This window comes from Scomber scombrus, chromosome 1, assembly GCF_963691925.1.
Source record: "Scomber scombrus chromosome 1, fScoSco1.1, whole genome shotgun sequence".
Lineage (NCBI taxonomy): Eukaryota > Metazoa > Chordata > Actinopteri > Scombriformes > Scombridae > Scomber > Scomber scombrus.
In genome coordinates, this window is record NC_084970.1 from 21,421,833 (window position 1) to 21,566,011 (window position 144,179).

Below are 144,179 nucleotides of genomic sequence, written 5' to 3' on the forward strand. Positions count from 1 at the left end.
GAAGGGAGCGCGAGCTGTCAGCCTGCCGTGCACGCGCGGATGCTGATTTATTTCATTCACGCGACAGGCTCACAGCGCAGATTAATTTTACTTTTGACAATAGCCTATTCTGTCAATACAGGCGTCAACCTAATTAAAGAGGCAGTGTCCTTAGGTGAAACTGTTATTCGTTTCTTTTCATTATTGACATGTCATCACTGCTTGATAGCCAACAGCAAATACTGAACCTTTTCATCCATTTGCTGATCAATCCAAAACCATAGTAGCCTGTGCTATAGCCCTCTGTTACTACTGAAATGGTGAATAACATTATGTAAATGTGTGCACTGTCAAGAACTAATCGGCAATAAATGAATGAAAATTGGGAAAGGCCTATCAGACTCACACAGTTTACTACTTAATGCATGCAGGTTAAAACAGTTGCTGCTCTAAGATCATTACTGGTTGTCTGCAAAAACTGTAATTTTGTACGAACATGGAGGCACTTTAAAACAGCCTATCATTAGGTGAACCTATCCAGAGATGAAAGGTGAGAATGAGAACAGAGGGCATGAAGGAAAATCCCTTTAGCTGTCTTTTCAGTGTCTCCCTTCATTTGAGCCAGCAAATGAACATAAAAGACCCTTGAGATGTACTTTAGCCTTCCTATACATACCTTGCCAGTTGAGGTTAAAAAACATGTAAATTACACTAATGATGGATTTTCTCTTTCCATTTATCACTTATTTCAAGAATATATTACAGATGTCACCAATGGACATTACAGAGTACTTTGAGAATCTTGAGAATAAGTCCAGCTAAAATGTCACCATAAGAACTCCATATATACTCACAATGAACACAGTGGCAGAATACAGGTTGTACAACAAATTATTTTAAATGTTCATGATTGAAATAATGATGATCATGAAGTAGCTGTGCCTCAGGATTGTTTATACTGACTCACTCCAGTGAATAGCATTGATCAGTATTTGTCAATGAAAAAAGGCCAGATGAAGGCCAAGACTAAGTCTCAACATCCACACGACCAACAGCACTAAACAAAAAACAAATATTTTCAGACTTTATTGGACCCCTGCTTGATTAATCACTAATTTTTATTCTATTTTGCACATGCAAGAGCTGGGCCTAGATGCTGGGTCTCTCAGTTGATGTTCAGGAGAAGGATGGATCCAGTTATGGAAACAGTTACAGCAACTCACTGTGTTCTGACGAAAAAATTAGTCCAGGTGTTTAAGTGTAATACTTCAAAATGTTGTAACTGTCTGAACCTTGTGCAGTGCAGTATAACCACATGTAATGTTTGAATGGGCATTTGCAACTCAACACAAATGTTTTAAAGCATAGCATAACTCTGACTCTGAGAGTCATTGAGTTACAAATGGTCATATTGATGAAATAACATGATTCAGTTAAGACTACAAAGTTCGCTTCTGTGAATAATTTTTGAAGATCTGAAAGTAAATTAAGTTTCTGTACCCTATCATTTTTCATCACCAGCATAGATCAATATACTGTATATTTTGTCTGGCTGACAGGATTGTAAGAAATAGTTCAAAAATCTGAACAAAATCAGATGCAGTTTTTGGCCATGCTCATGTTGATGATATAACAGTAGTTTTAGTCATACTGTGAATGACAATGAGATACTGCATGGTTTGTCTGAATCCTGTTCATCACAAATTGACTGCAGCCATACATATATTCGACACAAGGCTCAGTATGTAAGGCTCAGGTCCCAACAGCTATTTGAATAAAAAAAAAAAAAAAAGATTCTCTACCCCATCTGGCTCAATGACAGATTTTATTTTAGCACCAAAAGCTAGACACAGGGCAAAAGACATTGATATGGAAGAAAAAGAAAAGTCCGTATGACTTGGATGTACACTAACATTTGCAGTAAGATGGGGTGATGGGTATTTCAGATGATTATAATAATTCATTCGTGTGGTTTAAAGCTCCTATGTAAAGACCAGAATCATTTCCAAATCCCTTTCCCACCTGACCTGGCATTTTACACACTGAGATGATGGTGAACACCTCAAGATAAATATACTCTCCATTACTAAGCCACAATAAGGAAAAACATTCTTGGTCACATCTGGGTGAAGAATCCAATTTTGCTAATTTGGGCCAACAGTCATCTTCAGTTTCAAATAATCAAGAGAATTAAATATTCCTCTTTACATATATACACAGCTGTGCTGTGAATGTGTATTCACTTATAAACATATAAAAATACTTGTCAACTAGTTTGATAAGAAAATAATGTATAAAAGTAGAGTAGAAACATTTAATCAAGTCCATTACTTCCATCATCTGATTTTCTTGTTGTTTATATTACAAGATGATGATATGAAAAACAAACTGCAGTACTTCATTTGTATGCCCGAACAGAAGTACAGGAGTGGAGAGGGAAGGCAGAACAGTATTTTATGTCTGTGGTGCTGATTACTCCACAGGTGGCAGGTCCGCTGAGTTTGTGTCCCATTGGAGAATGCTTGTTTTACGATGTGCATCTCAATGCTTCCACTTTGCCTGGTTTTCTTGACAGACCATTGGGGGAAAAAAGGTTATGTTACAGAATAATTCAAGGACACAAAACAAATACATTGCCACTGTGTTATTGGAATGATAAAACAATTATTTGATCTATTTTTTAGACTAAATGTTTGACAGAAATGAAGCATTACACTGGAATGATCTGAACTGAACTGAGCTCTAAAAGCTTCTTGATTTGCAACAAATGATCTGTTCATACTACTCCTCAAACGTTGAATAAAGAGCATACAGTGTTCAGTGATTTGATCTGAAATCAAGTTTTCAAAGCTAAACAATGTGCTGCCAATGATTTTGTCTCTACGGCTTCTTAGACATTGGAAACAACACATGGTGTCCAATTTTGACTGAACCGCCACCTTCGAAAAAAGATATTCTGACAAATTTGCTACTTTCGGTACATTGAGGAGATGGCATAGGATATGAGTCCTACAATCTATAAGACTCTTAAAAAATCTAATACAGTAGACAATCCATATTTGGCAATTGAGATGAAAGCAGAAACCACAGACAAAGTAAAGAATCCACTGCAGAATGCCAGAAAGTTCTATCATTGTAGCTTTAAGGGCTGTCTAGGCATTATATTTATATACATACTTATATATTCACTTTCATATATGTAAAACCAAACTCAACCTCACACACTGTACTGTGGTGATTTAATAGGTCATTAGAAATACACTTTGAAAATCACAACAAATGTCACATATGTACAGTAGCAGATTAGCACATGGGAGTAAAGATGGGATATGGCACAACATACACAAAGCTTCATAAGATAATCTCTCTGCTCTGGTCAGACACTGAAAACTAAAGAAACTCATTAACATTCTGGATATATAGTTTTCATTCAATCTCGGTAGCAAGTACAAATGTCACTACAAGGCAAGAGAAGTCCTTCAGAGTACAAAACATTAATTTGTCAGGCTGATTTAGAAGGCAATGTTTAGTGTTGGGACTCTCTCGTGTGAATTAGATTACGGCTGAAGGTAGAGTGGTGTTAAAATTTGGCATTGTCAGTTGTCCATAGTGATGTCCTGGGGACAGCAGTTCCTGGTCAAAGTATCTCAGAAAAAGCTGTCTGAAGTCATGCACGTGGAGAAGGCAGCGGTCAGTCATCCACTTAGGATGTGATGTCAGGCAGAGTGGGTGGGGTGGTAGAGTAGCTGCATGAGTTACAGTGATAAGGCTGACTCAGACGATCACACAATGGCAGCCGGTCTTGTCTTTCTCTTTTCTTGTAGGTTCTGGCGATGGTGGACATTCCTGTTCTTGGAATTTCCTGGGAGTTGGGAAAGAGTACAACTATCAGGGTACACTGGTCTGTGTACATTTACTTTCTCTTAGATGCTGTTTCTTTATTAGTGCTTGGTGACTAATAGAACAAGCAGATACAAATCTATGTTCCTATTATTAACTATAATTTCAAATGCACATACATTTTCCCACACTAAAAATAGCAAGTTTATATTTGTTAATCACATAGTTAAGAATGACGTCAAAAGTCTGAATGCCCCAGCTCCCACACATTACACATGTGCCTGAATGTTCATCTTTTGAAAAAATGCGTCAGAAGCCTTTTGGAAGTACTTACCTGATTACTCTAACCAGCTCATGGAAAGCCTGGTCTACGTTCATACGGATTTTGGCTGAAGCCTCCATATATGTGACCTTCAATTGTCTGGCCAGCTGCTGACCCTCTTCTTGGGTTACCTGAGGCAAAAAGAAGACAATAATTATGATTGGTGGGACATAAACACAATTCAAATCTAATACATGCTAGATTTTCACAAATCCTTTAAAACAATGTATTTATGAAACACTGGTATCATCTTCTGGCAAACCAGAGAAAAATATATAACAGGTTTGGAAAACTGATTAGATTATGTCAGTTTCTAGTAATTTGTAATTTGATGAGATCACGCTGCTTTTTGTGCACACAGTCACCCTTAATGTGGGACTTGAGTTTCTGTGCCCTATCAATAAGGCTTTCTCTTGTAACTAAATGATGTTACAAGTGATATTTATAATGAAGTAATCTACAAGTGAATATACCATACACACAGATAAGTTCTGTATTTTATGTCAAAACTACAGTGTCCACTGAGGATTTTCAAAATTTCAAGTTTCCAAAATTGAAAACAACAGTAGTGCAAACAACTCATTATGTCGGATCCAGTATGCACTGCATACATGTTCAGTCTTGTGACCCTTAATAACTCAGAAAAAAGAACTTTGTTACTTTAATCTAGCTAATTTTCTAGGGTGGTACATGAATAATCATGACCTTATTAAACATGTAAATTGTCCAATGTTCTTGCTGCTCCAATTTCACTTCCAAATTGTTCAGAAAATGCCATTTGACCAGACAGTCCCCAGAGCCTTTAAAATACTATTCACCAATTTTCACTTTTTTATTACAGTATTTCATATTATAATTTTTTCAAGTGAAAACATCTGACACACTTAAATGAGTACTGTATATGTAATATGCATCTGGGACACATCAGAAATCTGCTTCAAAACTCTTTTTTGAAACAGCTCTGCATGTAATTCAGTTTAATAATGCAAAAAATAATTAGGTCCAAAGTCACACATTCCCTAAGGGGCACATACCAGATAATAACAATTAGCAAAATGTGAAATACTGATCTTTGAAGCTGATCTACAGATTTGTCAAACACATTCAGGGTAAACATACCTTTGCTTACAATTAGAGTGTTATTACATTTAATAACTGGTCAGTTCAGTCATGTGTAGTTAGCAGCCATTAGCTTTAATGTTAAATGTAATGTCTCTAGCATCTACAATCTCAACTGAACTCCAATAAATGCGTAAGAGGGAGAAGAATAGGCAACAAACCAACACAAGTTTGTGTCACATGAGGCTTGAAATACTTAATGCTTATTTCAGTGAATAAACCCATTGATACCCATTGATAGTAGCAGTCTCTCTGCCTGCAAGGCTATTTTTAACCATGAGGGGGTGATGTGGATTCACTGGAGGAAGTGCTGAGTGACTGCATACCAACAACCAGAAAATTAATCTTTTCAACACACTCCTTTATCCATCCTCCCCTCATGACACCACAGTTTTTCTCTTTTATTCTTTCACTCACATCCTGTATGTTAGCAGCTAGCTGCAGCTGCAGCTCTTGTTTCCACTTTCAACTAGTAAATATGAATCGTTCAGATTAGCTGATATTGTCTCTTCAGATGATCAAACAAGATAGTTAGTCATTGGGTTTGGACCACTGCAATCTGTGGAACTTACTTGTCTCTGTAGTTCCAGATCTGCTTTGTTTCCTACAAGGATCATGGGGAATTCATCTCTGTCTTTGACTCGGAGAATTTGTCTTTGGAATTTGTAGATTTCTTCAAAGCTGTGAATTATATCACATGGTGTTATATGGTGTTTTCTGCGCAGGTTACGTAATGTTGTTACAATTAGATGCACTCATTCATCTAGATATGCACATGTGCACATGCAAAAGTAAAACCACCCACACATAAAGCACACACACCCATCACCCAGGAGTGGGGGTCACCACCACTGAGAATCAGATGGAGTGGCTCGGAAATGTCAGCAAAGAAGGAAAAGTCAGCTGCGCTATTATAAATACATAAAATGTTTTTGTCTGGGGCTCAGCTCTGTGCACTCACCTGACAGTTGTCCTGCTACAATATAAATGCCATATTCACGTTTTCAACCAAATAGCAAATAAAAATGTCAATCTGAAAAAAAAAAGGCAGAATGCAACCACAAACCCAGGACAGAATTCCAGCCACGAGCCCACAAACAGCTTAGAGAGCACATAGTAAATCTGGAAAGACTTGACTAATATAAATGGAGGAAGGAAAGACTGTTTACAACATAAACATTGGAAGGGGGGTGTGGGTTGGGGCAGGGGAATGCAGCGAACTGCACTGCTGGGTAGAGACACAAAGGCGAGGAGGATGGGGCGTGACAGGCTGACTATAACAAGAATACTATATAGTGTAATATGAAATGTATTTTCAAGCTGCCTTTAGCCCTAATTGCTGAAAATCAGGCTTTTCCCCCCCTTTTACTCCCTGTTAAGTAGGTTTAAGGTTGGAAAAAAACATCTTATTCCACGTTCACAGCATTAACTTGATTGAAGCTACATACTGTTTACACTGACTGATGTATTCAAATCCATCTTTTTATGATTGCACCATTCTGTTAAATGGAAATATACTAGATGTGCATCATTTTACACAAATGTTCTCATAATTCAGCCTTGTTTATACAATATTTGACTGCACGGCCTAAGTTTGACTCAGTAGGTCAGTGAGGTTTAAGATGTTAATGCATTGTTATTGACTATGCATGATAAAATAAAAGTTTGTTTCATTATGGGTTAAAAAATTGTAAAATTCCTGTACATCCCTTCAATTTTACAAATAACTGAATACATTTATATATCAGCCAACATACAATTGTTTCAGTAGTAAGTGGGCTTAAAATAGAAAGCTAAGGTGAGTGAATAAGTGAATTTAAGAGAACAGGATAAGGGAGGAAGTGTTGAGAACAAAAGAATATGACAACAAGAACAAAAGCAAGAGGCTCCGGAAGCACAAGCAGCAACAAGTGAGAGTATCAGTGCAAGATTTATGGTTTTAGTAGAGTGAGAGGTGGGGGGAGCAAGTAAGAAGAGCGTGCAATTGTGAAGAGTAAACAGAGATGTGCAAACACAAAGAAAGAGAGAGAACTGAGTGTATAGCTGTGTTGCGCATGACGAGAACTGTCACTCACCTTCCTCTGTCAGTGACTGAAAAGACGAGCAGGAAGCCCTCCCCTGTCCTCATGTATTGTTCTCGCATGGCTCCAAACTCTTCCTGTCCAGCAGTGTCTAGGACTAGAGAGTGTGCACACACACACACACACACACACAAACAAACAAACACACAAACACACAATGACATGCAGCAAAATAAAAACTACTTTTGCAATCAATTCTTCGAGCACAATGTAATTCAATAGGAATGTACAAATGCCCTTTGTGTATGTTTGTGTGATTTTTACTCGGGTCATGTTTGTACAGCAAAGCACACTTACTGTCGAGTCTGGCTGCCCTTTCGTCAATCACACACTGCTTGGTGTAGGAGTCTTCAATTGTGGGGTCATAGTCAGTGACAAAGTATGACTGCAGGAGACAAAGAAAAGGACAAGACAGAGAGAAAAAACTGTGAATATATCTGGGATCCACACATTATATTAGGAAGAAATACAAGCTCTGTCAAAATGACATACTAATTGTATTAGGTGCTCACTATAAACTGATCATTTTAGTATACCGGTATATAATTTAGTACATTAAGTATAGAAGACAAGAATATAATTTATTATTTTATACTAACAGGATATAATACATTTGCCATGCTAATGCAATCAAGCTTGCATACGGCCAATTAATCTTTAAAAAATTAGATAAAAGATACATTTTTCCAAAAAGAAAAATATTTTTTGTTTTATGACGTGTTCCTGGTGCTGTTTCACCACAATCTGCAATTAGATTTCATTTTCTGCAGCTGTGAGCAACTCTTTTCCTACTGACTGTTTCTGAGTATATTCTGTCACTTTTCCAGGATGAACACACTAATTTACATACTAAAAAACCTGCTTTGAATTAGTATAGATTTGGAACACAACTACAGTGACTAAAATCAGCTGAATTCAAAATGGACAGAAATGACAACAAACAGCATACTCTGTGTTCCTGGTTAAAACATCCTAACTGACCTCTCTACCTTTACTACCATGCTGCAGACAGGAGGTAAACACTGCTTGCAGATACTTTGACAGGAAATGTGAAGCAAATACGCTTTCATCCGAACAACCACTGCTTAGGTGTTTGACAGTTGTCATGCTAATGAAACATTTACAAGATGTTTTCTCCTTTGCAATAGTCACACGACTCACTCCACAAGGCTTTGATTTTTTCATTTTGGGGCCAATCTTGTCTCCTAGTAACCTAAACTGCAAGGGTGGGGCCAAAGAGGCAGGGAGGAGGAGGAGGAGTCATGCATTTTTTACATTTTTCCCATGTTTTGTAGTTCTCGCTCTCCTTGGGGACTAGTTAAGTGGTGACAGCTGACGGAAGTGCTCAGGGAATGTCAAACCAACACCCTAAAACATAGAATGATCACGAGAACATAAAACCTAGACAAGATTCCTTGTCGTTCTAACAGGATGAATTAAAATTTTACAGTTAGTTATATTGTTTGTATGTGTGAAATGGTGTGTAATTCCACATGACGTCTATTGCTTATTTGCAATTATTTGGCAGCAAAGGAACAAGAAAGAACTTGCTTTGTGTGTACTGAATGTCACTTCTTTACTGGGGCTTGAGTAATATGTAGATAGCTGATGAAGCAGGAAAATCCTTTCTTTAACTCTGATACGAGTGCAACCACTGCAGTGACGTGGCTAATATTATCAACCAATTATTAGCTTATCAAAGATACAAAAGTATCAGCGTATAGTCAATATTAGTATTAATAAACAGTATAACCAGTGTCAGCCAATAAGCACTAAGTAACAGCAGTATAGAAATGCCTAACATACATATGTCGCCATTTTGGGCTGCAGCTTAACAACTGTCAAGTCTCAGAGGTATCTTCATTATTGATTGATCTGCAGATTCATTTCATGATTAATCATTTTGTCAATACAATATCAGATAACAGTGAAAAATGCTTATCATTTTCTCATTGCCTGTTTATTCAAGTAACAGCCCAACATTTTCAGTTCACGATCACATATGGCAAAGTAAAGAAAGAAAAGCATTAAATCCTTACATGAGAGAAACTGGAACCAGTTAATAATTGGCATTTTTGCTTGATGATCAAAATAGCTGCTGATTGATTTTCGGTTGATTGACTTAATCGATTTATCAACCAATTTTTTCTATTGACATTACATACTGTCTTCCAGAAGGTACTGACTTTACTATATACCAAGTAAAACCAAATTACAACACTAACTGGATCAAAATTGTTTGTGTTAAGTGTTTATGTCATCAGCTGATATCTTACTTAGATTTTTTTAAACTCTCAAATATTAATATCAATAATGGCATCAAAACTCTGGTGTTGGTCAAGCTATTTGATTGATTTATGAATGTTTGTAATCCTATCTCTCTTGTATTCTCTGCATACAAATGTTTCCTTCTCAACTGCAGCTCTCTGTTGTTGCAGGTAATCTCTCCCACTCACTCTCCTGTCACTCTGCAGCATGGAAGTATGCTGGCCTGTGTCACATCCACTCACCACTGTTCAATAATTCATCAGTACTACTGTGTATCCTAGAATGTGCTTCACTGCAATGCACTCCCCATGCGCCTTCAGACGACCAGACAGAGACAGAAACAGAAACAGAAAAGAGAGAGAAAAAAAGAGCTGCTAGTGTTTCTCGTCCCTCCCTCCCTTCCACCACCGCCACCACCACCACCACCACTCTCCCAGTCATAGCTTCAGCACGTGACTTAGGCTTCCCGTCAACCTCTTATTCCTATTCTGTCAACCACGGGCAGCCGCATTGAGCACCGCGCTCCTCTGGCTATTCCTTCCCTCCCTCTACATGCATGGGTAGTGTCGCTGCTGCACTCTGTTCTGGCCAAGCTGATTCTCTCAGAGCTGTTTCCCGTGATAGATGAGGCTGTTTTGCAGTGCCAGAAGCAGCAGAGCCAGCATTAACAGGGCTATGGCTCAGCTTCAGCTGGGCAACAGCAAAAAAAAAGGGATAGATGAGGGAGTGCAACATGACTCAGGAGGACCACCAGTAACTACTATGTAACATAAGCCAGTCTGAGTCATGTCCAGTAATATGACCTATAAATCCTTATATTAGTAGATGACTTCATCAGATGTAACAAACTCCTTAAACAGAGTCAAACCAAATGTATGAGTCATATAGGGCGGTCCTAAAGTTACCTGATGTTCACCTGATTTAAACAGGTAACCCTCAGTCACTTTTTTGAGTACTGACCAAAATGTGTTGAGTATTGAGAACTGTCACGTATAGAAATACTGTGTTGGGTCTTTTTTACTTATTTTTTAAGCTGATATTTCCTGATTTAGGCCATGAATTACAATCACGGAACATGGCACAGTACGTACAGATGAGGCACACATATTCCTGAACACATTTCTTTGAAAACACTGACTACTGTCAGTAGGAGACACTCAACAGTGGGATTACAGCCCAGTTTTTATTACTGATACACTGAGTGTAGTTTGAACTGTACATAAAAAAACCAACCCAACACATACAGAGGTTCCACAGTGACCCATGTGCTGTAAACCTTTAAACATTCATTCCATTCAAATGAATTCTCCAACTGCAGCACACAACTGAGGCATTTGTGTTATGCAGCAACTTTGTAAAGCTGAGGTAAAATACTAAACTGAGCCAAATTGCTGTAAAACAATGTGTACCTTGGGTGAAGTTTGGAAAGAACAAAAAAAAAAAAAACACTAAAAAAAATCATTAGAGCAGTGCAGACATCACCAACATTTTGTTTTTATAGCGCCAAAGAAGTTATCTCAGGGCACTTTTCATATAGTGCTAGACTGTACTCTTTACAATATTATTTACAGAGACCCACAGTCCCCCATGAGCAAACACGGGGACAGCGGCAGGGAAAACTCCCTTTCAATGAGAAGAAACCTTGGGCAGAACCAGGCTCTAGATGGGCGACCGGTTAGGTTTGAGAGAGAAAGAGAGAGGGGGAGAGGGGAAAGAGAGAGAGAACAGGAGGAAAGAGAGCATAGCTAAATCAAAGTTCCACATAGAGATGTATAGCTATAATAATGGTGATAATTATAATAATAATTGTAGCAGTGGGTGTTGAGCAGGATCATGAGGGCAGTGGGTTGCTTGCAATTACAGATCCTGTTTCTTGCAGAAAGTAACAGGAGGAGAGAGGACAGAGACGAGAAAGCACAAAACTACAGGAGAGCAAATGCTGAATTCATAACATGCATTAATGGGACATAAGGACAGGGGAGAGAGGAGCTCAGTGCATCATGGGAAGCACCCCAGCAGTCTAGGTCTATAGCAACATAACCAGGGGCTGGTCCAGGACAAGCCTGGGCCAGCCCTAACTATAAGCTATATCAAAAAGGAAAGTTTCAAGCCTAATCTTAAGCATAGAGGGGGCGTCTGCCTCCCTGATCTGAATTGGAAGATGGGTCCACAGGAGAGGAGCCTGGTAGCTGAAGGTTCTGCCTCCCATTCTACTTTTGGAGACTCTAGGAACCACAAGTAAGCCTGCAATTTTGGGACTTTAGTGTTCTAATGGGGTAACAGGGTAGTATGAGCTCTTTAAAATATGATGGAGCCTAACCGGTAAGGGCTTTGTAGGTGAGGAAATTCTATTCTGGATTATACAGGAAGCCAGTGCAGAGAAGCTAATATGGGAGAAATATTATTTATTTGTCAGTAGACATGCAGAGCATTCTGGATCAGCTGAAGAGTTTTAAGAGACTTGTTGGAGCAGCCTGTTAACTAAGAATTGCAATAATCCAGCCTGGAGGTAAGAAAAGTGTGGACTAGTTTTTCTTCGTCTTTTTGATACAGTATGTGCCTGATTTTTTGTTATCTAGGTTAAAAAAGGCAGTCCTTGAAATGTGTTTTATGTCGGAGTTAAAGGGCATATCCTGATCAAAGATAACCCCAGATTCCTTGTAGTGGTGCTGGAGGCAAGGACAAGGAATTGCTATATCATTAGATAATGTGCTTCTTAAGTGTTTGGAGCCAAGCATAATTACTTCAGTTTTGTCTGAGTTTAGAATGTATGCAATTGTAGATAATGCAGGTATTTATCCCCTAAAGGCATCCATGGAGTTTAGTTAACTTATTTGATTCATTTGGCTTTATTGATATGTATAATTGCATAATCATCTGTATCATCTGTATAACAATGAAAATGTGTTTGTTTCATAATAACATTACCTAAAGAAAACATATCTATACATATTTGATGTTCAATGGTGTCAAATGCAGCATTAACATCCAGCAAGACAAGTACAGAGAGAAGTCCTTCTAACTTTCACTAGTGCTGACGTACTCGGAATATTGACTGAAAATCCTCAAATAAACTATTGTTATGTAGAAAGTCACACAACTGATTGGTGACTCCTTTCTCTACTTAGAGAAAAAGGGTTGGATATAGGTCTATAGTTGACTAAAACACCTGAATTGTTATTATTTTTTCACTAAAGAAGCTAATGAAGTGGTTATTACTGAGAGCTGAGTGTGAGGATTCAGTCTTGACTCATGACAATTATTATGTAGTTGGTTTTCTCAGATACCTACCAATTTGGGTCATATATAGTTATAGATATGTATAGATATTATTATAGGGCTTTGATGATAACGACATTACAGCAGTACTGCGGTCATGTGATGCCTAACATAGGGTTGAGCTCATTACCGTCCTGACCGTAAATTTAAAAAAAAGTCCCAAACACAACCTGATGGAGATGCATTGGAGAAACTGCATTGCCATGTCTTGCTTCAAGCACAAGGCCTCAGCGTCTCCCCACAAGAATGGGGATGCTTAGAGCACTGCCTATGGAAGTGCGGCAGGTTAGCCGGCAACCAAGCCATGACCAGCTCTCCCGTCAATCTTCACGAAACGTAGCTGCACAAGAGTCTCTCCGACTTTTTAGCTAGCCAGGCTAACTGTTTCTCCAATTGATAGGATTGCTTCATTGTCCAGTTAGACCCAAGACAGTGGCCTGCGTGTTTATATTAACAAAGATGGGGATCATCTCTATAAACTACTGAGTTTCTCGCTGTGAAATGTAGACGTTTTATCAATTAAAATTATCTTTGGACAGTAAAGTCCAACAAAAAGAAAAAGAAGGTAATTTTGCAATGATTGAAGGGAAAACTTGCAATGTTATAGTTTGTACCAATTCGCATTGTTCTTTCCTAGGAAATTATTGGAAAGTGTTACCAAACCGGTTTCTTGTCGTGATAAAGACAATTACTCTTTCTTTAAATGTTCACGTACAAATGTTGCACATATTGAACTTGTGCAATAAATAACATGAGCCCTGTGTGAGTCTGTTGTTGCTCAACTTAAATTTTGTTTTTGCAAAATGAAACCATACTCATTTTCACACCCACTACTCCATTCATCTCTGTTCTTGCATCTACTCGTTTTCCTGTTAGTCCACACCATGCACAAAAAATGTGCTATACAGACTTACAGGAACACAGGTTTGGGTGATGGTTCATGGGTGTGATGTGTTTTGTGGCAGTGATAAATGTGAAAGAAACAAGATCAGAGAAAATGCTTGTATCGTGTGGGGTCTCCCACAATTCCGAACAGCACCATCTCTTGTAGTTTCTGCAGCTTTAACAGAGGAAAGTGTTGTGGTAAACCGTGGTGTGTTGGGGCGGGCATGAGGAGGTTGGGGAATGTTATAAATCTGCAGATGGTGACATAATTTTTCCTAGAATAACACAATTTAATAGTATGTACATTTTCCTTTAATTAAAGAATAACTACAGCTAGTGATTTTCAACTCAAAGTCTGTGAATTCTCATTGGGCACATATGCAGATGGTAATTAACTACTAACCGTGTTTGATGACTATTTGTTTTAGCTCAGCATTCCTTCTCATTATGACAATCTAGTAGTCAGGCACACATTTACCCTAAACTGAGAAGGTACAGTGTATTATGGTTAATTGCCCAAGGGTTTTTTTGTTTGTTTTTTTGTTGTTGTTGTTTTTAAATTTATAATAAAAATCTCAGTTTTATCTGCACTGGTGTTGAAACTGTGGTTTTGTGTTCTGTAGTTAACGGTGCTGTAAGAGACTGCTCTAACCAAACAAGTAGGATAACTGACAGAGATGGAACAGGATCTATATTTAGTGTTAGTAAAGCTGTTTGTGTGGAGAGGAAGTGGGTGCATAGTGCAAGTATGATGTTGATTACACGCCTACACATATCACCCAGTCTTGCTTTCCTTGAAGCTGGAAACCAGCAGTTGTAACAGACAGGATTTATTGCTATAAGTCTTGACTAAAGCAGTTAGGAAGCTAAAAGCAAACCTGAACCTGCTTGAAGTAAATGCACGTAAAAACTACAAACTAAACCACATTTATTACATTTGATGTATTAAATAATGAGGCTAGTAAGCAGACTAATTGATAGTGCGAAACTGTGGCAATGATTCAATCAGATCAGGAGTTCAGCTTAATGCATGTTTTAATACGAGCTCGGTTCACGTCCACATGCATTCAGACACTGACAAGGATTGTCTACAGAATACAGCTTCTTATACCTTCCATACAGTGGCTCAAATATCTTACAATGCCCATCTTGGGTAGAATAGGATATTCTTGGTGAGGCACCTAAAGTTATTTCGGTTATTATCAATCATTCTTTGACATGTTTGTCAGACATTCTCTAGATGTGATGGAGCCTACTGTAGTCAGCTTAAAATACATACTAACACTTATACACCCACACACTAAATTTGTTATCTTTGTGGTTTACACAGCAAAGACTTGTTAAATTATCGTCATCTTTAAATGCATCACTGAAGCCTCTTAATGTCTAAATAAAAGCAGCAGTTCTGAAAGGATTGGTCAATACGTTGATCATTGGACAATTTATCAACAACAATCAATTAAGTAATTTATCCACCAAAAATGCTAAATGTTTAATGGTTTCAGGTTCTTAAATGTGTGTTTTTTTTAAAAATTTAATTGTAAATGGAATATCTTAAGGTATATTATACTGATGGGTGGAAAAAATAATTGAGACACTAATTGATCATGAAAATGATAAGGGCTGCAACTAACCATTAATTATGTTCTTGATTAATTGATTAGTTGTTTGGTCTATAAAATGGTGAAAAATGTTAATGGTAGCATAAGATTTAATCAAAAATGTCTTGTTTTGTCCCGAACAACAGTCAACAATTCAAAGATATTCAGTTTACTATCACAGAAGACTAAAGAAACCAGACAATTCACGTTTGAGAAGTTGGAACCAGAGAATTCTCAAAATGATTAATTGATTATCAACATAGTTGGCGAGTTTTTTCTGTCAACAACTACAACTTATTGTTGCAGCTCTAAAAGATCATAAGATCATAAGTTGCACCACTAAGTTCTTGACTCATTCAGAACTTTCTTCTTTGTGTTGTTATTTCAATTAAAGAGACAGTCCATCTGTTTTTCAAAATCATCAAGATACAGAACAGCCAAGCATAAAAAGCCGTGCCGCAGCGGAGAATCATCCACTGGCCTATTTTTCATGGTGAAAACAGGCCTCTAATGTTTTCCTGGTGTGAGCGTGCATGTGATGTGTGTGGGTGGAGGGCTGGGATGTATAGCTGGAATGCTGGAGGGGAACTGAGTGACAGGTTTGGACTTCGGTTGGTAGGCGGGGTACGGGAACATGTCGTCTGTGACATCACCATCACCAGAAGGCTTGGCTGGGCCAGCTGCCTGCTGGAGAGGTGGAGTTTCCTTCCTGCAGAGCTGACCGGGACTGAGTGTGGCCTGACCCACCTTGCCACCAACATCTAAACTAAACTGCAGCTTGGTTCTGCAGGGTATTTGGTCCCTCTCTCTCTGTTTTATTTTCAGTTTTTTTCTTAAAACGATTTATTAATGATTCAGTGCATTATCTGAATGTACCTACAAAATGTATGTACCTACTAAAGTGTGTTGAGATGTCTTGGTTTAATAGTCCACTTCAAATAGATTTGGGCTTTGATAGCTGCTGAGTACAGAACAAGGATGATAATTATTAATTAATTTTATTATAACTGGCAACTCAAACATGAGTAATGAGAAGCTAGCAACACTGGTGGCAAATAGTCAAATGGGGGGCCGGAGCAGGCGATGTGGAAACCTATTTTAAACAGTTGGTTAAGGATAAGAATAAATACGGTAAAATCATTATTCACGTCTGCAGGAATGACTCCCAATTATGCCAATCGGAGGTCACTAAAATTAATTTTGAATATGTGTGTGCACATGCAAAGACGAGGTTGGTCTTTCTCTGGGCCCCTGCCAAAGCTGACCAGTGATGACCTGTATATCGATGGGTGATGTCCAGCAAATGACGTGGACTTTGAAGGTAATTGGCAGGCTTTCTTGGGAAGACCTGGACCAAAATAATGGACCAAAATAATGAGATTATCATTGACTATCATGAAATAGCTCTGCAAGGGTCAGGAATTGTCTTTGTGGGCGCTTTGCTTAACCTTGATCAAAATGGTTGTCATTGGTGTTCTGAGTTCTGCTGACTGAGCAATACGGACCTCTACATAGACAGAGATATCAGCACCAACAGTCTGGATATGAGTGGCCACCACACTAAGAGGAGGTAGAGAGGTTGCCCTCAAGCTGACAGGTGAAGCATGCCATTTATAAGACTCACTCAGTGGGCCAGAGCCAAGTGCAGGAATTTCAATTAAGGACTCAAATTCATGCCAGGCGGTCTGGATCCTGCTAAGTCACACCTTCAGCAAGGAAGCAAAATAATGTGACAGATTGTGGTGATGATCAAGTTCTAATAACACATCAATCCATGACTAGACCAACTCAAATACTGTACATGCATATAAAAAAACATAAGAGATGCATTATGGCAAAATCATGCTCTTCTGTTAGGATTAAGCAGCCAATTTTTTTTTAACTATTACGCCGAATCCCTAAAGGCACAGCTCAGTTTAAACAGCATCTTAATAACCACATTAAAGCTTAGAGAATGTGGGTTTGAGAGAGTGCTGAGAGGGGAGATCTGTGAGAGATGTCCTTCAAATTCAAAGATGTAAGCTTACTCACACTACCATTTTTATAGTGAAAATAGGGGTGTTGCCACAGGATTTCCTCTATAGGTTAACTGCTTTTCATAGTTTCAATTTTAACTGTCTAGCATCAATGATAGATCGTGTCACTAGATACACAAAAATCATTGCATATGTAAAATATCTCATTTCTGTACGTTCATACTTGGAAACTTTCCAGTATAAATCTCAGTTCCATAAAATCTGTTGTAATCTTAATATAAGGTAATGTATTTCAGTGGTGTAACATGGGGCATTGATCATAGAAAAGAGAAGTTTGTATGGGGGCATCTGTGTATCACTTCCTGTTCCCAAACCACACAGGTTTAACCTTTGCCGAACCCCTGGGGCTGGACCCTTAGCAGCTGCTGGTAATAAAATAGACACTATAAGAGCTTAATGTTAAACAGATGTAAGTGGAGACTTCTTTGCATCTCTACACTGTCTGTCTTCCTCCATCAATGCTTTTCTTCTCAGGCTTGACAGAGTTTCACACAACTAACACAGGATCTTGTGTGAGGAGTATTGTTTTGCTCAGTGCTTGAAGTGAGAAATCCTGGAAAAAAATAACACAGAATGAAGGGCTCGAGCTGGAGGGAGACTCTAGGCTACATAGAGAGGGAGAGAAGAGAAAAAGAGGGGGAGGGAAAGGCATTAACTTCCTGTGGAAACACCCACTTTTCCCATGAGCTCATGCAAAGTAGAAAGGTCACTTATTCAATACCTAATACACACGGAGAGAAAGAGAGCACACAATGTGTCCACTGCCTCAAAGGGCCACCAGGGACCATTCTGTTAGAGCTGGGAAAACTTTAAGACAGTACACACTTCAGCAGAGAATTACCTGAAAACAACACAAAGTATTAATTGGCACAAGCCATTGTCAAAACAAGCTGAATGATCAGATAGCAACATCCACAGTAATAACACTTTCACCCAGTGTTTACAGTTACAGAATGCAGTCAGTCAGTTGCACTGAATCTTGGCTTGATGCCAAATTAAATGAACCTACGCACATCACTCCTACAAGCTCTCTTCCTCCTAATGCGCAACAGATCAATAGCCTGTCCCTTTAATCATTGCCTTGTCCTTAAATGCCGGCAGGGCAGTGAAATTCTGCCCCGCCACACAAACCCTTGGCATAAAACACAAATCCATCCAGGACCATGACCTCACAGGAAAAGCAGATCCTGCCGCTATGAAGGTAAAGGATCGTTTAATTTTATCGTAACTGACTGAATTTCATTATCATCAAATTATTTTTTCAATTAATCATTTTGTCCATGAAATGTCAGGAATAGTGAAAAATAATTTCCCAGTACACAAGTTGGCAGCTTCAATTTCCAACCACAAGCCCATACTGTAATACAATGGTATCATATATACAAAGAAAAGCAGCAAATCCTCATATTTGAGAGGGTGAAAAATATATCAACTATCAAAATAGTTGCAGGTGAATTTTTTGTTGTTCAACTAATTCATTAAATTACTAATCGTTTCAGCCCTGATAAATGTCACTGGAAATTATATTTCGCTGAGATACTTCCTGGTTTGACCTGATGTACTTAGAGTGGTTTTGCACACAATGGATTTTTCATTATAAAGCATAATTGAAAAAAACATGTTGGGGCTTCCTTATGCTGAAACAACACAGGGGGCTGTGTTGTTACAGATGAGATCCAAGAAGTTCAGTTTGAGTAACAGATTTATGCATTCAATATTTAGGAGATGCCCAAGCTCTGCACAGCACTTTATAACACTCACAGGATTTTACAACTCTGGGAAGTTCTCATCACAACAATTATTTAGTCTTTCGTCATAACAATCATGGGTAAAAAGTAGAAATACAATGCCATTATAATGGACATATTGGTGATTAACAATAAAAATGTGTTCTATATAGTACATGCTGAATGGCCTCACCAACATTCAAGGCTTTTAAATCAGGAATAACACTCCTGTAGAGAATAAAGCAGAGGATGAGTGTCCCACCAAGTAGGCCGACTCCTGGCAAGTCAACCCCCTGCTCTCCTCTAACCTCTCTGGCATTAAGACTTCAATCGCCCGGTTAAATATCAATGTGTGCTGGACTCTGAACACTTTTGAACCCGCTCAAAGGCACAGAATCAAAGAGTTGCCATTTAAAGGCCCTTTTCCACCAGATCACTAAGCTCAAAGCAGCTTGTTTGCTCTATAATGGTCACATTGTAAACTATTTCTTTATCTCCATTTCATAAGTACACTTTGTTGAATTATAAGCAGAGACCTGTGTAAATACTTTAGAAGCCCACAAAGTGATTAAACAGAACGACACAAAGACCGAGAAGTATGTGAACCGCCCTTATTGTTCTAGCGGATCATGTGACATCACTAATGTTCCCCTTCCCTGCATTAAGCCTACCCTAAGCCCAGCCATTGATGGGTTATCGATGCAGTTTTCTCTACAGCCCTTCCTTGTTTTGCCAGGAGGGACAGAAAATGAAGACTTATTTTGATAAGGAGTTATTCCCTACAAAGACACCAAAGTCTCTCTGACTGCATTTTGTTCTTATAAATCTTCATCAATGCCTGCTTTTGTGCAGGTGGGAAAACCTGGGCCCATGTGACAGTGTACAGACAAATTAAGTTGAACAGATATAGAGGATGAATTAATCAAGGCACTGACAGAACCGTGAGTAAAGTAGCTGTGAAGTTCCTACAGTTAGTAAGGATTACAGTATAATGTAAAGCAGATACAGTAAAAGACAAACAACATACAAATAGTCTCTGAAGTCAACCCAGAAAGTCATCTTGCTAACTGTTGGAACATATGTTGTGATATACTGAAGCCTTGTGCTGTAGTGACCCATTGTCTCAGGCAGTATAGTGCTTGCATATGTTTTTGTTACATTCTAGGCTTTATTCAATCTTTCTTCCTCTGCTTGTCTTTGTGCAGAAGTAGTACTGCACATGCTCACATCAACAAAGCATTACTGTGACAGCTCTGTGAGAGGACACCAGCTACTGCAGTGGCTGTGTGGACAGAGAAACTACTGTGTGACTTTCAAAAACCTGTACAAAATCACTCAACGGAGTGTGGCTCACAGTCTATAGTCTACGGTTTCGGGAAAACCATTCGACTGACTAAATAATGGGATGCTGATCAGTACTAAAAACAAAAAACAGTCAGAAGTTTCAAACAGTTGATTCACCAGTTAAGATTAGAGGATTTTCTTCTATTAAAATCCTAAATAAAATCAATAAATATTCTATAATAAAGATTTCACTCCACAGCACATATGCAGGGTTGTATTCATGTTCTCCACTGTCTCCCCTCTCTCCACTAATACAACTGCTGAGTGTGTATTTCTTTACCAGTGTACCCTGCTGCAGACTATAATTCTTAGGATGGGGCGATATGTCAAAGGAAATTGGGCCACTCACTGGCATCACGTCAGATACACAGCCGCATTACCATCGCATGCTTTTAGTTTAACAGTCACACAACACCAGACAGCAGAAATGTTATTACTTTACTGCCCATAAATAAGACCTAATGGACACATCTTCTCTCTTCTCTCCCTGAGTGTTCCTCCCTGCCAGCCTAGTCATCACCATTCCTTTTTCATGGATATAACACATGATGATGATGATCAAAAGACCTGTATGTCACATTCACAATTTGATGTAAAAAGACAAATATAGATGGGTGTCAAATGAAAAACCTAAATAAATGAGTGGATAAACATATGAGTATTTGATGATAATGGAAATGATAAATTATGTGCTACAGTCATCACAATCACCAGATCTCAACCCAGATGAACACCTATTGAGGCCGTGTCATACCATCATTTTAAACCCAATCAAATCAATCTAAATGGAATTGACAGAAATGACAAAGTAAATCTTTTGCAATGAGTTCAACTTTGGGGACATGAAAATTTGGGCTGATGATCAATAGCAAGCTGACTTGACGGTGCTGACTTTTTTAGGGGATGGAGAGCTAGAGAGTCCAAAATGGAGGAAGCTATCCAAGCTTATTAGCTGTGTCGCACCATCCGAGTTTTATTTAACTCAATTCTGTTGGGAGCATAAACTGTTACTCAAAAGAAATATGGCTTGCTGACAGTAATGAGACAGGAGTCAATAGTACAAATAATAATAATTCTTTTGAATAAACAGTGTGAAGATGTTGTCCTGAGACAGCAAGTTTGCTTGCTCATAGAGCTTTTTTCTCTGTTTTAATAACTTCTGAATTGAATGAAATGGTGTGCAATCCTGAGAACAAAATGCCAGGGGGGGAAAAATGGCACAGTGCAGAGAAAAAGAAGCTCAAAGACCATTTGAGACTGACTGGTGCTGGCATGTTCCCGGCTGGCTAGTGTGTTAGCTGTTAGCCTGCCAACCGAAGTAGATCGTTTTAGCAACTAGCCCTGCAAGTCGTCACTACGTTACCAAGCCTCTAAAACCACATATCTCACAAAGAGGTGGGGTGACACTTTCTTTAGACAGCACACTCAAACACTATCAACAAAACATCAAGTGAAGAACTATCTTTTGGAGCAATAAGCCCCTCCAACAGAATTCGAGACTACAGCCTGACTGATACTGGACTTTTGGGGCCAATGCCGATACTGACTGACGATATCAGGGAGTAAAATAAATTCCAATATAGATATAACGAATATACATAAAATACTTTATAATAAAATGCTGCCTAATATCCATATGTGACAGACAGCATATTTATCTGGGATAGGCCAATATCAGCTGATTATATTGCTCAACTAAATATCGGTCACGCTCTATTTGAAACACTTGTAAAATCTATGCCAAGGTGCAGTGTAGCTGTTCTAAAGCAAGCTACTAGCAACCAGCAAGCTTGCCAACAAGGTGAATGTGTTTTGAGTGCAGTGGATCGAGCACCACATGCTTTAGGCCTGGCTGTGAGAGGACAATGTTTTGGTTTTACATACCAAACACACTTTTTAAGCAGCTGTTTACTTGGTGTGTGCTGGCGTGTGCCAATTTAAAATTTCACATTGGGTTTGCCGACACCAACTGGTGCTGAGGACAGAGTCACATACAGTTGCTGTGCCTTCTAGATCAAAATAACAGTCACACAACAGCTGTGTCACTGAGTCCACCAAACTCAAATATTTCCAAATGTATCTACAAATGTACCTGATGCTTTCTCAACAGCCTGTCTGATTATAATCTGGTATCATATCAGTGGGAGAGAACTCAGAAGCTCATTTGTTGGGGACACAAGCCACACTGAGCCATTGTTGTCTGCACATTTGAACAGTGAGCCATGCTGTGCTGTCACCTGTTGAGGAGTTGTCTCATTCCATGCCTCACCTCCCCCCTGATGGACAGCAGGTGCCCCACAGGCCTCTGGACACTGTCTGCATGAGACGTGCCAAATGTCCACCAGCTGCCTGGCAGGCAGCTCAGGGCCCGGCATCAGGGACATGCACATACATATAAAAAGAACCATTCATACGGTTCTTTCAACTAAACTGCATTAAAATGTCTCCTCTAACTGTGGCACACTGCATGCAGCACTAATACATAACAGGCTTGTGTTTCCCAACCTAGGGGGCGCTAAGTCCTTTTTTTCTGTTATTTCTCTAATTTTATGCTTTGTTCTTGTGATATGTTGAATAAATAACCGTCTTTGTGTGTCTAAAAAGTTTGTAAAGACGAAATTTGAAAAGGAAAAAATTGGGTTGAACTGCTCTCTGTTTCACTCATGAGCTGTCACAAGGCAAAACGGTTGGGAACAAAATTGAAAGTGTTCAAAAAGGTACCTTCACTTATGATAAAATGAACACTATACACTATATACAATTCGCATTAGCATCAGTACTATGTTGATTAAATATAGGCTTGTCACATAAAAAGGGGTACATCAATTTGGAATGCTAAATGTTGAAGGTTGTGGGAGTGAGTTGCTAAAATAAGCATGTCAGTTTCCCATAGCCAGAGTTGTTGTTACAGTATATGACTCTGAGATGTGAGACCTGATACTGTGGCCAGTTATTCTGAAACAGACAGATGTGTGAAGACAGAACAATTGCCAAAAACAACACAGAAGAACCCACTGCCCTCTCTGTCTGTCTGACTATCTAAGGGGCAGTGACCGGAAAACAAGGGGGGTATCGCAGGTGGATACAGAATTTTTTTCACCCCCAATGCTACCAGTTCAAAATGCTCAAACATTTGCTATATACCTAATATTGCTGCCATTAACATGTGGTCTAATATGGTAAAATGAATGAAATAGCACCCCATAAAGCAATTGTTTAGTTGTAAGTCATCTTTAGCATTTATTTGTTTTATAAAATTGCGCAAATATAACATTGAAAAGCACCATCAAATCTGTTGAGATGAGGTGCTAACTGAAGATTTTATAAAGCAGCAAACTGAAAAATTAGTTCACTATAAACATAAGACACAAAATAATAGGAACTGACTTTTAGTAGATTCAAAAATATGTTGTTTTTCAAAATAAATTATAACACTATCTAAAAAAGTTTCATCATCTTTAGTAACAATCTTGTGTCCACTAATATATAAACTATCACTTCGATGTTCCACAAAAACATTATCTCTGAAAATCTTCCATTGTTTTAAATATGACAAATTACTACCTACTTTCACTAGCAAGTGCCACCTGAATATTTACTGGAAAAAGAAAAAAAAGAAAAATAGAAATAGATTCTTATAGGTATCATCTCACAGACCTCACATCTCAACTGCTCTGTATTACCAGCCATTTAAGACTTGCTAGGAGGCTGAAATAAATGCCTTGCTAATGGACATTTCAGCAGCAGTCGTTACGCTCTATGAATGACTAAGTAGGAAAAGCTCAACAATCATTTATGAAACCACATACAAAATCTCTGACTACTGTCCCTGGTGGCTTTCATGGTGACATGCTGGGTCTAGAGCGTGCATCTGCAGGATCTCTTCAGTCAGATCACCCAGTGTTTTCCATGTAAACAACATAAATGTAGATGGAGGAAAAGTAGCCCTGAGGTGAAATTTGAGACTGACTAAAGAGACAAAGAAAAAGCTTCTGCTATAAAACAGAACAATGACCTAGCTAAGCTCCAAACATAACATAATCCTGTCTCATCTTTATTTGATAGTATCATCAAAGATCACCAATGACTTCATTATTAGAGCCAATAAGTTCATTTAAAGTGGTTTTTACATGGCTGCCAATATTATCAGCTTATTGCCAATGTTGATGATGTTAGCTGCAGTGCTCATAAGATATAAAAGAACATGATGAATGTTTGTAAATTTCCCCACACTGTTGATGCTTATTCATCACTGTCATATTCTGGTCTGACAACTAACTTCAGAAGAAGCAGTCATAGCACACGTCAACCTGTAACCCGGGGATAATCATGAAACCTGATAATATGCCTTAGAATCACAATCAAAACTGTTTACTACTTACTTACCACAACACCTACCGTAAGTGTCAGTATCAGTACCACAACAATACTTTCAGTATGATACTTTGAGAGGTGTAAACAAGTTCTCCCACAATTTTTTTTTTCATTTAGCAACATAAGACATAACCTAACAATAAGATACAGGCTAAAATTTAAGTTGGAAACTATCTAATCAAAGAACAAGTACACACGATTACAAATATGGATAGTCTTTTGATGCCAGCTTTTATTATTTTACAGTTTTAGAAAGGCTGTGTTATTCTCCAAAATGCAAAGACACATACTGCTGGTTATTAAATCTGTAGCATCTCACATGCAAATTAATATTTTTCACACTAGATATACTTAATTTAATCAACCCATAAGTGATCATTTGTATATACAAGGCTGCAAATTGTTCTGCTTTATTCATTTGTATGCAGGCATTCTGGTAACCACCTTCATTCAGCCCCCACTGTGGGATGAGTCACCTTTTTAATCAGACTGTGGTTTATCTTTAGAATATTTGTGTAACATTGATTTCTAAATAACTTCTCTGGTTGATGTCAGTTATTAGTCAAAAAACATACAGTTGCTCGAAATGAATGAAGATCACGTGATATTTGTGGCCAAATAAGAACTAAATTAAATAATTTCACAAATATCTCAACTACTTTAAATATGCAGTATTAGTAAATGATGTACAAAACACAAAAAATCCATTCATAAAATATATTAATTTTACATTACAACTAAAATCTCTTCACATATATACTATACCTTTTAAACCATTTGATTACTTACCATTAATATTAATATAGATGTAAAAGTATAAATATATAATATATAGCAGTGTGAAACTGTAACTAATACACAACACTTAAAAAGCCTAAAAAGCCTTTCTCTATTCTGTAAGCTTTAAGCTTCTACAGTGAAGAATAACAGGCAGGGAGGCTGTCGTGACTCGTGATGAAGGACAATGAAAGTGAAATCCATCTTTGCACACCAAGGCTTATCTTTCACTCTATGATCATATACAAAATCATTAGTATTTCTCTTCACCGACCTGTACATACACGCTACACTGTATTATTCTTTCATGTGGCTGTTGCAGAGACACACTGGGAGAGAGACAGGAGGAGTGGCTGAAATTATCATCTGATCTCCAATCTGTGATGTCTGGTGGGCAACACTCTGAGTTACACCCTCGCCTCGAGCTAGCAACTCTACTTTGCACTGCAGAGCGGACGCTTCAGGACGGATGAGTGAGAACCTCACATTATTTTCCCTGTACATATGGATAGAAGAGAAATATTCTTTTAACATGGGCTTCATAATCAATAATAATTCACTTGAGTCTCTCTGTGAGCTCACTCACACAAAAAGGCTCTTATTGTTGCATTCAAGGCTGCAAATGAGTCAGGATGTGAGAGGGGAAGCTGTACGGATACATTTTGTAAATCAATGGCATATGTCTTGACATGGGAACAGCGTCATATGTTCACCCTCACCAGATGATAACATGGTACAGCCTGGGGTCAGGGAATCTTGTTTCATTGAACAAGGAAATGATTGTGTAAACAGTAATGTAACGCATTATACACACACACACGCACGCAGGTGTGTGTGCGTGTGTATGAGAGGACACACCTGCACATGGTTACTAGTCAGCTTTAGTTAACATGAGAAAACAGGTGAAAGCACACAAGAAACAGGCCTAAATGTGAGTAAAAGGCTAGTGAAATATGTAAAACCATTTGTAAGACAGTACATCTATTACTATTAGGTCCTCTTTTCATAACAATTGAAACTCTTTATTATAAGACTGACCATGCAACACTGGTTCAACAAATGCTGTATGAATGTAATGGAATTAACCATAACATCATACATATAGAATAATGTAGTTGTACCTCACATGGTAATAGTGTCTTTGTCGTAGCTTCCGCAGAGTGGTGTTCCTCCCTGGATAATCATTAGGTTCTTATTAGCTTGGAGTGAAAGGAATGACCTGCTAGTCTGTTGAGCTTTACCAGATGGGTGGGAGTGTCTTTAAAGAGCCCGGACTCCCTTTCAAATGAACATTCCTATGGTGTGCTGCATGGCATTTTGCCAGATTCAAGAAAATTACCTCAGCAATGTGAATGTATCCATCCATGTACCTAAGCAGCACTAAAACGTAAAGCCTCACACCCTTGCAATGCTCATCACATCCCACAGAACAAAAAAAGTGTGGGATGGCACAAACAATGGAGTGATTCGACTATTCTTAGATGCTGAGTGAAAACTGTACAAATTTGTCCTGGGGGCGGTGCTATAGGAAAGTCAATGGGGTCATTAAAATCAGTTCATCTCCCTCGAAGTATGAATGTGCTCAGCAAATTTCACAAAAGGCTGCCCATTACATCATAATGTATGTTGTACATGAAATTAGCAAACAGGTACTCTTAACATCCAGCAGGCAACAGTCTAGTATTTAATTTTAGTATTCAACTGCACAATCCTGTAATCTACAACTTACTACTGTTCCTCTAATATACCGACTCAAAGGCATATGAAAAGAAGTTAGTGTAATGCGTGCTCTATACACAACAACCTCTTGTTGCTTTAGTGTTGCTTTAGTACACAACTACAAAGCACAAGGCCTGCTTAATTCATCATTAGTCACTGGTCACAGAAAGCCGTATTTAGAAACATAGCCTACTTATGATAAGCCATATCTGGTTATAGTTTGTTGTTCACTGAAGTCACACAAGATATAAGCATGTACACTTGCATATTTGCTCATCAAAAATAAAAAGGCCAATTTAAGACCTGTTGAAGATTTAATTGCTGACATGTTCTTTTTATGTTTAATGTTTTCTTATCAAAGTAGAATTGAAAACCTTTCAAAACAACAGAATGACTTGCATTTTTGGTCAATATGATTGAGTCAGTGCATACCATCTGCCCTTGCTCATGACCTAGGCTGAACACACATCTGATAATGTTTTGATAATAATAAGATAAACTCATTAGCTACAAGGTGAATATTAAGGCACAAAAGAATAATTACACAATTGCTACAACCTTCATGTTGGCAAAGACTCCCTACCATCTGAAGTATAAACTCAATTTCTATACAGTGTAGATTGTTACTTTAACTTTTCAACCCAGATAAATCATTCACAAGCATAGTGACTGCGGAGCTATTCACCAAAATAGCAAGTCTATGGGAGTCATTTTCCATTAACATTTTGTGCGATATGTTGTCACAGAATTTTCAAAATCACACTTTTTTTCTCAAGGTTAAATGGTGTAAATGTATTTGCACAGTTAGAACTCCTATCATGAGAACCACTGAAAGGTTTCCCTGCTCTCATTGTGGTTCACTTTCCAGCCGCCAGCTCTGTGAGAAATCAACAGGTGACCCTCATACTCGAGCTAAACAAACACAGTTCTCTCCTCACCTGCACTTACGGGAACACACACACAAGCCTGCCAGAGCTGTATAATCCTACTCTAAAAAAGAGCTTACAGTCACACACTTCAGTCTTCCATAACAAAGAAAAGTTATTAACTCCCTTAAAGGAGATGAAGAAACACTGGTCAGAATATAAATGGAATTGTTTGCACTCAGTGGTATGGCATGTGACATATCACTGAGCCAGATAGAAAGTTACAAAACCGCCTGTATCCAAAAATGGACTGAAAATATGCGGTGTGCAACACTACATACAACAAAATTTCTAACGTCAAATCACAAACACACACATACTACACACATACACAAAAAAGCGCCGCTGCAAACGCTTCTAACCACCTGTATCTGTTTCTGAGAAAAGCACACGAAACAGCACCCACCACATTCAGCTCTAACACTACTATCATTACCGCACCTTGCCTGGTCATGCCCGAAGAGCGCTGCTCTTATAATCCATGTTTATTCTATTGAAATACTTCTTATGGCAACATTCCTCCTAAATGACCTCATATCCAAGTTATCAAAGCCATGTTAAAAAATATGTGAGATATGTGGAAAGGGAGTGGGAGAGAGGTCACCTATGCACTTCAGCCGTAAATCCAGCTGAGTTTTACAACACAAAATCCTCAACTAATCTGTCTGAACTTGATCAGTCAGGATGTTTTGCTTTCGTGCATGAATCTCCAGCGCCAAGGGCCGCCGCCACACTAATATTAGCAAGCATGTGAGCAAGCATCGCCATGCTTTTTCAGCCAGCAATCAGAGATCACACAACATCTCATTATAGAGCTGTGTCATTCCAGTAGCTTCTTTGGTTACTCTGTGCAAATTGAATCTGTTTTTGATGTGCCATTATTTCTGAGATTAAAACAAATCTACAGACGCACACATACGCACATTACCCCACATGCAGTCTTCACATGGCCAACGTGAGTCATGTTTTCCCTTACTTGGGACGCTTCCTCCCTCACAGACGTCACATTAAACAACACACTGTGTTCCACAACTTTTGTCAGATGACTCAATGTTATGTCATTCCAATGCTATTTCAGCTTGAGTCAACTGCTTGGCATTAGGGTGGCCAGCAGCTCCCAGGGACCTGCCACTCTGTTATTGCAAGCGACATCATCTTTTATCCTCTAACTCCCAAAAATCCCTGCCTCAGCACTGTAGTCCATTTCTTTTTTGTTCATCTCAGACTCTGCTCAGCACCCACAAGATTGGGTCTTGGTAACAAACTTTTGTGATTTTAGGAATGACTGAAATGTGCCTGTAGAATTGAGTATCTGGTAATTGTTAAAGTATCAAAAGTTGGTAAAAGGATTCTTAGTGTTGCTTACTTATTCTACAGTCACATTAGCCTGAACTTTTTTAAAATGTATTTTCATGTCAGGAAAGTCTTTGTTCAGCAACTTGTGTTAAGGCAACATTTAGCGTTAATGTATTAGAGTATCTTGCAAATAAAAAATGGGTTTTGTTAAAAAAAATAATCTTAATCTTCCTCAAAATACTGTATTTAAAAATAATTTTGGTATCAGTATCACATTTCAAGTATTTAAGTAGCACTGGTATCAACATTTTTTAATCATACAAGATTGAAACATGCTCGTTAAAATGGTGAATGTGTCACCATGTGCCAACAAAATACGATGCCACAACTACTATTCAATTTGTGAGAGTGCCTGTCCTATATTAAATTATGCTTGGATAGTAAAAGCAGACTGTTTGCAAAACCACCACAAGTTGCCTGTTTTTACTGGCCTATTTTTAATAGTAACTACTTGCCAACCTGATGGCAGGATATTAAATGATGATACATTTTCTAATCAGCTGCTCAGTACACAACAACATGAAAGGAAAGTAATAGAGCTTAAACTGTCTACAGACAAGAGTGTTGTCAACAGTCGCTGCTAACCAGCAGACGAGGAGTTTTTTAGCTTATGAAGAGACTTTTGACACTAGGTGCAGCACTGTTTTGTTCAGTTGAGTATTTACAGTATACATGGCCTGGTCTAAACTGTAAAGTGTGTTACAATTTTATAACATGTCATAAAAGCAATATTGCCATAATTCATGGCAATATTTATGTCAAGTATTTCATATTTTTGGCAAAACACTTCAACAATCTGTCAAGATCACCACTAACACACACACACACACACACACACACACACACACACACACACACACACACACACACACACACACACACACACACACACACACACACACACACACACACACACACACACACGTAGTTCCAGTGATTCAGGAAGCAGGTCATGTTTTTCCATACAAAACTAGGAGGTCCTAGGAGCAGCAGTGTAGGGACTTCCTTTGCCAAAGGGTCAAATTCCACATGGTCCATGACCATTAACCCACCCAGGCTGACACAGACCACCCGCCCCCCACACCAAACTCCCACCACTCAACAGTTCTGGGGAAAGCCTCGACTTCACAAGCAGCTGTTAGTCCTTTCCCCTGGCAGGCAACTTCTAGAAACTTCTGAAGAGGATGTAGGTTCTCCTCGTGCTGTCAACATCTCAATTGCTCGCACTTTTGCGGCACCAGATATGCCAGAAGAACGTGAGGGGAAATTAACTATAGGTCAAACTAAGCACAAAAAAAATATATATTAAGGTTGATCTTCCAGAAAAATCCCAAATCAAAGTGATGGCTGATACCCTGTTTACTTCCCAAATAAAAATGTATGGCAGAAGTGTAATGCAGACAGCTTGATAATGTCTTTAAAAAAGAAAAACATCGGCAGGAAGTGTTCAAATTCTTTCACCCAGCTGAAATAATATGCTTTTGAATTAGTTGATCAATGCATGGCTGTAGCTGGAGCTCTGGTATCCTTAGTTGAGGTTTTATTTATAAATTTACATAGAAATCCACCTTAATGCAATGATAAAACACTAGTTTTAATTTAAGTGGATGTAAAGTATGATCTTCTAGCTACTAATATTTTTGAAATTTTTTAGATAATTCAGGTAATGTCAGTGACACTGAGTGGTGGCGCAGTTGTTAAAATGACAACACTTTCAATCAAAATGATCTCTGAGTGTGTTTCATATTCAGCTTGAAATGATTCTTTACTTCAGGTCAGTAGGATCAATAGGATATGGTGGCAAAAATCTGTGCCAGTTATCTGATCCCTTTTTACTTGGTATGCAGTTAATGAGCTTTTTGAACCCTCATTAGACTCAACTCCCTCCAACACACACACACACTCACAAGCTTTTCACCCCCACTCTGAAACGTGTGCCAGCCCACTATTGTCTGACAGTGTGGAGACATGCAGCTGCCTGCAGTCTGGTCTCCTGGAAGCAAGAACCAGCATCAATAACACACAGACACGAGGGGGGGAAACGCTCACAAGGCAAAGGGCAAAGTTTGTCATTCCCTTCATATAGTGTGTGTGTGTGTGTGTGTGTGTGTGTGTGTGTGTGTGTGTGTGTGTGTGTGTGTGTGTGTGTGTGTGTGTGTGTGTGTGTGTGTGTGTGTGTGTGTGTACCAGCCAGGTATTCCTCATGTTGTGGGGACGTAACTCTTTATACACACTCATGTTGTGGGGATTTGTCTCCATGGACAAAAAGCAATAATTTTATGGTGAACACTTGGATGTAAGTTCATTTGAGCCACTGTAATGTCCTCTGAAGTGATGGTAACATGACTGAGTGTGTGTGTGTGTGTGTGTGTGTGTGTGTGTGTGTGTGTGTGTGTGTGTGTGTGTGTGTGTGTGTGTGTGTGTGGGCCCTTGGAAAAGGAGCCCTCAACTAAATGAGTATTATGAAAGGCTGGAAAGTCAAAGAGAGGCAGGGTACATCTGCAGTGTGCTGGAATGCAACCAGGGATTCAGGGAGGTAAACTGTTTACATGCCTCTTATATCTGACACAGATGAGTATTCAAGTAGGCTAATATCAAACTGATGATGACACTCTATTTCCAGCTGTGGAAGTATTAAGTTTTATTTCTAAGAACATTTACGTTAAAGTGGAAGTATCTTTTATCCACAATGAAATGAATTCAGCAGCTGCTTGCCTTAGTAAAAATCATCTGAACACAAAGTTAATCATCTTTCAATGGACATATTGTGCTGCTGCTGCTGCTGCTTACAATCACTCAACCCGAGCGGATTTTCTGCCCAGTTCACACATTTCCAATGAAATGTTAACAGTTTGCTGGCACCCAAAAATAAATTTAATTGTAGTTTGTTGCCTCTCTGCAGATATCAGGACTGCCACTCTTCTCATAATGTGATTTTTGTGCAGCTTTCGTCTGCATTATTCTCTCTTCAGCACCGCTTTATGTCTTCAGTTTTCTAGCTTGTGGGCCATTACACACAAAAATGTGAGAGTTGTCACAACTAAGCTGCAAGTCTAAATCCGCTACTTAACTTTGCATACCAAGTTAGTAAAATAGGACAACTCGGGAGCTCCGCAGACCCACTTTCCTTTCTCTTTTGACTGGCGGCTATAAAAGCTGCAAAGTGGAAGTGGATCTCTCAGAAATCGTTAAAGTGACAGCCGTCCTTCCTCGTTTAATTCACAATTTAACACTTACCACCTCAGCCTAAGCTCCTCTTACAATCTCCCAGTAAATAGTTGTAGGCCTCAGCAAAGTAGTGGAGGAGAAAACAGTCCCCGGTATCTGCTTACGGGGTTCCCGTGCCTGGCCTCTCCCATACCTCTCACTCTCTCTCACTCTCTCACTCTCTCTCTCTCTCTGTCCCTCTCTCTTTGCTGTGTTTTCGGATAAACAGGGAAATCAAAGCAATGGCTAAATTCATAAAGGGCGAAGGCGACTGACCTGAATAAACTGGATAGTCAGGGCTGATTTCCCCACACCGCCGCCTCCGACCACAACCAGCCGATACTTCTCCTGCACCGAGCCGTCCTTCCAGCCAGCCATCGAGGACACTTCGATGCCGAAACACCAGTGAGCAGCAAACACCCACTTTTTTTCTCTCCTGTGAACTGAGGAGGCCCTGCAGTGGAGAGAGCGCAGCGCAGAAAAATGTGCCAAACGGGTGCCAAAAAATGACTCGTCGATGTAGTCCGTTTTTGAAGCACGGGTGGATAGAGGGAGGGATCCCGGAGCTACGGCCGCCTGTCCATACGCCTGACCGTGTTTTAGTCTCGACAACACTACGATGTTCAAGATGTGGATCCGATAGTAGGAGTAATCAGCCAGACCAGTACTAATGTCTGGCGCTAGGGGCCCTTCTACAGGCAATGTGTGACTGCTTGAAACACCCCCACCCCTTTTCCCTCCCCTCCCCTCCCCTTTACTCTCTCTCTCTCTCTCTCTCTCTCTCTCTCTCTCTCTCTCACACACCGACACACACACACACACACACACACACACACACACACACACACACACACACACACACACACACACACACACACACACACACACACACACACACACACACACACACACATATAGCCTATAGAGAAATAACCCTGCAGTCCTGTCCTGAGACTAATATCATGCAGACACATTCCTGTCCCCAAACACAGCCTAACCGCACAAAACCATTCTGATCTTACTGCAATTACAACCAATTATGCAGTGATAGTAAAAGTGTCCTGCAGCTGTCATTTTAATGCAAAACCTCCAGCAGTGTTTTGTTTAAGTAGGTTTTTCCCCTCTTCTTTAAAATTCGAAGTCTTCACATCTTGTGTCCCAGTTTTATTACTATGTTGTAAAAACCAGGAATTCACAAAGTATAGATCTTTCAGGGAAATGTGGAGATTTGACTCCTCCTGTCTCTCACACAAATAGTTATGGGAAACACTATTCATTCTATAATGATAAGAAGTAAAGCATTAAATCCAAGATATTGTTGGTTTTCTGATATCACAGTTTCCATGACCGTTTTTAACAATATATCATCAGGGAGTTAAGCAAGGACAGATTTGTGAGCCTGAAAAGTTGTTCAGGAGGAAATGTGAACAATGTATTGAATTAAGTATTATATTCATTTAAAACCCCTTTAAGCCTGAAATCAGGCACGATGCCTGCCATGACGCCTTTTTGTAACTGTGAGATTTGCTGATTTTGTATTTTGCTCTAAAAAAAGAAATACAAAAAGAAATCACTTCTTCATTGTAATAATGCCCCAAATTGATTATACCATAGCTACTGCAGATACTTCATGACATTTTGAAAATATCCAACCCCCATATGAGGACCATCAATTTTTCTTAATATCTGGAAGGCTACATTTTCTCCCCTCTGATATCACAAAGTTTTTCATAAATGTCTAGAAATTTTAACTTTTTCCTTCAAATTGAGTATTTGTCATGTTTAAACATTTGCATATCAAATTGATGCTCAGTATATCTTACAAACATGTGTTTGGCTTGATCTCGATATGGAGAACATAAGTAACTGTAAAAAATAAAAATAAAAATAGGCCACTAAAGAAAATGTTTTAAAAGGCTAATAAAAAGGCCTTTTAAAAATAGCTATACACAACAAATCTTACAAGATATAGATATATATATATTTAACTCAATTTAATCACTTTTGTGACATCTGAGCTATGAATTCACTGGGATATTGTGACAACATCCTATTACATTGACTTTTAGCCCCTTTCACAAAAGCAGAAGGTTTCTGTTTGTTAGTCATTTGCAGTACATATAGTTCCTCACTGTGATGTTTGTCTTGTATTTTGGAGCATGTGACATCATGTTAACTCATCCCTGAGGTAAAAATAAAAAATGAAGAACTCTGATTTTCTGTCACTGTGGTTGGCAGAAAGCTGACATTCAGCCTGTAGTGGAGACTTAGTCAATCAGGCCGTATATCTAAAACAACAGACTTTACCTCAGCATGTGCAAGCATGACTGCTATTATGTCAACACGTCAACTATATGCCATGTTAAGACAAATCTTATTACAACACTGAACTATGCAGAATACCACCACTGTGTGCTGACAGCCGGGGCGCCATCTAGTGTCAAAAGACTGTAAACTGTGCACTGCTGTATTCACCAAAGTTTTGATTAAAAGCCTTAAAGTGAATATTAATTAACATTAATAGAAATAGTTATCTCATTGATTCACAGATTCATTGACACCTCAACTATAGAGGCATAACATGCTGAATACAAGCATGTTAGGAGTGCAAAATAAACTCAGAAAAATTATTATACTGTAAAAGTACTGCAGCAATATTCCAAGTCCCCATAGAAATACAATATTTAAAACATAGGCCTACCATAGGAAATGAAACGTCAAAGCCACTTTGAATAAATTCACCATAACTTCCCTTTTCCATAGACACAGCATACAGTTAAACATTAAAACATTATAAGGAATTAAAGAATTACACTGTGATGCATTGTTGAGGAGATCACAATCTACCCAACAGTTTTCTAAAAGAGAAAACAACATAAAGGAAACACAAGGTGCAGAGCTCAGACCTTGGGGATATGGGGCTTACCTGTGATTGTGATAATTATGGGTAATATGAACACTAAATCCAAAGAGATTATACACCACACACAGTAGATGAGTTGCCTGATAGCCGACTGTTTATTTTCACAGCTGAAGCTCCGACCTCAAAGTCACCTTTCAGCCTTTATGTAACCCCCCCGGAGAGACAGATTTCACAGATATTGTTAATGTATGACCAGGGTTGTGACCCTTTAATCTGGCATATTCCCAGAAATGTCCCTTTACTCATGAATCATAAACCAGAGGGCATGCGGAATATGCAGCTCTGTGCCAACACTAATCCATCTCCATCTCATTATCAGAGTCACACTAAACCTTTATATGGCTTTGCAAGTACCTTTGAAATCACTGCAATATCTCACCTATGTTAAAATAAAAATTGCCTGACAAAGATATATATTTTGTGATGTCACTGTCAATTTGGAGGCCCTGACAGGAACATTTTCAATCAGTTTCACACTGTGCAACATATCACCAGAGGCATCTGAGGAATTCCATTTAGTGCCTGGAGCCACATCCACGGCTATGGAGCTGCAGACAGCAGGAGCCTCAGGCAGGAATTCCTCCACTTAGGGACACAACTACTAAGTCTCTTTGAAATCACCTACTTAACACCCACCATCATGCCAAATGTACATGCAACTTTCCAAGAGAAAGCACACTAACAGCGCCTGTTCACAGAAGTATGCCTCCTAGCCTCACGCTTCCAACAGTTTTCAGCCATGCTTGCGGCATGGCTCCAGGAATGGCAATCTGTCAGTCCACCGCTTTGGCCCAGACTGATATATCTTGATGAATTTCAGATGGATGGCTATAAAATTTTGTACAAACTTTCATGGTCCATATATGATGAATCCTACTGACTTTGGTGAACCCCTGACTTTTCTCCTAGCGCCACCATGAGGTTGACAATTGTGGTTCGGGCTGAAATATCTCAAACTTTAAGGATCGCCATGAAATTTACAACATATATTTAGAGGATGTTTTTTAATGACTTTGGTGTTTCTCTGCTTTTTCCTCAAGCACCACAATGAGATTGAGTTTGTAGTATTTGTACTGAAATACCTCAACAAATACTGGATACTTTGCTGTAAAATGCTGCAAAACTTGAGGCATTCCCAACAGCCTCAGCTGTACTTTGTATTAAGAGCTAATTACCAAATGTTTGTATGCTAACTCTAAAAAAAACAAAAACAAACTGGGTCCATGTAAATCAATAACACACTAGCATGTTAGCATGCTGATGCAAGCACATGGCCTCTCGTTTAAAGATCAGTAGTGCATGAAATACTTAAGTTAATGATATTCCTACATGCAGAAAGCAGGCAGAAACAATCTGTAATCAACTTGTCCATCATGATTTTTAAAAAGTATCTTTTTTGTTTGTTTCGATTGTTTGAAGCACAAGTGATTTAATCAAAATTTAGGTTCAAAGTCAATGAATGAAAAATATGACCAAGAATGCCCTTATTCTCAACTAGAATTTCATCTCAACTGCATGGAGTGGGCAAAGGGTAGAATTAGTCAAGCTCATCTCCTCTAAGGAAATGACTCAGTAAATACAGCATTAAGCAACATTTGCTCTTTCTTTTAATACATAGGTTTATTGAAAATTAAATGGGACAGAGAAAGAACATTACTGAGAAGCAGTTATCAGACAGAGGTGATGTAAAAAAAAAAAAAAAAAAAAAAAACATAACAAAAAAACAGCACAGAAGCAACTGACTGTATAGAGTTCATAATTTGCTGTAATGAAAGGTGTGGAAGATGTGTGAAACAAGAGAACAGCAGGTGACTTTTACAAAGTCAGAAGGATCAGCTGGATCAGAGTTGTTTCAGATATTTGTCTTTTTTTGGGAGAGGTTGATCTTGTCACCCAGGCTCAAGGCCATCCCCTGAAAAATGAAGAAGGGAAGATTTACTGCAACAGCCTAAATGCAGCAGATTAACATATTTAATACATTTGATCAACATATTTGACACATGTTGGCACTGTCAAATGCTGAGTTATTTCATATAGTCGCTTTCCTTGTGCATTCACTCCAATTCAATCAGTGTCCTAATATAATCAATGTTCTTGTTCATGGATAAAAAAATGACTTGAGGTTAAAAATCTTCACATTTATCCAAGACTTCACTTCACAGATGCCTAAAGGTTCATGGTGCAGCAGCTGTGACCCACCTGACTTTTGGCTCTGATGCGTATGTGTCCGTTGACAGGTGCGTCAGGCCCCAGGTGGATGGGCTTCTCGATGCTGACATTAGCCAGGGCGTCTTCCCCAAAGATAGAACGAGCATAAAGGTTGGCGGCCATGAAACCGCAGAAGCCAGACAGTGCCTGATTCATCAGACAAAAAAAAGAGAGTTGAAAACATTGTACTGACACACAGTATCAGCATTACACAGGTGTTTTACAAACATGCACCAGCAACACATTTTATATTTTAAGTATCTTTAAAAGTCCTGTCGAGTTTAAACCATTTCTACTTTACCAACCTTCTCAGGAGTCAGGCACTTCATGTTCGTGGACCTGAGGATATGCTGGAGATACTCGTTCAGATCCGTGATGTTGGTGTTTACTGTCACCTATAACGTAGACAGTTTGCTTTAGGGGCGTGTTTTTCATGTTTTCCTGAATATTGTCATTTAGTTGTTCATATGTAAATACATTTGTTTCCTTCATTCATGGATGATTAAGCTTTGCTGACTTTTCACTGAGCACAATTTTGTTGATCAAGTAAATAAAGAAAAGAGAAGAAAAAAAACAACAAACCTGATAAATACATCATGGGGCCTAACAATCATTGTGATTTTTGTGAAGATGCCACAGAGTATAAAATGCAAAGCTCACCTTGTTTTCCCATTCAAACTCAGCCCACATCTGTCTGAATTCTGCATCTGTGCAGGAGGCTGGCTGGATGTAGTCCATGATGTCAATGTGGATGTCGCTGAGGACGACACAGTTCCTGTCGCTCGCAGCTCCTGACACGTCATAGACTAGAAATAAAGAAGCAAACATTTATCCGCCACCAGAATTAAATAAGAAAAAGGAACACAAGCACAGAATCAATTAAATTGTGTTGGTCAAATGATCCAATTTTCTTACCAATGTTACCAAATATAATGCCATTTTCAGTAGAAGCCACCTTGACATTGGCCTTGATGTTGGCGAAATCATGAGGAGCCAGAGTTAGAGGTGAAGGCTTCTCAACCAGCTTGAGATCACCTGTAGGATGGATGAGTTCAGTTTAGTGAAATGCTTACACTGTGCAATGTAACAACACAAATGTGACTGCCTTGAATCTGTTACAGGAGAACAGAGCCTGTATATTAACCCAATGAGGTGATTATAAAGTAGACAAACCTAAAGTGGCGAGCTCCAGGGTGCAATTCTGGAGAGTGTCGCTCGTTTGGTTGACCACCAGCACATCCAAAACAATGTCGTACTGGTTGACATGAACATAGGCTTCAGCATAAACTGGATCTGAGAATCCTGTCAGCTGGGTCACCTAGAATGAACAAAAATGAATTGCGTTTAATTATCATTTATATAACAACTAATATATCTCCACATGGTCAGGGACTAAGAGAAACTAAGTCGACAAAACTAGATTTCTGTTAGAGAAACCTTTGCCATCCACTTTAATGGTAACTATAATTTATTACTACTCTGGTCTCTCTATTACAGATAGAAATGATGGCCAGAACCATAAAAATAAGATCAAGTTGTAATCATCCGGAATCATCTTTTAATTGGGATGATTAGACTTCAACAGCAGTGCAGCATAACGCATCAAAGAAGATAACTCATAGCGGTGTATTCTTTACTCCAATACAATTATATCCAAAGCCAAGTAAAACTGAAACTAAAATAATAATATTTGAAAAACACAAGACACAGAAAAAACTGTGCTCTCTCCCACTATGCAATCCAGAACAGCATTATCTGCGGAGGCAAATGCTACACTAACGTCAAAAAATCTCTTGTCATTATCACTGCAACAAAAAAATTGGCAAAACAAAACTGCAATCTAATCTTCAAACAATTACAATGTTTACAGCTCAAAATGAATCTACAACAATACTATTCTTTTCAAAATGCTTTCCAGTTCTCTTCTATGACATGATTACTGCAGTGCTTGGGTTGTACCTTGTTGAGTTTTGAAGCCAGGGGATCAGCAGCCTCTTTCCTCTGAGTGTTGCCCATAGCAGCCAGCAGACTGAGCTGGAACTGGTCCTCTTTAGAAGTCATCTCATTTTTGGCTGTCAGCTGCATGAAGGAGATTGGGTCGTCCGCCTGCACTGTTACGTTACGCTTCTCAGACTCTTTCTGTGATCAGAATAAGAGACACATACTGTCAACAGATCATTTTCAAAATAAACACATCAAGAACACTATGAAAAGTGAATAATTATATAATTAAAACAAAAAATGGACAAAAAAGTTAATAAATGTGGTCCTGATAATACTAATTCAATAGTTGTGGATGGGCAGAGTGAAAAAATGATGTTCCTGTGAAGAAAAAGTGGGACATGGGATAGAAAAGGCTTTAACATTTACAACATTTACTTGCCTACATGTGATGATGATAAATGAAAGCTTTGTTGCAAAAATATGCAATAAAGACCACGAATTAGTTTTCTTCTGCTACTTATATGCTTTCTATGATGACATTTCAGCTCTGCCCAACTGTCAGGAGGTAAAGTAGTGAGTTCAGCTGTCTAAGTCAACGGTCATTACCTTCTGTGACAGCTTCTCCTCCTCCAGTCTGACAGTCAGCATATGGGACAGGGATTTGCGACACTCCTTGTTGAAAATGTCATTCATAAGTGGTGAGCACTCTGACAGGACCTTGAGGCACAGCGAGATGCGGTCCACATCATCATCTGTAATTGGCTTCTTGGGCAGAGAGGACTTGCCCAGGTGCAGTACAGTGACCATGATCAGCATGGCTTCTGCAACAAAGGACTGCGAGGGAGAGAAAGAGAGCAGGATTAGACCAACAGGCAGTTGGTTTAATGATTTTTAAAAGAAAAATGAAGAGAGGACACTTACATTTTGTTTCTTTTTGTCTTGAACAATAGCAACATAGCGCAAGGCCACTTTGGTCAGTGTAGTGGCCAGGGAAGCTGCCACATAGAAGTCTCCATCCATCAGGAAGCCTCTGAGTGGAGGCCTGCAACAACAAAAACAGTGTTTAATGAGTGAGCTACAAGCAATATTATACTATGGGCAAATAATGATATTGCTCTATAATGTGTTTTTTTTTTTTTACCTATCCTCCTCTTTTTTCGAAGGCCTTGAGGAGCTGAGGGCACTCTGTGTCACATAGGTGCCCATCTCTGTCACCAGCTTCTGGGCTGGAGCTGCACTCACTTCATCCTCTGGCTTCACCTCTCCTGTCTCTCTCTTAATCTCATTCTCTACAATCGGGATCTGCACATTTAGGGAGGGACAGATGTCAGAAATTTGTGACAATTTAAATTGTGCTAGGTATGGTGTTATTTTTGTGCCACATTAGTGAGCGTGCAGTGAGACTTATCTGAGCATGCAGTGGGACACTCGCAAGCACATACTTTATATTTTGAACAGAAAATATTAATCTGAGCAAACAAAAATGTGTCCTGTGCACGCTTAACTCTGACTACATGCTCGCTCAGTCTCTGTGCGATGACAGGCACCCGCACGCTCGCTCACAGCGTCTCTTCTCGCTCAACATCTCGTGTGCTCTCAACCCTGTCTACACACTCGCTCAAGTTGGCACATTGTATGTAAATGAACCACAAAATAAGCCCATTACAGACTGGGAGGAAGCAACTCTGATTGGCTGTTTTGCATTCAATCAGGCTGCTTTCTCAAGAGGCAAGGGAGGGATTTCTAAAAGGACTGATCAAGAAAGAAGGATTTTTAAATTATTGTGCTGTTTGTATTATTACTTTTTGTCATTGTCTTCTCTTTGTTGGAGCTATTTGTTGTTCTTGTTAAATTTAATAATTAAATGTTAATAATTGTTGTTTTTCGTTTTTGAATATAGGTGAATGTTTGATTATGATATTAGTATCATTTTGGTTAATTTGAGAACTGGTTAATGCTTTTTTATTGCAGTTATTTTGAGATTATTTATTCATTTTTCTAAAATTGTATTTTCAAGTTAAAGACCGCCACTACTCTCTTGTTACATTGTTTTCAAAATGCAAAACCAATGCCAATCAGAGTTGCTTCCTCCCAGTCTGTGATTAGCTGGTTTTGTAGTTCATTTATATACACTGTGCCTCACTGAGCGAGCATGTAGTCAGAGTTGCACCCGCAGAGGACACATTTTTGTTTGCTCAGATTAATATTTTCCGTTCCAAATATATAATATGTGCTTGTGAGAGTCCCACTGCACACTCAGATAAGTCTTAATGAACGTTCCCTAATGTGACACAAAAATAAAGCCATACTAGGAGCTGTCATTAATTCTTATGGACAAACATACCTCTCCTATTGACCTGCGGACTTCTGTCATCACACTCTGGATGTCTTCCTTGGTGCTGCAGTATTCTCCCAAGATCCAAAGTGCTCCTCTGTAGATTCTGAAACATGAACAAAATAACAACTGTCACAAACAAACAAAGTGCTAAATATTCCCAAATGCTCAAATTTGTATATTTTATAAGTTGTCAAGTCTCTGATATGATTGTGACCAGATGACACTTGTTGCTGCAGTGGTTACCAACACATCAGTGGGCCTAACATACATGATGTGAGGATGGTGGGGCCAGACTGCCAGTTGAATACAATCATGTAGTAACACATTGCTTTTGTGGCTGGAAAGGTGTATGTTGCAATATTTTCATGATTCCATACCACTCTCAATCGCCATTTTTTTCAGCACAGCTGCCAGTTCCACAAGAGGAGACTGACCTCTGGTGGCAGAAGCTGTGCGCTGCAATATATTTCCTCAACATAGCATCTTGGTATCCGTTTAACAGAAAGAGCGTTTGTATTTTTGACAGTACTGAAAATCACACCTTCAGGATTTCTAAATACCCTGGTATACTGTAACACCTTGATACTGCCCGAGCCAGAACTGACAGAAAAATAACAATGACTCAGTTTAACAGTTACATGGAGGAGAGCAAATCATCCCACATTTTGTTCCTCATGTAAGGAGACTCATGTTATCTTTTTTGTGCATTGTCTAATTTTCGTTTTTCCTTATTTAATTACATAATTTCAGATGAAACATTTTCTTAATTTAGTGAATCGTAAACTGTTAAAAAAGCAAATATGCAGCAGACAATGAAGTACGTTCAATTTGCCTGTTCAGCTCAAATTTTACATGTAATACTGACTTTTTATGAAGTAAATTTCATTTTTTCAGGGTTTACCATTTATTTATGAACTTGCCTACTTATCTGAATTAAATAGGCTAAGCCAAATTTTCTCAATGTGCTCATAAAACCTTACTTGACAGTTTTAATGGCGTGAAAGACTTCCAGCATCTTCTCGATGATGAGGGGTCTCAAGGTGTCAAATCTCTGAATGGCTTCCCGCACAAACTCCAGCACATCAGCAGCAGCTGCCTCATTAGTGTCACTTAGGAATTCCATCAGCTGGAAATCATAACACAAAAGAAAATCTTAATATTATTAAACCAACATTTTTTTTTGAAAGCATCCTCTTCACTGTACTGAAATGATGGGCAACTCACCACAGGAATTACATTGGCCGCCATATCAGGGAAGCGCACACTGCAGGAGTGAAGAGTGCGCACCAGCAGCTGTCTGTACTTATCAGTGTCTTCATGTTCTGTTACGTTGTTTGTCTTGATCACCTCTTTCTTCAAAACGATCACCAACTGGAAAACAAATAGGTGTCACGATGTTTTCAGTCTATTTCCTTTGTGTCTGCTTTAGGACAACAGATAAACAGCAACAGCTTAAATATACTGTGCCTGAAACAGACCTCTTCTACATTGCGAGATGAGACAAGGTCCAGCGCCAGCTGCAAGGTCTTCTTTCTCACTTCCAGGTCAGGGGTGCTGAGAACACGAAGGATGTCCATCACGAGGTCCTGGATAAGTAGGCATAGGTGAGAGCCAAATTTTAAATCTTAACAGAGCTGATGTTGTGTATGTGCAGCATGTATGCATGTATTGGCATTGTCTAATACTAAACCTACAAGGTTACAAGGTTCAGATATCTTTTTGATATTTTCTGCTGATTTTTACTGCATAAACTTCAGTATAATTTTTGCAAACATTTTGCTGGCATCTTCAGTTTAACAGTAAATGTTTTAGTTTCATATATATCACTAATCAAAAATAAACATAGGAATTTGTGCGGCATCCCAATACAAACACATCATTGGTGAGAATGTATTATTATAAGGAAAGCTTGTACGTTGATTTTTTTTACAGCAAAAACTAACCACAGTCACAATTCAAAGTACCTGGAGAACACGTTCGTGAGTGGGATGTTCCTTCAGTTCAATCAGGCGGTCGAGAACAATCAGCTTCACATTGTTGTCGCTCTCCTTGATAATCAAATCAATGTAGCACTGGGCAGCAGCCTGGAGGAAACAAAACACAAAATGCATAAGAGAAGGGAGCAGAATGGCAACATTGCTAATGGGTCCAACAGTCACAAACATCAAGCACAGTACAATGCAGACATTTCTTTGTCCTAGATTTCTGAATATAACATCCATATATATATATGACATTCACTTGCTGCCAAAATCTTGCTGATGTACCTTAACAGCTGTGGGTGCACTGGAGAGGGTTACAAGAGTGCCAGCAGCCTCATACTTAACAGCTGGGCTGGAGGACTGCAGCAGGTTGTAGATGCAACGGATAAAGCGAGCACGCTCAGAGGGGTTCGCATGGCACACCTAACGGAGAGAACAAAAGAAGCAATAGTTTATTTAAAAATTCAGCAGTTGTTGTGACAGTACGATGTTGTTCTACACAGCTGGAATTAAAGCAATAAAGGGCATGACTCACTTTGTAAATCAGCTCCACAATGACCAGCTGGAGAATGTCGCCAAAAGTATGAACCTGGTCAATACATGTGCTGAGGTAATCCAGAGCTCGATCCTGGAAGACGTGAATGACTTACGTTAGGTCAGAGATTGATACTGTGGATCAAGTGGCATTCAACAGGAATAACTGTAAGAGAGACCATATGGCACAAACCTGATCTGCGTGAATCAGCATCATGAAAGCATTTCTCTTGCAGCTGGCATCCTTCTCGTTCACAAGAAAATCATGGATCAACTCTGGAGCATCTGGGATAAGATGTTCAAAGTTCCTAAACAAAATAAATATTGTCATGTCAAGTTTGTTTTGTGATGAACAGAGTATGCAATTTGTATATTTGGAAACGTGACAAAAAAGAAAATATTAACAGCTTTTACCTGTAGATGGTGTAAATGGCCAGGACAGCATTGCGGCGCACGTAACTGTGTCGGTGCTCCAGGCAGGCTCGGATTGCTGGCATGAGTGGCTCGAGCAACTCTGACTCCTTCAGCTTACACAGGAAACGCAGAGTGGAGCCACGGATGAACTCATTGGGATGCTGCAGGTCCTGAAATTGGAAGTAAATTTTCACGTTAGGATGACTGCTGAATGATTAAAAAAATATTAAATCATATTCTGTAGAGTTAAACATTAAAAAGCTGGTAGCTATCACTCTTTAGATCAACTAAAAACTAACTTTAGCTTTTTAGCAGTAACAGCTGGGGTTTTTCTGGAAATTATGTGAACACAGCAGCGAAATAACTCTACCAAACAGGTGTTAAACTATCCCTTCAGATAAATACAAAAAATACTGCACTTTAAAAAAAAAAAAAAAATGTCTTTCCTACTTTTGTTTTCACAGTGTTATGGTCATAAACACATTACATTACACATAATGTTTGATCGATATACCAGTTAGCATACCTTTCTGTAGGCATCACAGACCAGGATCATCTCCTGAAGCAGCTTGCCATCTGGGGTTGTTTTGGGGACAATCTCCCAGAAAACCAGCAGCAGTTTTTTGATGGTGTGGTCTTGAAGTGGCAGCACAAAGCGGATTATGGTCATCAGCAGTCCTGGCAACTTCTCACCATTCAGTATCATGATGATGACCTTCTTCAGGGCTTCGGTCTTTGCCTTGATCTCCCCCTTTTCTGTAGAAACATAATCATGATAAAAACACTACGATCTACTCCATGTGCTGATCAAATAAACATCTACATGATCAGCATGTCCTCAAGTATGCATTATGATTTCACCTTTTTTTGAAATAATTAGACAATCAATTTGTCCACAGGCAAGAACAGAAAAGTAGTATAACAGTAGAATATTTATACAATCAATTAATAATAGTCATTTGTCAAGTAAAACACAAACATCTTTAGGTTACAACTTCTCCAGACATTGTGAAGACTTTGCAGTAAAAAACTTTCAGTGTAATTTGCTTTTCCAAAGAAATATCTCTTAAAACAAACAACAGTGAGATCTGACTATAAAGAGTGAAGAGGATGTTTTACTGTTCAATTATGCTGTGAGCTCTACAAATGAACAGATATCTCTGGAGCAGGATATCTCAAATCCTGGAAAACCCAACACTATCTGCATGGATACTTAAGGTAAATGACCATGGATTAATTACCTAGATCAGTTTTCAGACTGACTTCAGAAGGGGGCTCTGAGTCAGATGCGACATTGATCAGAGTGTAACACACATTCTCTGCAGCTGTCATTTTCTTGCTGGGTTTGTCCTTGAATCCCAATGAAAGTGACTGACTGGATAATACCTGTGACAGAAAGAATAACGATAGATTTAGTTAATTATTGAGAACACAGATTTATGAATGCAGAAAACATATGAAATTACTACACATGCGTGCATCTGCATGAATGAAATTTGTGACATTTCACTCTTGTAAACTTATGCTGGGCAAAATGATATTAATATAATGTAAACAAAGCAACCACATTTGATGATAACATGAAACAATTTTTTTTAAAGTGCAAAGGTACTTAATTTTCTGGATTGCCAAAATACAGACAGTATTCATAAATATACACTTTATATAATAGATTTTCCAAAATGTATTATAGTTTAATATTGAGATACATAAATGCAACCAACTTGGTAGAAGCATTTTCCCCCATATTACTTAGTCCTACCCTATGGGGTCGTTTAAATAGATGCATTTTGAAAACTATCTGATATAATGCGAATATATAGAGATATATACTGAATAACTAGTGTGTATTTTATATGCATTTAACATAATAACATGAACAGTTTAACAAAACAGCAATATCACTGATTTGACACTTATGAGTGGATGCTCTAGGTCAGGGATCAGCGGCTAGTTTTTTCTAATTCATTTAAGAATAAAATAAGATTTACAACACTAACAAAGACTGTATCAAAAAAAAAGGGAAAGTGGCATCAGAGCAGTATATAGATATTTCTCTTCCACTGCCAAAAGCTGTTGAATTTCACATATTAAACTTTAATTTCTGGAAGCTTTATTAGACTTAAGATAGCATGACAGTTTCAATGCCTCTGCTGGTGTGGGGGCAGGATTACATGAACAAGACTATATGACAATAACTGGGATTTACAGAGGCCTGGTGTTTATTTTGTTATTTGTAGATTTGACAAAAATTATATTAAAGTTTTGATGTAAACTATAAATGTCAGAATGTTCAGAGGGCCAAATATGTTTGCTGCAGGGCCGAATTTGGCCCACGGGCCGCTGTTTATCTACCTCTCTGCTCTAGATAGTGTAAGTTGAACCTATGGTGAGCTAAAACTGATCAAGTAGAAATAAATGGCCGAAAAAAGCTAAAAGAGGATTGTGTGTCACGTCTCTAATCGTGACATAGGGAGACGCTCAATACCTGCTGATCTGTCTGATAGAAAATACAACTACATGAAGAGGTTCGCATAACTTTCTGATGTTTAACGCCACCGCTGCTTTTACCTGCACAAGACTGTGGTCATCGCAAAACACATGAGCCATTATAACCACTATCCAAGCAGCTGAAGTTACAATGTCACGGTAATGATAAAGTTAAGTCGTGAAATAAAGACACGCAGCGTAACACAACACTGCAGCTACACGTCAGCTGCGTTACATTACCTGCGTTAGCACCCGCTGTTGTACTAAAAAACACCTCCATAAAAACACAATGAAAAACTCAATGAATTAGTCGACAAATCAATTGATTATAGTTAAGATGATGAACAATCGCTAATCAGCAATTGTTAGCTAACGCCAATTTAGCTTCTGCTCCAACAGCAGTGAAATGGAGGACACCACCGTCAGCTAGCTGCGTTACCACGGCTCAGGAAGTCGAACAGCGCTAATATAAGTTATGAGTAATTACTAAGTTAAATGCATAACATACCTAATTGCACGTCTATTATCCTCCGAGGTGGCCTTCGTTATCCAGTTTTGATATTTACATCTGTGAAAATCCTCAGAGGCTCCCACGGGCGAGCTGTCTCCTCGGCTCTACTTCCTAGTGACGTGGAAGATTACCTCCTGAGCCACATCACTGCTACCGTACGCCAAAAGGATCAAACTACAGAGGGACAAACCGCGAATGCGAAAATCACAAGAAGTACCGTGATTAGAAATCGTATAGTCGTACAGCATTTTCATCGTTTCCAATAGGGTCCCATAGGTTTCCCATACAATTCTTCCTATTGGACAAAGTGTTGTTTCTTTTAATTTATTATTATTATTATTATTATTATTATTATTATTGTTGTATAAGTGGCTGAACAAACCTCAGTCTGTCAAAGAGTGAGAAGTATCAAATCATTAAATGTCATATATTTGATATTTTTGGCAGCAACAACCCATACAGGGCTTCACTTTAAAGAAAATGATAGTGCAGAGAAGCAAATAGGGCCAAAAAAAGACCACATTTGGGACATAACTGCTCCGATGAGTCACAGCACCTGTTTCCGTACAGCCACAGATGCATACAAAATGAGACAAATAATAAGTAAGTGCATCACCACATTATGTACAGCCGTTAATGGTGTTGTCAGGCCCTTAACTTAAGTTGCGGAACAACTGAAATCCATACGTTTTCTAAATATCTGTTGCAATCATACTGTACATCCGCTGAGTATTGTGATAGCTGTGTAGTTTATATATTAGTAGAAATTGCCATGAGGCCAGGACTGGGATAACCGGGAGGGAAATCGGCTCATGGAGTGACTGACAACTCAACAAAATTCAATCAAATTTCAGAAGTAAGACTGTCCAGTTTCCCTGAGAAGTCTGAATCTTTTGAAATCTTGGCTGGGCTGGGCTGGGCTGGGCTGGGGGCAACTGGGAAAGAAAGAACATTTGGGCAGCTGTGTTCATCCTTTTGCCACTGAGATTGTGACCATGGTAAACAGTAGATAGTAAACATTAGAACTGAATAAATGCTACATTGAGAACATGTACGACTTAGGTGACCTTTCATATCAAAGAATAATGAAAATTGTATTTCATTTTATTATTTATTTACATTTTGACAAAAATATGAAACAACACATCCAAAATCACTTTCCAGCTAAAAAAAACCCCCAAAAACATTATTGGAAGTGATATACAAATAATCTTCTTATCTTGTTTTAAGTAGTTGATATCCTGGAGACTGTCCAACATTTTCCCATGTGAGTAACAATTTCCACCTCAGAGTTTATTGGCTCATAGCACCTCACCGCTGGAGACTCTTGTTCAGACTTGACCACAGGCATCACACACATAAACAGTTAATCTAAAATATAATGCAAAAAACCATATGGGCTAAAATGTAATATATACTGAATAAACATATTAATACTGAAATAGTTGTAGTTCAGCTTTTAACAAAAGAATACAGCATATTTGTAAGGTTTTAGTGGTTTGCAGCACCCTCCAGTGGAAGCTTAGCCTCAGTGATCCACAGTGCATGCACAAAACCTTGAATGAACCACAGTGTTAAGGTGAATGATCGAAAATCTTTCATTCTTTCTTTCGCTTCCACACTGTTTACCAGTCTACAGCAATGCGGTAACACATGGTCAAAATACCTTGTGTATCAGGAAGGTTTTTTTAATTCCAGCTCTTTCAGATTTAATAAATAAGAAGTTGAACAAAGATGGATAACTTCAGGCTTGAAGGCCAACATGGGGACTGAAAAGTGTAACACAGAAGCTACATTTATCTTGTCAGTTATATTTACCCACGTTTGTTTAGTGTTAAAGGGCAGCATTATTAAATGTGGGACTGAACATCAATTGAATTATGCATTGATTTGTTATGCTGTTTCAGTGAGTTTGCCCATAACTAACAGTAGATATTTCGGAGTATACTAGTAAAGAATGTGTCTTGAAATAAGATGTCATGAGGCGTCTATTTTTTAGGTCCAGTGACAGTTAGTGACATGGTAGTGGACTTTTCTTGGAGATGTAACAGAACATTCAAACCAGCTTTATATGATTGCAGGCCTTCTCTCTGTGAGTCAGGAGTTGTAATGTACCATATCCCAGTAAAATCCACACAAGTAGAGTAGAAAGTGTTTTCCATGGCCTGAGCTCTATAACAAATGTGACAACAGACAACTAAAAAATACAAACTTTTTTCCCCTCTATTGGTTAATCTGAAAATAGTTTTCTTAATGAATCATTTGGACCATAAAAAAACTGTGAAACATGTCTGTCACAGTGATCTATAGGTGATGTCATCAAATTTCCTTTTTTGTTCAACCAACTATCCAAAATCCAAACATATAGCAGCAAATCCATGGAAATTCAACATGAAATATTTGACATTTTGCACAAAATTATTAAAAACATTACTGGATCATCAAAGTAGTTGCCAATTAAGTTTCTGTTTACAGACTGATTGATTCATTATCAAATTTTTGCAGCTCCACAAAGAAACATTTGTATTTTCTCAGGAATATAATTGGTTACTGTGTGTGTGATAGTAGCTTATATGCGTTTGTGGTTTGTATGAGGCAAATTTGTCATTTTGGGTCTTTTCTTTTGTTGCTGTTTACACTTTTTTTATCTTAAATTCTCATGAATATTATTTGTTTCTATTTACTTTAATAGTTAAAACATATTGAGATCACCTATAATGGCATTTCCTACAGTCTATGAATAAAATGGGCTCACTGTTCATTGTCTGTGTCTGTCTGTAATGACTGGACTTTGCTTAAGTTGGCAGATCTTAGGGACTTCTATTGCAAAATACATTTCTAATGTTAGGTTGTCAGCGAGCTGTGTTTACCTAAAACATATCCAGTGGCGCTATAGTCAGCCAGCCATGAAATAGGTCTTTGAACGGCTTTGAATGTGTACATTATTTATCTTGCCATTTAAATATAACAAGCTGTCTTTTAAGAAATCTCAACATCACTCCGCGGCGATTAAATTGACCGCTTGGTTTAGTATTGATTACACATCAATGTTATTCTCATCAATTTATCGACAATTGGCTACTCTTCCAGGGTGTAAACAGGAGAACCAGACGATCCTAGAGCAACATGATTCAGATAAGGAGAGAAAGGAGACAATACTGAAAAAGTTAAGTTAATTTTCAGTCGGTGGTACTCAGACTTGTAAAACACTCAAGTCACATTTATTTATGTCCTCTTAAAATTGAGTACATTTGAAAACAAGTTAAAAAAAAACCCCTACTATTAAAGATCAACACATAAGCCCAGTCAACACCCTATAATGGGAATATAGCATTTAAAGCAAAAAACACTGTATGATATTATTACATAATAAAATTGTTATGGAAGCCCGGCCATCAATTTTAAGCACATTTTCAAATTAAATTATTTTTTTTGTAGTCCTCCCCCTGCTGTATTAGCTGCAGGGTCTGATGAATGCTGCAGCAGGTCGCTACAGCCCCTGAGGTGTTAGTTGTGGCCTGTAGGCGGCGTAAGAGAGCCCGTTTTCTGTAAAAACAACATCTCACCTTCTTTCTTTAGTCCAAGTGCTGGAGCACGTTTGAGTGACCATGGAGTGCGTTTGCTGTCATGTAGTTCAGCGTTAATACGGCGTGAATAGCAGAAGAGGGGGGACTCTTTTGTTTTTTTTTGTTTTTGGTGTGTGGATACGAGGAGTCACAGTCGAGCCATGGCTGCACGGGAGGAAGGAGAGGTTTTGCACAGTAAAATAAGGCACCACGACGGAGCTGGAAGTGTAAACAGCTCAGAGGGCTTCAGGAACGGCTATGTGAAGAGCTGCGTCACCCCCCTTAAACAGGACCATCAGAGGGGATTTTTGTTCAACGTGTGCAGGTTTTGCAACGAAGACATCCTCAATTCCAAATTGTTAAAGGTCTCTGCCCTCTACGTCGGCGCGTTTGTAATTTTCGCGGTTTCTTTTCTCATCTCCAGATGCTTGCAAAGTGACTCGCTTTGGGATTTGCGGACTTTTTTGTCGGGCTTCTCCCAGTCCATCAGTCCTTTATTCAGCATAGGATGTGCATTCTTCTTTCTGACGTTTTACCTGAGGCGGAAAAAGAAGGAAAGCAGCAAATGTTGGCTGGTGTCGCTGCCAGCATCGTGTTACCTCGGGGATTTTTTGGTTTTGCGGTTTTTGCAATGGGGAGAGGACCAGCACCAGATGCAAATGGTGGGCAGGTTGTTATTCGTGTTGGGGTGTGTGGGTCTGCTCACACTCATCCCCACTCTCAAACTCAAACACAGTGTTCTCATACTGGTTTTTGCCAGCGTTGTGTGGCTGGTCTCTTTCACAAGTTTGAGCGGTCTGCCCGCACTGCTCAGACCGCTCTTCGCCTGCTTTGCGGGGGTTTCTGGCTCCCTGTTGGGGCTCTGTTTTGACCGCTACTACCCGTCGAGGGAAGCTCCGAGCGGGATTGCCAGCACGGAGGAAAAGGTCCCCGTGATCAGACCCAGGAGAAGGTCCAGCTGTGTTTCTCTGGGGGAAACGTCGACCAGCTATTATGGCAGCTGTAAAATGCCTCGCAGACCTTCGTTGCCCTGTATATCCAGAGAGCAGGTAGGTCTCCCCCCGTCCAGGACCACGTCTGTTGTTGTAGTTGCCAAAGTATAGGCCCACTGTGATCACCCACATGTGCAACAGAGGAGGAAAACACCCAGTCTTATTGTAAAGGCCACACAAAGCAAATAAAACTACTGACCTACAGAAACAAAAACACATTTCCTCACAGATCAGTTCAACTGTTTCCCCAAAATGATCAGTTGCACCATCAGCCCAGCAGCAGATATATACAATAAGCTATGACTTGTAGTTCAGGAAAACATTGTGCTGTTAATGATTCATGTAGGTTGTTGCAGACCATTTCTGGTAGAAAGCAACCTTTTGCATTGCTATTATACAGGCATAAGTGTCCAAATGCATTTCAACCAATTAACAAAAATGTGTTTTATGAATTATTAATACTAATGCGTCCGTAGATGCATAATTATCTATGGAAATATCTTGTAATGGAATATCAACATTCAACATGCTATTGTGTGAAATCTAATAATCACATCAGTCATGTTTATCTTCATTTATTTAGGGACATTTCAATGTTTATATACTAGCCACTCAATGAAATGTGAAGATAACATGGTCTTACCAGCAGCATAGCAAATGTTATGGCCTACACAGTCCCATCTGACTGTAGCAGTCAACAAAACAAAATGAGGGTGAACACTCGCAGGGATTATTCAGTGTCCACAGTCCACATTCAGTGTGTTTCTTTTCCTTTTTATGTTTGCTTGTACACATGAAGCCTTTAAGAGTTCTGTTTTCACACTGTAGCTCCTTTCTGCTTTGCATTAGTTCTGTAAACCAATACACTGATATCAAGTGATATCCATACAAAATGCAGACTATCAGGTTGCATACAGCATGTGGTCGACAACAAAAAGCTGATGCAACTTAATTTGTGTGTAGACAACACATAACTAATGCAGATATTGATGTCTGTTTTATTTTTAAACAGTGTTTAAAAACAAAACATGCACACAAAGAGCAGTTCTGTAGTGGATGCCAAGCCGTCAGCTCACACACATTGTTTTTGTGTCCTTCAAGCTTTGTCAGAAATGATAAGAGAACTAAAAATGTATATCCAGCTTTCCTCAGTCGTGCTACTTCCAGCAGTTGTTTTTCACATCATTGTGTTTTAGGCTATTAGCAGATTAGCAGTCACACTGAGGTGGAAGGCCATAAACAGTGCATGAAAAGGGTAACAGAAAAAAAAAACAGGTCGGAGCATTCAAGAAGACTTTTCAAACCTTATTTGAATACACCATTTCACCATTTACCACATACAAAAACATTACACCCCAAAATGCACATTTCTGTTTTACTGAACGGCAAGAAGTGAATAAAAATAAGTAGAAGCCAGAATATTTTAACACATGTAAAGGTGGGGACTTTACTTTTACTTGAAATATGGTGCTCCAAAAGTATTTAGTCTTTCAGTTTCTTTTTAGGTAGGTGTAGTTTATACCACAGCACACGTAAACAGCACATGCAAAGCACAAAACCAGCAAGACGTTACCATTTTGAAGTCGGAAAAGGTAGCAAAACTTTTAAGCATTAGGTATCGAATACAATTTAATGTAATTAAAAAATAAAAAAAAGTTATTGTTACTTGAAATTGGAGCATTGGATGTCTAGTTAAGTAATTTCATTATTTGCCTGTCACAAAACTCCATACCAAAACATATTCTGTGTAAAACTGCTTAAAATAAAATAGTGCACAGAGATCTGGAAATGCAAAACATGAAAAAATTATGAATAAGAGGTAACTGAAGTGTATATTCATTCATTTTTCTCCACCCTAACCTGTAGGGAGTGAAATGAGACCATACACATACACCAGTAAACATGTATGTCTTTTTTTTTCTTAGTGTGTAAAATCCGAATATTATTTATGCATATATTAAAAAATACAGAGACTAAAAGAGATAGACACCATATACACAGTGGATTTCCTCTGGAAATTGTCAGTCAGGTGAATTAAAGTCTGTGAGTTGCCCGTTAGGTATGCATTCATGGTTGAGTGTGTTTATCAGTCTGTAGGTGTCAGAACTATGATGCAGATTACTGGCAACCTGTCTGCTGTGTTGTGCCCAGTGCATGCTGGGATAGTATTATGGGGATGCACTATTAGCAGTGCGGTTGATAATGTAGGGAAGATTGTCTTGGAGGCACTCATATCTTTAAAAAAGTAGATTTTTTTTTTTTTTGAGATCTTAGAAAATATTTGAATTTCAACTACTGATAACATGCCAAGGTTGTCTTTTTATTGGTTTGATTATAAGGAAATACAGTCAGCAAAGAAATGTAAACTGAGAATGAGAAATTATACTCTATTTTCTCTATATTTACTACAAAAAATGACAGATTCCGTATTAGAAAGGCACAAAGGGGGAGTTGGAAAGGTTCACTGGTGATGTCACACATGTTCTTCATCGTCACACACATTTTGCACACAACACCCTCCCCCCCGACATACACACCCCTCCATTAATGCATGTGCCGACTTTTGCACCATCATGAATATTCAAATTAAAACTACTGCGTCAGACAGTATGTCAAGACTACATCCACACTAATACATTTTCATTTTAAAACGAAAAGGATCTGTCCATCTCTCTGTCCATACTAGCAGGCCTATAAATAACTGCTAGACACAGGAATTGTCACTAATCACTCAAATAATAGATGTGTCTTGCTCATGTAGGCAGTATTAGCATTATAAAATGCAGAATTTAACTGCACAACAGCTGCTAGCATAGACAACAAGGTCAGCAACACCTGTAACTTGTTATCTATGTTTAATTAACCACTGGTAGTCAAGGCTGATGCTGGAAAAGGGTCACATGATTGGGGCGTGACAAATCAGGGAAGGATACATCATGACTGATAAGACCCAATCAGGAAGCGAGTGTGGGCATTTGCGTCATAGTTTTCAAAAGTCTCTGTTTCCACCGTCCAGAATAAAATACAATACAGGAGTTTTCAAGCTAAAACAGGGTCAGCAGCATTTTAAAACGTCTCAGTGTTAGGGGTTTAAATATACCAGAGTAGTGTGGATGCCAGGTGTAAACATAGCACAAAGTTGTGCATTTTAAAATGAAAATATAGCCTGACAAACAGCAGGACGAGAGCTGTACTGACAGTCACCTGAGTTTGCATTATAGGTCCAGTCTGCGTATGTGATCAGTGAAATTCATCAGGCATTTAAATTGAATGCATTTACCTTGTTTTTGCTCGTTTTGGTTGTCACATACACAATGAAAAGCTGCAATGCCTGAGTAATCCTTGCATTCAGAAACACAAAAAAATTAAGAGAATAGTTTGTAGACTCTGTCCAATTTGTTGTCATTTGTAAATCCCTTCTGTGAGTTCAAATTGAGGACAGTTATTAATATTTTTTTTTAAACATTTAACGTTTCAAGGTGTTGTTACATTAGTTTCTTCACCTGCTGAACCCCTAAATGTTTCATTTGGTATTACAGCAGCAGAAGTTTATTAACGGTTGTTAATTGTGCATACAAGGTGCAGCCAAGATGTGTAGTCTAAGCCATTGTGAGATAGAGTAAAACCAGTGGAAGCCTGTGGATGGTCATCTTGCTGATGTCTAGAGGCTGTTGGTTTTGTTTTTATTAAGGTACACTGAGGAGTTTTTGGCCATTAGTGGACCTCTAGAGCAAGACTTTGATGAGCATTTAACTGATTTATGCTTCCACGCGTCCTCTCTCCTCTGACCTCCGATCGTGACCCAGAAACTGATCCTTCTCCGCCATCATCACAGATCTTCCAATCCTTTAAATGCACCTCAGAGGAGATGAGCAGCGAGCAGGCTCCTGGAGGAGTTTACAGCGAGGAACCACAGGTGTATTCTCTGCGGAAGCTTTTTTATTGGCCAGTAACACCCCTTTGATTGAATGTGTTTACTGATTGGTCTACTTGTGGCATGAAAGCACCAAAAGTAGCTTTTCATATTTATTCATACATTTAGAAATACTGAATCATGAATCAATCATAAAAAAACACTCCTGTAATTTTATTATTTTCTTCATAAGCCAAAAGGCTTCTATTGTTTTCTGTTCTGTTTCAGTACATCTCTGCTCCTTCAGGAAAATATGACGTCACACAGCTGCTAGTCTCCTATAAAATCATCCTGAGCATGTAAAGGACGTCAGACTTTTAAAAATTAAATAAGCAACATTTTATTTAAACATATTCTCCAGGCTACAGCTGTTTTTGCTGAACCTAAAGACCGTAGGTTCTGTAACTAGCGGGTTTAATTTATCCATTTCTGTCTTATTCTGTGACAGTCAGATGCTAGATCTTTAATCAAATGATAAAACATTGGAGCAGTTATCAGGTGATATCGTTACAGCTACCACTATGTAGAAATGATTAAGTAAAAGTTTAAAGTCTTAATTTATTGTACATGAATTTTAAGTTTAAACTTTAAAGTTAAAACTGTTATTTAATAATTTCTACATATTGATAGCCGACTTTTACATATTTGACCGTTTAGGCACTGTGTGTTATGAGCAGTGACCGTCTTATCAACATGACGTTGGAATTAGTGAGGATGTCCTGTTTGACCAATTAAGTTCCTCGGTCCTCACATCTCTCGCATCCTTGCTGGGAGTAGCTGAGATGTGTCTAACACCTCGAGGAGATGTGTTAGCATAATGAAAAGCACCATGTTGTTTGACTGGTCTGACAGCACGCACATGAGGATGCACATGCATACCAAAAGCATACAATGGTTAGGCTATCAAGGCTAGTTTAATTTCTACTTTCACATTTTTAGGACATTGTTGTTGCTAGCTTGGACTTTATGTCAAATTGCCATATAATTATGTTTAGTTCCATATTTTTATGAAGTGTTTGTTGAAAGTAATGTCATAAAGTTGGTAATGTTGAAGTCGGTAATGAGTCGTAAAAGGCAGCTATGTGCTAATACATTAGGAGAATGGGACAGTGAGAAGATATGCCAAAAAAATGAAGGAAAGTGAATGCATCCAAATATGTTTTTAAACTTAAATAATAAATACAGTAAATTTAAGTAAAAAACACTGAATGTAAACACTACCAAGTTTACAAGTATGCAAGGCAGATGCAAAGGCAGTGAGCGGGAGGTGTTGATTTCACTACATGCAGTGCTACCAGCAAGCACATAGAAAATGTCATTTTTCCTTCATCCCTTCAAAGTTTCCACAGCCAGTTTCATGATTTTAGCAAACTACTGTTTTTAAGTACAGCAAGATGACATAAGAATGAGATTGTCTGAATGCAATTTACACACATCAGTCAAGCAAGTAGTATGCACCACTTTTAAGCTTAAATTATTGGTTTTTAAAATCCCATTTTTTTTATTAGGACATGATCCCTGCAGCATCTCGTCTATCAGGGAGCCATGTTATGATATTTTCTTTGACTCTCCTTCACCATTATTTTTAAGAATCTCTTGTTAATATCAGTTTTGATGAAAATCTTTTTCATTTGCATATTCTAAACAGAATTGTATTTTATCATATGAACAAACCATTGTGATCTTTAAACAAAAGCTAAAATAAATATTAAGAGTAAGTTTTAGGATTTACAGACTTCCTCATTCTTCCAAGAATCTATGTAACGTTATGGACTCAGTCCAAAGAATAATTATTTCATTAAAGGTCAGTTGTTCCATTTTGTTTTTTTTTGTTTTTTGTTTTGCTTGTGTGCAGTGTTGTGTCAGAGCACGGTATGTGTCTATCGCTGAGCGCATCTTTTATTTATTTATTTTGACACAGCACTGAGGCTACTCATTTAGACAAAGGTTTCTGTTTCTGTGAAGGTGCAATCTTACAGACGTGCACATAAAAACTGAAAAGCAGTGTACAGCACACCTGACATCAGTGTAGAATATTTAGTGCAGTGCTGGAGATGAAAAGAATTAATTTACCTTGTTCATGTTCAAGTCTGCAAATTCAGTTCCAGTTTTATATTAGTAACTCGAAACCTCTTGCACAACCAAAGCTTTATGGATTGACTGTGAGTGCCAGGGGTCAGGTACACTGAAACCTAGATTTATTGCATTAACTGTGTCAGTCTTTTGTGTTCAACTCTCCTTCAATGGGAGAGCTAAATAAGTGAGTTTGTCTTGTAAATGTGACACAGTGACAGAGCCCTGTAAAACTTTGTGTTTGCTAATTTTGTTGTGAGATTACTGTTGCACTTTCAGTCCGAGAGTCACACGAGCCTGAGATGCAAGCCTGAAACAAAACAAAAACTGGGACACTGATGTTGGTTAACATTATTTGAAAGTGAGAAATAAATTAAATATATTTACAAAATGTGTTTTGCATGATATTTATCTCAGTCATTAATCTAAAATTGCTGCTCTCCAAAACAATTATGTTATTGTCCAGTCTAAGTAGCGACCTGTTCTTGCCAAAAAAATGTTTCCCCTGAGACCCAATTAGTTGTTGAGATGAGGAGGATATAGTGTGATCATATTTTTTCAGCAGGATTAGTGTATTTGGGCTTTCATGGCGAGGATCTAAAAAGCTCTACTTCATGAGTAAGACCTTAGAGGCAGGGCTGGCTACGCAATGTTGTATTCAGGCAGAAGGCCCTCTTTTTGTGTGGTTTTCACTCCAAGGGGGCAGGCAGGGGTAAATAATACACTTAACTAACCCCCCATCCAGACAAGAACAGAGAGGCAGGCTGCAGAGAGAAAGGTTGGAAGGGAGAGCAGTGAAAACGCAGAGCAGCTCTCAGCTGTCACGTTCACTTGCTGTAAAGCCATGTGGAATGATATAACATTGACGTCACAACCCAGTGACGTACCACAGGGTGATTGCAAAGAAGAAAAAAAATGCCAAGTCTTATTAATCGCCCTGTAGAATATAGTGTCTGCCTCCAGCAGTGATGAGAGGGGGAGAAATTGTCCGTCTTCAGACGGTGTGCAATAGAAAGTGTGTTTAGGTGGAAAGAGGTGCCACAGAGAATTGTACCAAAGACCACTTCGCTTGTTTATCCAGAAACTCAGAAGAAGCTGTAGGATTTTTAGATTTTTTATAATTTTATATGACAAAATAATACATTTTTATAATGCCAAATGTTCCTATTTAGATAATACCATCAGCACAGTGGTTTAAGTGTATTCAACTAATTATGAAATTCTACTTTAATGGAACAGAACAAATGATTATTATAGTAGAAAAGAGAAAATAATTGGTATAAAATCTAAAAGTAGATTTGTGGTTTAAGAAGATTATGCTTGTATTTAGGGCTATGTGTAATGTGTAAAAAATCAGATAAGATATTTATGACAGACATATATACAAAATAGCAATATTAAATAAATAAATAGCTAAATAAATATAAATATTTATTTATCAATATTTATTGATGAATAATGATCAATAATTCGGATACAATGACTAAGTCGTTAAAGGCAAAAAATAAAACAGCTAGAGCGGTCTGGTGTGTTCAGAAAATGACATCACCTTACTGTAATGCAGTATTTAAAACCAGGAAACAACCACACTTATGCCATATCACAGTATAAAGATATCCAATATCTAGGATGATATCTAGTCATGATAACATTATATTATTGATATGTTGCCCAGCCCTACTTGTAAGTGTAGATATTGAATGGTCATTATAATTTTCAGCATAATATAATCATTTTATAATTATTTTCATACCCAAATTGAATTACAGCTCATGTTCTCTTCATACTGTTTACGTAGCGTCAGTGTCTGTGGGGATGAAAGCCGTCATGTGTTAAGTGACACTGTCTACTGACTCTTTTTTACGCTGGTTCACTATTTCCCAAACTAAACAAGTGTCTCAACTAATTGTTAAATTTAAGATATTGTGTGTGTGTGTGTGTGTGTGTGTGTGTGTGTGTGCGTGCGCAGTGTTCTGAAACAAACATTCAGTTATTTTTTCCAATGTACAGTAAACATTAGTTATACAATATATCAATCTAGTATAAAAATAACAATAGTAGTTGTTGTTTTTTTCAAGCTTAATGTAAAAGTACGAAAAATAATCAATTGTGCTTAGAATATGTCATTTTACGCTTGAAAGTATAAAATAGAAGAACAAAAGATTTGTAGTTAATTTCATAATCTAGTTTATTTTACATTTATCAAATTTTAAGCATTTTATTTATCTTGTAGTTGGAATATATTGTGGCCTCTTGAGGACTGTGCAAACACAGAAAGGGTTTGTTGCCTAAAAATAAAGGCCATTAAATGACAAGTGTTATCTGCAGTTAAAGGTTATGTGTGTGTGTGTGTATGTGTGTGTGTGTGTGTGTGTGTGTGTGTGTGTTTGTGTTGTTTTGAAGGAAACTTAAATCTTGATATCAGCAATGTAATATACAAACTATGTGAAAACAGAACAGCTTGACAGTACTAATACTCAATTTTATTGTACTTAAATAATTTCCGGATCCTGGTAATTAGAACTGGAAATATGTTTACTTAACAGAAGTCTTTGGTCGTTAATGTGACTTTTAAGTAGTTAATAATATAATTCTCCACGAAGAAATGTGACCTGAGCTGAGCTGTTGTTGTAACTGAACGAGAATGACGTGTGAGGTTAACCTCAGTGTTTAGGAGCTTGTGTAACATTTGCGATATCAAGACCAAGATGTCCTAATTCATCGCTTAGCAACTCCTCATCGATGTCACAGGTAGCTGTGATAGTAGGTAAACATTTTGTGCATGCCAAATAGAGAGCTGAATCAGCATTTATGCATTTAGCCTCTATCTATAATGAAGTTTGTTCAGGTGTTTTTTGATTCATATTTTAAATGTTCACAATATAATGCTTTTTGCAGTCTTGCTGATTAAAATGTATCCTCCTGTTATTTGATCCAGATGGGCTGCTGTGACGGCTTCTGTGAATAATATTCTCATCCCTCTTTCTTTAAGGTCAAACCTAGTTTGCATAGCTGCTTTGAATTTTTCATCGGCAGCAGCAGCAGCCGGGCCGGTAGAAAGGGTTAAGTTGAGCGGGGTACTGTGTGTTTGGCTGACTGCAGAGTGAAACAGGATGCAGCGACTGCATTGTCAGCCTGCTGGTGTGAGTGCAAACAGATGAGGAAATGCTGGATCGGGTACTCCAAAACTCGGGTTACCCTGGAAACGGTTTGCGTCATGATCACCAGCAATTAGCTTGCAGCTCTTTAGTTTTCGTGATAGGTCTACCAGAGCTTAGCCTAATGACTCTGATGTCTGAAGAGTCACCATCACCAAAGAGGACTCGCAAAATGTTCATAGATGGTTTAATTTTGTTTAGTCCTTTGACATTTTGTCTATGAAATAAGTCTATAAATACAGTTATTTTAGGCTTTTTTTTATGCTCTGTTTTTAAGCTGCCTATAAAGTGCTGTGCAGCGTGTCCTCTCGTTCTTTTTTTTCCTCTAATGAGTCTTGATGTGATGTCCTGACCTCGTTTATCTGCTTGTATTATTATAATGTACAAAGCGTATTTGTTGCTGAGTTTGTGTATTGTTGAGGCACAGATTGTTGGAGTGGAGAAAGGGATGCCGAGCAACTATCACCAACCAAGTTTGGGCTAATTAGACCTTTTTTTTTCTGTGACTGCTGTATCAGCCTCCCATACTTGGCCGGTTTTCACAGAAATGACAGATAAGATAAGTAATGACAAAATGTTCCCGAAGCTGTTTGCAAACACAATCAAGCTCTTTTTCTTTTTTTTTTTAGTTTGAGGAGACGTTAAAGATTTTATGCGCAGCTCATCTCAAAGGAGTCTGATTACACCACAAGGTCCCCAACAATGCAAACATTTCTGGTGGCTTAGCTTTCAAGTTCAGGATGAGGTTGTTGAACCTTGCATGTGTCGACTGTTTGTTCAGCCCAGTGACGGGGTGAGAGTAAAAGGAGGAAAAAAAGCACAGCTAGGTTTTGTGGAGGGCTGGTCGAACTAGACTGCTGTGACATAAATGGTGGGAGCCCATGTTTAAATTGTTAGGCTGTGGGAATGAATAAGTGGGGGTGAAGAATGTAGTACATTTTATTTTAAGGTAGTCTTTTTTATTTTTTTTATTTTAACTGATTACCTACTGCAGGTATTTACTGACTGTTAATAGTTTCCAGATGATATTATTGATGTAACATGATCTCTTCCTTTAATAATCTAAAGGCTTTCAATGATAATTTCAAGGGATTGTCAGAAAATCTTTGAGTCGCACGCTCACTGACACATTACACAGCAATCTTGTCAAAATGTACCCCCCCAACACACACACACTTTTCTGTCCCTCATTTTATTCTTCCTATCTCCGTTTCTCATTCTCTCAGAATTTCTTTCTGTCTTTAGCTGTGCACCTCTTTTGAAAACGGTGTCAGCACTGCTGCTTTTACACCAAAAGGCTGTTGCTAAGTGACGGTTGACGTCAGCCGCAGCTACAGAGGAGGGCTTGTGTGTGTTTAGCAGCTGAGGGCAGATCCCACTGAAAAGGGCAAAACTGTGAAGCACTATTAGTCACTGCAATGAAAACCCTAACTTCCACCAACAGGATCGCCATTTCCAATTACTGTGCAAAATTTATTCTGAGTGACTTATGGTAAAGTAAATCTTTCAAAATGGAATTGTGAGGTTTAGACACATTTTTTTTTTTTTTTTTGGAGAAACTGCTCCCGGCCAGTCCCCACCCCCTTTTCTTCACTCTTTCTTTAGTCTGTCGCTGTCTCCTTTTCTTTCTCACTTTAACCTCCGTCCGCCCCTCCCCCAACACACACACACACACACACACGGACACGGACACGGACACACACACATACACAGAAGCTCAAATGCCAGACCCCCCCCCCCCCCCCCTTCCCCCTCACATAATGTAAGTGAGATTTTGTAGATAGATTTTGTGTCTGACGAAGGCCTCTGACTCTGAGCTTCAGTGTGATATCTCCCCCATCCGGCCAAGGTTGCTCTTGATCTGCTCGCCATTGTTCAGTGTAATCAATTCCTGGGGACCTGTATCATCCCCCCCCCCCCCCCCCTCTCTCTCCTGTGACAGCACATGAAATTTGACCTGTTTGAGGGCACAAACATAAAGCTTATTAACTACATTATTATAGATAAAATTATTAAGGTAATAGTGACCATTCTTTTTTTCCAATTTGCAAGGATTTTATACAAATTTGTTTTGTTTGAAAAAGCCAAATTACTATACCAAAATAGTTGGCTTGTGCATGCTTTACATACACAAAAGAGGATATCTTTGTTTGTATGTGAGAAAGTTAGAGCCTAAAAAACAGTAGTAGACTGTCATGTCTGAAGTCTGTGATGTAAGTTATATACAGGCTGTTGGTGGAGATAAACTGGCACCAGCAGGGACTGGTGATCTTTGTGTAGAGATAGGTGTTTGCGGCAGTCATATGGAACTCACTGATGGCAAAACAAGTGAGCGCAGACTACATGTTTTAATCGAAGACTCCCTCTGCTGCTAAGGTATGGTGTTCTATTTAGATAGAGTCAGAGCTGTGGCCCGCCCCAAACTGTTATTGCTCCCTGTATTGCTCATAAGCATTTTTGAAGAGTGACATCCAGTGATTAAGACCTCATGTGCAGTAGTTTAGTAGTAAGGGAGACAGCCCTGCAAGCAGAAGGCCAGTTTCCTGCTTATTTTGGTAACTGAATACTGTATTGAAGTGTCAGTGAAGAGGACGCTGATTCCCCCTCAGCTTCATGTGGACAGTACACCTGACACTCCGGAGGAGAGCCAAAAAATGTGTGTCTTCATTCAGTAAATCACTGCATTTATACACAATTTACTGAAAGCTTTGAAATGGTGTCTCTCACTTTCTAAAACATTTGCTAAAAGCTCTTTTAAAACCTAACTGTCATGTAATGCTGTTTTCATCTTGGCTGTAATGTCCTGGGCCGGCTGCCGCTATGTGACCCTCGTTGTTCTTTTCTGTCCTGAACCTGTATCAAAGGATCAACTGGATCAACAGTGGACTTGATGCCACATATCGACATCAGGCTGCCTGACATGGCACCATAGACATTGGGCATTTGGCACTGAGTGCTCAGCTGCAGACAGCAGAAGATGGCTGGGGGTTAGACATGGATTAAAGATGCAGCATTTGCGTCATCAGGTGAACTCTACCGGGTGTTGTGGTCATAAAGAAAATGTTGTGTTACTGTTACTAAATGATGTAAAAACTTAGACACATCCGGTCGATTGAAGTACAGGCTTAAAGCAAATGGAGAATAGGAAGATGGGAAATACAATTGAGATTTTTGTAGGCTTGGTAGTCAGCTGTAAAAGTTTTAAAATTTTTTTATAGTTTATGTCCTTCTTAGTGGTAACAGCTACAAACTAAATGCTTGCAGCTGTTGCCATGAAAGATAAAGAACAGCTCACAAAATGAGAATCTTACAAATGTAACTAAAGCATTGCTAAATCACCAGCAGTGTGCTCACAATTGCATACAAATAAATAAAAAATTGCAAATACATTTATATTATACTTGCAAGTTTCCTCTATAATGAAAATGCTCTTGCCTGGTGTCAAGTACTCAACCAGTAATATAATAATAATAATAATAATGATGATAATAATAATAATAATAATAATAATAATAATAATAATAATAATAATAATAATAATAATAATAAACTAAAGTTGGTTTCTGTAATATTATTATAATGTAGATTATCATTGTATATTTTTATACAGCTAACTGCAGCCCCACCAAAGACAAATGTTGGTTGCGTATGTTAGTGTGAGGTTAAAGTCTTTCTTAAACATACCATAGAGGTAGTCTGTTAAGCTATGTACACAGAGGATATCATTAATCATGTTTTAGACACATTAGCAGGCTGAAAAGGCAGAAAATGACAGAAGGTTAGTTATTAGCTTGTCATGGAGCAACGGTGCAATGAGGGAAACAAACTAAAGGTCACATTCAGGAGGACATTTAGGCAGTGCTGCTCTCCAAAACAAACCTCACCTCGAAGTAACAACTGCAATGAAATGTCTTGTGGATTTCCCCTAATTCCAGTCTATACATCACGGTGCTATACATAATAGAATTTTCCATTCAGAATGCACTGTGTCAGATGCTTCATGAAAATAACCTACAGAGATGTAAAGGCTGTTCCAACCAAAGATTGTTTTTCAAAACAGATTGAGAAAGTCTGAAAGAAAAACTGTGTAGAATATAGTGTTGTGGAGTGTATGCAAATAAATGCCACCTATCTTGAAGATCATAATTTCATTCTGTAAGTCTAACCAAATTCACATTTTCTAGCTGTCCCTTTATTTTATCCTTAAATTTGACAAATATTGTTTGGTGATATTGCTGATATTATTCTTATAAAAGTCCTATACTTAAAAAAAAAAAAAAGTTAAACCAAACCTCTTGATACCTAGAAATCCAAAGTTCTACCCCTCCAAAAAAGGATTGTATACTACACAAATCTTGGTAAACTAAGTACATGTAGGCTTCACCTTTGCTCTCCTTAACTCTGTTTAGTAAACCTACCTCAGGTTTGTTTGTGTAACTCTGACTTATCTGACAGTCGGCCAGTGTTCCAGTATTTATGCCATGTGGCATCTGTCTCAGGTGATGTAGGCAAAGCTTGCCGAGCTCTAAGTTCATACTTACGGATGTAAAATGATCTCCGGCAGTTCCAGCATTATGTGCAGACCCACTCTGTCAGCACTGCCTTCTGAAGATGATTTATTGAGTTGAACATAACACTGAAGACCCCAGTCGCCCTGAAAGCCACTTTTCCTGCCTGGTGTCATTGTGTTTAATCTGCAAACTGCATGATGATTTTGCAGATTTTAGTTTAAAAAAGACGACAGATATATAGATATAAAACTTACTTACATACTTACACAACTTTATGTTTTAATTCATTTAGGATGCATTATGTTTACATTGTTTTAACAGGCAATGTTGGCTCTGAGATTTATGTTTGGTGGATGCATTTAAAGCAGATCTACAAATATCTACAAATAAATTGAATATCTTGTGCTCAGTGAAATATCCCTGGAGTCATGTGACTGGTGCGTCCTGTGATGAAGGTCATGCCCACATATCCTCCCTGGAATGCTTGTGTGGTAACTGGCAGAACTATGTACTCTTCTCTATTTAAATGTGAATATTTTTGATACAATCCTTTCTGAATGAAAAAAGGAAACATGGAAAATCAGTGAAATGTGTTCTTAACTGAAGAAGTTATTCAGTATTTTTTAAGAATGCTGGAAGTCAGAGGTGTATGTGTTATAACTTATTCTTGTGTGTTAATAATGCCTGATCATATTTTATATTGTAGAGGTAGTTGTACAGATATGCAGCATAATTTAATTTGATTTATTTCTTGCCTTTTTTATTCAGTTATTCTTTAGATATAACTGGTCCTCCTAACTTTTTTCCTTTGATTCATAAAAGTTGTGACCTCCCTCTCATTGTCTCTCTGACTACCTCTTTTTCTTCCTGTTCATCACTGACAGCGTACTGACCTCATGGTAGGCTGACAGTCTTACTTCACTATGTGTGCGCTAAATACCAGGGACTCCACAATGTGAAATACCGTAACACCCCGCCCATGTACCAAGCAAGAGTGGATTATTCTCATGAAACATCAACTTATTACAATTGGACTTTGTAACAAAAGACATTTTGTGGCCACTTGCACTGCTGTAGTGTCTGTTTATGGTTGTTGTAAACTATCAGCAGGGTTGCTGTTTAAGTATGCTCACTTATGTTTATTAGAGAGCTTCCAGTTGTCTGTAGTCTCGCCATACCCTGGTGGATTCTTGCACTCTCATGATTTATTGATTCACAACATATAATAATTATTATTAGTATTATACATTATTAACTGTTGCCTGACTATAGAGGAATCAGAGATAAATTAAGATCAGTGAGGAAAGACAAACATTAAAATGGTTATAAAATACAGTCCTAAAATATATATATATATATATATATATATATATATATATATATATATATATATATATATATATATATTAGGGCCGGGACTCGATTAAAAAAATGAATCTAATTAATTAGAGGCTTTGTAATTAATTAATCGAAATTAATTGCATTTTAATCGCATATAAATATTTGACCTAAGAACAGTGAGAAGTAATTTTGTTCACATGGATTTTTAGTATACCATTGAATAATGACTGAATACATAAGCTTAAGCAACAAAAATATTGTTTATTTTTGTTCAAGTCCAAAAGACCTGTGCAATTTTTGCCATTCAGTGTAGCAATAGCATATTTAGAAATATAGTACATTTCAGAAATTCAGGTAGCCTATAGCTACCACACTAGCGTCCACGCTAGCTGCTATATGTTTTGCATTGAGGTGATACTTGAGGCTCGATGTGCTGCGGTGATATGCAAATTCCTTGTTGCATAGCTTGCACACAACCATGCTCTTATCGACACTTCCATCCGTTCGTTTTTTGTAACAAAATTTCCCATCCACGGGGCCAACCAAAGCGGTCTCATCAGCTACTTCGTTCATGTTCACTGTGGTTTGTTGTAGTCGTCTGAAACTCATCCAGTGAGAAACGTTCCGCGGTGCAAAAATAAGTGCGATTAAAATGCGTACATTTTTTTAACACGTTAATTATTGTGTAATTAATTAATCTTAATTAACGCGTTAAAGTCCCGGCCCTAATATATATATATATTTTTAAAAAAAAATAAAAAATACACATATATATATATATTTATTTTTTTTAAACACAGGCTTTAAAGCTTTATTATTTGATTTCTGACCACTAGAGGGCAGAAAAACTCATTTGAACTCCCAACTCCTCAAATACCAAAACTTTGTCGTGACACTTTCATCAATTTTCAATGCGCTGGGTTCCCCTTAGCATCATTTTTCAACATGCAGGGTAGCCCGATAGACCTGTATAAAACTGACTGTATAAAAATGTCTGAAATAGATGCCATGAGACCGATGACATCTATATGAGATGACAATTGTCCTTATTCAGAGGTTGCATGTTGGGTGGATGGCTAAATTAATAGGCAAAAAGTGGACTCAGTTGGATACCACTGTTCGCTTCCCTGCTTCCAATCATCTACCTAGACCTAACCAGACCTTAACTAAAGCATTGTCACACCATAAAACATAATTATTTTTTAACAGTGATTTGTAAGGGTTGCTGTAGCCACAAAAGATACTTCCAATTAACATGCATTACATAGATTAAATGTCTACTACTGTGATACTGCATGTTGAGAAATGTGTCCAGTAATGACACAGATGGGTTTTCACTGGAGTAGGTTGAAAGCCGGGTGCGTCTTATACAGACACTAAAGGATGTCTTGTCTGTCAGCATCCTACACCGAGGGGTGTGACAAAGCGTTGGTATTTGAAACCCTGGAAATGAGAACGGGTTGCACAGACACATATCTCTCACATATTAATACCATATATAACTCTTATGGCTATATTGTGTTTGCAAAGGGTTGCCAATATATCAAACAGACACTGAGCCATAATTTTAGCCAATGGAGTCGTGTTTCTGCCGTTATAAATGTGAGTTTATTATTAGTCTCCTTCATGACCAACTTTTGAGACGTACATCTGGGTCTGTAGTTTGCTAGATGTTCGACGTTTTAATGGCAAATTTGTTTGTCTGACATTTGACACCCCAAACCCTAACCGTTTTAAATGTTTTCAGATTATGTTCATCTAAACAGATATGTGTGTAAGATTTAGTGGCATATATCAATGACGTTGCAGATTCCAATGAACTGAATACCCCTCCCATCCCTTCCATGTATATAGGAGAACCTACAATGGCGAAACTCTTGAAAAACATGAAAGTTCCTCTCTAAAGGCAGTGTTTAATTTGTCCGTTCTGGGCTACACCACAGAAGAGGACCCACTCCATATGTAGATATAAAGGGCTCATTCTAAGATAATGAAATCACAATTATAATTATTTTCCTTACTTATGTTTATTATAATCAATTTCCGCAAAGTTGGTTCCCCTAGATACCACTAAATTCTACACTGCACCTTTAATTTATGATCTGGTGTTTTTGTAGGCCCTCACACTATCCAGTCAGAATCATCAGATAAAAACGGGTATCTGTGAGACACTTTGAGAAGTACATGTTGGAGCCCCGTATGATGCTGACCTTTACCTCTGTGATCCAACTCAGGCCAACACACCATGATCGGGGAGTCAGAAAGGACAACAACATGTCCTTTGTTGCTATGGAGCACACAAACAGAGTCTCGCAATGAATTTGTTCAGAGTGTATTGAATTTGCATGAATCAGTCTCATATAGCCATTAATTTATTAAAATGTAGTCGCAAATAGCCTAAATAAAAAGTAGCAAGACAGCAGACAAATGTTGAAATACTTAAGAGGGGCCAGTTGTGTATTGATTTTGACCTTTAATTTGACAAGTGTACAACTGTAAGCTTCTTAAGCTTTTTTTATTTAACCCCTGTCACCTTAGCCTTAATGGAAGGTCTGGGAATTTGATACGTAAAGGAGAAATAAGAGGCTGCTTACAGCCAGTGATGGTTGCTTGCTTGTAAATGATTTACTTAATGCACAATTTCTGTTGTGGTCTCTTGTCTCACTGTTCTTTGTGTCTGCCTCTCTCTTTTCCACTTCCCTGTTACCTCCTCCTCCCACTGCTCGACTCTGATGGATGGCGTTTGTGTTCACATGCTTGTTATTGGCCAGAGCTCCAGGGCTCAGGCGTTAGGTTGTGTTTATGAGAGGAGCCTGCACTGATTCCATGATAAAACCAGATGTTCCCTTACAAGGCTTCAAGCCTCCCTGATCTAGCTCTCATGTCCATATCAGGTATAACCTTCCTGTTGTACTCAGGCCTCCCGGCCTCCAAACTATAGATCGCTCTAGGGCTCCACAGTGGTCAAAAAAGGTTGCATGTGAAGACATACATCACATATTTGCACTTTGATACCAAAAAAACAGTCGTAAAAAGTTAGAAATTGCTGGGAGTTTGGACTGATGTGAAAGAGTTTTTGATTTTTTTTAGAAAAGAGAATTTGCAATACAATACTGTGCTTTACTAATTAATGCAAAATACTCTGAAACCCAAACAAAAACAGCACAGTTTTCTGTGTTTTGCTGTAACATAATAATATTTCAAAAGAGAAGTGTCAGAAATGAGAAATTGGAAGCAGTGATTTCTTTTCGATAAATGACTCAACCATTTAATTGATTATTAGCACTGCTCTCTATACATTTTCAGCTGAATGCTATTTCAAGTAATCAGTTGCTCATTTCAGCACTGGATCCTTTATAAAAAATCTTCACATGTAGAATATCAGTACGTCTTAATTAGTCCTAATATGACTAAGCCTAACATGACAAATATACCTAATATACAGTACAAGGGAAAGAATGGTCACACTTTCTCTTTGAAGGGAATGGGGAGGAGTGTCCAAACTGTGTATGTCCTGGGTATGGCTGGCATGATCAATAAGTATACTAAAGTTTTCATAGGAACATATGGTAATGAGTCATACAAAATCACTGTCCTTTTCAACTAACAGATAAGAGCCTGACTGTTTTCCAGTCGGCCTCATTGTACCGTGCTCAAGGTCTATCAGATGCAAAACACCTCTCAGCATTTTATAATACTATGATACAAGATTTCACAACTTCAGTCAAACTTCTCTTTTCTCATTCAGCTAATTAAGATAGAATGTGTGCTATACATAGTATTTAATAAGCAAACAGTGCATTGCTGGATGACATTTGAATTGCGTTGCATTGGACTGCGGCGAAAGTTGAGCCATGTTGAACTTTTTTTAGACATGTTTTTTATTTTATTTTCTTTTAAACAAAACAAAACATTTTTATGCTGGACCCTGCAGTGGTATCATTGAAATGAATAAGAAGGCTTGGCTTTTCCACTTAGCTCCATACCAAATGTTCAGACGAGTAACAGTAGTGCAAGGGACTGTCTTGATGGGAGTGTATTGTTTCAGCTATGGGTGAGACAATGAAATATGATCCAGGAAGTCTGCTTTGACTAATAGATCCATGAGTTTGGAGGCTTATCAGATGCCAAAACACTGCACAACAGTTTTACAGGATTTTACATCTCTGAAAAATTAGCACAGCTGCAATTATTTTATCTTTTGTCTCAACCATCATGAGGTGATTCGTGTAGAACAGAGTAGTAGAAATGCAGTGATCACATTCCAAAGTAATCTACTGTATTTGCAAGTATTTGAATGTCCAATGCAGTGCCTTGCCACATGGAGCTTCATTGCATTGTAGCAATATTTGAGCCAGGTCCATTGAGGACTATCAGTTTATTTTGTTTGCAGTCCTCATGGGCATTACAGTTTTTGTTTCATGCCTATATTATGAATGGTTATAAAAAAAAAGAAAAAAAGATTGTTTACATTCAAACCTAAAACATATGTAGAAATGAAAAGCCATGCAAACAAAAGGCAACATTACATCTCCATGTGTGTAGGATGTGAGATCTTGCCTTGAACAGTAAAGCCCCCTGGTCCAGGGCCTGGGCACCGTTTCAACAGAAAACATTCGCACTGAGATCATCTTTGTCCCCTGGCATATATGGAGTCTTTGATAATACTAGCTTTAAAAGGGGTTGTTGTAAACCAAATTTTAAGAATTGGATAACAACAGAGAGGCCAGACAGGCAGATCTGGTTACTTATTGTACCTTAATAAACAGCTGCTTACATTTTTTTTATGACAAATTAGGCTCTCTTCAGACTCTGATTGTACATTCAGTGCGTCACAAGGTCAATGGTCCTTTTAATAATTACTTGTTTTAACACTGGGTAAACCTGGGATATTTATATGAACCTGCAGATCAGCAAATCAATGTCAGCAGAAAGGACTTTGAGAAGTACAATTCAGAATATTTACACTTGGGCTCTTTGCCACCAGTCTCTAAAGGTCATACATGCTTATATTCTTGCCAATCTCTTGTGATAGCGATGAATTGCTGCAGTCCAGGTCAACAGAAAATTTAAGCTCAGTTAAATTGTAACCTCCATATACAGCCTGCAACTATTTATAGGGGCATGATTTACTGAGTGGTTTCCTGTAAACGTGGGATCAAAGTCATGCTTGGATTAAATCCCAATACGTGGAATACGTTTTGTTGCATAAAATCTTCTGTGTAATGTATTGATTTAATCACTTTTAAAAAGCTAATCTTTGTTAACGAATACATATATTAAATATTTGTGCACAGACTGTGCTGTGTTTTGAACAGAGAATTTGGCTATGTGAGCTTTTCCACGGTCATGCAAAATAAAACGGACGATGTGAAGAGCAGCTTTGAATTTAAGAGACACAGTTTCAAACACCAAGTCTAAATAAATTCTTTCTAACTGTGACCTATCTTCTAGCAGTTTATATGATTATATTTTTCGATCTTTTTGGCATTTTTTAATTTACCAGATAGTACACAATTGAATTAGAAAAGAGGGGAAACAGATACCAAGAAAGATGAATGGTGTCAGTCAGATTCAAATACAATTTGGTCTGATTTTCTTTGTATGTCTTTTGTTGGATAAAACAATAAGTAGTGTACATGCTGTGTTTTGCCAACATTGATAGCTGTCTACTGAGTTTTGGTGTTGAGTACAAAAAGTTATGTGCCGTTTAAGCATGAAACATGCCATTGTGGGAAAAAGTTCATCATTGACGTACTATGGTTGACCTTACTCAGATTGTGGCATTTATGTTGTTCCTGCATGTTGTGTTTGTCATTATGCAAGCTCCACTGTGTCTGGCAACCAGCCAACTGCAGAAACTTCTGTGAGAGTCATTGCTGAAAGTTAAACTGAGATGTTTGTCTCTGGTTTAGCTACACATTTCTTGTCAAACCATTTCACCTTATCATTCACCTCTTTAGTTGCCCTAAATCACAAGGTCATAACAGGTCACAATGGCAGGAGAGTTACTTTATTGTCGTGGTTTTTCTTTTTTTTTTGTCTGATAGGACTGAGTCATATCAACAGCAATCACAGATTACACATTAACTTTATATATTTAACTTAATAACAATACATTGAAAAAAAAGATACTGAAGGATTATATTTTAAATATGCTAAGTTATTTTAAACTGCTATGTAGGGTTAATGGCATATGTACTGTATATTTCAATGGTATTTTTGGCTGGACCAGTCAAAGAGAGATTAACAGATAATTGAAATTGAAACATCCCAAGATATGAGTGGAAAGTGCAACTGCATTCATACTCCTTTGTTTTTTGACTCAAATGTTTGTTCAGTTAGGGCTGGGCAATTAATCGAAAAATAATCGAAACCGACATTTACAAAATCGACTTAATCTTGCTCATGTCAATTAATCATGGTGTTCACTGTTGCCATGACAATAAAGGTTGTGTATCTTTAAGGAATTTGAAAACTTGTCTCCACTGATCATTTTAACCCAAACCATGATCTTTTCATAGTTCTAATCAAGTGGGTTTTGTGCCTAAACTATACATTAACCACAGCGTCACACCTTAAAACATCATTATTTTCACTCCCTAAAGATACTCATGTGTGAAAATATCACAAAATATCGCGTGAGGGCAGTGTAAAAATACAAAACAAAAGAAACTGTGAAAATACATAATTGTTCATCAAAGGTGGAGATATTCGTTCATTAATCGTAATCGAGGTTAAAAGTTCAATTAATCGTTTTTTGATTTTTGCCATAATCGCCCAGCCCTAACTTCAGTACACTTTAACAAAAAATATTACTGGGACCTCTACAAAAAATTGACAATGAACATTTCATATCCAGTAATTCACATTATAGACACCACTGACTGTCACTGTAATGGCCACAGTTTCACACATTAAAGTCTGTGTAAACAATAAATATGTGTTCTGAGTTTGACATACCACAGAAAAGTGTGTTGTTAACCACCCTGCCAAATTTGAATGATTAAAAAAAATCGCCAAATATATGAAATTAAGCTTCAAAGTTGTGTACAAACCAGCCTCTTTCTCTGCTCCCAAACGCTGTGGGCATGCCCGCCGAGTTCGCTGAAAAACCCGCCCCCTACCAAGTGTCACCTGTCAATCAAAGTCACCACCTCTACCAGAAACATGGACGCTACGTCTGAGAGCCTTCTGCCGCTAGCTCAGCTGTTAGCTCGGCGGCTAACTCGGTGGTTAGCTCAGCTAACTGGCTAACTGTAGACTGTAGTAGTAGTAGTGTGCGTTGAATGTATTTATAACATAGACTGTATATAAGAAATGGACCTAACATCCGTGACGTCAGCCATTGGTTTGTGGACTGCTGCTCGGAGGCCAATAGTTTCGGATCTGAGCAGCGCCATCTTGAAAATTTCAGGTGCATGCCGGGAAAAATAAAAACACGGATTCTACTTATATGGGCATCAGGAGGAGCAAGAGGATGAAGCGGGGGAGGTTGCGAGGGCTGGATTTACCACAGTCTACACCGGCAACCTGGTGATGCTAACCAAGTTAGCTGTTACGACTAACTATAACCACAAAACTCCGGAGAAAAACTGTCCGTGTGAAACAAGTTCACGGCTATTTCCTGCAGTTTATCTGTCCGCGCTCCTGAACCTGTGAATCAATCAACCTATCAATCACGACATAGCCACGCCCTAATGCATACCCTGCTTTATCGTCAAATATAAAATCAGGGAGGCCAACATTTCACAAATGAACATCATACTGCATTGAAGAAGGCTTTAAACTAGTGATTGAGACCATAAACACATTTTGAAAACGATTACTGAGGTTAGAAATCAAGTGAGAAGTTGGTGAATTCTCCATTGACTTGTATAGAGACGGAAGTCCTTTTGACACCAAAACGGTCGCCCCCTGGTGGCCTTTTGATAGAATGCAGTTTTAAGTTACTTCCACGTTGGCCTCATTTCAGAGGACCGGAACTCCCCGCCTCATTTATACCACTACATCAGCAGGGGCAGGTTTATGCCAATAGAACAAGGCAGCGATTTTCAGACCCGTCCACTTAATCCTGAACACAGAAATGTTGAAACACAGTTTGCGAAGACTAGCTCCACAATTCAAATCTAAATGGTTGAAATGCTTTTTACACATTTTTTAGAAATACATTTATGACTTATTTAATGTGTTTAGAAGAAAATGTCTGAATTCACTTTGAAAGTTAATGGAAACAAACAGAATTTACACATTTTATACACATAAATATTTTTCACCTGAAAGAGAAAAATAAAGATCTGTTTTATTGTATCAGATTTTGTAATTTAAAAAATGAAAACTACATCTAAATTTCTTACATGTACATTTGAATTTGAATTATGCAATAAAAGTTGATGATTTAACAAATGTATAACAGTACTTCTATGAACTATAAATAATAATGATAATAATAATCATTATAATAATTATTATTATGATTATTATTATTAGTAAGGCATATAAATAAATAATAAACTGCCTAAGAGTGAAGAAATATGTATTATATTATTATTTTATATCTATGCATCACTTTCTTTTACATTTGCACTTATTTGCACTTGACTTGTTTTTTTTGGCCATTTTAGTGGATTTTCCTCAACATCAAGCATGGGAGACACTAAGTAGCTGCTGCCCTATTTCCTTTGAAAAGGCTTCATAATGACCTCTTTGGCTTTCTTCCCACTGGTATATATGTATGAAACTCTGCCCCCTCCACTCCCCCCGGCTGTAATTTCTTTGGGGACTGCGGCTGATTCCATTTCTGTTTTTACTTTTAGTTTATTGTTGGGATATGCTGTGGACCAATATAAGTCTTATGTCTGGGATAAACAAAGTTTGCAGTTTATTGTGGGGTCTGAGAACTTCCCATTTGTTTTTTTCCCTTTTCTTTTACAAATTTCACAAGGGGCCTGGATGATTTTATTTTCAGGCTTTATATCTCAAGCCTTGTAAGACTTGAAGAAATGTCAGTATCGCTACTGGTTGGTTACTTATACCACTTTATGCTAGAAAAGTCTGGATTGTCATTTTAATCAAGCACTTTTGCTGAACAGTGGCTGTTGTAGAAAATATTGATTGGTAGATTGTGGTAGATTGCACAACATAGTGTAACAGTAGCACAAGTAGAACAAATTGATTGAGAAACGCCTGTTACACAGCAATATCTATTTCAGGTTGGATAATGGTAGCTAACGGCCACTATAAACTGCAGGTCATACCAGCCAAGTAAGGCTGTAGGGGCAAAACCTATTAGTGTATTTAAGTGAGAAAGGCATATTTTATTGCTTGAACAAATTTTTCAAAGAATGAATGTGCTTTTCCATCTGTCAGAATTCACAAACAAAATCCTGTTTCAACCAAAAGTTCCAAGTACTTTAGAAGCAGAGGAGCTAATCTCAGAACCTAAAATTGGACAAGTTGCTGTTGTGCAGTCCTGCAAGCGTTTCCACTGCATCTGAGCAACCAGGTAGATCATGCAAATTAGATGTATGAGGCATAATTTAAAATGTGATGGTGGTGCTTGAAACACAGTATACACGCAAGGAAAAACAAAATAGTATGAATGAATGAAAAGGAGTTAAATACAGAGGAGAAAAATGGAACTGAAACTTAGAATATCTAAGTTTCAGTTTCTAAAGAATATCTATCTCCACAGTATAACATCTGTTAAGTGATCGCTGGTTATTCTTTTCTGCTGTAAAACGTAACCGCCATGAAGCAATCAGAAAATAAAATTTCCTCCCGCCCTTATTTAAAACAGGGGCTGACAAAAAATCCTAAGTTTCAAGTCTTTTAATATTACCAAAAGCAGAGAAAGCCCCCCTGTCCTAAATAGATTAAATGAGTACTTCTTGTTTTATGAATTAAGTGGTGCACAAGTTTGACCAATCAATGTTATTCATTCCTAAGTTCCTGTGTTTTTGGAAATACTACCCCTTCCCCCAAAGCAAGGACCTTTGTTAAACTATTTTTCTCTATTTCATGGTTTTGTTTATTGTTGGTTTTTACTGTTTTATGATATGATGTTTTATAATCTTGATTGCTCTTTCTGTATTTTACTTAATTTTAGGGAAAACACTTTGTAACATTGTTTTTAGTTATTTTTATTATTATTACAAACTCTCCCTGGAATTGAATTCCCTCCGTTGGAAACGCAGGAGAACTGAGTTCCTCAGAAAAGGTTCTAAGTCCCTGGGGGAAGTTCCTGGGGTCAAAACGCTGCTTGGTTTAAGGCATGCAGGTGTGTCCCAGTCATCTCTCTGCTGACATCAAACGCAGCCAACCCTCCTGAATTGCTTTTATGCAGACAAGGGGTTTTCAGATGTGATGGTGACACATTCCTTCTTTTGAATGTGTTTCTATTCAGGACAGCCCAGAATGGCCTCAAGAATCCTTTCATTTGTCATCTGCACTGATAACCATCTTGTACCACATGACGTCTCAAACTTTTGTTATGGAAGGTTGACTTCTTTTTCTTTTCTTTTTTTTTTGTACCTACAACAATGCTTCCTTTTTAACAGCTATAACAGGATGTGCTAACAGTCTTGTTGCCCAGTCCTGTTACTTGTCCATGTGTTCATCTTTTAAAACATTTTCTGCAACACAGTACACCCAAACAAAGATAATATACTTAGAGCTGAGAACCAAAAGTAGCCACATTAGCTTGAGTACAATGAATAGATCAAGATGGATGGTTCATTCCTTGTGAGTCACATTGACTATTAAATATGTGGGGAAATCCTGATATTCTTAAATTCGGTTAATCTCTCAGCCCAAAGCTCAACTGTGGTCTCACAGTCAATATGGAGAAACACTATCTGACATTGTAGGATCTAAAACAATGACTTTTTTTTGTCTTTTTTATGTTTGTTTAATAATTAAAAAAAGCTTACAGCCTAATAAAAATGTTCAAAAGCTAAAATAAGAAATAACCTTAAACCAATTTGGCTCTTAGTGATCTAGTTATCCATTTATATTCTTGTCCTTTATCCAGGTCAGGGCTGTGGTATCGACAGAGCAGGTAGAACAACCCAGACATACTTTAACAAAGTAACTTCCTGCATCTATTACTTAAGAGTGCCAATGTGACGTCAGGTCATCCAGGAGAAACAGTAAATGTGATTATGTGAAATGTGTTAATGTCTGTTGGGACCCCTAAAACTCTTCCACCACTTTCTCTTGAAATGAGGACACACCTGCAGCCTGCAGCCTCAGAACAGCCTGTGATGTCTGATCTTGCCTTCGCTTCCTGAGCCTCCAAGTGTTTTTATCATAACCTCTCTAAACTCATTCTACACCCATGCTTTCGCTTCTACAGCTATGCCAGCTGCAGCCTTTCTGGCCTGCTAGTATCTCTGCTAAATCCTGAATCCACCAGCAGGTTCTTGGATCTCCACCGTGATAGATGCCAACCAGCTTTTGGCCACAGATCCTTGCTGTTCCTTCACCCACAGAGGGGTGTAACAAGGTCAATTTCCCTCTCCAAATCCCCAACCTCCTTTACGATACAGGAAAGGGTTTTCAGTGGTGGGAGCTGAGACCAATCAGGCTTTCAAAAAGCATTCTCAGCACACAGTCATTTCTCATTTGGGATTATACAGTTCGTCTAGTCGTCCTCTGCCAACTGATCAGACTCAAAAAAAGACAGAGATCGCTTGACAATTTGGACATTTTCTTTCCCCAGGTGTCCAGAACATCTGGTCATACTGTGTATCTGATAATATTGAGAAGGAGCACTATCCAACTTGGCTTACCACACAGAAATTTCCTGCCACTTCCCAAAAGGCCCATAGAACACAGTTGTAACTCTTCCACAGTTTTTCTGTCAGCCTTGTTCTGGTCCATCTGCTTTTTTCTGGGGACACATCTGGCTGACAAATTCACAACAGCCAGGAAGCAGACAGCAACTGCTATCTTCCCCGCTTCAAAGGAATTAGTGGGTGTGTGTCCATAAGGCTTGTGCTGTGTGTCTTCTGACTCATGTAAACAAAACGCCATAGTAAAACCACATGCTATGCCCCTGAGATAAAATATGAGAGCAATGTGTAGGCCACTCAGTCTGCAGTAACAAACTACTAAACCAGTTAGGCTTTGATGTTGAATTACTGTTTTAGTTGATAAGTTACTTTGTTTTGACCAAGTTGCCTGTTCAGGTGTTTGGGAGCAATCTTTTGATTCAGTCTTAGTCCAGAAAGTGAGAGTCCATGTGAAATTTAGCAAATTCTCAAACCAATAGTTTGTTTGCTCTAGTCTGAATCATATGTTTACACAGAAAATGCATCACTGAAAGCCACATCAGAATGTTCATTCTGCTCACTGGTCAGATGTGTCTGGGGCTGGACCTTGATTGCTAGCTGCTAGCACCTGCAGAGTTTGCTCATCTGCACCCCAGTATGCAAAGTGTACCCTGTCACAGGAGCCATTCCAGTCAAACTAGCAGACTACACTTAATGGTTGGGTCAGATTGAGGTTGGATCATGTTCCCATCCCAAACAAACCACACTTGCTTCAGAGGGTCTCAGTGCTTTTGGTTTTGGTCCATACCTGAGAATAATGTGTGTATTCAGATTTGCCCAAATGGATCATACTAAGGGGAAAATGTCCAATTCAATCAGAACAGAACACATGTTTGCAAAGGATCTTAGTCAACTTCATTAACACTTCCTTGTTAGGCCCTATTGTATCTGTAAGGATTCTTCTTTTTATTATTTTTTTTCTGTCACAATGACAGCCTTTTTGACAGCCTAAACATCCCCCAAAACTCACCAAAACTTGCAATCATGTCCGATCCGGCGAAAAATTTGATATTTTAAGGATTGCGAAAATGGGCGACGCAAAATGGCTCAATTGCGCCATTTCATTTTGTTTCTGGGAACACAAACTGAATCCAGATCTCATGTAATACAAGAAATGTCATTATATAGCTTCAGCTTAATTCAGCGTAATTTTATTCCATACAGTTTGATTCTTTTAATTCTTAATGTATTCTTTATAGTTAGTCTTTATGTTTATTGTCCTACCCCTCCTCTGGAAGGACTGTGGTCACATTATCCTGGGAATCAGGGTGACTAGCCAGATGTATTTAAATTATCTTTATTATCCTACTCCTGAGAAACAACTAAAATGTTCAAACCTGTTACCTACATTTACAGCGCAGACAACATAACACACTAATTGTGGTTACATGCTGCATGCTTACAAATGCAGAAAATCAGCTGCTAAAAAGATAACACATAACCACAAAACAATTTTTGGAACATACTGAACATCACAAACTGATGATCTTGATTACATGGGTGTATCACTTGCATCAAAGCTAAATATGCCCCACACAAACCACACTTGAACATGGTGATGTTAATTACATACCAGGCCAGTGGGGGCGTGTGAAAAGACATCTGTAACTTAATACAGAAACTGGAATTAATGTAGCATTATCATCAGAGAACCACAATAATGGCTGTCTTGAGAAAGCAAAAAACTGATGAGGGAATATAGGAAGGAGTGGAATCAGTATTTCACTTTAAATTGCATTGTGACAAACCTTAGGTATATAACCTTGAGGTGGATGTTTCTACTTCGTGGATGTGTGATGTGTCACAACAAAATATACATTTTAAAGCCAACTGTATTACAAGATAGTTGTCACACATGTGTTTGTTTAGTTAAAGATTGGTCAAAATGATTCTTGGATACAAAGGGTTTTCGGAAAACTAATTTTCACCATTTCCACAAAAATGTATCTCAAACTGTGTCATAGTTTCTCAGCGCAATCCTGCAATATGATTAAAAGGCACATGCAAATTATTTAGACCATCTTTAGATCACCTTCTTAGTTTGCATAGACTGGCCTGCAGAATGGACCTTAAAACCAAACTCTGACTAGTTTCATGTTGAATTTACATTAATAATTCATTGACAAGTCGGCTGTGGCTCAGGAGGTAGATCGTTTGTCCTCCAATTGGAAGATTGGTGGTTCGGTTCCCGGCTCCTCCGGTCCACATGTCAATGTGTCCTTGGGCAAGACACTTAACCCCAAATTGCTCCCATTGCTGCGCCAATGGTGTGTGAATGAGAATGAATGGTTAACTTTCTCCTGATGTGCAGGTTGGCACCCTGCGTGGTGTATGAATATGGGTGAATGAGATGTAATGTAAACCGCTTTGAGTGGTTGTAAAGACTAGAAAAGCGCTATATAAGTACTAACCATTTTACAAGTGGCTGGCCAATTTCTGTCACTATTTGAGGTATAGAGTTGTTGATGGGAACCGTTTACTGAAAATATAGCTCAACTGGCAACTTTTACTTCGTGACAGACTAGATTACAGATTAGGTGATGTCATAAGGTGTCGGAAGGGGCAAAGATGGCTTCTCATCTGTCAATATATGTAAAGCAGGAGTACATTGTAAATTTTGAGTTTAATCAAATTTATGACAAACGGCAAACATCATTATTTAATAAAAATTTTCATAACTGTTTTCACCTTTAACACCCTTATTCAACAACAACAATGTAGTTTAGATTTGCCCTTACAAGGACCAATCATTATATATTTTTCAAATAATGTTTACAGTTAGCATTAGACTCAAACTCTCGTCTTTGCTACCATTCTCAACTATTCCTTTTTTTCCAGTTTTATGCAAAAATTCTGTGGTGTAGTGTGTCCAGAAATAGTCTCTATATCTTTTTCTCCACATGTAAACAAACACTAGGTCTTCATTAGCATGTTTGTCTCCCCATTGAGCTTTTATAAACACATACACATTTTTTCAATGTGAAGATGTTTGGCACCATTTAAAATTGTAACTTTGTTGGGTGAAATGAACAAGTTTTGTGCATTATGGTGTAACTTCTACAGCTTCATCCATTTGGATTGATTTAAGAAAATGACACCCCTAGTTCACTCTCATGTCAGACTATAGCAGACTGTGAGGGGCTTCTATGGGGACATTTTGGCAACACATAGATAAGAAGTGTGATAGTTATTTGGCTGAGTTGAAAACCAAAATAGAGCTAAATGTAGAGTGAATATTGAACAGTCATTCATCAGGTGAAAAGAAATATCACTTCAGTTGGAAATAATTGGTTGCCAAAGTGTTATTTTTACGGAACACACATATAAATAAGAATGACAAACCATGAATTGTCCTTTTTTAACTTATAATATCTAATATCAGCCAACAGTGGATGTTTTGTCTTAAGCTACTCTGAAACTGTCTGTTTTATTTATAACAGCTTGCTGCAATGTAATTTGGATATTTACAACTAGAACAATGGGACAACAGACATCTTAATGTGTTCATACCTTGAGTGGTTGGAATTTTTCAACTATTTTTGGGTTGGCATGTTATTGGCAGTATTTGTTTTTTTAATTCACTGGGTGGGTGCTAAAGTGGATCAAATACACACACCATGCACGTGTGCGAAGCAATAGATATGATCCCAGAAATGAATAAATAATACTGCAGATGACATTATAGACGCTGGCCTCTGGAAGGCAGACGCTGAACAACACCAAACCAGTGAAGTGGTAGATGAGTGTGAAAGAGAGGGATAACATTTTGCACAAGCTCTTTCCCTTAGTCAAAGAATTTTCCATGGTCCTGCCAGGTTGCCCTGACGACACTGGTGACAGCCATAGGCGGACTAGCCATCTGGAGTACCATGAGTTTTTGCCTTTGGGCTGGTTGACCTCTGGGCTGGTGGTGAGCCAAGCAACACTGATGCAAAAAGATTTTTATAAGTGTTTGGAGCTGTAGATTGTCTAGCTGGCTGCACTGGGAGGAGGTACGGTATCTCTTCCCACCATTCATGAGCAACCACTTAGTCGGTGCATACTTCCCCATGCGCCACCTTCATTATTTTATCCACTCAACCAACAGTGGCAGACTGTGCTTTGCAATGATGACTTTCATGAACCAAACATGGACAAGCAGCTGGTCAAAATATGTGGATACGGGTGAAAAAAAAAAGAAAAAAATCTAGTATATTCAGACAGCTGTTCATTTCTATATTTTGCCATACACACAGTAGAGCAACTGAATGATATATTGATGAGAAATTCTATCAGCATGTCAGAATATTGGTTTCTTCAAGCACATTGGTGTCATTTGATCTGTCTTAATCAAACAAATATTCTCTAAAATGTAAAGTCAGTACCAGGTACATTTTATGCATTTAACGTTTTATTCTATGATATGATGACAAATACTACAGTATTATCATGTTACATTTCACATGTTTTTTTAAAACAAGATACACGTTTTCCTATAAATTCATATATATATGATAGATGTGCACAGGTAAATGTTTAATAATAGCATTAATACTAAACACAAGATTTGAACTGCCTGACTCAGAAAAGAAAGACGGCACACTTCCAGCTTTGTGATTTGTTTCCTATGTCCATCATGTCTTTGGCTAAGAAAAAAGCAGTCAAGCTCCTTTGTTGCTTTTTGAGACTTTTTTATGTGGGATAGTAATTGCCACAAACCCATGACTTCATTGATTGTTGTTTACATGGATCCCCTGTAATGCTACAGTTAGAAAAATCACTAATATGAGTTGTTGGAAACTGTTTTTTGGGTTTTTTTTGGCCCAAGATCTCACACGTTCTTTCCAGTCACTGCTTCCTGTCTTGGTTGTACTTGACATATTTTACAGTCTTTTTCAAAGCCTTCTTGTCACTTAAAATACATCCTAACCACTTCCATATAATTGATGTTGTTTGCCCTGTTGTTTCATTAACTTCCTCATCTCTGGTTTGGGGTTAACGTAAGTTCACTGTTGAACTCATTCTCTTTGGTTCTGCTTGTATAATTTAATTTTCTGTACTTGCCACTTGATAAACACTTTATATTTACCACTACATGTGACAATGTACCAGGGAAATGTGAGGATTGGCTGGATTATGAAGACAACAAGCTGAGAGCAGTATCAAAAACAGTCTATATTTATCGTTACCAAGCAACATTTATAGTGAATTGATGTTAGAATTAATTTATTGCCAGCCATAATTTCTAGGACTGTAAGAATTTAACATAAAGTTTGTGCAGCCTTATATAATGTTTTATTCTGGATTCTTCAAACACTATAATCAGTTTGATGACCTAAATGTGTGAGTAATACATTTATAGTGAGTCAGTCTGGGTTAAAAGTTCAGGCAGTTAAAAAAAAAAAGTCTGTTCCTTCCTGCAGTCGCCTCAGCTGCTGGCCTACCGTCTGCTAACCTGGCTGAGCTTTGGCACTGTGCTTACATGCCCTGCCTTATCCAAGCAGTTCAAGCTATGTCCGACCAACAAGACACACACACACACACACACACTGCAGACCTCTCATCTGGTTTGCTCTCTTTTCTGAACACAGGATCACGCTTGACTGTGCTTTTTTTTTCTCCCTCTTTCCATATCATCAATTCTTCCCATGCGTGTCTTGGCAGCCAGTGCCCCGTTCTCATTATCAGCGTGTGCATGTGCTGAGGGCTGCTGACGCTGTGTGTGTCGCTGCTGACTGACGTCAGCAGTGCCATATTCCTCTCCATACAAATGCTGTCTGCCTGCCATTGATACCTTTTCTCTGTCCCCCACACTCTTATTAGCGTGTTTTTATCAGTTCTAGCGATGTCCCCACCTCTCACACCATAGTGCCGGAGCCTAGCTAATATGACATGCAGGTGTCTCTAACTGACCATCTGATAGCTTGCACAAGTTTATAGACTCCTGTTGGGAAACATTTATGGCTTGTCTCATGTTAAATAATTGCGTGTATGCGAAATGTTATTTTTTGCCTGTGCATGTATGTTTGTGATATTGTCTGTTTTGTCTGTGTGGGTCTCTGCCTGCCTTTGTGTGTATATAAATATAGTGAGGTTATTTCCCTTTTGGAAATAGTTGTACTATAAATAACCTTCATGCACATGTAGATGTGCACACAGAGACAAGGTCTGTTTGTGTGTTTAGAAGATGGCATGAAATAAAAAATTGTGAAATGAATGAGGAGTAGAGATGATAAATAGGTTGGTCCTAATATTCTCAGATGCAAATGTGAAGTTATGATATTGATCAGGGTTGCAACTAACAGTTGTTTTCATCTGACTAATCTGACAATGCTTTTCTAAATATATTTTTGGTCAATAAAATGTCAGGAAATAGTTAAAAAAAATGTTGATGACTATTTCCCAAAGACTCAAATGTCTTATTTTGTCCCACCAACAATCTACAACCAATATATTTAGTATCATAGGACTAAAGAAACCAGAAAATATTCACATTTAAAAAAACTGGAACCAGCTAATTTAAGCTTTTTTTCTCAAAGCATGACTCAAAACGATTAATTTAGTATCAAAATAGTTGATGATTGATTTTCGTTCAATCAACTACTTAATTAATCAACTAATCTTTGCAGTTCTAATTTTTAATATATAAGTAGCACTATAATGACTATTGACATTCCTCATCTTGAGTAGTAATCAGGGTTTATATAATAGTCAATTAAAAAAATTAACTTAAGGTAGAGAATTAGATTTACTTAAGAATCCAAAGTAAATGTACTTATTATGCAGAATGGCTTTCACTATAGTATTTTTTTATTAGATTATTATAACAAAAGTTTTATACTGTACGTGTATTGTGTGTAGCGTGTGTGTTTGTGTATGCAAGTGTATGATGGCATGTGTACAGGAGTCTGTGTCATCAGCTGAGTTGTGTGTCTGTCATGTGGCTGCCCCCATGTCATGTTTTCATAACATCGCTGAAAAAAATATCTCCTTTTCATTGAAAGATTTTAATCTCATCACTTGCATTAGGCCCTGAATGTAAATACGTTGTTGCTTGGCACAGAGGGCCAGCTTTTATAGTGGTGCTGGTGGTGGCGGTAGCACCCATTCAGCCAGCTTTTCCTGTTTCTGTACTGTGTGAGAGTCGGTGAAGCAGTCCATGTTTTTGTGCTTTGTGCACAGATTATGCAGCTGTAAGGAGAGGAGCATAGAGCAATAGTTAGATGTTAAGAGATTGCACACATATTGTGATATATTTATGTGGCACACTAAAGACTTATGAGTGTGCTACTGGGTGTGTAATTTGTGTGTGTGATTAAAAGGGTCAGTAGAAAATGGATTTGTCAACAAAACATGATCCTTCGGTTGAGTTAAATGAACTACAAGCACACATCGCATCTATTTGTGTCTCCATCTTTATCTCCTGTCCTTTACTCGCATCCCCTCCTTAATGGCATCCTCTCCTTCAGCTTTTATCCATCTCCCTCTCTGTTTCAACCCTTCTGTGTCTCTCCGTAAACAAGCAGAAGGCCAACAACTCTGTCCTCCGGCCGTCTCCCGCCATCCTGTTGCCATGGTGTATGGAGCATTGTTTGCTGGCCTCTATGTCGGGTTGCCATGGCAGGGCTTATTTGCCATATTAAATGTTTGGCAGCATTGTACAGATGCTGATGACAAACACCCAACATCCCACTTTGATCAATGAAACAGTTACTGATTAGAGAAGATGGGATGGAGCCACTGATCTATTTAACAGTCTCAGTTCATGTATGTCTCACATGCAGAAACATAAATGTATAAAACCTAAGAATAACGTTACAGACAGAGGGGAAATATAAAACTGGCCGTTTAATTGTTTTTCTGTAATATGTTGTTTTTCTTATTAGATCAGAAACCTTCTCTGGTAGCTTTTCAAAAATGGATGTGTTGTCTTAAATCACACAATTTAGAGCAGTAGTGAACCAGTGTATTTTATATTTAAGTTCACAAATATAATTTAAGAGCATTTGGAGTTTTTGCCATTGTTGGATGTGATATAACGATTAATCCAGTGTATAACATTTTTATGATGTAATATGCTTTGAAAATTCATGACAATGTGATGATCCGCTTAGATGTTAAGGAGAAGGATACATGAGAGTGGTCAGGTGCTACATTGGGTGTGTGTGTTTGCATGTTTAGTTGAGCTTGTTTTGAAGTACTTGTGAAATGAGGCCTATACATGTAATCCTCTGTGTCTCTCCCTCTTGTGGCAAGGGGTGAGACTGCACAGTGGCTCTTTGAAGGGAATATTTACTGCAGGATATTTACATGGCAAATACATGGCTGTATTTCTCCTTGTTTTAAAACTAAAGGCAGACCTAAACCTCCCCTGGGTGTCCTTTTGTCCTGAGTTGTCAGAATGGATTATATAAGCTTTATTGTTTCTGTTTTTATTTTATGCTGACAAAGTGATGAAGATTTCAATTGTTTCATGCCCTACAGTCATGTTTTAAGTCATATGAACTTAAACATTTGAATGATAATTTGTGTCTGATATAGTTTATCCATAATAAAGTGCAATTAACTCATCACAAATAAAATAAAATAAAATAAAATAAACAATACTTATTTTACCTTATCAAAAATCCAAAAACGATGAATATGTAAAAACTGTTAATGTCACACCATGTCTCCTACTTCACTGAAATGTCCATTCTCAGTGTTTGTGCACTGGAGTTTCCACATCACACTTGTGTAAGTTGAATATTCAACCACGTTGAGTTCCACAAATCCCAAATCATTCTGACAGGTACGCTTGTTAAACTCAGATTTTCTGTAAACATGGAGAAACTTTCAATTTTCAGTAGCTGAATGTGAAAACAACAGTGTTAAAATCTGCACAGTGAAGTTCAAGCACTCAAGTGAAGAAACAATAAGCAAGCAAGCTTTTTTGAATGGAGGAGGACTTTAGCTATTACTACTACTACAGTTCTCATGGCTGAAGAAAATTTGATGCAAATGTTATGAAAAACAAATAAAAGTGCAATATGACTGTACAACAGAACTAAATTGGTATCTGCACTATAAGATTTTTTGATCAAAATTAGGATTTATATCAAGTTAGAAGTTTAGATTATTTCAGCTGAAGCAACTTTGTGTTACACAACTTGCGCCAGCTCTGACTGTAAACTGCTGTAATGTGTGAGAGCTCCTGTTTGGTTACCAACAGATAGCAGGGAAATGCAGCTGATTGACGTAGTTGGAGCCAGATAAGATCTCACAGTTCCATGGTAGACGCACCACGGTGGTTTTAGTGGTTTGCTTTTCTTCTTTTGCTTTCAGTGAAAGGCCTCTGTCTGCTGACGCTAAAGCAGCGTGCATTCTCATACCTGTAGTAGAAAGTGCATCATGTGGTGCAGGAAATCCTTAATGTAAACTGTTACTACACCATGTGTTGAGAGAACAGGCAGAATGGACTAGCAGAAAGTTCTGTCACTCTGTTACTGACCTGCTAGTGCCCTCACTGAAAAGTCATGAGGTATTGTGCTGAAACTGGGGCATAGGTCAAACTTTCTGTGTAAATGGATTTCATATTCTCTGTTGTGAACACACACACATATGATTACAATATGTGATTGACAGCTTATGTGTCTCTATTGTGTTTTTCAGATGATCTTATGGGACTGGGATCTGAAACACTGGTACAAGCCACAGTATCAGGTCAGTAGTGTTCTCACTCCATCTCACATGTGTTCAATGTACATGTTCACGGTAGCATAGCCTGACACTGAGGTCTCCAGACTGACTGATCACCACCACTAAAAGCTGTCTATAAGTCACCTTTGGGACATTCAGTTCTTTTCTGATATTTTCAGTTAGGCAAAATACACATTGTGTAAAACCTGGCAAACGATAACCTTGAAATTATTGTCATGCCACATTTTATCTTACGCAGACATTCTTTGTCTTGTTTGAACTATTTGTGTAATCTGTCAAAGAATTCAGCTCCCACAGACCAAAAGTCATTATTTGTTCCTAGTAGACAAGGCCAGGTCAGTTAGAATATCTCATGAAACCTGCCTGAAAAGGGAAAGATTATGCTTTTGGGGGTTAGACTGCTGTTAGAATTCATAGGATTTCACCTACGCCTCTCATATGAATTTTCCACCCAATATATAGTAGTTATATAGTAGTTGTTTCTGCACTGTAAGGGGCTACAAGAAGAGCAGAGGGATGAAGACACAGCAGGAAAGGAATGGGGTGGGAGAGGAGGTTAGAAACAGTGAATTACAGCAAAGTCAGCCATGGGAAACAAAGATTCCTAATGAGAATAAAGATGAAGTGAGCAAGAATATGAGAGATAAGGGATTTAAATAGGCACTGTTTACCTGATGACCTATGTTCTTGCCTTGCCTTATTGTTCCTACCACAAATCCAGCAATAACTGCCCCAAACCACCCTTAAGTGGCCGACAATTATTTTGTCAGTCAGTTAATTGGTTTACTGTCACTCCATCTGCTGTTGATGTTCAAGTACAATCTAGCTGTAGGTTGGTAGACAGTGTTGTCTTAAAGGATAGGTTCACATTTTTTTAAGTCCATCTCTTAATGTTTTTCACATGACCATATCAACATCCAAAGAGTAATTGGTAGCTGCTATAATTCCTCCTCTCCATAGAAACGGTGAAGAGATCCCTTCCTAATGTATCTTCAGTGGAAGAGATGGAGGCAAAATCCACAGAACAATTTTTTGCAGAAATGCATGCTAAAGTTTATATAAGGCAGCAGCTGTCTGAGTAAAGGACTTTATTAATCTAGCATTGTTTAGTGAAGTTGCATCGGGTTCTAGTTCAAATGTGAATCTATCCTTTCATTCATAAGCCAAAAGACATGACCAATCCTAAAAGAAATATTTTGAAAACAGGTTTTGTGTTTACCCTCTGACAGTGCTGTTGCTGCCCTGTTACTTATTCTTTGCAATTCATGTGTGCCTACGGCAGGGTGCAGTGAGCGGCAATGGTGTGGACCTTTCGGTCATCAACGAGGCCAGGAACCTGGTGTCAGACCTGCTGATGGACTCGTCTTTGTCAACCCAGACCATTTCAGCCTTGCGCAACGTCTCCAGCCTCATGGGGACGTTCTCAGGCTCCTGCCGCCCCAGGGTCAACCCTTTCACCCCTTTCCCGGGCTTCTACTCCTGTGATGAGGTGGAGGACTCCGTTGAGAGAAGTGACAGAAAACCCATTAAGGTGTGTTGAGGCTTTACTGCTTAAATACATAAAGACATATGTCAGTCACATTATTCCAAGACCAAAGACACAGCGGTAACTAAACTTAGGAATTAACTAGAAGTTCCTTCAGCATGTTTCCTTCTCAAGAATTGCCACAGTGTGCCGTTAGATTTTGCCAACAGGATTAGCGTTACATCAATGAAACACGTCGCATTAGACAATATTGAAACAAGTAGTGTGTCATCCTTCCCCCACTGTTCTTCCAAATTTACATGCCAAGTCCTCGGTCACTGCTAACTCCCACTGGGTTGTTTTGGGGAGGGAGTGCCTCTTTTCACCTGACAGCGAGGAGCTTCACCAGGAAGGTGCAACGGGCACAGAGGTTCACACTATCCTGTCCAGGTCCTTCAGATGAACATGCACTGTTTTACACGGCCTAAGTTAACAAAAGCACATAGCGTTTTGGTTTGAAGTGCTCTTTTCAAACCAAAAAAGTGCAAAAAGTGTTCTCTTGAATCACATGATCTCCTTCTTCTGTTTAGTATGTATCTATATTAAAGAGTTACTTCATCCCCATCAGGGTTTGAGCAGCAGAAACAGTCTCCCTACCCCTCAGCCCAGGCGGAGTTCCACCTCTTCATCCTCTGCACTCCCTCCTCTTGACTCCACTTCTTCACGGTGGGAACGCAACAATGGCAAGAGAACCCACCCAGACCTCAACTTGACCAGGTATCAACACAACACAACCAACAAAATCCTAGCTGTGTCCACAAATACACAAACCCAACTACGAGCACAACAAATCTGTACTCTGTACTACTTTCCTTCCATTGGTTTACAATACCCTGACTGCCCATTTCCAGATCAGATGAATGATCTGAATAATGTGGCTGTACTCTAGCTGAGGTTTGCCTCAGGTTGCTTAGCTGTTTAACAGCACCTGTGCACAATTAAGTTAAGGACTCCTATTTAGTTTTTAGTTTTTTGGTCAGTCTGGAAAAAGTAACGAATAGGGTGATAGTTCTGCAGAAGCAAGAAATCATCTTCATTATGAAGAAATAAGAGAAATAGATTATAGATCACATTTTGTTTTGAGGGGGAAAAACTCGATTTGACAGTCAAAACTATAAATATTGTTTTATTTTGATTTTTGATATCTTTTCGGAGGTTTACCTGTATTATTTTACACCCCACACTACATCTACCTGTCATGCTACAGCGAGATCAAAATATCAGAGTCAAAACAAAGATTTTCTAGTCATCATGTCGCCTATGTTCCCATGTTGTGGTGTTACTTTTATTGCCAGAGTGGAACATTGGTTGTACTACAAACATTTAATATATGTCTGATGTGATGTAATAAATTATCATGCAAAGCAAGTTATCCTACCCTAAGCAAACATGTCACTCTGTTATCTTTAGTGCTTGTCACCGTCCATACCGCAGTAACTCAGTTTTCACAGTTGATCAGTGATGAGGTAGTTTTCATAATTTGGAACAACAATAACTGCTGCATGCAGATTAAGTCTGCAACATTAATTGCGGTTTGTATTGAATTAACTAGTTAACCTGCAAATCCTGTTTCACTGAACAGACATACTGACATATTTTCAACCTCCATTAACTGAGAAACAAAGGAAATGTAAATAACTGTAAAATTTATAATGTCACCATGTACTAATTGTATGTTTTTAAGCAGTCTGAACATTGCAGTGTCCTCCTTTCATTGTGTGTATCTTTGAGCTCTGAGTGTTTCAGCTTGTACAGAGAAACCAAAAGCAGAAGGAAATATTAACACATCACTGTATTATCTATTCTTTGAATAAAAACATGGACTCTTGCCCTGATTTTACAGAGTGAAAGAAAGTATTTCACTGGATTATAATAATGGCAAATTGACACATTTGGACACTGAGATGTAGTGTTAATATTACTCCACAGGATGGCGTTACAGGTCCATCTTCTTGCCTGAGGAGTCAAATCCTGTGCAAAACAAAGAGTTACAATTAAATGTAATTTATTCCTTAGCCAGTGGTGAATATGTGTATATATGTTTTTTGTGCTCCAGCTCAGGTCTGTCCAATGGGCCGAATGCAAACCTGCTCACCATTCCCAAGCAGAGGTCCTCCTCTGTTACTCTCACCTACCATGCAGGGCCCAGGCGAGCAGGTGAGACTAAACCATAAAACTTTCAGACACTACACTTTGAATAATTGGTCATGTTCTTCCAAAATGTCACGTCTTTTGTCTTTTCCTTTATCCCCTCCATCCTCTTTAGGGACATCTCCGAGCCTGAGCCCAGTCACCTCACCAAGCCACAGCCCTCCGGCAGTAGGTACAGGTTCCTCGTCCTCCCTGGTCACTCGATCGCCTGTAGAGTTCCCAGACACAGCCGACTTCCTGACTAAGCCGAGCGTCAATCTGAACCTGCACAAATCTTTGAGTTATACCCTCAGCTCACCTGATTTCCAGCAGGCCTTTCGTGGCTCCGCTTTCCCTCTTTGCACCAGGTGAAACCAGCTGTACTGAAGCAGCATGTTAAGCTACACATTGTCATTAACACTTTGTTAGTGTTAATGACAATAAATGTTGTACTAAAATTGATCATGTCTGTAACTACTACCTCTTTTTGTTATAGCTGTGGTCGTCAGATGCTTAAGGGACCTTCCAGCAGTGATACGGGGGAAATGAATCAGTCATTTACCAGTGAGGCTCAACGCAGGCGCTCAGGTACATGCAAGCCTCTACATCTAATACACATTATGTAAAGGACAACATTGTTAAGTGCTGCAGTGCTAGATGTTGACAGAGAAACACCTTCTGTAAGTAGTGTAGGAGTTAACCTCCTGCTGCCCTCTGGTGGAGACCACTAATAATGCAAGTGCATACACATAAACACAGGCATAGGTGCAGATGTGTGAAAGAATGAGGAACTTTGATAATTTATCTTATCTTTATGTTCCAATGTGGAATAAATTAGTAATTTTGTTGAAAAGACAGACTCTTAATTGGAAAATAAACTTTGATTCTTGTCATCCTCAATCACCTACCTGAACGAAGCAAGACATTTCAATAAAGATGTGATCTTTACTGCACACCTGTAATCATAATATCAAAAGCTCAGTTAAACAACAAAGTGAATGATTTCATGAACAATTGTAAATGGCTGTAAATGCTGCTGATTTAATGAAGTTCAGAGACCTAACATATCCAAGTAACATGATCATTTACAATAAAAACAAGTATTTTTTGTATGTAGGTGTGTGTGTGTGTGTGTGTGTATGTGTGTGTGCGTGTCTCCATAACCGTATGGCATCTTGTGTGGCCTACCATTCACTGTGCTCTGTTTGTATGCAGCTGCAGGTGAAGCGCTGGAGTTCACAGGGGAGCCTCTAATCAGGGAGGAGAGCATGGAGGTAGATTTGTCTGCAGAGTCAGACGTTGCAGGGAACCAGGGCCAGGCAGAGGAGGAGAACAAGAGCCCGAGGACAGACCAGCAGACTCAGGAATCAGAGGTGCATTTGATCAGACAGCTTCAACTAACAACAGGATTGTCTACTGCTGCACAACAGACAGATCAACCATTTTTTTTGTCTTTGTTTTTTTTTGTTTAGCTCACACGTTTACGGAGGCTTGTGAGCCACCTGTGAGTGCGCAAATAGGGATTCAGTTTTTATTCATGAACACCGGGACATGTGGTTGTTCTCCAGTGTCTACAACATTTAACTTAATTATATGCTATATATGATTTCAGTTTCCTAGAATGCCTACAGTTCTTCCTAGCTTGAGTTGAGTCAAGTGTTTTCCTCGAACACATACTTTTTGCTCTCTGTCCATCTTCATTTTTTACTATATGTTACAAATATTCTTTGATAAGTGTAACCTATGTGTCAGACTGATTTAGGCTTTGTATCACATACATTTTTAAATGTGAAGAACATTAAAGGTGAGTAGAAATACATGCATATCTGTGTTCATCTTTACAATTTGTGCATTTTTTTGGTTTTCTCCAGGGTGAGCAGGAGTTCAGACTAGATCCTATGCTGGAGGACCATGAAGCTCTCATGGAGAGGATGAACACCTGGAACTTCCAGATCTTCGACCTGGTAGACAAAACAGGAGGAAAGACAGGAAGAATACTCAGCTATGTTAGTACAACAACCACAAACCAACCATGATCACCTATAGCTGTTTAATGTTTTTGTTGTGCTCCTTGGCTTTGGTCAGTCAATGTGTCCACCCTTAATAGCTCTCTTAAAAAGCAAAATAGTCAGTATACTGTTTGTTGTTTGTTCCTTTCAACACATCTGTTAAGTGGAGTATAATGATCATTGTTGCCCTTATTGACTTCTAACACTGTGTTCAACTTTTATTTTTTAATTTAATATTCTTATATATAAAAATAAATTATGGGATATCTTTTATTAAAAACTGTGTACAGTGTGGTATAATCTGGAAAAGGTTTGGAAACAGGATAAATATATTGTTAGTAGGAGGAAAACAGTATACACAGGTGGACTTGGTGTGGGCGTTAATAGTAGCTAATCACATCAGCTCATCATCAGAACAGAGAGGAGGCTGACTTCTCCTAAAAGAAAACTGTTTTTGTTTCAGGTGTTCAACCACAGATTTCAACATTTCAAAAAATGTGAATATGCAACACTCTAATTAGAACCATTACAATACAAAACTTACAATATGCTCACAAGTACCTATGATGTCTCTTTTTAGTTTAAAATTACATTGAGTGAACTTCTTGTCTTTGCATAATGATTTTAATGTTTCTGTGTTTTAATGTTCCACTGATCATCAGTGATGGTGCTGGTTATGCTGTGTTCTGATTTGTGTTTCAGTAAAGATGGTTTGTATTTCCCCAGGTGACATACACCCTTTTCCAGGATACGTGTCTGTTTGAAATTTTCAAGATCCCTGTGAGGGAGTTCATGACATACTTCTGTGCTCTGGAAAATGGCTACAGGGACATTCCCTGTGAGTGTTACACTGTGTAGGCCTCAAAAAAATTCAAAGACTCACGTTTGTTTTTTGTTTGTTCATGTGTCATTCCGAGATGTTCATTTGTATTGTTGGATGAATTAAGTAGCTATAGTGTAGCAAAGCTAATAAAATGATCTAACATTTCAAATTATTGCCAGTGCACAAAGTAAAATTGACTCATTTGAAAATGTTTTGGTTAAAAACACACAGATCATAACCGGGTCCATGCTACTGATGTACTCCATGCTGTCTGGTACCTGACCACTCGACCAATCCCTGGGTTCCAGCAGATCCACAGTGAGCATGTGACAGGAAGTGACACAGGTAAACACAAGTGACACAGGTGTACTCATAAACGTATTTGTTATGGATTATCATTTGTGGAACACAGTTTATGATGTAAACACAGGACTACACCACAATCAAGCATGTTGTTATATAATCAGGACTGCTGTGCATTACAGATGCCAGCCATTGTGAGTCTGAGGGGATCTTCATCATTCAGTCCGCTCACTGTTTTTTGCAGGATAGCCTGCACACAGTCATACATAAACAATATAATAAACCTAAGTAATTGTAATTCCTGAAATAAAAGTCTAACCTCCCACATTAAGAGCCATTAAGAGAATGGTATATACTGTAACTTAAGAACTTTTTAAGCACCTTCTTTGGAAAATCTTAAAATATTTTAACTACACTATGTGACTCCAACCCCAGACAAAGACATCTAATACAGTATATTAAGTGTACAGATTCTTCAGCCTTTCCTCTTGGACCACCCTCTAATGTCAGAAATAAAGTAATTTTGAGTGATTCTATAGAGTGTGCAGAATGTGTCTGCTTCTCCACTGGCAACTGCCAAAGGCAAAGAATAAACATGTCTTTTACAAAAAGGGCAAAAAACCACCACGATTCCCAGGCTTGATATTTTATCTCCATTAGAAATGATCTAAGATGGCATTTCTTAAAGGGGCTGCTGAGAGAACGTTGAGAGTCGCTGGAACCAGTACTTTTTGAAAGGGGGCATTGAGGGTTTTCCTATGTTTCACAGCGCTGTCAAGTCTATTTTCCTTTGTTTTACATATGAAACTACAGGGAAATTTGTGTATTGGGCTCTGAGCATTTCTAAATGCGGATGACCTATGCTTAACACTGTACTTAAATTCCTCCTGAGTTTACATACAAACTCACTGCTCTGCTAAAGGTGTTATGCTCTGTGTGTGGGGAAACGCTGTGAGTCTGCCAAGTTGTGCTGTCATTTATGGTCACGCTAGCATCTCTGTCCTCTCCTCTGCTCTATTTGTTGATGTTTTGTGTTGAGCTTAGTTTGATCTTGTTAGCAACTGGCCAAACTTTGCTAATGGCTCACAGCCCCTCCTGTCAACCAGCAGCAGAGGGAGAAACACAGAGGACAGGAAGTATGGCTGATAGTGACTGATTTCTGTTTTCTTCATCTTCTCTAAACTTCACTCAGTATTTTGATGTCAGGAATATTATTTCTTTCCAGTTAGATATTATATCATTAGTATTTATAAAGAACTGGACCGCTGTTCATGATCAATATCAAGATCTAATTAAAGTTTGAATGTCAAATTTCTAACCGTTGCATTTGTTTAACACTCATAAAATATAATTTTTATTCACATGGCTTTTTTACTACCGGGGAAACTAATGATAGCAATATTCTGACTGTCCAGTTAAATCAAATCTGTTTTTTTTTCATTCAATGAAATGCTTTTTCAATGGTATAACAGAGAATAATAATCAACATTAATATTGAGGGAAGACAATTAGCCCACAGTTTTATTGATAGGGGGCGGTAAGAGACCTGGATAATAGATGAATAAATGAGAGTAGAACAGGTGTGTGTGTGTGTATGCTCATATTTAACATTGCATTTTGTTTCCCTCTTACTCAACTGTTACCTGTTGTGACAAAGACTGTAGGTCTATACTAAAACTTTCTCTATGGTGACATTTATTTATCCATTGTGTGTTCCAGATTCAGACAGTGGGATCTCTCCAGGCAGGATATCCTATGCCTCCTCCAAGAGCTCCTCTATTTCAGATGACAGCTATGGCTGCTTGGCTTGGAACATTCCTGCCCTGGAGCTCATGGCCCTTTTTGTAGCAGCTGCAATGCACGACTACGACCATCCTGGTCGCACAAATGCCTTTTTAGTAGCCACTAATGCACCTCAGGTAACCTTCAGCATTTGTTGGTACTTGACAGTGTTGTAGACTGAATTGGCAAACTTATTTTAGTTTACTGGGAACACATACATAAAACACACCGGTGTTTACAGAAACAAAGGATCCAATGTTCAAAATATGGGTTTATGTAATATGACATTTCACCACAAGTTAGGAAGAGGGTTTTGGAAGATATAGCACACACGTAAGTGGACAAACCTTGACGTCCTGATGTCTTTCTAACCGGCCGCCTTCATATTAAACTGGGCTACATGAGTTTTCCATTATTAAATCCTCTCAAGCTTTTCTCTTATGTTTCTACATTACATGCATGTGTAGTTTAAATCATTATTGTAGTTGCCTAAGCCTCCTATAGAAATAAACTTGCTCCATCAATATTGAAATTATCTAAAAGGTTTTGACTTTGACTCCCGCATCTGCCACAGTTTATCCCATTATCTCTACTTTACACTCTGCCGAGATAGTCATTGTTTGCTGCAGGTTTGCAACAAAAAAAGTGTTCTTCCAAGACAGACAGACGTAAAGCAAATATCACCACTGACGTCTTGCCCCCAACACATGCTCTGTGTATAAACGCAAAAATCACATGACAAACTTTGAAGTGGCTGCAGAGTCTGTCTGAATAGCACCTGGCGGATGCTGGACATCTGTTTTTTCTCTCGTTCCACTTTATCATGTAAAATCTGCTAGCCTGTTACATTTTCATCTTTGGTTTACACCTACCCCAGTGTTACTCACAATGACCATGAAGCGGAGGTCTCATGTGTTATACATGCCCTACAGAAACCCTTTGTCTCCAGTTACAGTTAATGTTTAACCGAACAGTCAACATTTTCCTTACATGACCTTTTTTACATGCTTTATTATGCAAAGTCAATCTGTGTATTGTATAATTTCATGTTTTCCAGGATGAAAGGTTTCTGCTTCAGTCCATGGTCAGTCAATCCCATAGTATCTCTCACTGTGTTCAGTCTTATTAATGAAGGGGAAAAAGGTTAACTGCGCGCCCCTGTTTAAATATTGTATTTTCACATCATGGCCAGTGATAGCACTCGCACTGTCTGGTTTTTAAGAGTCCCAGGAAAGTGGGTTACATGAAAGAAGAGGGAACCCTGAACCTATTGATCGCTAATGATGTTGACAATCACCATGTCTGTTAAAAGGATCTTTTAAGGCTTTCATAGTATCTGTTCTTCCATGACAGTTTTTGCCCAGTTTCTTCACATTTGGGCCTATTGCATTTCTACTTTCATAACCAAATTCCCTCATGCCCCTTTTATCTCATTATTTGAGTGGTTGCTATTTTGTAATCCAAATTATCTAACAAACATTCAGACATATTATGTAAGAAAATTTAAGACTCTTCTTAGGAATCTTCTTAGGGTGCCAGCCTTCCCACTCTCACCTCTGGGATTTCACTCTCTGTCCATTGTAGGCAGTGCTGTACAATGACCGCTCGGTGCTGGAGAACCACCACGCTGCGTCTGCCTGGAGCCTCTACTTGTCCCAGCCCGAGTTCAACTTCTTGGCCAACCTGGACCACGTCGAGTTCAAGCGTTTCCGCTTCCTTGTCATCGAGGCGATTCTGGCCACAGACCTCAAGAAGCACTTTGACTTCCTGGCTGAGTTTAATGCTAAGGTCTGAGATCTCACAATGATATGATCACAATAGAATTACAGGGAATTATCTATTTATTGATCCATTCGTTTCTGGCAAAAAATATTATTTGAAACATTAGGATGGTACATTAAGATTTATTTGAGTATGTAGTATAATGGATGCAGAATAAAACAGTCAGCTCTTTCTTATAATGCATTGATTTCTGTCTGTTTGTGAACAGGTGAATGATGTGAACAGTCCAGGAATTGATTGGACCAATGAAAATGACAGACTGCTGGTGTGCCAAGTGTGTATCAAGCTGGCAGATATCAACGGACCAGCCAAAGTCCGTGACCTGCACCTCAAGTGGACAGGGGGCATTGTCAATGAATTTTACGAGCAGGTAGAGACTTCATGTTAATGAGTGTATCCTATTAACATGGCATTAACACATCATTCTATATTTTTGGCTTGGAGTATATTTTTAATTAAAAGAGAATTAGGGACATACAAAATCCATCCTGACCGAAACATCAAGGTCACAAATAATGAAAGGGACAAAATGGGAACAAGAACAAAAAGATTACTAACATTAGTGACATATTGAAGTCCCGATACAGTATAACCAAGAGCGACCAAAAAGATTGAACAATTAAAAGACAGTAGTTAAATCTAAGTGGAATGGGATGTTTCAGCTTTTTTACATCTGAAGTATGAAACCTCACCACTGAAGATCTGTTATGTTTTTAAAGGATATGTTCTTAAAACCACAGTCAGGTCCCCATTTTTGGTGAACATTTGCTCTTTTGTAATCATACCTCCTGTTCACACTGACTATTAGAACACCCCCTCCAAATGTGCTAACAGTGTAATGTAATAACAGGTGTCAGTCATCTAATTCAGTCTAATAAAGTGGATATCTTCTAAAGTAACAGCCTGTGTCTTAAAGGACAGTGTTTTCCTGTTCAGCTGCAGTGGAAGGACAATAACAAAAAGAAGGAATTGGGCACTAAAAAGAGAGAAACTTTGAAAAATATTGACTTGATTCGACTTGGTGTGACTAAATTGGATGGCTGAAGCCTGTTATTACTACATTGTAAGCACATTGGATCCCATTAGCTTCAAATAAACTTTTAAATCTATTTTTGCCCCGAAGGACGACTTCAGATTTTGTCCCCCATCACAGTACATTATTTGGCCATTATAAACAGGAGGAATGATTACAGCAATACAAACCTTTTTCAATGTTCAAGTCTGTTCTCAGACAGACTTGAAAAATTGTGAACCCATCCTTTAACTGTAATCTTTGTTTTTGACTTGCAGGGAGATGAAGAAGCTCGGCTGGGATTACCCATCAGCCCTTTCATGGACCGCTCCTCTCCACAGCTGGCGAAACTACAGGAGTCCTTCATTACGCATATTGTAGGACCACTTTGTAACTCGTACGATGCCGCTGGCCTACTTCCTGGCTACTGGATCAATGAACAGGGATCAGATGAAGATGATGAGGGGCAGGTGGACACAGACACGGATGAGGATGAGGATGATGATGATGAGCTAGATGAGGAGCTGGCACCAAGTAAGATATTGATAGCTCATCAGTAATGATATGTTTCCATTACCCAATCGCAGTTTCGTTAAACACATTTTTTACTTTTGTTCGTCACAGAAAGGAGGAAGAGGCGCCGCCGATTGTTCTGCAGCATCATGCAGCACCTGACAGAGAACCACAAGGTGTGGAAGAAGACCATTGAGGAGGAGGAGAAGAGCAAAGAGCTGGCCAAACAGCAGCAACCTGACAGCCTTCTCCCTAGCCTGCCAGCCAGCATGCCCACCTCCCCTTCAGATGACATTCAGGTCATCCAGGAGGAGGAGGAGGGAGAGGAGCGTCAGTAGCACGATGGCAAAGGAATGAACACAGATGTGTGAAAAAAGAAGAGGAGAGGCAGTATAAGGATACGAGTCCCTCAACCACCTGCCTTTCACCGACATAAACACATACAGACACGAGAAACACACACACACACACGACAGTTGACAAATGCACATAAATCACACTTTTCTCCTTCTCTCTCTCACACACACACACACACACACACACACACACACACACACACACACACACACACACACATACACACACACACACACATACATATTGAAAGATTCACTGTGCAGACACTCAGATGCTTAAGCAGTCACATTGTTTTTTTGGAGAAACAAAAAGGCCTTACTACTGTGAGCGGATCCTTGCTGCAACAGTGGGAGCCCAACTCCTATGCACTTTCACCCCATGGAGAGTCGAGTGCACCCAGAAAAAAGCACCAGAACTGAGGAGGAAGGTGCAGAAGAAGAAGAGTGCGGGACGGGGTCCAGCATTAACTCGTTCTCCATGGTAACCTGGCTGCGATGCTGCCTTGAATGCAAAGCGCTTACACCTCCCTTAGGTACAAAACAAATCCTGTCTATTTAAAATGAAAAGGTAGAGGAATAATAATGAAGCAAGTGACATCATGAAATGATTGACACCCTTTACCAAAGTGAACAGTTCAAACCCGGAAAGACAAGAGACTGAGACTGTTTCAGCCTCAATGTCAGGTATATTTTTGAATTATATATATACATATATATATCAAATGTGCCTGTCTGAACCTTTACTGAGTCCATATTGGCCCAGAGCCTAGGCTTGTGTAGTTCTCTCTCCTTGCTGGCGACACGAAACACTGTATCAGACTCAGTCACAGAGACATTATTGAAATGTTGACTGATTAATAGCATTATATCTGCATCATTTTTGATGCTTTTATTCATGTGTACCACCCATCTATTTTTTTGTTGTTGTTGTTGGATTCTTTAACTCTTCTTGCTTCATTTTGTTTTGAGTGTGTGAATCTTTTTTGAGGGAATGTGATAGAGAGAATGAGTAGGGAGAAAGAGAGCATATTTTTAATTATTTTAGTATGTAATTTGTGTGTATGTTTGTGTGTCCTTTCCGTAATGGTTGGTTTCTAATCAGTGAAATGTCCTCTGGTGTATATTAACATGTCGCATTCAGATCAGGAGTGCTGTCTCAATGAATGGATTCTTCATTTTCCTTTTGATTCTAAGTATTTTTTAAAGGTTACTCAGGATTCATGCAAAGTTGAATAATTATTTTGCAAGAATTTATGTCATGAATATTAAATACACATTAAAAAACAGAGAAAATCAAAAATCTGGGTGACTGAAGTAGTTTGTAATCTATTAATGAAAAACTTGACTACAAACAAATTCAAGCAATTGAGATCCTCTGTGACAAAGGGAGCATACAGTATGTGCTGTCTCTTGGCCATTCATACACTGTTTGCATAACCTTTTTACAACCTCACGGGAGAAACGCTTATCTTGATTGTCAGCAGACTGCAAATGTCTCTCCTGCAGCCACAACACATTGTACAATTTTTGCAGTTCTGTCACCATATGTTTGGTAACTATAATGCTCTCTGCATTGTTTTAAAACAAACAGTACAGTGTCTAAATGTCTGTGTTTCAGTCAGCCAACAGACACTGATGTTTAGACAAATGAAAAGCTAACCCTTCTCACTTTTGGTTACATTTTATTTGTTTTTTTGTTTTTGTTTTTTTTACCAAACCCATAACTCGGCCAGTGTGTAAAGATGGGATCCAGGGTTTCATTTCACTTTGGTTTTATTTATAAGTCATATTACATATATATACCCATACTCACTGGCCACTTTATTAAGAACACCTGTGCAATCTAATGCAATCCAACACAACAGCTCCGCCATAAATTGTACATTTACGAAGCTTATGTATTTTCAGCTTTTGTTGACATTTTCAGAAAAGTGATAATTGTTCTTTATGTTCATTATTGAGGTTATAGAAGGTGGTGGTGGTATATTAGTGTATTATTATATTGAAATTGTTCCTAATATTTTGCCCTCCTCATGTATGTTAATGAAGTGGAATAAATATTAGGAACATCATTCAATATATTGCACTCCAGTACACCACCGCCACCCCAATAATAGATTTAAAATAGAATTATCACCTTTTTCTGACAATGTCAACAAAAATTGAAAATGTATAAGCTTTGTAAATATAGAAGTTATGGCAGAGCTGTTGTATTGAATTGCATTAAATTGCACAGGTGTACCTAATAAAGTGGTCAGTGAATGTATTTATATACATATATATGTATGACGTGTCACGAGGCAGGTATAAAAAAACAACAAACTACTAGTTCTCTATTTTTGTCTCTAAACTCTTGGCATTCCACTAGAATAAGATGTTTTGTGAGAGGGAAGGCAGAATTGTTGCCTAGCTCCTTTATCACCTTATTAAATCATAGTCTCTGGAGAAAATGTTAAGTAAGCAAGTGTCGAATTGAGATAAGTAATATTTAAAGACAAAAAAATAGATACAGGTGTGCACATTTTAATACCAAACAAGTGTTTAGCCGCTGTACAAAAGAGTATGTGCATAAATATATATTTTTTAAATAATCAAATGAATGCATCTGTTTTCTACACACAGCTGACATATTGTACATTGAGATCCTGTAATTACCATTGTGTTTCCAGAGTTTTTATCTACTTCTATTTACAGGTGTGGAACTGTGGGGTTTGGTGTTTTGATTTTGATTTTTTTTTTTTTCACTTGGTTTCAGCCTCTCCTTGTTCTGTATCATAACCACTCTTGTAATCTTCATTATCTCTCTCTCTCTCTCTCTCTCTCTCTCTCTCTCTCTCTCTCTCTCTCTCTCTCTCTCTCTCTCTCTCACTCTCTCTCTCTCACTGTTGTCTTAGTCGACCCAACTAGTGCCAAACTTTACCTACACACAGTACAGTAGTTTGTGGGCTGTGATACACTGATTGGCAAATATCTCTGGGCTCCAGTACTATTCGTGGAAGAGAAACACCTGGAGTCAAATATTCCACCAAAGCTCGAGGTGGCAGTGACAGTGATAAGAGTCGAAGCTGGACTCAGGTCAGAGCCATATATACATTCTGACAACTCTGTCGTCAGTTCTTTCACATGGACCCATGCTGGATCATAAAGCCTTGGTAGCTCCTGACCCAACGTATTCTGGCTCATTAAGTTGTAAAAGTTGTTGGCTTCTCACTGTGCAGTCTGTCAAACCACAGTGTCCTCTGATGATTGTGCCATAAATACATCTATGAATGGTTGTTTCCCTTATGTAGCATCAATATATGTACGTTTGTCTAATGTAACCATTCACCCTTATCTACATTGTGGGGGCAACTGATTTTTGTTTTTATTTATAGCTGTCATAAAACACCATCCCTAAAGTATGAGCAGTTCTCATTGATTTTTATTGGTATGTGTGTGGGTGTGTGTGAACTCGGATATATGAAACACCTTCATTCCTTTGTCCTTGCCACACCAAATAATCTGAGAGGAGATAAAAACAAACAGATTTCACTAATATTGCTTTATTGCACATCCTTTCAGAACTGTGTCGCTGTGTACAAACTGTGTTTTCCTGACATCTCACCCACTCCTAGTTATGTTGCACCTGTTTGGGTGGGAGAACTTACACCTTTATCATTTATATTAGTATACCCTGAGCAGAGGTCTAATCAGCCAGAGTGACTGAAACACTGATGTGTTGTGTGTGCGTTGTGTGTGTGCAGGGCCTATCCAGGTGCTATCATCAATATTTTTACACTGACAATTCATCAGTGAAGAACCCCACAGAAAATGTCCACATGGCTCTGCAGATCCCCTTGGAGTGTTATGGCATGCTTGAGCCCATTGTTATCTTTGCATTTTGGTTTAGTATCACTGCAGTAATCAGTCTCCACACACAGCAGACAGTTTTTCTGAATCTGGTACTGTATGTCAGTGTTCAGATTGTTTCACTGCCATCAAGTGGCCAAAATAATGCACAACCAAGTTTTGTTGGTTACAAGATATCACACATTCATTATACTATTATCACTGAATCTACAGCGCATAACTTGCTGGATTATCAATGCATTTCTCTGCTGTGCAACAGGATATGTATAATACACAACTGCTGTCACCTTCATGAACATACAATTATTGTTAATGATTACGCAGGTTATCCTGAGATTTGTCAGAGCAGGATAAGTATGTAGATGGCAGGTTTATTTAAGGGTTCTTCAAGTACTAAATGAACTGTTACAGCTTTAAAAAAATTTAAATATCCTGCAAAATGTGTTAAAAATGTAAAATGCAGAAAGGAAAACAAGGCTTTCAATAGTTTAACAAAGGCTTTATAAACACAGAAAAATGTACATAGCACCACTATTGCAAAAAAAAAGGACAAACAAATATTAACTTCACACACAAATGCAGTACTTTGTTAGTACTGATAAGCACCATTTAACAGAAACCAGTGTTGCATAGTCAGTTTCTAGAAATCCACCAGGGTTGCATTTGCCTTCTAAGAGAAAGATTTTCCACAGAGCACTATCCCTGCAGAAAGGGTCAGAGTCAGTCCACATGATGTAATTCTTGGCCGATGGCCAGCTCCAACAGAGTAGACAGAACTGGAAAGTCTGTCAGTCTCAGTTCGCCCTATACATACAAATCAGTGGTGTCATTTGTCTGACCCGTACCTGTCCCGAGAAGGAAGGGCTATGAACCATCATAGGTGTACTTAGTATCAATCATTGACATGTATCTAAGCCATTGCTACAGCACCAGGGTTCATAGACATTTCATGTTCTGGGGCTCAGAACAATTCAGAGCTACAGAGAAGTGAATCAATAACACACTTGTGTTTCCAGGATGTCCTTTCAGCACCAACTTATATCCCCTACCCTGCTGCTTTAGAGAATTGTGCAAACGTGCATATTGCTCAGTAAACAAATTCGATAGCAAGAGAGTCAATTGTATTTGAGTCTTTCACGTTGAAAGTCTTTTGGAAAAGCTGGGATGCACCACTGGACACTATAGTCCAGACTAATACAGTTTTAAGCACCGTTATCATGTGGTTGCATTGCTGTGCAAAACAGAAAAATTCTGACTTAAGTGGTTGAACAGGTCATGAATAACTGCTGGCCTACTTGTGATAAGGAGTGTCTCCACAGCAGGGAGTTTTCTGGTGCCTGCGATTGGCACAGATTGAGTAAGGCTTGGGCTGTAAGGTCATGCCCAGTTTGGGAGCTACAGTGGGAACAGTTCCTGGAGAAAACTGGAGGTGAAACCTCTGGAGCAAAGTGGTGAAAAAGAGGAACATCTCCATCCTGGCCAGTTGCTCACCCAGGCAGCAACGCCTCCCTGACAAAAGAAAAATACTTAATTTAGACTCTCATATACACACATAGAAACACCAAGAACACCAAGTGGTTCATTTGAGGAAAAAAAACACTACAGATGATTTAAAAAAGAAGGATTTAACTGAGCAGAGAAGGTGTTGGAGATGTAAAAACAATCACTAGGGACTCTCTTTCATGCTCTACGAGAATCATCTGTGATTAAGATTTCTCGGGCACAGGAGCTTTATATGAGATAATGCACACTGTACAAGAACATAAGATCAAGAGAAAAAAAGGTAATACATTTATGCTACATCTGAAGCAAACACATTTATCTTATATTTGTTTTAAAAATGAAAATTAATTTTATAGACTAGACTGTATGACCAACATGAATTATATATTTAATTAACAGTTATAAGGGGACTACTTGTAACATTAAAAGGGTGTTCCTAATGACCCCCTTTGTTTTTCTAGACGAGAAAAATAATGAATGTACTATTGTTGAAAGCAGGGCCTTTTTTTAAACTTTTATTTTCATTTTCTCTTCTCTTGATAAAAATATGGGTTTGGGGTTAATGTATGCGTGATATGTGTATATTAGTGGTTTTGGGAGGAAAGTGGATACCATTTAGCATAAATAAAACAGGATCTGTGTAGAAGTGGATGTGTGTAAGACCTTGCTGCTGTTGATGCTCATTCAACACTGTTGGTTGATTTTTCTGATTGTTCTGATGGCTTGGCAGCAGACTGTAATTACTTTCTAGTTTTACTTGAAGTTTCACTTATTCAACTGAGGTACCTGAAACCACTAAACCACTAAATGTGATTTATGAAAAACAAAGTGTGGACAAATTAAATAGTCATTGACTGGTGACATGTTTGGTTTACAATAACTGTCATCACAATCATTTTTTAAGGAATGTAGGTATATAAACATAGAGAAACTAACCCAGAGAGAATGGCACGAACGCTTCCCGTCTCACAAAGTTGCCATTGCTGTCCAGAAACCGCTGTGGCGAGAAAACACCTGGATCGTTCCAGTATTTCTCATCAAAGTGAACTGAGTATAGGTTTGTGATCACCATGGTGCCTTTGGGAATAGTGTACCCATTGACTTTTGCATCCTGGGAGGTGGCACGGAAAATACCAAGTGGAACAATGTTGCAGAAGCGCAGGACCTCATGCAAAACAGCCTCCACGTAGGGCATCTTCTGTTTGTCCTCCAGAGTTGGTGCCCTCCCATTGGTCAGCACGCTGTCAATCTCCCTATGCACCCTCTCTGTGCAGCACAAAACAGACACCATCAGGCATTATTCATGCTTAATATTACACAACCACTTCATTTAGATCTGCAGACAGATATGATTCAAATATCTCTCACATGACTGTAGTGTTGACGTAAAAGGTTTTCACATTAGGATGAAGCTACTTCTACAACTGACCTTGTATGTTGGGGTAGAGGGCCATGTACAGCATGGCCCAGCGCAGGGTGTTAGTTGTGGTCTCTGTGCCTGCAATGATGAGCTCGCCCACTGAATAGATGAGGTTCTCATAGGAATATGATGAACTGGGGTCTCCTGCATGCTGCTCCAGCTCATCCAAATAGGCATCAACATAGTGCCTTGGTACGTGTGGCACCCTGCCCTGTGAAAAACCCTTTATAACCTCCAGTAGGAAGTCGTACACCTCAGCAGCATTGCGGAACAGCTTCTGGTGTTTTCCAAAGGGCACATACTCAATCCAAGGGAAGGCATTGTAAAGGAGGGCCCAGCCACTCACTGCTAGCTCCACGTTCTCACTGAAGATCTCGATCATGTGCTGGAAGTTACTGTCGTCGTAAGTAAAGCGCTGTCCAAAAATGATAAGGTTGGTGATGTTGGACACAGCGTTGGTCACTAAGTGTTTGGGGTTGAAGGGTTTCCCCTTGTGCTCGTCGATGGCGTCAACAAAGAACATACACTCTTCTGAAATCTTTCTTTCAAACTGTCTCTGACCGCTGCCAAAGTAACGGAAAGAGTTGCAAGCCAATTTACGGTGTTCAATCCAGCCTTTGCCATATTTGCAATTGAGAAGTCCTTTGGATGACAGAAGCAAAAAAGAAAACAGAATAATTTAGTCATTTAAAATATAGCAGAATGATAAAGATGAAATGATTTGATTAACATTTCAATTCTAATCTATTTTAAGTAAATCAAATAAATTATAAACTTTAACAGCATCTTACCACCCATTTTGGTCATTTTCTTGAATAAAGGCAGGGATGGGCGATCAGCAAACACTTCACTCTGATGATAAAGGCACTCCCTAACACTGTCATACCCATTTAATACCACAGTCAAGATGCCCCCCAGGTCGAGGCTGAATATCTGAAAGACACAAATGCAACATGAGCACTGTACTCTTTTTGTTCTTTGTGTCTTTTTGTGTAAATGAAATCTTTGTCAAGGAGTGTAGGTCTGACATTTTGCTTTTGTACTCTTTGGCACTAGTCTCCAAAGTGGATTTTGAGCCAGGATGAGTTAAAGATAAGTTCACAATTTTTCAAGTCTGTCTTGAAACAATAGAAATATGTCCATATGAACACTGAAATACATTTCAGTTGCTGGAATTATTGATGCGGGACAACATCCACAGACCTCTTTTTGTGTAACAATGTATTTTAAGGTTCATCTGAAACTGCTTCAGTGGCCAGTGTTAGTCATATCAAGTGGATATCTTTCAAAGTTAGTCTTTTTTCCATTATGTTCCCTTAGACAGTGTTTCCCTGTAGAGCTGTGGTGGAAGAATACAGGCAACAGGTAGCATTGTATCATTTATTATTGTGCAAATGTGCAATTCTGTCATTTATATTGTATTATTGTTGTGCAAATGTGCAACTTTACTTTTACTTTCTTTTTTCTTTTTAACTATGGCGGCAGCTCTCTCAGCACTTAAGCTGCGTTCAGACCAAGAGCGTCTGACGCGAATTGAGCAGCAAGTCTACATAGAAAATCAATGTAAATGGCGCGATCACACGCGATTTTATATCAGGCGGCGCGAATCAAGCGTCCAAGACAAATTTCCCTTCGGGGACAATAAGGTATCTATCTATCTATCTATCTATCTATCTATCTATCTATCTATCTATCTATCTATCTATCTATCTATCTATCTATCTATAGTAACAAAAAGAGGGACTTTCCTACTAAAAAAGACTGTGACACTGAAAGATAATATCTTGATTTGACTAATTTGGACAGCTGAAACTTCATATCTTCAAATAAAAATATACAATCCACAGAATCCACAGAAAACCTTCTGTGCATTTTGTCCCCCATGCCTTCCATTGTAAGTATTGTTTTAAGACACACTTGGAAAAACTGCAGTTTTTCACTAAACTTCCCTGACATTTAGAGAATTCCAGAGGTGTCCAGCTTTACACCTAATTCCTTAATATGTTTACAGTAACAAAAACGACAACATGTCACCAGAAGGAAACCTGTGTCCCTATATTAATCTTGGGAGGAGGCTCTAATTTGAGGGATCCCCTGATTCGCCAAACATTCTCTTCCAAGCAAATGCTTCAGACCGCCAAATGTTAGGGCGAGTCTCTTTTCTCTTTTGTTCGTTTCACAACTATTTCCCGGCTTGTGTATGTGTGTGTGTGTGTGTGTGTCTGAGTTTGTGCATGTGCATGTGTGCATTTGCACGAGTGTGTGTGTGTGTGTGTGTGTGTGTGTGTGTGTGTGTGTGTGTGTGTGTGTGTGTGTGTGTGTGTGTGTGTGTGTGTGCGAAAGTCTGAAACCTCTTGCATATTCCATACAGCATAGGGTCATGCACTACAAAAAAGCGCTGTAAACTGAGTGATTACCTGTCCATGAACTTCACTCTGCCTCTTAAGGAAGACGTGCGGCTCGGTGGCCAGAGATAGAATGTTCCCTATTACGGGGAAGGGAGATGGACCAGGGGGAAACCCCGGGGGTCTTCTCTGCTTGACGAGCTGGCGAACCAGCAGGAAGGCGAAGAGGGCGACAGCCAGACAGCCTACAGCGAGCAGTGCCTGTGCCCAGGACATCGGCACCAGAGTCGGCGATTTAATTGAAACCATCTTCCCAAAAATCGCTGTTCCCTGCTTCCTACTTCTGCTGACTTTGGCTTCTCCTCAGAGGAACTGAAGCACATATGTATCATCTTGCACATTTTCTATCCCCCGCCTCTTAGGCTAAGATTGGCCAGAAAGTCAGAGTCAACTGTTGGTGAACTTTGTTCTGCTCCTGATCAATAATCCGGATCATTTTGGTGGTTATTTGGTTGATTTGTCTGCTTTTAATGAACACACAGACGGCGAAACACACAATAAAACAAAACAAAAAACTCAAATGCTTATTAAAGTCGTAATATGTATTTAAAATCTGTTTCAGGAACAGACATGTGGCAAACTACAACACATACTATTAGTCATCAAACAGTGTGATTTATCCATCATGGGCAGGCTGGGTTCAGGGAAATCAAATGTGCACACACAGTTTGGAAGTCTCTTTCCTATAACAGAGGTCCATGGAATATACTGATTTTGGAAAGTACTTCAGTTTACTTGTATCCTACAAAAACCAGGCACGTATAAAAACAGCTATAAAAGAGAAATTCAAACACAGAGGAAACAGTAGCCTACCATGAAAATAAAATTACAGTAAGAGGTTGAAGCAAAGCAAAAACATACAGGTGTAATGTGATTTAGAATCCAAATCCTCCAACATACAGTAATATGATTCATACGATGAAAGTAATCTGAACCTCTTGGTATTACTTTGATTAACTGAATGTTTGTTTGGTTTTAAATCACAATTAAAGACAAGAAAATAAAGATTAATAGAAAACAACAACAAAAATATTTCACTGTTTTATGTCTCAAAAAATAAGGGTGCACCGTGGGTCCAAAAGTGTGATATTTACTTTAGTAGCTGACTGAAATGAAAAACACTGGTTCCTGGATATTCAGAATTATGCTGAAAACATTTATCATTTATAGTCATACAGGATATACAGACTATTTATCTGCATTTTCATATATTATATTATTATGTATTGCATAAAGTAGGATACAGTTTTAGTTACACACATATTTCTGGGAAGCAAAGTGAAAAGAGTGATCAGAGTGGCTTCATAATAGAAGGTCAGCTGGATAGCTAATTAAAATTGTTACAGGGTGTGATGACTTAAAGTGAGACAACTATCTAACTAGTTTCTCTCTAGAGACAGAGAGAAACAGAGAGAGAAACACACAGAGAGAGAGAGACAGAGAGAGAGAGAGAGAGAGAGAGAGAGAGAGAGAGAGAGAGAGAAAGAGAGAGAGAGAGGGGGGGGGGGGGGGACACACACAGAGAGAGGGAGGGACAGACACAGAGAGAGAGAGAGAGACAGAAAGAGACAGAGAGAGAGAGTGAGAGATACATAGATCAGAGCAGGGGGTCACTGCTCAGGTGAACAGAGTCTCCCTGATGATGTGGCACCCAACATGTTTCTTCAGAGAAAGAGTATGGAAGCCATCACATTGTATGTACATGTATGATGGAGATATTACTGTCATTACATTATCACAATCAGGCCTACAGTGATCTCAAATGTAATGAGATTTTCATAAATATAATTTTAGCTGCAGGATATAAAAATAATTTATTTAAAAAAATTCCTAAATGATCCGACAACACTGGAACTGAGCATGACACAAAGATATTTTGAACTGCAATGTTTTCAATACATGTATAGGTATTTTGGTTGAAAGTAAAACAACTTGATTAAGCCTGCACAGATACAATGATGCATGAACATATAATTGGTGGGTCTGTGGTTGAACTATCAGGCTTGATGAGTAATTACCATCAAAAGTATTACCATCAAGTTTCAACCATGTAACTATGCTTGCTCTTAAAATAACATAAACATGCTACAAACCATTCAAAAGAGTCTTTTAACCTGGGTATAGCTTTTTCATACTTTGTTAGAGTATATTTTTTAAGTATGTTTAATATTGTTAAATGTGTGATGCATCAAATGACATCAGTTTCAGGCCATTATAAATGAGCAGCTATCATTCCTGCTCAGCTAAATTCACAAAAACATATACCATTTTTGATATGTCACTGAAACTCACATGAACCACAGATTATGAAAATGTACTGATGTAGTTGGTTAGTGTTAAGCAAAAATCTTCAGAAGGGATGTAGGATTAAATGCAATATAATGGTTACAAAAACAAAAACAATGACCCCCTTCTTTTGTTTGTATTTGTCATCTATGTCCAGATAAAGTATGTTTGTGTGTTACTCAGTTTTGTTTTTTTAGCAAATAAACTTTGCCCCAGTAAGCTGCTGCAGGTTCCTTCATCTCAACCTGGTAAAGGTCACTACATTCAGAGGTCAGAGGTTAAGGTATGCAGCTACATTCCATAGTTTTGGGAGATTTTTAGAGCTTGTAGGCTAAAACCTGAACTCGTCCAGACAGTGCAGGACTGTGCATGGATCTTCTGAAAGTGGGAGTGGATTTTTAAATATTTTTTTCATATAAGAATTATATGATTAGCCAAATAAATCTGACAAAGATCACACAGGAGATTAAGAGAAACCATTACACAGATTTTGCAAAGGTGAACGCAGATTCATTTTATTATCTTGTTAACATGGTTTTAAACAATTTGCACTTTTGTGAAACCACACTCTCCGCTTTGCTGTGTGATCAGTTCATCATGACTTGCTCCTCATTAGACGTGAAGTTGTTTATCCAGCCGTTCCTTCCTGCTGAGGCAGCTGGTGGGATTTTTTTTCTTAGACGCCTCAAATGGCCTCTACAGACCTCTCCCAATCATTCAGATTTGTTAGGGATACCTAATGAGGACATTCTTGCAAATTACTTCTTTGCTTCCTGCCAGCTCCCCAGACTCAAAATCTAGTCTGGAAGCATTAAACACATCTGTCAAATTGAATCAAATAAACATGGTCTGACTGTTGCATTAGCTTGTTAGCAATTGGGTTAATCAAAACGCAAGCAACAAAGAGTGTCCAGGTGGTTAACGTGGACCGTGTTTTGTAACTTTGGAAAAAAAATGAACATGATCATCACTGCTGCTGTAAAGTAACTTATAAGATAAATTGAAGACATTTTAACCATTTGATTTGGGATTGAACAGAGGATGCTTTAAAAGGGCAGTAAAAGCTGAATGTGGGAGTAAAAAAATAAAAAAATGACATTAATTGTCTTTGGAGGGCATAATTATTATCAGCTTAGGACAGATGTAACTGGTACATTTACTTTTAGACCTCAATAATTTTGTATCCCCTTTTTCCTTCTAAATTGTTAAATAGTCCACATTGATTTGTTTTTGGTGTTCTGTTGCAGTATGTATGGAGGATGCAATGGCTGAATCCCTCTTTTTTGGAAATCCAGCTAATTAAATGTGTCAAATATCAACGTCCTTCATGAATTTGATTCAATATCATACACAAATCTAATGCTGTCATATGAATGCGACCAATGCGAAAGTTCTTCCTGTTGTGCTATACTGTGGGGCTTGTGTGGTACGTTTGAATTGGTGCGTCCCTTGAGGGCGACACTTTTACATTTAATTATTTACTGTCCGGATGGCTGAAATTATAAGGGCATGTGGAAAATCAAATTACTGACCTTCCTTGTTAATACAAATGCTGTCCAGAATGTCTTCTTTTCCCAGCAACATAACGACAAATGCGGGGGCATCAAGAGGTCTTATAATCCCTCTGCAACTACTGACCAGGTGTTTAAATGTTAGGTTGACTTTGGTCAACTTTCTAATGGAGACCAGCAGACAGATGTCTCTTTGCTAATGGATACTTCACTTTGTTTTTGCAATTGCAAGAGCCTTAAAGTAAATTTGATGTTCCTTTTGAAGAGGCTGATCTTTAAACAGTTTTAAGGTACTTGTCATTATAGGTTTTCAACACAGTTGCACTATATTGTCATTTCACTGCTTTCTGCATTTTCCTTCAGTCTGGTGAAGGTTCATAAAGTCATTCAGCAAAAAACACCACCCTCTGAGAATAGCTTTATTTCCACACTTAAAACACTTACTTTACAAAACTTGCTTATTCAAGACTGGATGAAATTGCTGATAGTAGTGTACTCATCCCCAAAACTGCCACATTACAGTTCATACCTATGACTATATTCATCTCCTTGAAACACTGCACATACCTTCCTATCTTCTGCTGCACATTTCTACGTGTTGGCTGTTTTACTGTGTCGACTTTTAATAATTTTTGGAAGGGCACTTTTAATTTGGCCAGTGGTAAATGATTTTGTCTGGGTCACTTGGTGGAAGTAAATTAGAAACTGAGAGCTGTCTTTAATTTAAGACTTTTAGGTAGGTACAAAGCGTGATATTATATATATCCTATATGTATCTCTGTTGGACTTCCGATTCCAGAAACAATGGGTCTACCAGGTGTTTTTGGGGATTATGGGTAAAATATAAAAGAAAATTAAAGGAAACAGCAAATAGAAAAAAAATGTAACTCCTTTGGGGAAACATCTCCATCAAGGAAGGTTTAAAGTTTACAGTTTTTACTTTTATAGATTTTTCATTTCCATTTCTACGCACATTGGAAGTGGGTGAAATTTTGCCAGAAATTCATACTCTGTTTGATACTGAACACTACATGGAAAAACTACAGATTCAGATGACCTATGATCAAAATTGATTGTGGGTACATGATGTGTACTAACTGAGGAACCAGACTGCCCTCTTCACTGTTTGTATGAAGGTTAACTACTACCCCGACCTCTAACTACCTCTGTCAAGTCAGGACTAGAGGATTATGACATTTGTGTCCTAATGTAGTGAAACAGATCAGATTCTCACTGTCAATCTGGCAAGTAATTTTATGCCAATAATGCATATGTATTCACACTGCCATTCAATGAATTGGCTTGTGCAGAAGTGACTTCAGTAGTGAGGCTGAGGTATTAATACGTGTCAGGTAGCACAGCGCTATTTTGGTGCTCTTTTTGTGTGAAACTGTACATATGTTTCTGCTTTCTCAGGCCATTCTTTCCTTAAACACTATTGCAAACTCCCAGTTTCACAGAAATCATTTTCTGTTTCTCTTGGTTGAATTTATTTTCCTTATAAAGCCTCTATCGGAGTTCTTGGACAAGGAGCTAATTTTTAAATTCCAACTAGCATAATGATTCCAAAACAATTTCAAATCCCTTACACTGGTGTAATGGCCTCAATTCAGCTTGCCTTTTTAGATTTTACACAAGCCTGGACACATGCAAAAGGGGCTAAAACAAACTTTACAGAGCACTGATATCTTGTACATTTCACATCACAAATAACTGATCCATCCATAAACTCATATTTCCACAATCCTCATGTGACAACTATAATATTACTTCACTGTGAAATCATTCCAGCTGATTAACAACTCTTATTGCCTATATGAATACTGAAAGGTGTCAATATGAGAAATCTCTGAAGGGAAACCTCTTTGGGGCCTTTTAGCAAAGCCCCAGCCAAGAATGATGCTGCTCCTCTTTGGAAGGAGACACATTCGCACTGAGTCAGACTGTCAATGATGAGCATTGCACAGAGCATAACGCCAGCCTTTCTGTCATGAATGCTCTCCTGTGTTGTAATTAATTTCCCAGGCCAATTCATGCCTAAGATTAAACAATGTTAACAGTGACAGCTAATTGCAGTCCTGACAATACACTTTTCCCCTTGGAATATAATTTTTCTGCCTCAGCTCAGGTCAGAGCAAGCAGCGGTGTAACAAGGCCTGGGGGCAAGTCATTATCAAAAGACTTTTAGCATCAGTATTTGCAATAATTTGGGGGAATTTGTAAACAGTATCTCTGTGATATACACATGATAAACTGAGGATAAGTAGTAACCGAAAACATTAAAATATGATTTTAAAATTTCTCGGCAAGGTACTCAGATGAGAACAAGACAATAAACAGTAATCATTGTGTGAGTGCTCTTGCAAACTTTTGCTCCAGAGTTTTTAGTCTTCCATGAGCAGTTTCGAACAGCATATGAAGCTGCTGGTGATTAATTTACTGCCCCTGGTATAAGGCCTGCAGGTCTGCTCAATAGTACTAAAAGGCTCATCCACACTAATGAGTTTCCTTGTGACGCAAAAAATAACTGGGAGGCAGGATGGTTTATGATACATCATCCAATATTGTTACATAAGGGGAATTAGAAGATGGCCAGAGACCAACAGCCCAGTAATTATCTTGGAGAAACCCAATGAACACCACTATTCTTTGGGAGGGTTTAGTGTATCCATCGAGAGCTCACTGTGTTGCTATTCTCACATAGAAAAGAAACTACTTTGTTCAACCTGATATAAATCATATAAAACATTGGTACAAACAATATACAGTGTGGTTGGAAGGCAGCTTAATCCTTTCCAGAGTTTGAGAAATCATCTTTTTTCCTCCTTGCAGATTGTCTGTTATTTTTAAAAGGAGGTACTGCCATACCTACACCTACTAGCTTTGTGAAGATAACACATTTTGTTGAGACTGTCATACAGTGTTCTGTCTGTCTTTTCTAAGGCTGGAGTTTGTGGTATTTAGCAATTTTCTGGTATGTGTCTCTTTTTTATGATGAACTTTATCTGCACTTGGCATTGGACCGCATCCCCTTTGCCACACTAGAAAAATGCATCTTGCTTGATTGAGTTCAATAAACGCTGTCAGTGGTGTCATGTGGTTTAATAAAGCTGTGATTATCAGGGTGTTGACACACATTGCTAATTGGTAATATGTTTTTGTAAATTTGATTTATACTATTTTCTTGTGGTATTTCCATTAATGTGTTCAGTCTGTATGTGAGTGACATTAGGTACCACACCCTTTCCTTATTACATTGGCCCTCCTCATCTTAATCACTTAAAAATGAAACGGCACTACATAACAAAATTATACATTCCTATTTTACCTCTAACTTTTCAATGTTAACTTAGCTGTTAATATAGAGAAGCAGTGGTAAATTATGTTCACATTCTCTGACCAACATAAAAATAGATCCTTTAATATAAGGAGCTTTACTGTAGGTGTTTACACCTGCACATACAGTATATTAGTTCTGGAGACCCTCACACTGTGACTCACTCTTCTGGCCATTACTTTATTGTTTGATGGCTCACCCTGCCTAAAGTACAGTATAACCTCACTACAAATCACCCTACCAACTGAGTCAAACACCTGCCAGCCTTTTGTGAATTAAACAAATTTATGACCATGCACTGATGTCATTTGCGTACAAGATGTTTTATTGGCTCGCTGTAAGTGACGTGCGCATTCTGATTGGCTAGCAGTTTGAGGTATAATATTTGACTGACCAATCGAGAATGATCAAGTGCTGACTCTGTTCATACAGTAATTTGTGGAACATATATAAATCTCTGTTCTATGGGAGTGTTCAGCAGATTCTCGAGTGAGTCTTCAATTCAACACATATCATTTAATTCTTCATTGCAAGAACTATCATCTTTCGGTGAGTAGACAAAATACTGCTTGTTTTTATAATTACTCTTTAGTTGATGGTACCAATTATGTTAGTTTTCATTTTAAGAAGTGTCAGATATAATGCTGCAGTTTTTTGAGAAGGTGAGGACTGGGAAGACTGAATACTCCCTTATACTGGTGGAAACTGGTTGCTTATCTGGGGAGATGTTGCTGATGGTGTCATACTATCTATGGCAGACTGCAGCTAATTCTGCTAATGGACAGAGGTGCTGTTATGGTTGCTGGCAAAGCTTCCCTTTTCAGTATATAACCAATAACTCTTCTATGTGCGTCTGTAACTTCAGCGGCTCTAACAATGAGGGAGTACAAGAGTGAGATAGAGAGAGATGATTCAATCAGCTTTGAATGCATTAACGAGGCAGTGTACATTAAAAAAATGTTTAATGACATTAGATTGTTGTAGACACAGATAATGCATTTAAAGATATTTCCTTGCAGCAGTCGTTATGATCTTGTGTGGGATTCTCTTTTTTTTCTCTTTTTCATAGGGAATCATGATCATGCTGAAACTCTGGACTCTTCTTCTTGCCTATGGGCTGATTATTTGTCAGATGTACATCTCACAGGCAGCTCCATCCAGGTGAGACCTTGAGCATTATTTAAGTATATAATATTTCTAATTTGTAAAACAAAACAAAAAACCCAAAACAATTATGTTGTGTGTCTGAAAAGGTTTTTGCATTTAACATGATTTCTAAAGAGTCCAGTAACTAATCAAATGTATTAATTTAATAACTTAATTTCCTCATAAGTCAAAGAGTTTTTTGTATTCTGAGACCTTTTACTGTAGTATTTATCTTGAAAATATGACAATAAATGCTGTTTTGAACCAATGTTGTGGCACAACCAAAGAGATCTATTTTATTTAATGTGATTTAATGTATTTTTAGAAATAGCAAGGATGCCTTGACAGATGGAGTCACACTATCCAGTGACGATGCTCAAAGGTTACTCAGAGCTATCAAGGAGTTTATGCAGATAACTTCAGATGAGCAAGAGCAACAAACAGCTGATGGAAACAAGTATGGCTTTTACCATTTTAGTTATCATCTTACTATAGTGTACTCTATCTATCTATCTATCTATCTATCTATCTATCTATCTATCTATCTATCTATCTATCTATCTATCTATCTATCTATCTATCTATCTATCTATGTAATTTTACTTTCAGTTAAGCACAATGTAACACACTGTTGTTTACAAGCCCAACAGCTCGAGGTTTGGTTTTTTAGTATTCATCAAGGTATATATCGTGGTGAAAATTGTGTGACTCTATTATGTTTTAATCCCATAATGCATGGATTGCAGTCATGCATTAATTCATTCATCTGTTCATTCAGCATTAAATTAATGTGGAGTGTACAGAAAACAAAGAGCATGAAATCAAATGTGAGAAAACATGCATGATCGACTTTATTACAGAAAATGAAACCGAATAATAGCATGAAAACTCAACTACAATATTTTGGTTGTCAACATAGCTTCATATGCCAGCTGGATCTGTTAGCATGTCTTTTAAATGCTAAATTTGTTTTATTCTGTATGTGCATGACATTTTAGAAAAAAACGCCATGCATGTAAATATTTATATTTATCGGCATGCCATCATTGCTGTAAGCCTGTTTCTGCATGTTTTTCTCCATCTCTAACAGCCCAGATAGACCCATGTCCAAGCGCTGCACTGGCTTAAGCACCTGTGTGCTGGGCAAACTCTCCCAGGATATTCACAAACTACAAACTTATCCCCGCACTGATGTTGGAGCAGGGACACCTGGCAAGAAAAGAAGTCTATCTGAGCAATTGGAAAGATACAGCAACTCATACAATTAAAACTCCATTCTTCTTCTTTCTTAATTATCATTTGCTTGTTCATTTAGTGCTATCCATACACGAGACTGCTGATGCACGTGGACTGTTTGTCAGACTAACTTCGTTAGTTTTCCATTGTCAGAATCTTCTTTTTGACAGAGTTCAAAACTTCATAACATGTTTAAATTAACTGAAATTGTATTCATCTAAAAACTGTATTACTTAGGCAGTTCTGTGTGATATTCATATTTGTTAGCACTCATTACAATAAAATATAAGTTAAGCTAAAAAAACATTTTAAAGTTGAATTATTCTTCTCCTACATTAACATATTTTTTACACGGATATCCTTTAATTCATTCAAGTTTTATTCTATACATTACTAATAAAACAAAAAATGAAAAAAGACTAAGGTAAGCATGTAATTTATTGTCGATGATGTAAGACATTATATTGTAGAGAGTCTATCAACAGGTGTCTGATTTGATCTTGAATATCATAATGAACTGTGATAACAATTTTTCCCCCTCTTACAAGCAATGCAACAGCACAGAAGAGGGCATGCAACACAGCCACCTGTGTAACCCACCGCTTGGCTGACTTCCTGAGTCGATCGGGAGGACTGGGACACAGCAATTTTGTTCCCACCAATGTGGGTGCCCAGGCATTTGGCAGAAGGAAGCGACACGGTCCTCTGTGAGCACAAGAATAGAAACATGGTACACATAGCACTCTGTACTTTTACATCAGCATTACTGTTGGTTTAAACAAGTGACTATAGTTTAGAGATCAAAATAATGGTTTAAAAATTACATCACAGGGTTTTGAAACCAAGCTTGCAATTTATGATTGTAGTTTAAGCAAGGAAGTCTTTTACATAATCATATACACATCATCAATGATATTCTCTGAACCTAGTATTCTCAAATATGCTGAGTGCCATGTGATCAATTAACTGATCAACACCTGCTGTGCAAAGTTAAGAAACTAGTATTTTGCTACTTTGGCACCACCCAGTCAAGTACGTTTATATTTGTATAGCCCAGTATAAATCTCAAATTTGCCTCAGGGGCCTTTACAATCTGTACAGCAATACAACATCTTCTGTCCTTGTACGCTCAAATTGGAAAAGGAACAACTTTAACAGGGAAGAGACCACAGGAAGAGCAACAGAGGAGGGCTCCCTATTCCAGGATGGACAGACATGCAATGCAGATGCTGTGTGTGCAGAATAGACCAGATGAAAAAAACTGTACTGCATAAAATTACATCATGGAAAACAGCATAAAGAAATTATAGATGAATTGAACCTACAAGTACATTTATAATTCCATGTTTTGTAAAGACTGGACTTTGCATTCACAATTTAAGGTTTATTTGTTAAATACCTATTACACATTGATAAAACCTGATTGGTCCATAGTAACAGTAACATTAACATTACAGAAAATCCTTGGTTAAAGATGTGTCCCTTTGGAGACAGCTACAGTGTGAATATTATAACTGTCAAACGATCAAATAAGGCAAAATGCCCCAGGAAAACCTTCACAAGCCATAACACAATGTGAAACACAAAACAAATGTTAACCCATGTTTTGTTCTCTTCTCTCTTTGGTTTTGTAGGACCGAGTGCCTCTTTTAAGTGACAAAACTACATCGTCATCCATCTACGAACACTTGGAAACAACTGCATCATTTAGAAAAAATATCCTTCACACATATGGACTGATGTCTTGCTTTCAGACTGCCAGACAGTTGCCAGTATCCATTGTTAACCTGTGCTTGAAAACAGAAAAATAACTAGTATGGGCATTTCGGTCATAATGGCCCGGTCAAGTGAGAAGATATCTCCATTGTAACCAGAGTTGAGGATGGATTATTTTCTTTATCTTGGCCTGTAGCTCAACTGCACTTCTGACCTGTGTCAGCAGTATAGTGCGTGTCTTTTTCTGTACATCTGCAACAAAACCTCCAACGAATGTAGCTGTCTTGTACCTTGATGTAAAACATGTCATTATAGTGCACAATGCAAATGTGGAAAATGTATTTATGATTCCACATATTGTAATAATTGTGAACTGAAAGCAGGAATAAATTGTATTTTAGGTACATGAGGCTGTCATGGCTTACTGTATTTTTGTGTGTATGAGAGCATTACGCCATATTCAACTTTATAGGAACAATTCATTTTGAGAAGATGCACAAATTGTGGCAGTAAAGGCATGGTATATTACATATTCACTTTTCTGTTGTCATGGAAAAAGAGGGAACTCGTTACATGTAATACACATACATAATCGGAGCATCTCCACACTTTACAAAATTAAAACATTTTTACGCATTATAACTGGTATTTGACACTTTGTTATATGATACAATGGTAGTTACACAGTATTTCTGACATTTAAAACATTTGCATTCTATCATGCAACAATTGGCTTATTTTGCACACCAGTGATTAAAATAAGACACTGCTTTTTCACTGGGAAGGCAGCTGCATTCATGAATACGTTTTGGGATATGTGTCTTTACAGCAACATTACATTACAGCAGCATTACGTAATTATTGTTTCTGGTTATGTTTAATGTTGTTATCTAAGTAAAAGTCTGTTATAAATGCTGCCAGTTGTTTTGGGTGTTGTTTTACACAGATCCAACTTTGATCAGGATTGGGCCATTTCCCTATTTCACGAAATCTCAAACCATTGGACACTTAGGGATGCATTTTTCAGTATGACTAATTCTATGTTGACCACTTGAAATTCTACACTATGTCTTGCCACCAAGTGAGGGGGGAAAAATTATTCATCCACTCTGGGTTGATGCAAGTTTTGAAAACACAACTATCCCTATCTCCATAAGACTATAGCCACACCAAGCAAAACAACAAAAATAATGCCAATGCCAAAGACAACAAACAAAAGGGAGTGAATACAAACTCCATTCTACTATGACCAAAACCTTTTCAAACTTCAGTCACACTTGGATCAAGTAGGCAATACATATTTGCCTGATCTTAACCATACTGCCTTATGGGAGCTTGGCTGGAACTTACCTTAGTTGCAACTTACCCATGTGCACACATTTTAAATAATAGACATCAATTATGTATTCAAATTAATGAATTGGTAACATGTGATATTACTGAATATTACCTTTTACAAAGTAAATCTACCCATTAAGAACTTTCATTGTTTATTTTGCAACACTTTACACACCAGCAGGTGCGTATAAGTTGCCAAATTTGGCCATCAAGTGAAGTGAACAATAAATACTGACACAACATGAGCATCACACTTCAAGAGGAAAGAAAACAGAAAAAAACATATTTGAGTTTCTTTTACCCCTTTTCCGCTGAGCTGGAGCTAGAGCTTGCTGGGAGCTGGTGCTACAGCGAGTACTCAGTTGGTGTTAACCCGAGCAACTCTTACGAACCTGTTGTGTTTCTACCGGCAAGGAGCTGGCAAGGAGCCACGCGATTACGTCACTGTATAACGTAGCCAGCGTGCGCCTTTGAAGCACTTCCATGATTCACCAGTGAGAGGCAACAACATGCCGCAAGGCATCTAGCCCGCCGGAAACGAGGAAGAAGAAAACAAAGAAGGAGAAGAAGAAAACAAAAGACAACAAAGAAGGAGGAGAAGGCGACGAAGATGGAGGAAATTGCGGCTGCGATGCAAGTGCTGTTCATGTGTTTGCAAGCCTACATAGAAATACAGGAACGGTGTCGCGCCAAAAAGTGATCGTCTGCCAGAATCTGATTTCTGGCCGCGGGAGCACGCACAGCAGTCCGTTGAGCGGTAGCGCTAAAACGGTCATAATATGCATTTACATACAACTGTACGTCCGCAATTATAAATTAGACTATAATGAATGTGATTTATGGGTGTGTGTTCAGTAAAGAAATTATCACTTTTGCAATGATCCTCGTGACTCTGCGTTGTTTTTTATGTGATCTGGGCCCTACGTAGTATTTGATTCCCATGTTGGGATGTGTTTTATATCTAATATTATTGTTTATGCCTACTATTTGGAGACAAGACTATAAAAGACATGATTTATGGGAGGGTTACATACGCCTATAAAATAACGAACAGTTTTCACCTGCCAAAAATTGATTAAAGGCCAAATACAGTTACTGAAAGTTGACTTCTGCCTAAATATGACTTGATCTCATTCATAAGCTTCATAATATAAACACTAGAGCTCACAGGACAGTTTGGAACTCTTTTAAAGGACCATTATAACACAAAATAAGGCATTTTCACCTGCAAAAAATTGATTGGAGGCCAAATACAGTTACTGAAAGGTTATTTCTGCCTAAATATGACTTTATCTCATTCTTGAGTCCTGCTCACATAACCACGCCCCCAGTCCGCTGATGTAATCGGGTCTTGCTTTAGACCAGCAAAGACTTGGTGCTCGCTCTGGCTCCCGTTCTGAGGCTCGGGCCTGGAGCTTTGGCGGTAGAAAAGCAAAGAGCAGGTGCTTAGTCAAGCTCTAGCTCCCAGCAAGCTCTAGCTCCAGCTCAGTGGAAAAGGGGTATTTGAGCTTTGTTAGAAGATATACAGTGCCTATAAAAAGTATTCACCCCCTTGGATGTTTTCCCCTTTTATTGCTTTTATAAATTGAATCATGGTCAATATAATTTGGGTTAAAAAAAATAATTTACCAAATACAACTATTTAATGTCAAAGTGAAAACAGATTTCTACAAAGTAATGCCAATTAATTAAAAATATATAATGTAAAATAGGTGATTGCATACATATTCACCCCCTTTAAAATGACTGACCCAATTCAATAGAGGTCCAGCCTATTCTTGCTAGTATTCTCACAAATAGTGAAATAGGGATCACCTGAGTGCAGTGAATGTGTCTCAAGTGATTTTAGTACACCTGTGTTACTGTTTACTGTTAGCGTTAGTGTCTCTGCTCTCTACTCCGCTAACTTTTATATATTCTACTTTTATTAATTGTACACTTAAGCATACGCTTGTTTGGTTTAAAGCGCTTCTTGCTTTTCCGATCTCTTAAAACCCACAGTTTTAAACTTCTGTTGCTTTAGCTCTATTGTTAGCTCCACAGCTAATCTTGGTTAGTGGTTAGCCATGGCTTCTCTCCCCTCTTCTCACTCTTCTGCTCTATCTTGCTCGGTGTGTCACATGTTTAGCTACTCCTCTGCCTCATTTGACGGTAATGATACTTGTACTAAGTGTAGTCTGTTTGCAGTTTTGGAGGCGAGGCTTAGTGAGTTAGAAACGCGGCTCCGCACCAAGGATAGCCAGTTAGCTCCAGTTATTAGCCAGGCCCCAGTAACCGGTGCGAGCCGTCCTGCAGCCAGTGTTAGCATAACTGCTAATCCCCCGGTAGTTCTCAAGCAGCTGGGAAACCAGGGCAGGTGGGTGACTAATCGAAGGAAGCATAGCCCCAAACAGAAGCCCACGGTTCACCACCAACCACTTCATGTTTCAAACAGATTATCCCCACTCAGCAACACACCTGCTGAGGAACAGACTCTGATCATTGGTAGCTCCATAGTCAGAAACGTGAAATTAGCGACACCAGGGACCATAGTCAAATGTATTCCTGGGGCCAGAGCGGGCGACATAGAGTCAACTTTAAAACTGCTGGCTAAGGATAAACATAGATACAGTAAGATTATCATTCATGCTGGTGGAAATGACACCCGATTACGCCAATCGGAGGTCACTAAAATTAATGTTGAGTCGGTGTGTACATTTGCTAAAACAATGTCGGACTCCGTAGTTTTCTCTGGGCCCCTGCCTAATTTGATCAGTGATGACATGTATAGCCGCATGTCATCATTTAACCGCTGGTTGTCGAGGTGGTGTCCAGATAATGATGTGGGCTTCGTTGATAATTGGCAAACTTTTTGGGGAAGACCTGGTCTGATTAGGAGAGACGGCATACATCCCACTTTGGACGGAGCTGCTCTCATATCTAGAAATATGGCCGAATTCATTGACCCAAATCCATGACAACCCAGAGTCCAGACCAGGAGACAGAGCTGCAAGTCTTACACGCTTCTCTGTGCTTCCACTAGAGCAGTTACCCACCCAATTACATATAGAGACTGTGTCTGTCCCCCGACCTCCTAAACCAATTAAAACAGCTTTTAATAGAAGAGCGATACATAAAAACCTGACCAAAATTAATACCACTCCAGTAATGGACCATCAAAATAAGAGAGTTAAATGTGGACTCTTAAACACTAGATCTCTCTCCTCTAAAGGTGTATTAATCAATGATATAATATCAGATCATCATATTGACTTATTCTGTCTTACTGAAACCTGGCTGCGTCAGGATGAATATGTCAGTCTAAATGAATCCACTCCTCCCAGTCATATCAATACCCACATCCCTCGAGACACTGGCCGAGGAGGTGGAGTTGCAGCCATTTTTAACTCAGACCTAAAAATCAACCCTAGACCTAAACTTAATTATAAATCATTTGAAAGTCTTGTTCTCAGCCTTTCTCACCCAGCCTGGAAAACTTTACAGCCTGTCTTATTTGTTGTAATCTACCGTCCTCCTGGCCCGTACGCCCAATTTTTATCTGACTTCTCAGAGCTTTTATCAAATTTAGTCCTTAGCACTGATAAGATAATTATAGTAGGTGACTTTAACATTCATGTGGATGTTGAGAATGATAGCCTTAACACTGCATTTATTGCATTATTAGATTCAATTGGCTTCTCTCAAAATGTGAATGAGCCAACTCACTGTTATAACCACACCCTCGACCTTGTTCTGACATATGGTATTGAGGTTGAACATTTAATAGTTTTCCCTCATAATCCTTCTTTATCAGACCACTACTTAATAACATTTGAATTTGGACTATACACCACTGGACAGACATGTTCTTACTAGATGTCTGTCTGATGGTGCTGTCACTAAATTTAAAGAAAAAATTCCATCAATGTTGAGCTCAATGCCATGTATCAATACAACAGAGATGACTTATTCTGATTTCAGTCCCCCCCAGATTGACTGTATTGTTGATAGCGCTGCAGACTTACTGAGAACAACTCTGGACTCCATCGCTCCTTTAAAAAAGAAGATAATTAAACAACAGAAAACAGCTCCTTGGTATAATTCCCAAACTCGACAATTAAAACAAATTTTACGAAAACTAGAAAGAATATGGCGCTCCACTAAATCAGAAGAATCTCACCTAACCTGGCAAGACAGTCTTAAAACATATAAGAAGGCCCTCCGTAACACCAGAGCTGCCTACTACTCATCACTAATAGAGGAGAATAAAAATAGTCCAAGGTTTCTTTTCAGTACTTTGGCTAAACTGACAAAGAGTCATAACACTACTGATCCATGTATTCCTTTAACTCTCAGTAGTGATGACTTCATGAGTTTCTTTAATGACAAAATCTTAACTATTAGGGATACAATTAATCACCTCTTGCCCTCAATAAGCACTGATTCATCCTCTAACATAGGAAACTCAGAAACTGCTGTTAAACCTGATATTTATTTAGACTGTTTCTCTCCAGTCGACCTTATAGAATTAACCTCAATGATCACTTCCTCTAAACCATGAACCTGTCTCTTAGACCCGATTCCAACTAGGCTGCTTAAGGAAGTCCTTCCCTCTGTTAGTACTTCCTTATTAAATATGATCAATCTGTCTTTAGTGACAGGATATGTACCACAGTCTTTTAAAGTAGCTGTCATTAAACCACTTCTTAAGAAGCCTACTCTTGATTCAGAGGTTCTAGCTAACTATAGGCCCATATCGAACCTCCCCTTTCTCTCTAAGATCCTCGAGAAAGCAGTTGTTAATCAGCTGTGTAACTTTCTAAATAATAATAGCTTATTTGAGGATTTTCAGTCTGGATTCAGAGCTCATCATAGCACAGAAACTGCACTGGTAAAAGTTACAAATGACCTCCTAACTTCATCAGACAATGGACTTCTCTCTGTCCTCGTCCTGTTAGATCTTAGTGCTGCCTTCGATACTATTGATCATCAAATCCTGTTAAAGAGACTTGAACATTTAATTGGTATTAAAGGAACAGCATTAAATTGGTTTAAATCCTATCTGTCAGATAGATTTCAGTTTGTAAATGTCAATGATAAATCCTCCATGCAAACAAAAGTAAAACACGGTGTTCCTCAGGGTTCAGTGCTTGGACCAATACTATTCTCCTTATATATGCTTCCTTTAGGAAATATTATTCGGAAACACTCAATACATTTTCATTGTTATGCAGATGACACTCAATTATATCTATCAATAAAGCCTAATGAAATCAACCAGTTAACTAAACTACAAACATGCATCAAGGACATAAAGGCCTGGATGACCTGTAACTTCCTGCTGTTAAACTCAGAAAAAACTGAAGTTATTGTGCTTGGCCCTAAACACCTTAGAAACACATTATCCAATGATATAACTACTCTGGATGGCATTACTTTGGCCTCCAGTACTACTGTAAGGAACCTAGGAGTTATATTTGACCAGGATCTGTCCTTTAATTCCCACATAAAACAAATTTCAAGGTCTGCCTATTTTCATCTGCGTAATATTTCAAAAATCAGACATATTCTGTCTCAAAATGATGCTGAAAAACTAATCCATGCATTTGTTACTTCTAGGCTGGATTATTGTAATTCATTATTATCAGGCTGCCCTAACAAGTCTCTAAAGACTCTCCAACTGGTCCAGAATGCAGCTGCACGCGTTCTGACAAAAACTAGAAAGAGAGATCACATTACTCCAATTTTAGCTTCACTGCATTGGCTTCCCATAAAATCAAGAATAGAATTTAAAATCCTTCTCCTCACTTTTAAAGCTCTTACTGGTCAGGCTCCATCATACCTTAAAGAGCTCATAGTACCTTATGTACCTACCAGAACACTGCGCTCCCAGAACGCAGGCCTACTTGTGGTACCTAGTATCTCTAAAAGTAGAATGGGAGGCAGAGCCTTCAGTTTTCTGGCTCCTCTCCTGTGGAACCATCTCCCAGATTCGGTCCGGAGGGCAGACACCCTCTCTACTTTTAAGAGTAGGCTTAAAACTGTCCTTTTTGATAGAGCTTATAGTTAGCAAGCTCCTAGTTTATGCTGCTATAGGCTTAGACTGCCGGGGGACTCCTACCTCCATGATGCACTGAGCTCCTCTCTCCTCCTCTCTCTCTCTCTATCCATCCATCTATATCCAATAACATTCATGTACTATTAATGCATTCAGTAACCTACACTTCTTCCCCCGGAGTTGTTTGTGCTTTCTCATCTCACAGGCAATCTGGGCCTGTAGACGTCCGGATGACAGATTCCAGTCTCGGACCTTCTAGCTTCAATGTTTATTTTCAATGTGCTACTCTCTCTCTCTCCTATTCTTCCTCTCTCTACCCTCTACCCCAACCGGTCGAGGCAGATGGCCGCCCACTTTGAGCCTGGTTCTGCCTGAGGTTTCTTCCTGTTAAAAGGGAGTTTTTTCTTGCCATTGTCGCTAAATGCTTGCTCATGTGGGAATGTTGGGTCTCTTTAAAATTAAAACTTGAAGAGTACGGTTTAGAACCTGCTCTATGTGTAAAGTGCCTTGAGATAACTTTGTTGTGATTTGGCGCTATACAAATAAAGATTGATTGATTGATTGATTGATGTGTCTGGAAGGTCCAGTCACTGGTTAATCAGTATTACTGCTACAATTACACCATGAAGACAAAAGAACACGCCAAGAAACTCCAAGAAAAGGTAATTGAAAAGTATAAGTGAGGGGATGGATACAAAAAAAATTCCAGTCACTGGACATCCCCTGGAGTTCAGTTAAATCCATCATTAAGAAATGGAAGGAGTATGGCACATGTGTAAATCTGCCTAGAGCAGGCTATCCTCACAAACTGAGTGACCGTGCAAGAAGGAGACTGGTGAGGGAGGCACTGCAAATCACCACAAACACACCATCCCCACCGTGAAGCATGGTGGTGGCAGCATCATGGGGGTGAATATTTATGCAATCACTTATTTTACATTATATATTTTTAGTTAATTGATATTACTTTGTAGAAAACTGTTTTCACTTTGACATTAAAGAGTAGTTTTTTGTAAATTATTTTAAAAAAGAGCCAAATTATATTGACCATGATTCAATTTGTAAAAGCAATAAAAGGGGAAAACATCCAAGGGGGTGAATACTTTTTATAAGCACTGTATACAAGTACCAGATGATTAAATGTTACTATAAAGTGCAGCAGTAGGTAGATACCTCTTTAGCACAGAATATGGAAATACAACCCCATAAACACATTTCAGCTTATCAGAAAGACTAGTAATATTTATTTTTCAGCTAAAAAACAACTTCTTGTAAACAACTTTAATAAAATAATCACAAACATGCCAGGGTGACTAAAGGTTGATACAAAACAAATAAACAGTTCAATAAATATCTTGAAGATTATAGTGGCTATACGTTTTAACAGATTTTTAGTTTGTATATTCAGATATTGAATTAATGTATTGTTTGATATAGACAGTCAGCTGTCATATTCAGGGAATCCAAACATAATTTTTTCTGTAAATAATAAGAAAAAAAAGAAAAAAAAAAGACTAGTAATAATGTTATTGAGACAATGCCATTTGTGTTAGCAGTTGCTAGGAGCCAATGAAACAAAGGATAGGTGGGTCAGGGGGTGGGGCTTCAACTCTTAGTTGCACCAATCAAACCCAAGCACTCCTTACCTGGCAAACGCCATGGCGAAAAAACCTTTGTTGGTAATTTAATTGAACATGGTAAATGCCTGTGGAGTGAGTTGAACGGAATAAGAAACAATTATTACATTTCTTAACACCCACAAACGGCTAACAACGACATTAGCATGTCGCTGCTAGATGAGCCAATGAATAAACTTAAGGTTATGGATATAACCCCGGTTCTCTGATTAGCATGAGTGAGTGTCTTACTATGTGAACGCCTCCTGCGTGACGTCATCAGAAGCACAAATAACATTGCGCCAGCCCCAATTGGCTGGCATCAGTGACGTCTATGTCAGGAGGGGATGGGACCCTCCTCCTATTTATTAGGCTGACATAGCGGCACTCGTCATTCAAAACAAGCTCACCTCTTCCTCGCTTCCATAGCAAGGAGGGTGGTCTGGTGAGACACTCACTCATGCTAATCAGAGAACCGGGGTTATATCTATAACCTTAAGTTCTCTTTCATAGCATTCGTTTCGTGTCTCACTATGGGAAAAAATATTGACTCCCGGATTGCCAGACATGCCTGTAACGAAGACAACTGTCCCCAGCGGCACTTCACCGGGAAGGAGCCACGTTCCAGGAAGAGCCTGCACTGAGGACCGAATGTGCAAGAGTTGGAACTGTGACATCCAACCTATAAAACCTAGCAAACGTGTGGGGCAAGGCCCACATCTCTTGAATAGAAACTCCTTTAAAAAGAGCCCACGAAGTCGCTAGACCTCTAGTGGAATGCGCACGTAGGCCAGCCGGAGGCTGGAGACCCTTGCTAGTGTATGCCAGGGCAATAGCCCCTACAATCCAATGGGAAAGATGCTGTTTGGAGACAGGCTTTCCCACATGTGGTTTCACCCACGACACAAACAACTGATCACCTCCTCTGAAACTCTGGGTCCTGTCCAAGTAAATTCGCAGTGCACGAACCAGACATAGAGTATGCAACCCCTGATGCTTCTCAAAGGAGAAAGGCGGGGGATAGAAAGCGGCCAGTTCCATAGGGGAGCATGACCCTGACACTTTTGGAATAAAAGCTGGGTTAGGCTGCATATTGACCTTAGTAGCCCCTGAGGAAAAATGCATACATGTCTGATGCACAGAAAACGCATGGATCTCACCAATGCGCTTAGCTGAGGCCAAAGCGAGCAACAAGGCCGTCTTCAAGGACAACATTTTCAGTTCCACTTGCTCCAGGGGTTCGAAGGGCGAACAGGAAAGAGCATCTATCACAGTGGGAAGATCCCACGGTGGAGCCAGTGGCCTAGACGTAGGCAATTTACGGCGTGCCCCCTTCATAAATTGGCTGACTAAAGGGTGTTGACCCACCGTCTTTCCGTCAAAACCAACATGGCAGGCTGAAATAGCTGCCAGGTACACCTTGACAGTCGAAAAAGCCTTACCCTTCTCAATAAGGTCCTGTAAGAATGACAGAATCACAGTTACAGAACACTGAAAAGGGATAGCTTGTAACGCCAAGCACCAGCTCTCAAACATACGCCACTTATACTCATACAGCGTCCTCGTTGACGAAGCTCTGGCGCACTGAATAGTATTAATAACATTGAGAGGAAGTCCAACCATATTCAAATTGAACCGCTCACGGGCCAAGCCCATAGAGCTAGCCTCTCTGGGTGGGGATGGAATATCTTCCCCTGTGCCTGAGACAGCAAGTCTCTGCGAAGTGGCAGTGGCCACGGCGGGCCGGCCAGGAGTCTCTGCCAGCCAATGCTTTCCCGGCCAACGTGGAGCTACCAGGATCATAGACCGACCCCCTTCCCTCACTCTGGTCAGAGTTGGGGGAATGAGAGCTACCAGGGGAAATGCATAAAGGAGGGTCTTCGGCCACTTGAACAGGGGACACTGAGCATTCTCCACTGATGCGTAAAAAGTCCACGGTTGCCTGACCGAACCGTGACCAAATCTGTTTCACCACTTCAGGGTGAAGTTTCCATTCCGCATAGAGCGGATTGCCCCTGGACAACAGGTCCGCCCCATAGTTCAGAACGCCCGGTACATGAGTTGTCCTGAGAGACTGCAGGTGCACACTGCTCCAAACTATCAGTCTGTGTGCCAGTGTGTGTAACTGGGCAGACCTCAGCCCCCCCTGTCTGTTGATGTAAGCCACAACGGTGGAATTGTATGTCCTCACTAACACGTGATGACCTCTCAACCAAGGAAGGAAATGCTTCAGAGCCAGGTGAACAGCCAGCAGCTCCAGACAATTTATGTGAGAAGAACGCATGTGAGGGTCCCATCTCCCTTTCGCTGTTCTCCCCTCGTGCGTGGCACCCCAAGCCCATCAGAGAAGCATCTGTGGTGATCACTCTCCTGGCTAGGATGGATCCCATAGTAACCCCCTGAGTCAGAAAACCTGGACTCTTCCACTGGCGCAGCGCCAGCGAGCAGTCCGTGGAAACCCTCACCCGACGGTGACCGTCGCGGTGGGGGTCCAGACCCAGAGAAGCCACCCAGCGCTGAATGCCCTTCATATATAAACGTCCGAGTCGTATGGCCACCACAGAGGAGGCCATCAGAGCCAGCAGCCTCTGGCATTGTTTGAGGGTAACCATGTTGCCCCTGCGAAACAGTGTTGGAGTTGCCTGCATAGTCTCCACTCTGTCCTGGGAGATAACTGCCTTGGCTTGGAGAGAATCCAGAGTGAGCCCTATGAAAGTAATGCGTTGCGCAGGATTCATAATGCTCTTTTCCACATTTATCTGAAAACCCAGGTTCACCAGGTGTCGAGTGAGAGCATCTGTGACGCGCCACCTCCTGACGGGAGGAAGCTGCCACTAGCCAGTCGTCTATGTATGTGGCCACTCGAATGCCCCCCTCCCTGAGCGGGGCTACTGCCGCCTCTGTGCATTTTACAAACACTCTTGGGCTCAGTGACAGGCCAAATGGCAGAACCATAAACTTGTAGGCTATCCCCTGGAAAGAAAAACGCAGATATTTCCGGTGTGGGGGATATATTGGAATGTCGCCTGCACGCACGAAGCGCAGCAGAGAAGCGTGTGTCAACATCCTGAATTTGTATTTCCTTAGATAATGGTTTCGGGCACGGAGGTCCAAAATGGCTCTCATCCCCCTCCCCCCTTCTTTGGGACTAGGAAATACCTCGAGTAGAAACCGCTGTGGGACTCCTCGTGAGGGACAACTCTGATAGCTCTTTTTCTTCTCAGAGTGGAAATTTCTTCCAGGAGAATATTGGCAGACTCGCTTCGAGCATGAGAGTATATTATTTCTCTGAACTGTGGTAGAGCGATATTGAATTGAAGCCTGTAGCCCTTCTCTATCGTTCTCAACACCCATTTCGACTGAGTGCAGGCGGCCCAGCCTTCCCTGTGCAGAGAGAGGGGGCTGACGGGCCACTCTGTCAAAGCTGGTGGGTTGGCGCCCTCTTGTGGTTGGGGCGCGCAACACGTACCGTCCATGTGCTCCGCCGCCACCGGCATGGGGCATAGAAGGCATGGGCTGTCTGCGTTGTCACAGCTGTGGGGATGTTGTACCCTACAGCCTGTGTTATGACAGACATTATTGATTTGTTTTCCAACATCTTTTAATTTGTATGTTTTTATGCATGACAGCGTCCTTGGCGGTCTGCCTGGATACGCGTTTCGGAACATTTTTATTACAGAATGCATGAACAAAGTGCTTGTTTGACAACACTGAAGACACTGATTGTGTTTCACTTTGGTGGGCACCGGAACATGAACGTCTGCCCGATTTCTGCACCCTGTGTGTGTTGTGCCCTTAAACAGGGAAAATAGTGAGGGAAGAGGGATGAAGAAACACACTCTGCTCTTGCCTTCACTCGTCTGTATTGAGTCTTAATTATATACAGTACAACCAAATTCACACATTTTCCCAGTATGAATACACTCAGTCTCAGGACCACAGTTTCCACAACTAAGTTATCCTCTATGGTTTTCTAAATAATGTAAATTATATTTTTAACCAGCATAGACTGCAACTTACATGAAATACATTTACCTTTTTAACTTATGTCTTTTAGCTGACACATGAACTGACTTTTTACAGTAATAAAATAACATTTTTAAGCATCTTACAGAAAATATCTCTGTGACAAGCTCAAATGCAGAAAATGGCGGAACAACAGTCAGGTGCTAAAGCGAGACAATAACAGTAGCTAGCTTACACGTTGACGGAGTTAGCCAGAAACTCTTTGACAACATAAAAGTACAAAATTCACCTCTTTCTCTCACAATGAACAACAATGACAAAATAACAATTATCAACAACGTGTGTCACTAGATTTATAGTGCTTTGTGTACGGTAATTACCTTAAACAGGGAAAATTGTGAGGGAAGAGGGATGAAGAAACACACACTCTGCTCTTGCCTTCACTCGTCTGTATTGAGTGAGGAAGAGTAGCGCGATTCTCCCTACTGAAGCCCTGATGCATTACCAGGGTTTGAGTTAGGTGGGAGCTGAGCTCCCATAAAGAGAGGTCTGGCTCCCATGAAAGCAGCACACTCAAACATCTGTGGGGTCTCTGAAAATACAACAGTATAGCCTAAAATTTCAATTATAAATAAAGCTATTTTCCCTAAAACATATAGAGTAATATTAACATAAAATATAAATAGCTTCACATGACGAGGAGGAGTAATAACAGTAGCCTAAACATGTAGTAAAAGCATCGTGAGTGCGGTGCGGCTGCACTACACCACCAAGCCACTATGCGTGCAAAACTATCAATTCGAGCGCTAACGTCACCACCGTTAATCCGAAGAAGACATTTGAACTTGTTATTTTGAAAAAAAAGAAATAAATGTGAAGACGAGTCTATTCTCTACCAGTGTACCATGCCACCGAAAAAAAGAGGCCGCTTACAACGCCGTCATGCTCTGACTGGTCCCGTTTCGGTTTTACGTCAAAAAAGCCAAACATAGCTCCAGATAGAAATATAGCACAGACGTCTGCTAGCCCTACTGCGCCTGTAGTGGATGCTAGCTCTACCGCTACATCTAGTGGTGGTGCCACAGACGCTGAATGTGAGATTGATGATGATGAGAACATGGAAACAGAAAAGGGTGACGTGACTGGGACTGGGACTGATACAACAGAGGGGCGGCCGGAGAACTGGGGACTCAAACAGTGGCGATGGTGGAAAGAAAACTATCCCTGGCTGTTTACAGGCAAGGGTGGTCTTGGGTGCACTGCCTGTAAGGCAGCAAAGACACTCTTGCTAACTGAGAAAAAGGCAGGCTTAAATCTGTCGGACGCCTGGATCAATGGGACAGTGAGTAGCCCTGTCCAAAAACAGTTGCGCAAAAAAATCTGGATCCACCGCGACAGTGCTGCTCACAAACGAGCTATGGAGATAGCAGACCTAAAAAACAAAGAAGTGATCCCAACAAAAGTTGTAGAATTAAACGCGTCTGTATTAAATGTGACAGCCAGCTCATTCAGGGCAGCCTATACTGTCGCCAAAGAAAGATTGCCATACACGAAATTAAACCCTATCATGAAACTCAATGAGCTCAATGGTGCTTCAGTTGGTCCTGCTCACCGATCTGACTACTCCTGTGCCACCATCGTGGGGCATATTGCAGATGATATGAAGAAGAAGTTAATTTCTCACATTAAGTCACTTGATTCTCGTGTCAGCGTGACACTGGATGAAAGCACTATTCATGGGCGTGCATACATTATTATATATTTGAGGTGCGATGTAACAGGGAGAGGGGATATGGACAATATCTTCTTTCAAATAGTGGAATTGGACCAGTAGACATGTTCCGAAGCCATTTACAATGCACTGCTCAGTAGTCTCAAGGGAGCTGGAATGGATATGGAATTCCTTCAGAAGAACTTGTTAAGTGTTGCTACAGATGGGGCTGCGGTTTTGACAGGGAGACAGACCATACCGGATACAAAGATTGAAGAAGGATTTCCCCCAACTTCAGGCTATGCATTGCCTTGCACATCGTTTGGAGTTAGCTGTCAATGATTCTCTGAAAATTGTGGCTGGGTGTAATCATTTTGAATTTTTCATCTCTAAGCTATATCCTCTTTACCACCAGTCTACAAAAAATGCAATGGAGCTCGAGCAAGCTGCCGCGGAATTGAACATGAGGATTCTTAAAATCGCATTTTGTACCATTAGATGGGTGAGTAGCAGTTTCCAGACTATTAAAGCCAGTGAAGATGACAAGCGCTCCAGCACAGAGAGGGCCAAGTACTCTGGTTTACTAAAGCATCTCACATCCACTGGATTCCTCACTGATATAGCTACCATGAAAGACGTGTTACGTGAACTACAAGAGCTCTCCCTGAAATTGCAAAGACGGGACACATCTCTTGGTAATGCCAGCAGATATATTCCCCAAACAATCGAAGTGCTGTCGGCTATGAAAGAATGAGGGGGGAAAACAGAATTGAAAGTCCAAACAAGCGCAACCAGTGCCCAGCTCAAAGGCGTTGCGCTTATCAAGACGCAGCCTAAAATAAATAAGCCCCAGTTCTACCAGGCAATTCTTGCCAATCTCAACAAACGCCTTCCTGAGAATGATCTAGTGATCATGTTGAAGCCCATGGATCAGCACTTCTGGCCCAAAGAGAGAGCTGACCTTGTTCTCTTTGGAGATTGTGAGGTCGGGATGCTCGCAAAACTAGTCGGAGAGTCGGCTCCTGATGCGGTCAGTGAGTTCAGAGACTGGAAGTTACAGGGGCATCATCAGGGGGAAACAATGAAGAGACTTGTTATTGCAAGTAATACTTTTCTCCTGACATCTGCGGAGTGTGAAAGGGGTTTTTCGGCATGCAATGACACCAATGACCAAACCAGAAACAGACTACATGCCACGAGCCTAAATGCGCTGCTGTTTGTGGATCTAAATGGACCCCCTTATAGAAATTTGATCCAATGCCATACGTACAGTCATGGCTTAAGAGAGAACATAGGACGTCAGCATCGTGGGTCCCTGGACCTGGACCACAACCTGTTGTAAACAGACCAGTTTGGTGTATTTTCTCTGCATGATTAAGGTAATGGCTTTTACTTTGTTCAAGTAGCCAAATCATTCTCCCGTTGTTTAAAGTGTGTTGCCTGGGCTAGGCTGTAGCCACAATATTTTCAATAAAAAGATCCGTTTGTATGCATATCAATAGGCCTGCGTGTCTCTGTGTACGAGCGCAATATTGGTAGCATGACATATCCATAATGCGCATACAATGCTTCATGCTCTTAAGGCTATTGTCACGGCCACTGGCCAAGGTGCTGAAGTGGACCACAAGCAGACAGATACGTCAACAAAAATACTTCAGTTTATTGAAAACAGAATTCATAAATAAACAGGCTCCAAAGAGCATAGGGAAAAAAGGGCAAAACTAAGAACTAGACTGGGGGCAAAAAAAGAGTCCAAGAGAGCTAAAAAATACGCGGTCACATATGGGCTCCCACAAAGATGGAATCATAACTTGAACCCTGGGCATTACCAATAGATCGACGCATAATCAACCCAGAAAAAGAACACACATTACCTATTTGTATTATTTACACTCTGGCTGCATATTCTCCACAGTAATAACCTTAGCGACATAGCTGAAATAACAATGAAATTATGCGTTAAGACAGTGGAACACAATGCATAACTCTGAAAAGGAATAAAATTATGTTTCTGAAAATTCAAATTATTTTTAAATTCTTAACTACCACATGTGGAACAGGTCCCGTCGAACTTGCTCTGGAACGGAGCAGAGAGGGGATGGAGAAGCCCGCAAAGGGGGGAAACAGGGAGAGGTTATCAGACCGGCCATTTCTTTTTCCTCACGATCACGGTGCCTGGAGGAGGAGGCGGCGGCGCAGTTTGAAGTCTGGGCTGAGGAGATTGCTTCCTGGACCACGGGTTCTTGGGACCTCTGGGAGCCTGCCTGCACTTTAGATATCTTCGGGATCCTGAAAGCGGGGGCCGGGGGCGTATGATGGCTGGCGTTGCGCCGTGGAAGTGGCGAATTGAGCCCTCCTCGGCAGGCAAAGTTTCAGCGCCTCGTCATCTCTCTTTTTCTCCTCAAATCTCTTCTGCATGGAGGTGACGGCCACACCGAAGACACCATGAGGGACGACCGGGGTATCGAAGAGCTCCTCTTTCTCCTTGGTCGACAGGTTGGTGAGCCCGAGCCAGCGTGCCCTCTCCTGAAGAACCATGAGACCCATGGCTCTCCCTGTAGCTTGGATGGCCACTTTGTGGAGACGCAGGACGTGGTCCGTTATACCGCAGATTTCTTCCCACAGGGTGGTATCTGGTTTGGCGGTCATGTCCTCTTCTAGTTCAGCCTGGTAGGCCGTCAGAATAGAAGAAGCATTGAGGGCTCTTGCCGACAGAGCCGCTGCTTTGTAGCACTTATCGGTAAGGCTAGACTGGAAGCGGTCTGTCTTTGAGGGGAGAGAGGGAGCCGAAGAAGACATGGAAGCCTTCGGGTGGAGGTGAGTCGCTACCAGTGGCTCTATGGATGGCATCTGGCAGACACCGTGGGTCTCCATCCCCTCGCAATCCAACAGGGAGCTACCCATGATGGGGTGTCTCTCGCTGTATGGCCTCTCTTTCCAGGTCACGGCTATCTCGTGGAGTAGCTCCGGAAAAATGGGCAACAGCTGCTTCCCTGTCTTCTTTGCTTTGGGCAGTTTCTTGCCGTCGAAGCGCGATTTTACAACCTCTGCTTGGGCGACGGGCCATGGGATGGCGAGCCTGCTTGCCACGCGCTTGCACATGTCTTGCATGTCAAGATCCAGAGGAGACGCCGGTGGGGACTGGATACCTCCGTCCGCAGCGAGCTTTGCAGCCCCGCGGGCGTTAGCCAGGAAGATGGATTCTTCATCTTCGTCGTCAGACAATAGGAGCTCCGAGTCGGTGACTCGTCTCCGTAATCTTCCGCACCTCCTTCTAGGATGGCAGCAGGGAAACGCTTGCATCCTTCCTCCATTTCCTGAGACAGGAAAACGGTGGTCAAGAGCTGGGGGTCTGCATCCGCCCAGCTCGGTCCAGGTGAAGCGGTCACACCCCCGGACAGGTCTGCTTCTCCCTGCGGTGCAGCTGCTCAACACATCAGCGGATCTCCTCCCGACAAGCTGACTTGGCGGGCCAGTCGTTGGCGGAGAAGCTTACGCGGGAAGGCAGCACAGTGGATACACTCGTCGGTGGACCTTAAGGCAGCCTGAGCGTGGGGTAAGCCCAGACATGCCGCACACACGGGGTGAGTGTCCCAGCCAGATATCGTATTGCCACAGGGACAAAGCTTCAGGGTTTTCCCTACTTCACTGGGGTTGTTAGCCGTAGCCATGGTCAGCTAATGGGCTATACCTGCAAGTTAGAGGATGTACTGAACAGCTTGTGCAGCTACCAGGTGAGCAGTTGGATAAATATTGCTATTTCCTACTGCTAGCTTATGAGGAGAAAGTATTGCTACTTCCCCGGAGGTATTGCTACCTGTTGCTAACGCTAACATCCCAATAGGTATTGCTACCAGTCGGTATTGCCAACGTTAGCTATTAGCAAAAGTATTGCTACTTCGATTAGGAAAATATTGCTATTTTTTGTACAACCGTACAATTGGGAATGAAGCGCCCGGCGACCGAGTTGTGCACCCGAGTCAGTGGACAGTTTAGCTTTGCACCCTAGCACAGTTGTCAACAGGCTTCTGTGAGAAGCGAGAAGAGGTTTTTGAATGACGAGTGCCGCTATCAGTGTTGCCAACTCCTCAGTAAGGAAAGTAGCTATTGGCTGTCCTAAAAGTCGCTAAATGACGTCATCGCCTAATTTGCATAATTGGCCATTGGCCATAATTGTAATGGACGCTGTAGGAGAGAGGAATAAGGTCTTGGGAGAGAGAAAAAGTGAGTTAAAAAAAAACCTAAATATGTTTAGAACTACAAATGAACTTTCTTATGTTGATTATTGGTTTGTTTTTTAAATTTAAATAAATTTTGTTCTGTATTGTTAAATGTTAGAATATCAAAAAAAAACTGTAATGCTGTGTGGAATTGCGCAATTCATTTGCAGTCTGGACACTGAGTGGTGTGGGTCTCCTCTCTGCTCTGACTGCAGCTGGGTCCGCTGCGCGAGGCTACTGTGAACCTGACTGCCTGTGAGTGCTTTGGGACGGGGGAGGGGCTCACGGCAGCACCCGCTACTCGTTGAGGACAGTAACTGCAGAGCGATACGTGCTCTCCCTTCAGAGTCTCCAAAACAACAGAAAAGTCTCCAATAACACCACAAAAAGTCGCTAGATTTGTCGCTAGTCGCTTTTGAGGAAAAAAGTCGCTAAGAGGGTTTGGAAAGTCGCCAGATTTAGCGAGAAAGTCGCCAAGTTGGCAACACTGGCCGCTATGTCAGCCTAATATATACGAGGAGGGTCCCGTCCCCTCCTGGCATAGACGTCACTGATGCCAGCCAATTGGGGCTGGCGTAATGTTATTTGTGCTTCTGATGAGGTCACGCAGGAGGCGTTCCCATAGTGAGACACGAAACTAATGCTATGAAAGAGAACCGATAGGACTAACACCTGATACTAGCCAAAAGCTAACGATGACATTAGCATATCGCTGCCGAATGAAACAAACTGCGTTTTTCTCTGGTTTTGGCAAATTTGGATGTAGAACTTACCATCTGATGGACAGCAATGATAAAGTGGAGAAGGACGGCGACTATCACAGGACTACCGCTCTTGTACAATCATTACTGTCATGACACTGGACCTTTGGAGACACTGGTAGCACTGGCGCTTACATGGCCTTAATTAAGGTTACCCGTGAGGGAGTGACATTCAAAGTCTTTTGTTGTTTTTTTTTACACTTTGCATTAGCCTGTCTAAGGTTAATATACTGAACTATATATTGTTTTTTTGCTATCAAGAAATTGTGTGTATGTTCTTGGCATTTGTAAAATTATGACTTGGTTTGATAATCATTGATCAGAGTTGCTGTTTGACCAGGCCAGGGTTGTATGACAGTCAGTAAATTGTTTTTCAATCATTCATTGAGAGGAAGGGTTAGGGTTAGGATAAGGTAAGTGGGTATGAGCCAGGACCCCACATCTGAGGATGTCATCTTGGGGCTTTTGGGATTTTTTCCGACACTTAATAGAGCAAACAACTGATCGATTAATCAATAATGAAAATAATCGTTAGTTGAGTACTAATCCATACAACAGTCAACTTGCTACACCTTGCATCACATACTTGTTAGAGGTAGAGCTGAAAAGATATCACAAGAAGGGAATGTGCACAGTACATGCAAGTGTATGTACATTGAAAACCACTGTTTAACCTTTGTTCCTACTGACCTAAAGATTATTTGTTCAGGTTTTCAAGATCATGTCAGTTTACTTCATCACAGCCACACATATTTAAGGGCATTACTTTGTGTTAAACATTTGAATGGTATAGTTCGGTATTGTGTGTTTGCAGAACAAAACTCCTTCGGAGTATCCACCATCACTGAAACTTTTCACTCTGATGGTAAAATAAATGGACAACAAAAATACGTCCAGAGTTTTGATCTTTATCAGAAACATCAATGATATTGAATCCTCCAGCACTTTCTTTCTGTTATAGCCACAGTTAGTCCGACCTTGTTCTGCACAACAAAGGATATCCCCAGGAACCATTTGTAATAGACCCTACAGCCCCATTGGGTATTATTATGATATCTGTAGAGTTCCTGTGTAGCAGACCCTGAACTTCATGGCTGCTAGTCATCCCTAATTGACAAGCTTGTTCCACCAGTTGTTTGTCTTAATCATATTAGTGTGTGTCTTTAGGGAGCGCTTGTTTTTTTTAAATGTGGAATATCAGCAACGAGGGATTATTACAACAATAGTAATTACAGCACAGTACAAACTGCCATTTAATCTGTTTTTTTTCCTGAACAATAAATAATTCTTAATGGATGTTGTCAAAAATTAGCTGAATTTGTAAGTTGTTTCGGTGAATATATTATATATATTAAGTCAGTAGTATTGATTAACAGAACATTTATGCACAGTGTTTGGTTGTTGGACATTACATTTATTAATGTCTTAATTTAGTATTTATTGACAACAACACTGTCATTGATGTAATCATTTTAAAACTGGCCCTGGCAGTATCATCAGATTGTAGACTTTTAGTTTCAGGCCAGGCACATATTGAGCTTTGTTTCATTGACAGATGAAGGTAGTAGAAGGAAGCTTGAATAGTTTCCAGCCTCTAGCCTATCAGTCTCTTCTTCTTTTCTCTCTTTTCTTTTAGTTGTTGTGTGCTGTGTGATTGTTGTAGATTTTTTTTATTATCTTGTGCTGTAGACACAGTGTAAGTTTTTAGCAGTGAGTAAGGTCTGTACTTCCAGGATGAAACAAAGCTTTGAGGATTTTTGATGATTTGAACTGCAGGTTTTTTATACTCAAATTATTTGCATTTGTCAAGTAATAATTTCAGCCTAGCATTTAGTCAGTGAAAGGCCCCAGGTTCTTATCTAATCTCTGGATATCAAAGTCTTATAACATGTTTTTCTAGGAACAGATAATGAAACATCACCTTTTTTATTCCTGCCAAGTAAAACAACAATCCTCAGTGATTGGAGCTGAGAGCCGTCCCAGTGGTTCACTGAGTTAAACTGTGTATCATGTAAATGCAGAATATTTGGCAAGAATCCCATCTAATACTGTGGTTGCCCGTCGTGCCCTGAACTTTCCTGTCTTTATACTTTTGATCTATTTAAAAAAGAAAAAAAACCCTGAAACAATAACAACTCAGTAGGTGTGAACTACACTTTCATACTGATGTGTGAGTGTCAGTACTTGATAGAAAGTAAATACAGTTACACTGAACAGAATTAGTTTGGCAATATTATAAATTAAAATAATTCTCCACAGTACATATACGTTATTAAAAAGAACCTAAAACATGGCTGTGGTGTTCAAAACATACACAAAAAAGTGGGTGTATTTAGAATTGGCTTTAGCTCTCCCCTGAGTGTTGCCCAATGACACATCTCAGTTGATTGGACAGAGGAGAATGGGGATTCTCTTGGATGTGAGTAGCCATGTGCAAAGTAAACTCTCAAACAGAGCTAATGAAGGAGATGAGGGCTGGTGTTTGAGTTAGCTCAGGGCCTCGGAGGAGCTGTTTGAGATGCCAGATCACTTGAGTGTCGAGGGACAAGCATCTGTCACCCGTCGCCTCATCACCATCTGGCTGACAAATTGGGAGTCAATTAAAGATGCAGTATTTTACTTTTTCTTGTTTAGCA

General features: G+C 39.1%; 5 protein-coding genes and 1 pseudogene across 5 annotated transcripts; 2 read left to right on the forward strand and 4 right to left on the reverse strand.

The window, feature by feature from the left end:
- Positions 1–1,790: 1,790 nt before the first annotated feature.
- Positions 1,791–33,531, reverse strand: rras2 (RAS related 2). The gene is made up of 6 exons (XM_062423164.1): positions 33,117–33,531; positions 7,639–7,726; positions 7,336–7,438; positions 5,833–5,941; positions 4,154–4,272; positions 1,791–3,841 (listed from the first exon to the last, which is right to left on the reverse strand). Exons 1-6 carry the CDS (start codon positions 33,216–33,218, stop codon positions 3,754–3,756), a joined length of 609 nt encoding a protein of 202 aa, XP_062279148.1. The 5' UTR covers positions 33,219–33,531; the 3' UTR covers positions 1,791–3,753.
- Positions 33,532–37,346: 3,815 nt separating this feature from the next.
- On the reverse strand, positions 37,347–48,310 carry copb1 (COPI coat complex subunit beta 1). The gene is made up of 22 exons (XM_062423174.1): positions 48,182–48,310; positions 46,425–46,569; positions 45,710–45,939; positions 45,184–45,353; positions 44,963–45,077; positions 44,771–44,863; positions 44,521–44,658; positions 44,218–44,337; positions 43,732–43,839; positions 43,478–43,624; positions 43,234–43,379; positions 42,260–42,356; positions 41,057–41,217; positions 40,837–40,957; positions 40,522–40,749; positions 39,931–40,110; positions 39,145–39,289; positions 38,887–39,006; positions 38,632–38,777; positions 38,277–38,366; positions 37,963–38,118; positions 37,347–37,675 (listed from the first exon to the last, which is right to left on the reverse strand). Exons 2-22 carry the CDS (start codon positions 46,513–46,515, stop codon positions 37,616–37,618), a joined length of 2,862 nt encoding a protein of 953 aa, XP_062279158.1. The 5' UTR covers positions 46,516–46,569; positions 48,182–48,310; the 3' UTR covers positions 37,347–37,615.
- Positions 48,311–51,590: 3,280 nt separating this feature from the next.
- Positions 51,591–103,776, forward strand: pde3b (phosphodiesterase 3B). Its single transcript, XM_062423183.1, has 16 exons — positions 51,591–52,799; positions 89,203–89,253; positions 90,533–90,781; positions 91,344–91,492; positions 92,832–92,932; positions 93,042–93,273; positions 93,402–93,493; positions 94,121–94,278; positions 94,777–94,911; positions 95,641–95,752; positions 95,969–96,082; positions 97,760–97,959; positions 99,407–99,610; positions 99,813–99,974; positions 100,895–101,150; positions 101,241–103,776. The coding sequence occupies exons 1-16, from the start codon at positions 51,912–51,914 to the stop codon at positions 101,465–101,467; spliced, it is 3,330 nt and encodes a 1,109-aa protein (XP_062279167.1). The 5' UTR covers positions 51,591–51,911; the 3' UTR covers positions 101,468–103,776.
- A 2,010-nt stretch (positions 103,777–105,786) lies between these two features.
- LOC133983984 (vitamin D 25-hydroxylase) lies at positions 105,787–110,974 on the reverse strand. Its single transcript, XM_062423203.1, has 5 exons — positions 110,675–110,974; positions 109,049–109,190; positions 108,267–108,899; positions 107,774–108,103; positions 105,787–106,843 (listed from the first exon to the last, which is right to left on the reverse strand). Exons 1-5 carry the CDS (start codon positions 110,909–110,911, stop codon positions 106,626–106,628), a joined length of 1,560 nt encoding a protein of 519 aa, XP_062279187.1. The 5' UTR covers positions 110,912–110,974; the 3' UTR covers positions 105,787–106,625.
- Positions 110,975–118,852: 7,878 nt separating this feature from the next.
- calca (calcitonin/calcitonin-related polypeptide, alpha) lies at positions 118,853–120,889 on the forward strand. Its single transcript, XM_062417284.1, has 3 exons — positions 118,853–118,957; positions 119,268–119,399; positions 120,727–120,889. The coding sequence occupies exons 1-3, from the start codon at positions 118,872–118,874 to the stop codon at positions 120,887–120,889; spliced, it is 381 nt and encodes a 126-aa protein (XP_062273268.1). The 5' UTR covers positions 118,853–118,871.
- Positions 120,890–131,488: 10,599 nt separating this feature from the next.
- Positions 131,489–134,382, reverse strand: LOC133991105 (uncharacterized; annotated as a pseudogene).
- Between the last annotated feature and the right edge of the window lie 9,797 nt (positions 134,383–144,179).

Excerpts from the sequence above, each read along its gene's own strand:
- copb1 (XM_062423174.1), bottom strand. The coding sequence starts at position 46,515 with ATGACAGCTGCAGAGAATGTGTGTTACACTCTGATCAATGTCGCATCT. Across the intron at positions 41,218-42,259 it reads TCCGCAGGTCAATAGGAGAG|ATCCCGATTGTAGAGAATGA; the intron begins GTATGTTTGTCC and ends CTAAATGTGCAG. Across the intron at positions 39,290-39,930 it reads TGGCTTCAAAACTCAACAAG|GTGACCCAGCTGACAGGATT; the intron begins GTACAACCCAAG and ends TGTTCATTCTAG.
- rras2 (XM_062423164.1), bottom strand. The coding sequence starts at position 33,218 with ATGGCTGGCTGGAAGGACGGCTCGGTGCAGGAGAAGTATCGGCTGGTT. Across the intron at positions 7,727-33,116 it reads TGACTATCCAGTTTATTCAG|TCATACTTTGTCACTGACTA; the intron begins GTCAGTCGCCTT and ends TGTCTCCTGCAG. Across the intron at positions 3,842-4,153 it reads GAGCTGGTTAGAGTAATCAG|GAAATTCCAAGAACAGGAAT; the intron begins GTAAGTACTTCC and ends CCCAACTCCCAG.
- pde3b (XM_062423183.1), top strand. The coding sequence starts at position 51,912 with ATGGCTGCACGGGAGGAAGGAGAGGTTTTGCACAGTAAAATAAGGCAC. Across the intron at positions 93,494-94,120 it reads GGCTCAACGCAGGCGCTCAG|CTGCAGGTGAAGCGCTGGAG; the intron begins GTACATGCAAGC and ends GTTTGTATGCAG. Across the intron at positions 94,912-95,640 it reads CAGGAAGAATACTCAGCTAT|GTGACATACACCCTTTTCCA; the intron begins GTTAGTACAACA and ends GTATTTCCCCAG.
- LOC133983984 (XM_062423203.1), bottom strand. The coding sequence starts at position 110,911 with ATGGTTTCAATTAAATCGCCGACTCTGGTGCCGATGTCCTGGGCACAG. Across the intron at positions 108,900-109,048 it reads GAAAATGACCAAAATGGGTG|GACTTCTCAATTGCAAATAT; the intron begins GTAAGATGCTGT and ends TGTCATCCAAAG. Across the intron at positions 108,104-108,266 it reads CCTCTACCCCAACATACAAG|AGAGGGTGCATAGGGAGATT; the intron begins GTCAGTTGTAGA and ends TGTGCTGCACAG.
- calca (XM_062417284.1), top strand. The coding sequence starts at position 118,872 with ATGATCATGCTGAAACTCTGGACTCTTCTTCTTGCCTATGGGCTGATT. Across the intron at positions 118,958-119,267 it reads TCACAGGCAGCTCCATCCAG|AAATAGCAAGGATGCCTTGA; the intron begins GTGAGACCTTGA and ends ATGTATTTTTAG. Across the intron at positions 119,400-120,726 it reads CAAACAGCTGATGGAAACAA|CAATGCAACAGCACAGAAGA; the intron begins GTATGGCTTTTA and ends CCCTCTTACAAG.